At 59.1% G+C, this 110,395-nt stretch overlaps 7 protein-coding genes across 13 annotated transcripts; 4 read left to right on the plus strand and 3 right to left on the minus strand.

Annotated features, from left to right (window-relative positions):
- Window positions 1-1,683: 1,683 nt before the first annotated feature.
- DCXR (dicarbonyl and L-xylulose reductase) lies at window positions 1,684-4,017 on the plus strand. The gene is made up of 8 exons (XM_010354337.2): window positions 1,684-1,792; window positions 1,877-1,974; window positions 2,411-2,565; window positions 2,661-2,703; window positions 2,781-2,880; window positions 2,976-3,040; window positions 3,116-3,233; window positions 3,361-4,017. The coding sequence occupies exons 1-8, from the start codon at window positions 1,741-1,743 to the stop codon at window positions 3,462-3,464; spliced, it is 735 nt and encodes a 244-aa protein (XP_010352639.1). The 5' UTR covers window positions 1,684-1,740; the 3' UTR covers window positions 3,465-4,017.
- A 1,036-nt stretch (window positions 4,018-5,053) lies between these two features.
- Window positions 5,054-7,655, minus strand: RAC3 (Rac family small GTPase 3). Of its 4 annotated transcripts, none has more exons than XM_030923984.1 (6): window positions 7,489-7,655; window positions 6,830-6,901; window positions 6,420-6,537; window positions 6,239-6,301; window positions 5,652-5,811; window positions 5,054-5,565 (listed from the first exon to the last, which is right to left on the minus strand). In XM_030923984.1, the coding sequence occupies exons 1-6, from the start codon at window positions 7,521-7,523 to the stop codon at window positions 5,435-5,437; spliced, it is 579 nt and encodes a 192-aa protein (XP_030779844.1). In that variant the 5' UTR covers window positions 7,524-7,655; the 3' UTR covers window positions 5,054-5,434. The 4 variants fall into 4 exon arrangements, with proteins under 4 accessions (XP_030779844.1, XP_010352637.1, XP_030779845.1 ...); XM_030923985.1 differs by having other exon boundaries at window positions 5,055-5,565; window positions 5,648-5,811; XM_010354335.2 differs by lacking the exon at window positions 7,489-7,655 and having other exon boundaries at window positions 6,830-7,340.
- A 475-nt stretch (window positions 7,656-8,130) lies between these two features.
- On the minus strand, window positions 8,131-16,117 carry LRRC45 (leucine rich repeat containing 45). Of its 2 annotated transcripts, none has more exons than XM_010354333.1 (17): window positions 15,535-16,117; window positions 15,057-15,118; window positions 14,623-14,693; window positions 14,201-14,379; window positions 13,729-13,857; window positions 12,257-12,369; window positions 11,832-11,890; window positions 11,527-11,604; window positions 11,133-11,268; window positions 10,969-11,046; window positions 10,780-10,891; window positions 10,607-10,677; window positions 10,095-10,187; window positions 9,642-9,734; window positions 9,046-9,219; window positions 8,817-8,964; window positions 8,131-8,674 (listed from the first exon to the last, which is right to left on the minus strand). In XM_010354333.1, the coding sequence occupies exons 1-17, from the start codon at window positions 15,752-15,754 to the stop codon at window positions 8,478-8,480; spliced, it is 2,013 nt and encodes a 670-aa protein (XP_010352635.1). In that variant the 5' UTR covers window positions 15,755-16,117; the 3' UTR covers window positions 8,131-8,477. The 2 variants fall into 2 exon arrangements, with proteins under 2 accessions (XP_010352635.1, XP_010352634.1); XM_010354332.1 differs by having other exon boundaries at window positions 10,780-10,918.
- A 380-nt stretch (window positions 16,118-16,497) lies between these two features.
- Window positions 16,498-20,629, plus strand: CENPX (centromere protein X). 3 transcript variants are annotated; one of them, XM_010354330.2, is made up of 5 exons: window positions 16,498-16,565; window positions 19,432-19,483; window positions 19,645-19,698; window positions 19,953-20,041; window positions 20,115-20,629. In XM_010354330.2, the coding sequence occupies exons 1-5, from the start codon at window positions 16,530-16,532 to the stop codon at window positions 20,127-20,129; spliced, it is 246 nt and encodes an 81-aa protein (XP_010352632.1). In that variant the 5' UTR covers window positions 16,498-16,529; the 3' UTR covers window positions 20,130-20,629. The 3 variants fall into 3 exon arrangements, with proteins under 3 accessions (XP_010352632.1, XP_010352633.1, XP_030779791.1); XM_010354331.1 differs by having other exon boundaries at window positions 16,499-16,565; window positions 19,953-20,026; XM_030923931.1 differs by having other exon boundaries at window positions 16,499-16,565; window positions 19,645-19,835; window positions 20,115-20,148.
- Window positions 20,630-21,921: 1,292 nt separating this feature from the next.
- Window positions 21,922-65,510, minus strand: ASPSCR1 (ASPSCR1 tether for SLC2A4, UBX domain containing). Its single transcript, XM_010354329.2, has 16 exons — window positions 65,311-65,510; window positions 63,814-63,869; window positions 58,906-59,020; window positions 58,111-58,211; window positions 47,686-47,743; window positions 46,133-46,206; window positions 45,054-45,465; window positions 29,997-30,181; window positions 29,619-29,700; window positions 28,392-28,458; window positions 27,652-27,714; window positions 26,982-27,034; window positions 22,804-22,855; window positions 22,455-22,524; window positions 22,212-22,384; window positions 21,922-22,016 (listed from the first exon to the last, which is right to left on the minus strand). Exons 1-16 carry the CDS (start codon window positions 65,410-65,412, stop codon window positions 22,003-22,005), a joined length of 1,677 nt encoding a protein of 558 aa, XP_010352631.1. The 5' UTR covers window positions 65,413-65,510; the 3' UTR covers window positions 21,922-22,002.
- A 17,546-nt stretch (window positions 65,511-83,056) lies between these two features.
- Window positions 83,057-91,648, plus strand: NOTUM (notum, palmitoleoyl-protein carboxylesterase). Its single transcript, XM_030923544.1, has 11 exons — window positions 83,057-83,682; window positions 84,562-84,614; window positions 84,690-84,785; window positions 85,263-85,323; window positions 86,065-86,123; window positions 86,522-86,624; window positions 87,358-87,549; window positions 87,682-87,782; window positions 88,576-88,723; window positions 89,818-89,865; window positions 90,869-91,648. The coding sequence occupies exons 1-11, from the start codon at window positions 83,360-83,362 to the stop codon at window positions 91,173-91,175; spliced, it is 1,491 nt and encodes a 496-aa protein (XP_030779404.1). The 5' UTR covers window positions 83,057-83,359; the 3' UTR covers window positions 91,176-91,648.
- A 15,774-nt stretch (window positions 91,649-107,422) lies between these two features.
- On the plus strand, window positions 107,423-109,633 carry MYADML2 (myeloid associated differentiation marker like 2). Its single transcript, XM_030923545.1, has one exon. It carries the CDS (start codon window positions 107,538-107,540, stop codon window positions 108,459-108,461), a length of 924 nt encoding a protein of 307 aa, XP_030779405.1. The 5' UTR covers window positions 107,423-107,537; the 3' UTR covers window positions 108,462-109,633.
- Window positions 109,634-110,395: the final 762 nt, after the last annotated feature.

Raw genomic sequence — 110,395 nt, forward strand, 5'->3', positions numbered from 1 at the left:
TGTCTTCTAGGCCACTTCTCACATTGTCCCTAGGTTGTAGTAGTAATGCAACAAAGAGTAATATTTTTTTTTTTTTTTTTTTTTTTTTGAGACGGAGTCTGGCTCTGTTGCCCGGGCTGGAGTGCGGTGGCCGGATCTCAGCTCACTGCAAGCTCTGCCTCCCAGGTTTACGCCATTCTCCTGCCTCTGCCTCCCAAGTAGCTGGGACTACAGGTGCCCGCCTCGTCGCCCGGCTAGTTTTTTTTGTATTCTTTAGTAGAGACGGGGTTTCACCGTATTAGCCAGGATGGTTTCGATCTCCTGACCTTGTGATCCGCCCGTCTCGGCCTCCCAAAGTGCTGGGATTACAGGCTTGAGCCACCGCGCCCGGCCAACAAAGAGTAATATTAAAAGCCAATGATTAATGTTTATACTAATGATTGATAATTATCCATGATTTTTATATCCAATTTGTATTATGACTATTTTCATTTTAACTATTTTATTTTCTTTTCTTTTTTTTTTTTGAGACGGAGTCTCGCTCTGTCGCCCAGGCTGGAGTGCAGTGGCGCGATCTCCACTCACTGCAAGCTCCGCGTCCCGGGTCCACGCCATTCTCCTGCCTCAGCCTCCCGTGTAGCTGGGACTACAGGCGCCCGCCACCTCGCCCGGCTAATTTTTGTATTTTTTTTTTTAGTAGAGATGGGGTTTCACCATGTTAGTCAGGATGGTCTCGATCTCCTGACCTCGTGATCCGCACCTCTCGGCCTCCCAAAGTGCTGGGATTACAGGCGTGAGCCACCGCGCCCGGCCTTTTTTCTTTATTATACTGAAACAGTTTGTGTCTTCAGTCTCTTGCCTTGGTACCTAGGTGATCCTCCGCCCACAGATGAAAGCAGAGCGCTGCTGACATTGGTGTCTTCTCCAGACGTACTTGGTGGCCCAAATTCTTTCCCTTGGCTTTACAAGTGAGCCAGCGGTGTCCTGCTGTCAAGCCTGAGAGATGATGGGCACAGGCGACACTTTTTAGGACATGCGGATGTTTTCAGAAACAAAACAAGAAATGTTAGCCCTGAATTCTCCATTTCACGTGTTCTTCCTGATATTAACCACACATTCTTTCTAACATTAACCACCACATCGTCTTTTTGCAATAATCTTGGCAGGGGAAAATATGCTAGCCAGGGTCCACTAAATCGATTTTAAGCACGGAGGATGGGTCACACCAGGCAGTTCAAAAGACCCGTCCCTGGGCTGGACGCGGTGGCTCACGCCTGTAATCCCAGCACTTTGGGAGGCCGAGGCGGGCGGATCACGAGGTCAGGAGATCGAGACCATCCTGGCGAACACGGTGAAACCCCGTCTTTACAAAAAAAATACATAAAACTAGCCGGGCGAGGTGGCGGGCGCCTGTAGTCCCAGGTACTCGGGAGGCTGAGGCAGGAGAATGGCGTAAACCCGGGAGGCGGAGCTTGCAGCGAGCCGAGATCTTGCCACCGCACTCCAGCCTGGGCGACAGAGAGCGAGACTCCGTCTCAAACAACAACAACAAAAAAGGCCCGTCTCTGCGGCAGCGGAGACCCTGCCCCTCCTCCGTGTGCCCACTCCTTTCCGTCAATCACCGCAGCGGGGAGCAGCTATTTGAATGTCCCCGCCCCCTATCTGAAGGCCGCCCTGCCATTGGCCCCGCCCCGCCCCGCCCACCGTGGCCAGACTTTCGCGTGCCGCGGCCCCAGTACGCAGGGCGGAGACTGTGCCGACATGGAGTTGGGTCTCGCGGGCCGCCGGGTGCTGGTCACCGGGGCGGGCAAAGGTGGGCGGCGGGGAAAGGTCGGTAAAGGCCAGCGGAGGGCAGAGGCGGGCAGGGGATGTCCTCACTGAGCCGCGCTCCCGGCAGGTATCGGGCGCGGCACGGTCCAGGCGCTGCACGCGGCGGGCGCGCGGGTAGTGGCTGTGAGCCGAACACAGGCGGATCTTGACAGCCTTGTCCGCGAGGTAGGCCCCGCCGGGTCCCAGGGCTGCGAGGCGGCGAGCCAGGAGGGGGCGCCAGCCGGCGGGGGCGGTATCCCTGTGCGCGACTTCGCCTCCCCTCGCGAGCGCTGCGCTTCTCACCGCGGCCTGGGCGCCGTCGCACCGTCTTCCGGGGCTGGTGGCCTGCGTGGGAGGTCGGGTGGCCGGCAGAGCTGCCAGGGCTGCCGGGCTCAGAAAGAGGCCGAAATGGCTGCGGAGCAGGCCCCGGGCAGGAGTCGCTCGGACGCAGGGAGGAAGTGAACCGGCCGGAGGTAGCGCCTGGCTGCTGGCCCCACAGTCCTGACACCTCCGGAACTCCTAACTCCTTTCCTTGTCCAGCTGAAAGGGCACCAGCCCCAGTCCCCAGCTGTGCCGCTTGCTGGGCACAAAGCCTCTGGTAACTGCCCCCTGATACACACAGTGCCCGGGGATAGAGCCCGTGTGCGTGGACCTGGGTGACTGGGAGGCCACCGAGCGGGCGCTGGGCAGCGTGGGCCCCGTGGACCTGCTGGTGAACAACGCCGCTGTCGCCCTGCTGCAGCCCTTCCTGGAGGTCACCAAGGACGCCTTTGACAGGTGAGCCTGTGAGGGCGGAGAAACCTCAGGGAGGGGCTGTCCCGGAGGAGGCAGCAGCCCTAATCTCTGACCAGGGTCTGCCCCTCGGCCTCTAGATCCTTTGAAGTGAACCTGCGTGCGGTCATCCAGGTGTCACAGGTGAGCTGCCCTGCGGGCTGGACGAGAATTCTGAAGAGTGGTGTCAGCTCTGCCTCACGGTCTCACTGCAATTTCAGATTGTGGCCAGGGGCTTAATAGCCCGGGGAGCCCCGGGGGCCATCGTGAACATCTCCAGCCAGTGCTCCCAGAGGGCAGTAACTAACCATAGCGTCTACTGTGAGTACCCCAGCTGTGCCTTCAGCCCCACCCCCACCCCAGCCTCACCCTCATCACCAACCCCAGCCACAGCCAGCTTGGGTTCCTCTTCACAGGCTCCACCAAGGGTGCCCTGGACATGCTGACCAAGGTGATGGCCCTAGAGCTCGGGCCCCACAAGGTGAGCAGGGCTGGGGTACCTCCCCCAACCTAGGGCACCCTACTCGCCCTGCTGACCCCAGCTGTCCCGGTGTAGATCCGAGTGAATGCAGTAAACCCCACAGTGGTGATGACGCACATGGGCCAGGCCAACTGGAGTGACCCCTACAAGGCCAAGACTATGCTGGACCGAATCCCACTTGGCAAGTTTGCTGGTGAGTCAGGTGGGAGATCAGCCAGCGTGGTGCCAGCAGCCCCTGTGCGTGCCCTGGGCAGGGGTGGGAGGGAAAGATGGGCGACAGCCTCCTTCATCTATGCCCCTGACCCCCGCCCTGCCCACAGAGGTAGAGCATGTGGTGGATGCCATCCTCTTTCTGCTGAGTGACCGAAGCGGCATGACCACGGGCTCCACTCTGCCGGTGGAAGGGGGCTTCTGGGCCAACTGAGCTCCCTCCACACACCTCAAACCCCACGCCGTGCCCATCCTACCCCCAATCCCTCCAATAAACCTGATTCTGCTGCCCAGGCTATATGCTATTCCTAGGCTGCGAGCAGGTAGCTGGGGGCTTGGGGCCTGGTATGGAATGCGGGCAGAGACCCATGAGATTCATATTCCAATCCAAGGCGGAGCCCGGCTCCCACTCCTGAGGTCTTCAGGCCTGGCCAGTTTGCTGTCAGGGAGGTAGGAGGCGGTGAAAGGCCAGCTCCTAAAGAGGGTGGTGAATGTCAGCAAGGTTGGCCTTTGGACCTGTCCAGAACCTCTGGGGTGAGACAGTGTGTGCATGTACGGGTTGATCACCTGCTCTGTGAGTGTACGGTTGGCTCCTCCTCCTTTAAGCTAATGAGTAAGACAAACGGGGAAACAAGGAGGATGTGACGCTTCTGCACTTCGTCAGTGACCTGAGCCACTTTGTTGAATCAGATGGTCTTTGGATACTAGAACAGCATTTCCTCAACTTGTGCTGTTCACAATGTAATGAACAGACACAGCACCCTGAAGTCTAATCTACAGTTTAATCATCTTAAGTCTAGACAAGTAACTGTAAATCAAGTCCCAATATGAAGAATTTGCCAATTCCCATGGTGTAAACACTCCTACCACAGCTGATTTCAAGCTACCAGTTAGATGCCATTGAATGTGGAGCTGGAAGAGATGCCCTCAACACCCCATTATGTGGTGTCTGTGTCCATAGGTCCTGCAGATGTACATAACCCAGGGGCAGAGAAAAAAGCCATGTGTGCAGAAATAACTAGGAAGTGATGTTTGTTGATTTTGCTTTTAATAACACAAATTGTAAACTTCTATAACTTAATTGTTAATGATCATTGACAACTGGCTAGCAAAATTCTTGAGAATTCCGCAGTCGGCTTTCCCGAGCCAGTAGGAGCTGCCCCCACACAGTACCAGGCGGAAGCAGACGGTGGCCCCTCCAATCCCGAGTGACTCCAAGCCTGGGACCTTGGTTCAGGGCCCACCGTTTCTGGCTTCAGCATCAGCAGACTGTGCTGGGTTGCTGCTCTCTTTGCTTTCCACACCACACCCCGACCCCCGTGCCCTCCTCCACCCTGCCCCTCCGCCTGGATTGCCCTTACTCCCAGTGCCAGCCAGAGGAGCCGAGGGATGGGGGGAGGCTGCCCTGGCTCCCATGGGGCTCCATGAGGCCTGACCTGCTTCAGCCTCTTTTCAGACTGTCCCAGTCAGCACAACAGGAGCTGCCTGAGAACCAGGCCTGCCTCTCCCCGACATGTGCCCTCCCAGAGGCGCACATCAGCCTGAGGGAGGCCTTGTACACAGCCAGGCTAACATCCCAAGCGCTCAATGCACGAGCTATTGCTTTGATCTGGGTGGGCTCCTTTGGGGGCTCAGCAGGCCCCTCTTCCCTGGGGTGGGGTGGAGGAAGCTTAGTGCTGTCCTCTAGGAACTCAGCTCCGAGGTGAGGTGCGGCTGGGGTGGCAACCTGCTCTGCACCATCACTTGGGGGAATTAGGAGCAAACCGCCCCAGGGCAGAAGGGCAGGTAGTGAGAGGCAAGAGGTGTAGGTGGAGAATGTTTATTGTATAAAATAAGAAGGGGCCGCCCCGCCTTGGGGCGCAATGGACAGAACTCCCCCCCACCCTCCCCCTCCAGGGAAGCCCATCCTGGGGCTTCCCTGCACCTGCACCTGCCCCTGCAGCCCTGAGGGAGACCCTGCTCCCTCCTGGCCTCCGGCGGGGGCCAGGGAAGGCTGGAGCCACACCCCAGAATGAGGCAGCAGAGAGGACAGGATCCTGCCGCCCAGCCTCATCCCCATGCTTCCCCCCTGCCCACCCTAACCGCTCCCCACAGCCGACTCAGGGACACCACACGTCTCGACACAACAGCAGACACGTCTAGGGCTGCTCCCCGCCAGCCCTCAGGCTCAGGTGTGCCAGGGCTCTAGAAGACCGTGCACTTCTTCCCTGGCTTCTTCACTGGGGGCGGGCAGAGCACTGCGCGGATTGCCTCGTCAAACACTGTCTTCAGGCCCCGCTGGGTCAGGGCTGAGCACTCCAGGTACTTCACAGAGCCTAGGCAGTGAGGCGGGGAGACAATGAGAGTCGGGTACAACGAAGCCTCCCCACCCCTCCCCTGCATGCCGCCTGCGCCTACCCACCAATCTCCCGGGCCATGGCCAGGCCCTGTGGGTAGGTGATGGGCGCCAGCTTCTTGTCCCGCAGCCGCTCAATGGTGTCCTTGTCGTCGCGGAGGTCCAGCTTGGTGCCCACCAGGAGGATGGGTGTGTGGGGGCAGTGGTGCCGCACCTCCGGGTACCACTGCAGGGACAAACGCTCTGACCCCTAGGCCCGGAGTCTGCTACCCCAGCCCCACCTGAGCAAGTCACGGCCCTCGGGGACTTTCCCCACTGCTCCAGAGCTACACTTGGCTCTTCTTCCTTAAAGGGGTGACCAGGGGCGTATTTGGTGGGGAGATACTGAGAAAAAATACGCAGCCAGAGAACCTGGAGATCCTCCCAGGGCCTCCCAGCCAAGGCCCATTCTCAGCAGGCAGGCAGCCCCTCCGTTCTGAGAGCTGCGCCCACCACCACTACGCCACCCCATCAGCCCCCACGATCATTTTCAGACCCCACCCCATGTGCCTACTCCAGGCAGAACCGTATCTCAACTGCCTCTAAAGGACAACTTGTCGGGGCAGGTTCTGGGGCAAGCCCTCTCCCCACAGGGGCCCCCAGCCTTGCCCTACCTTGGCACGAACGTTCTCAAAGGAGGCCGGGCTCACCAGGGAGAAGCAGATCAGAAAGACGTCCTTGGGAAGAAGGTGGGGCCTGGTGGAGTGGTCAAGGGCTCCCCAGGGCACTGCTCCCTCCCTCTTCCGGACCTCAGGGACCCACCCAGCTCCCGGGGCTGGCCCCGTTGTCACCTACAGTTTGGGGGTAGGAAAGTGGCCGCAGCCGATCATAGTCCTCCTGCCCCGCCGTGTCCCACAGCCCCAGGTTGACCGGCTTCCCGTCCACCATCACGTTGGCCGAGTAGTTGTCAAAACTGCAGAGTAGTGAGGGCAGGGTCAGGGCTTCGGAGGGGTCCCAGAAACCCCTGGCCCTGCCGGCCTGTGTCTTGGGTTTCACAACTCTGCACGGAACTAGAACTCTAGCCAGCACCTCAGCCCCAGCCGGGAAGCCCAGAGACAGGGCCACCTGAGCCGACATGGAAGCCCAGGGGAGATCCTGCCCATGAATCCCCCATGCCACACTCACACGGAGGGCCTGTGCTCTCCCGGGAAGCCCCCACACTCACACGGAGGGCCTGTGCTCTCCCGGGAAGCCCCCACACTCACACGGTGGGGATGTACTCTCCGGGGAAGGCGTTGGTCGTGTAGCTGATCAGCAAGCATGTCTTCCCCACGGCGCTGCGGACAGGGCAAGCCACGTGGCTCCCAGGCCCGGCCTCGGACCCTCTGCCCAACAAGGGCAAACCCCTCCCCAGCAGCCAGAGGCGAGTTAGGGTGTCTGGGGTGGAGACGGGGGTCCCAGCCCACCAGATCCGCGGCGACCTAGGGCTGGAGGACGACCAGGGCAGGCCGGGCTCCGGGGGCTGGGGTGGTGAATGGGGGCGCAGGGCGCCCAACATTGGCGCCCCAGGCAGAGGCCCCGACTCGAGGGTGGCGGCAGGAGAGGGTGGGGCCGGCGAAGGGTTCAGCCCAGGTGAGAGGCCTGGCCCCACCCACTAGGAGGACAGGGCGGCGGCCCCGCCTCACCGGCAACCAGCCCGGGCGGGAGCCGGGCAGCATCAGGTGGGCCCGAGCTGGAGGCCCGCGGAACCCGCCCCGCCCCACCCCGCCCCCCTCGGCCCCGGGGCGCACGCGGCTCGGGCGGGGTACTGCGGGGCCGCCTCGCGAGGACCCGGGCGCCACCCCCGCCCCGCCCCGGCTGCGCCCTGAACCCCCGAGCTCCCCCGGCCCAGCCCAGCCGAGCAACCTCCGGGCCGCGCACTCACCCGTCGCCGACCACCACGCACTTGATGGCCTGCATGGGCGCGGGCCGGGCGGCGGCGGGCGCGGCCGCGAGCCGAGCTGCGGAGAAATGCCCGGCGCCGCAGCGGCCGCGGACCCGAGCGCCGAGCGAGCGGCCGGAGACAGCCGAGCGCCGCCGAGCGCCGGGCGCGGAGACAGCCGAGCGCGGCCGGCGGGGGACGGGGGCGGAGGCGGGTGGGGGGCGCCCGGCCGCGCGGCTTTGGGGGCGGGGCCGCCCGAACCCGGGCAGAGCTGCGCGAGCCGCGGAGCCCCCGCCTCCAGCGCGTCCCCGGCCCGGGGGGGGTCTCCTGCAGGTCCCTCGGGGCGCCTCGCAGGCCGGAGAGAGCCCAGCGACCTGGACCCAGCGGGGACGGCTGCGCGCGCTGCGCGTTCTCGGGGACCCGCCCCCTGCTGCCGGGAGCCAGCTGGGAACTCCGGGGTCTGCAGCCGCCCGAACCCCCAGACGGACAGCCCCAGCGGCCCTCCCGTCCCTCCAGGCAGCGGCGAGGAGGGGCGAACGGCCGCACCCCGGCAGGCCCTCCGTGCAGGGCTGGGGGCAGAGGGCCGCGCGTTTGGAGAGAGGCACGGAGGGTCGCGCGTTTGGAGGGAGAGGCGAGGCCAGAATGTATCACAAAGTGCAAACGCGCTGTATTTCCAAACCCCGCCGCGCGCAGGCAGCCGCAGCGTTCACGATGACATCGCAAAAGGCGAGGGGGAGACGCGCCCGCGGGATCCCTTCCCGGTGCGCTTCCAGGTGGCGTCGACCGGGAAGGGGCAGCGAGGGAGCCCTTCCCAGGCGCCTCCCACGGGATCGCCCGGCAGCCGCGGCACCACCTCCAGTCGCTGCAACCCCCGCGTGGAACAGACGACCCGGGTCTCAAGGGGCGGCCCGGGCGGGAGGCGGCCCCCGGTCCAAGAAATCTCGGGCGCCGCCTGATGTACTCCTACTGCGCCCGGGTCCTCCCGGCCTGCCTCACTTTGGGGGGCTTAGGGTCCTCACGGGGGACCCCTGCACGTAAGCCAGGACGGCGTTCTGCAGGAAGCTCGCTCTCTGGGCCTCCTCGTCCCGGATGCGGGCGATCTCCGCCTCCCGGAGCCGCAGCTTCTCCCGGAGAGACGCGTTTTCGCTCTCCCTGTCCAGCAGCGCCTCTCGGTGGTCGCTCGCCATCACTGCAGGGCAAGGAGCGCAGTGAGCGGGCGCAGTCCCAGCGCACCGTGGCACGGCCTCAGCACGGGAGACGTGGCCAGCCCCGCTCTCTGGCTAGCCTCACGTCCCACCAGTGGGCGGCGGGAGGGCGAGGGTCTGGCTCACCTTTCAGCTGGCGCTCCAGGGCCGCCGCCTTCTCCCTCAGCGCCTCCTGAGCCGCCAGCTCTGCCTGCAGCCGGCCGTTCTGCTCCTGCAGCTCCACGCGCACCCTGCTCACCTCGGCCACCCTTTCCTGGTCCTTGAGGCTCAGCTCCTGCCAGGCACGAAGGTTGGGGAGTAAGGTGAGGGGTCGGGGCCTAGCACGCCCGGGGGTCCCCGCTGGAGCCCCGGCTACCTGCTGCAGCTCTTCCAGGCGCCGCCGCAGGCTCTCGACTTGCAGGCCCAGCTGGCTGGCCCGGGTCTGGGCCTCGGCCACCGCCTGCCTCTGCTGCAGGCAAGCGCCCTGCGCCTCGTCCCGTGCCTGCGCCAGCAGTCGCAGCTTGTCCTCCAGGTGAGCCAGACGCTGTCGCTGTGAGCACAGGAGCCGCCATGGAGAATGAGGGGCTCAGCCTGAGCTCACCTGAGGGAATGTCGGCATGGGCACGACCCCACCCCTCTGCAGGACTGGCTGCTCTAGTTACTAGGACTCTGAACCCGCACCCCTGGCAGCCACCTCCTCCAGATGCCCTCTGGGCTCCCCTCCTCCCTCTCCGGTCACACCACCCTTCCAGTCCCTCCATGCGTGTAGTCACAGGCTGCAGAGATGAGCCAAACCTTTCCACTATCTCAGGCCCTGATCTAAGGCTGAAGCTGACCCAGCAGCCTCCAGGGTGTGCTAATCTGACCTCAACACCACACTCCCGCCTCCCCACTCAGACCGCAGCTCTGGAGTCTGCATGCGGACGGTGATGTTGGGCAGCCTGGAGGGTGGTGGACATCTGTGTGGCTCACCTCCTCCAGGTGGGCCTGGTTCTTGGCCTTGATCAGCTCCTCCTCCGCCTGGCCACGCTCGCTGAGTGCCGCTGCTTTCACTCGGCCCAACTCCTACGTAGACAGCCACCTGCCAGTGCGTTCTCCTGTCCCTGGCCCAAGGCCCTTTTCTCTCTGGCCCATCCAGCCAACACCAACCAGGGGAGCTCCTCTCTGCCAGCCTCCTGAGGGCCACGCAAGCTGCTCTGCCACCTAGCTCGCTGAGCAAGGTGCTTACGGCCAACGGAGCCCGAATGCCACCTAAGTCTCTCTGGCTTCTTGGGCACACTGGTGGGTGGGTCCCCAAAGTGGGACTTATGAGGCTCTGAGGCCAGGAAGGGGTCTCTGTGGTCCTGAGGTGGTGAACATCAGGGGTGCCTGCCTTGTTCAGCCCAGGGTTAAGGCAGAGCTTGGCCCTGCCTGGTGGGTGCTCACCTCTTCCAGGGACAGCCGAGCAGCCTCCAGCCTCTGCACCCGCTCCTGCATGGCCCTCTCACTCTCCTCCAGGTGCCGGGTCATGTGCTCCACCTGCTCAGGGGCAGGAATTGTGGGGCCAGGCTGGAGAGCCGGACCTCCCTACCTTCCCCCCATGGACTCCCCACCCTGGAAGGCAGGCGTCTCTTGGGATCCTTGTTCATTCTGAGAAAGCACCGCCTCGGGTGGCCTAGCAGGAAACTACCCTAGCATGTGCACCCTGCACAGGTGGGGCTCGGTGTCTCTTCAGTGGCAGCCTGTACTACGGCTGAGGCATGGCCGGGGTCCCCTCCCAGCCCCAATAGAAGGTTCCGGGTCTGACATCCGCTCAGGCTGGCAAAATACAGCCACCCAGTGACCCCAGGTTGGCAAGGGGAACTCCCACCAGGCATGTGCTTTGGGGACACCTGCATGACACCAAGGACAGAGGCTGAGGAGCGTTAGAGGCCAGATGAGGCCAACAAAGAGGGCACCTCCTTGATGCGCAGGCTTTCTGAGTCCTCCAGGCTCTGTCTGCACCTTCTCTTCTCCATGTCCAGGCGCTCTGGAAGCCCAGGGGGCAGAGCGTGTGTAAGCATCCCCTGGGGGACCCTGTCCCCAGGGTGCCCATCCCCAACCCTTCCACAGCAGGCCTGCCCATGCCCACCCTCGGCCTGGATGGCCCGCATCTTCAGCTCGGCTGATGTGCTGGTCAGTTCCTGCCTGGTCTGGAACAGCTGCTCCTGCTGACACCTGACCTTCCGCTCCAACTCCTCTACCTGGAAAGCCGGCACGAGAGAGGGAAGCTGCAGCCCTGCCGTGCCCACCCTGGGCTCCCTGGCTCCCCCACAGCTACCTGGCTTTGCAGAAGCAGGTTCTTTTCATTGGCAGCAGACAAGTCTCTGAGGAGCTTAGACTCCCGCTCCGCAGCTTCCTGGGAGGGGAACGTGGTATGGGCTGTGAGGGTCACGAAGCTGCCACCCATCCCTTGGCCCACCCCTCTCAAGCCCGCCCACCCACCTGCTGCTCCAGCTTGAGCTCCTTGGCCTGCCTCTGCGATAGGCTCAGCTGCTCCTGCTCCGCTGTGGCCAGGAGTTCCCCCAGGTCCTGGGCCTTCTGCTCTGACAGAGCCAGGGCGGCCTCCGTCATCTGCAGCCTGCAGAAAGGAAGGGCAGCACCCCCGCCCCGGCTGGAGCTTCATGTGCCTTACAAAGGCCTCGCTGCTCTCACTGTTGCTGGGCACCTAGTCAATCCCAGCCAGCAACCGCCTCCTCCAGGAAGACTTCTGGGTTACTGCCCCAGCCTCACCATTTCCCAACTCTACTTTGCAAACAGGACTTGCACACAGGCTCACACCACCCTCCTCTGTGCTGTGGGCACGTCTCTGAAGTATCCTGAGCCACCCCCTACTTACTTGGCCTTGAGAGCGTTGATGATGGAGTGCCTCTCATTCAGGGCTTCCTGAAGCTGTCCTACACGGGCTGCCGACGCACTGTGGGCAGAGAGGAGGGTGCAGAGTCACCCAAACCCCAGAGCGCTCCCGTACGCCTCTGGCCTTGGTAGCTGCTGCTGTTCCTTAAGCATCTACGGTCGCCTGGGCACTGAGCCTCCAGCCACCACCTCGTGGCCTCACTTGTGGGCTCAGGTTGGTCCCACCTGAGTCTGAGCCAGGACCCGATCCCTGAAGCCTTGCCTTGCCCCTGCCCTGGGCCCGCTCACCTGCTGCTCTTGGCCATCTCTTCCCGCTGCTTATCAATGGTCTCCATCAAGTCCAGAAACTGGGGACAGAGACAGCCACAGCCCTGTCAGAGCACCTACAGCCTGTCCACCCAACCTTCTCCGGGGAAGGAGAGCCGGTGCCCACCAACACAGCAAGGCAGCAAAAGGTTCCACCCACAGCGCCCTGTCTCCTTCACAGGAAGGGTGGCTCCTGCAGAGTGAGGCCTTGGGGCTCAGACACCAGCTCCCCAAGGAAGCCCACCTGCAGGAGATCAGACCAGGAGGCCGCCCCTCCTTCCTGGTACGAGCCACTCGGACAGGCTCTGGGGCCCCAGGTGGGTAGACCACGGGGCCGAGGGAGGCAGGACATGGCCAGGCCCTCCAGCCACGAGCAGCTCCAAGCTCAGTGAAGGCGCCATTCTCACCTGCTTGGACTTCTCCTCCCGGAGGTGCTGGACCTCCTTGCTGAGGACATGAGTGCGGGCTTGGTTCTCCTGGAAGGTGGTGAGCCGGTCCTGGCTGTGGCCCATGGCTTGCTCTGCAGAAGGAGCTGTGTCAGCCGGGCGCAGGGGCTCATGCCTGGAATCCCAGCACTTTGGGAGGTTGAGGTGGGTGGATCACCTGAGGTCAGGGGTTTGAGACCAGCCTGGCCAACATGGTGAAACCCTATCTCTACTAAAAATGCAAAAAATTAGCCATGCATAGTATTGCACACCTGTAATCCCAGCTACTCGGGAGGCTGAGGCAGGAGAATCGCTTGAACCCGGGAGGTGGAAGCTGCAGTGAGCCGAGATTGTGCCACTGCACTCCAGCCTGGGTGACAGAGCGAACTCAGTCACACACACACACAAGGAGCTGTGTCACCCCGGAGCTGCTTAGCCTCAGGAGTGGCTGGTGGCCACCGGCCCTGCACCCGGCAGCTGGCTGCTTGGGAATCTATGCCTTGTAGGGCAACGTCTCACCTGGCAAGTCAGGGGTGCCCCCTCAGTGCATGAGGGTGGAAGGTGCTTCATGGGGTTGGGGCTGTCAGCAGGAGGCACCTGGTGTTGGGGGGCGCGGGCACACGTGTGGCAGAGGTGGTGGGGGCTGCTACACCGCAAAAGACGAGGGCCATCCTGGGGCATCTGGCCACCATCCCAAAGGTCAAGGGGCACCGCACAATGCTGAGGCGAACGCTGTGCCCAGCTCATGTTCTGGAAAGATCTGGGTGGCATGTGGCTAGGGGGCAGAGGTCAGGAGCGATGACAACACCCAGGGCAGCACTGAGGCAAAGCCAGGGACGGTGCAGCTGGAGCCAGAGGCCAGGCAGAGCCAGCAGAAGGGGGGAGCCTCAGCACAGGGGCCGGAAGAGGCTGCCGCTGTGTGCGGATTAGGGAGTACGGGGCCTGGCAAAGTTCTCAGCTGGGTCTGGGGCACTGGGGCCTAAGGCTGAGACATCAGCTGCAAGGATTTGGGGTCGCTGGTGGGAGGGAATGTGGAGGCCAGCATAGGCCAGGAGGCCCCACCTCTCATGACTCACATGTAGGGCCACAAACTCAGGGTGACCAGGGAGCCTTCCTGGCCAAGGCCTGGGCCACCTGAAACATCAGCAAAGCCATCAAGGCCAGGGCTGTGAGCCACACGGCTTCAGCTTTCCCAGCTGTGAAATGGGCACCCTGCCACTGCACAGGTCCTAAGAACTCAGCAAGCACACAGGGCACCTCAGACAGTGCCAATGTGTGGTCGACGCCAATCAAGTGCCAAACAGGTGCCCCACGACCCCTCTGCTCCTTCCCGCTTCCCCGGGCTCTCAGGCTGCTCTCCTCATCAGTTCCAGTCCTGAGCCGAGCACCCCGACCTCAGCGGACAGGCCTCTGTCAAAGGCTGACACATGGCTCCACACAGCCCCGCACCGTACCCACGGCTCTGAGGACATCTCCGGGGACGTTGTTCCCAGCCAGGTCCAGCCTCCACAGGGTTCTGTTGCTGGGGAGACAGTTCATGAGGGCCCGGCCTCCCAGGAGGCCAATGTTATTCCAGCGCAGGTCTGGAAGGAAACCTGTAGTCACAAGACAGAATGCACCTGGCAGAGGGGGAGCTGGCCTGGCTGGGGTGCTTCCCTGGGGTCACTGCCTGTAGTCACAAGACAGAATGCACCTGGCAGAGGGGGAGCTGGCCTGGCTGGGGTGCTTCCCTGGGGTCACTGCCTGTAGTCACAAGACAGAATGCACCTGGCAGAGGGGGAGCTGGCCTGGCTGGGGTGCTTCCCTGGGGTCACTGCCTTGTGGTCAACAGAGCAGGAACGCAGGCAAGTCCCCTAGCCCCTTACTTCCAAGAGCAAAGGCAGCCTCAGAGGGATGAAGGAGCCTGAGGCGCCTGGGAAGCCTCACCCAGCTGCTGGAGGGTGGTGTTGCCCTTCAGGGCGAGGGCCAGCTCCTCAGCGCCCTTGTGATTGATCTGGTTGTTGCGGAGGTCCAGCTGCTGCAGGGTGCCGTTGGCCGCCAGGCCCCCGCAGAAGGTGGCAAAGGCATCGTCCCACGTGCCCAGGCTGTTCCACTCCAGCGAAAGGCTGCAGGAGGGGCAGGAGCCAGAGTTCGCCTGGGGGACTGCCTGGCCTGTGGGGTCCAGGGCTTAGGGACAGGTGTGGGCTTGGGGTCTGATGGGCCGGAGCCTCTGACTACTCCCTGCCAGCGTATGTGAAACACGGGCAACTGGCAGTGTGGAACTCGGGCTGCAGAACCATGTGCTCTGGGGCCAGTCCTCAACCACAGAGACAGGGCCCGCGGTGATGGTGGGCCCGGACCACCCCCACCTCTGAATGGACTTGTTCTGTCGGAGGAGTCTTCCCAGAGCCTCGGCCCCTGCGGCCCGAAGGTTGTTGCCCTAGGAGAGAAACAGGCCGTCAGTCACTCCCATGCCCTGATTGGCTCTGAATTTCCGCCCGTGCCCCAAGGGCCTTGGTCAGCCAGGGGACAAGGCTGGGGTGCACTCTGCTGGGAGGTGCAGCCTCCCTCAGCTCCTGGGCTCCCTGCCTTTAGGGGGCTTCCAAGGGCCGGCTTGTTTGCCGACATGAACTCTTGCTCCGGAGATGGTCACACCCAGGAGGCCATCAGAGAACAGCCTGGGGACTCACAGACAGTTTCCAGCCACCTGCCCAGACCCCCGGCCCCTGAGACCTGGCATCTTCCCCCTCTCCTCTTGCCCTTGGGTGGCACACTTGGACACTCAAGAGCGCAGGTATCTCACCTTTAAGTCCAGAAAGCGCAGCACGGTGTTGGCACACAGGCCTCGGAGCAGCAGTGTGGCCCCTGTGTAAGGGGGGCCAGCGGTCACTCTCTGCCCCTGCTGACCCCAAGATCCTCCCCGTTGGCCCCTTTTCAGGGCATCTCCCTAGACCCAGGGAGGGACAACTGTCCCGGTGGTCTGGGTTGGCGCTGGCCAAGAGTCTCGCTATGAAGTCATGTTTGAAACACCTGCGGCCCCTGTCAGGCACCAAGCCAGGCTCAGCACGCGGGGAACCAGGTAAGCGGGGCATGTCAAGGTCTCTCCCCTGTCATACAGAGGAACTGTCCTCTACTCCCAGGTGCAGGAAGGGGCGCCCCTGCTCGCTTTAACTACGGCACAGAAAAAGGAGAGCCTGGAGAGGAAGCGACCTCTGGGGCTGCCGAGGCAACGGTGTGGGCAGCTAAGGAGCAGAGGGATCCACCCCGCCACGCCTGCCCACCTTCCTCGCTGAGCATGCAGTCACTCAGGACCAGCTCCGTGCACAGCATCTCCCTCGGCAGCAGCTTGCCCAGGGCCCTGCAGGTCTCCACCGTCAGGCTCTGCGTGGCCAGGTCCAGCCGGCCCCTGGGAAGCTGGTGCAGCTGCTGCAGGACAGCCTCCTGGGGCTCGGCCCCACTCTCCCTGCACAGGCGGCTGTAGGAGCGCCGGAACTCCTCCATGACCCGCGGGGCCGGCAGGGCCTCCTCCGCATGCTCCCGCAGCTGCTTAAAGGGAGCCGCCCGGTGCGGAGCAGTCCCAGCGCCGAGTACGGGAGACGGGGCCTCCGCTGACCCAGACGAAGAGCAATCCGAGTGGGCTCCGCGGGCGGGAGGTCCTGGAGCGCGGGGCTGGGCGGTAGTCAAGGTCCGCTTTGGGCTGGGGCCCCCCAGTGCTTGGGGACTACCCGTGCAGGAAGCAGGCAGGCGCGTCGCGCGACCCCACCCGGCCCTGCCGCGCCTGCAGCCCCGACCCCCGCCCTCGCGACTGCCGCGTCGGGGCCTCAGTATCCAGGAAGAACAAGGCGCGCCGGGAGAGGCCGCGGGAACTACAACTCCCAGCAGGCTCTGCGCAGGCAGCTCTCGGTGCGGGCCAATGAAAACAAAGGAACTGGCGCGCCCTTCTGGTCGCAGGCTGAAAGGGGGCAGCGCGCTCCAGGCTCATTGGCTAGCGGCATGAGGGTGGGGCCCCGAGGGGGCATGCTCCAGGCTCATTGGCTGACGGACGTGAGGGAGGTGCGCCGGAAGGGCGCGCTCCGGGTTCATTGGCTGAGGGGCGTGAGGGCGGGGCTGCTGGAGGGCGCGCTCCAGCCTCATTGGCTGAGGCATTGGGGCGGGGCTCCGAGAGAAGGCGCTCCGGGTTCTTTGGCTAGGGAGCGGGGCGGGGCTCCGAGGGCGCGCTCTGCTCTCATTGGCTGGAGGGGCGGGGTTCCGGAGGGCGTGCGTCGAGGCTGCGATCATGGAGGGAGCCGGAGCTGGAGCCGGCTTCCGGAAGGTGAGGGCCGGCAGGTAGGGGCCAGGCGGGTGTGGACGCTCCGTCCCGACCCCACGCGTGACACCGTGAGGGCCAGACGCCAGCCCCCGCGCCGCCCACCTGTGTCTTTGAGGTTGGGCCCGTTCTCAGACTCCGACCCCAGCCCGACCGCGCGCCCCGCGCCCTCCTGGGCGGGGGTCTCGCAGCTAGTAGGAGGGCGCGTGGGGCAGCCGGAGCTGCGGGAAGGTGGAAAGGGTCTGCAGAAACAGGCAGGGGTGGGCGCCGTCATGGCGGAGTCCAAGCCGGCGAAGAGAGAGGAGGAGCTGGGCCGCCGCCCTGCGCCCTGAGCCTGGGGTCTCCTGTTAAGGGGAGATCAGGCCCCAGGACGGGGACAGTGAGACCGTCCAGCCCGAGGAGCCGGCAGGACCTACCCTAGCCGCCAGGCACAGTGGTTTCCCTTTTGCCTGCTCCATAGTGGGCACCAGCACTGGGCTAGGAACGCGTGGTTTCCTCGGTACTCCACGTTACTCACACTTGACACGGATTAACCCCACCCGCGAGTGGGGAAACTGAGGCACGGGGGCGTTAAGTGACTCAGCAGAGCTAGGGTCAGACCCAGGCCGTCTGAGCCAGGATCCGCCCAGGCTGCAGGGCGTGCCCCGCTCTTCCCTGCCCCTGGCAAGTGGAGCTCTCACAGGGTGCCATGTGCAGAGTCCATGTGCGGGGTCCCATCAGTGCAGGCAGAGTGGTTTCTGAGCCTTTCTTTCTTTTGCTCTACCTGAAGGTTGGGGCACTGAGCTTCCTCGATGTCAGCAGGGCCTCGTGGGCCTCTGTGGCCTGGGAAGGGAGGGTCTCAGGCCCTTGTGAACCCGTCGTGGGGGGAGGGCTTCAGGGAAGTCCTGTAGAAGCAGGGAGAATTCTTTGTTTCTCCTGCATCAGGCCCTGCTTTATCACCCAAGACAGCAGGGGGTCAGTGTGGGGCACTCTGGTGGAGTTGCTGAAGATTCTCGCCAGAACTCAGTCACTGAGGCATGGGCCACCTCACTGGGTGGTTGGGAGAATCCCCCAGGTTAGAGTAGCTCAAAGGCCACTGCCGGAGAGGGGGCACTGGGTACACACCCCAGGAGGTCATGTGTTCTCTCCATCAAGCCCACCTGACAACTAGAGGCCCGAGGGCTCTGGCCAGAGCTGGAGTTGCGGTCATTGCAGAGGATGAGTGTGAAGATGATGGGGAGCAGGGGGCCTGCAGCCCTGGTGTGGCACCCACAGGTCATGGGGCAAAGCTGGGTGTGTCCCAGGCCCTCCCACAACTGCCCCAGTGCTGGGCCTACCATCCGAGGCCGCTGCCGGTGTACGGAGCAGCCCCTTGGATTGTCAAGGCAGCTCTGGCATCCGCCACTCTCTGGCATGGGGTCCCGGAGCAGGTGGGAAGCTAGTGCCTTCTCTACGTCTTCTGGTGCCTTTCCGGTATTGCTGGCTGTAAGCAGCAGGAAGGACCAGCAGGTGGCGCTGAGCTCATGCGGGTGGTGACTGGGACCCTGGCTAGGGGACGGCGAGGGCTCAGGACGAGCCGGGATGCTGGACCCTGCCGCCCCCTGCTGGGGAACATTCTTCACCTCCCGCGTCTCAGGGCTTCACCCATCCATGCTCTGCTTGTCACCTGCTGGACTGCTCAGGGTGAGGTGCTGTGACCTCCCTGTGGCCGATGCTGGCGGCCTGGCCGGTTGTTCACAGGTTAGTGCCTGTGTTTCTGGGCTCCTGGGTGCCCACTGCCCCTGCCCCCAGCCCTGGACACTCCATGCTGGCTCCTTTCCCAGCCACTGTGGGCCAGTGCCCGGCCTGGGCCGCCTCACTGAGTCTGGTGGCTCCACCAGCCACCTGGGGCTGCCCTCCTGAGTCTCGGCCGCCACCACTGCCGCTGCCACCCGCCACTCTGTGGATAGCTCCTGTGTTCACACAATGCATCCCAAACTGAGCTCCTGTGTCCTGGCTCCAAACTACACATGCCCACAGCCCCCCATCTCCTCAGAGCAGTGCTATCCTTTTGGGTTCTCAGCGTGGACTCCTCCCTTGTCCCTGTCCTCCGTCCATCAGGAAGGCAGAAAGGCCCTGGCTCTGCAGCCCCCCCCTTCCCCCCACCCTGGGCTTGGCAGCCAGAGTGGTCCTTTCAAATGCCAGTACTGCTTTCCACAAAAAACCTAGAAAGGACTCCGAGTTGCCTGCCACGGAGAGCTGATCAGGCCCTGGGCCCTCAGCGTCTGGCCCACCCCTCACTCCAGCCTGCGGACCACACTGGCACAGCCTAGCTCTGTACTCCCAGGACACCAGCACCTCCTGCAGGATCATGAGCACCAGGGCAGGACCGGTGGAGCTGACCCAGCACCCAGAACAGAGTTGGCACAAGCAAGGCCTTATGGGTGGCACTCCCTCAGTCCAGCCCACCTGGGAGCAGCCACCTCCAGCCTCCAGACCCAACCCGGGCTCTGCCTTCCCTGCCTCTCCACAAGGAGAGCAGAGCCATGGCCCTCCGCCGGGGATGGGAGTGCAAGATCAGGCCAGACTCAACGAGGCCTTTCTCCACTCTCCCTGGAGCCCCAGCAGCAGGGCCTGCTCCCATGTCTACAACCACTCACGCTGTAGGGAGGCTCCTTGCACAGACCTTGCGAAGAGTCCTGGCGCCCCAAGTGGAGCTGCCCACACATCCTGCTTCTCCAGCTTCTGCCACCCTAACCACTAGGCTGGCCCTTGTCCCCTGCCCTGGGGGAGGCCCAAGCACAGAGGGCGTCTCCAGCCGGAAGTCACAGCCACCGTCACCCAGAATGACCACCACCCCTGGGTGTGCGGGGGGGGAGGGCGGGGCCTGGCGCTGACACCCCCTCCCCTCCAGGAGCTGGTGAGCAGGCTGCTGCACCTGCACTTTAAGGATGACAAGACCAAAGGTGCGGGTAGGGGTGTGGGCGGGAGGTGGTCCCTGTACTTGTCCTCAGAGACCCTTTCCCGCAAGTCCGCAGGGCCAAGGCCTGGGGAGGGCGGGGGTAGGTCTGGAGCCCCCAGCCGGAGCAGTGGGTGAGGGTCCCACATGACCTCCCCTGCCTTGCAGTGAGCAGGGACGCGCTGCAGCTCACGGCGGAGTTGCTGAAGATCTTTGTTGTGGGTGAGTCCGGGGCCCATGCTCCCTCCGGGCACCGCGTCCAGAATTCTTTTTGTGTTTTCACAGCGGGAAAACCAAGAGGTGTTTTCCCCAGTTTCCCACAAGGTCCTAAACTTGGGTCTCCTGAGCCTGTTTGTCAGGTGCTGTGGCCTGGTTCTGGGGGCTGCCCGTGGGTGTGGGTAGGGGCACCGGCCCAGGCTGAGGCCCTCGCTGGGCTCGGGTTTAAGATCCCCCACCTCGCGCGTTTCTCACCGCAGAAGCAGCAGTCCGCGGGGTGCGGCAGGCCCAGGCAGAAGACGCGCTCCGTGTGGATGTGGACCAGCTGGAGAAGGTGCTCCCGCAGCTGGTGGGTGAGCGTGGGTCACGGCGCCAGTGGAGGTGCCCACCTGGCTGGCCCTAAGCACTTCTCTCCCCCACAGCTCCTGGACTTCTAGGGATCTCAGCCGTGGCTGAGGCCACCCCCAGAGGAGCCCCGGGTCCATAGAAGCAGGCCTTGTGTTTCCAGCGGCCTCTGATAACAGGCGGGGAAGGACCTGAGGAGTTTAGAGTTGATTCAAACAAGATCCCCAGGTGTCTCCAGCCTGTGCAGAAGGAGCAGGACTGCGGTGCGCTGCTGCCCTTGGAGTGTCCAGTGGGGACACTGGTGTGGGAAGGGGCAGCACCTGGGGAGTCCCTGCCTCTCCTCCCTGGGGCAACAGTGCGTACCACCCAGGGTCCTACAGGCAGGTGCTGGGAAAAGCCCGGCCAGCAGGTAGCCTGTGTGTTTGACAAACAGCGGCTGGCAGCGCCGCCTCCTGCCCACATTCCTGCCACCCGACATCAAAGCTGGCGTGTGACCTTTCCAGCCATGCGCTATTCCCCTTGGAAGATGCTTCCCCAGGCTATAAATTTGTTCTCACAAAGCAACATCAATAAATCAAAACTGTCTCTCCCAGCTCGGCCTTCTTGCCATTAATCACCAAAGTCAAACTGCTTCAAAGCCTCACTCCCCGTGTGCGCCCTTCCACTCCTGGTAAGAAAGCAAAGCACCAGGAGGACGCAGTAACACACAGCATGTGTGCGAGTGACTCGGCCCCGCCCCCAGGCGCTGCGGAACCCGGACCGCGCACACCCGCCTGGAAAATGTTCCTCCTGCCCCAGGGGTTGGGGCAGCCACAGTGGGCAGTGGCTTCCAGGAATGTTCCTGTGGCCGCAGGCAGTGGCCACAGGCAGGACCAAGACGCACAGGGTGAGAGAGTCCCTGGCCCAAGGGCCTGCTGAAATGAAGAACAGGCCTCCCCTTTTCTCCGACACTGGTCCCAAGCAGTGCCATGGGGGTGCAGGTCAGCCCCCTCAGCCATGCCCTCTGCCCACCCTTGGAGACACAGGGCTGTGGGACCTGCCTGGATGCCCCGCCCAAGTCTGGCTGCCCTCTGACTCTCGGGGGCCTCTGACATAAGCTCCACTTGTGCCAACGCTTGGGAAGTGGGCAGAGCCTTGGCCACTTCCCCTCCAGCCCACCTCACTCTCTCGTCAGAGCCCAGGACTGGAAGCACCCCAGGGGCTCTCAGCTGAGTGCCATCCTGGTGCCCCATGCAGTGAGGGGAAGGGGTAGGGAGTCAGGGTGGGAAGCACAAGAGCTGCCCCGTGGGACCATCAGAGGCGGCCCAGCCTCTCTCCTGCCCTGGTGCCCAAAGACAACTTTGAGGCAAGCCTCTTCATCCTTGATTGAGCCCCACTGGCCCCGGGAAGGCAGGGCTGCTGAGACCCACCCCTTCCCCGCTCTGCCCACCTCAGTAGGTCAGTTTGAAAGCCCTGGGAGCCTGTGGAAATCATCAGACTTGCTGGGGAGGCTGGCTGTGGGGTGGGCCAGGGCCAGAACCCAGCACTATAGCCGCTCAGGGGCAGTGGGAGGCCCAAGGTCAGGCCCTGCCCTGCAGATGTGGGGGGACCTACTAACTCCTCCCCCAGCTCTTGGCCCAGGGCTTGGCTCCTGGGTTGCAGGTAATTTCCCCAAAAAAGCCTTTCTTCCAGCACTTCTGTTCTCCTTGGAGGAGGGATAAATAACTGTTAGGTAAAAATGAAGAGGACCCATGTGGGTTCAGGATGCAGCACCACGGTCCACCAGGCTCCTCGGGGGCCCACACCACGGTCCACCAGGCTCTCAGGCCTGGACACTGCGGTCCAGCTGAGCCAGGGCAGAGGATGGGGGCCCTTTTCTGGAGGAAGCACGACAGGAATGTGTTGAGGGATGCACAAGTCTTTATTCCTGCTGGCAGGAGAGGTGGTCCTGTGGGTGGCAGAGTGGGCACCTCGGGCTGGTGGCTCTCACCTCTTGCTGGCTGTAGTGCAAACACACCAGGGTGACCACAGGCCCTGGGCTCCTGCCACCTGGCCACCCGCCCAACAGCCCAGCTGAAGCACTCAGCCCTGCTGGCCACAGCACCTAGCCCTTCAGCCCAATGGCCCTGCCACAGCACCCGGCCCCCCACCCTCCACCCGGCCACAGCACCCTGCCTTCCACCCGGCCGCAGTACCCGGAAGCTTCAGCCACTTGGGCACCTTGCCCAGGCTCCTCTTCACAGGCTGGGCCATCCCTGGGATGGGCTCAGGGGGGCCCAGTGCCCCCTCCTCAGCAGTTGGTTCAGACTCAGGTGCAGGGTCAGGGGCTGGCGATGGGGAAGGGGACCCGGCGACCCTGGACATGCACCTAGGGGGAGGCGAAGATGCAGGTGGTAAGTGCCACCATGGGAGGTGCCCCCAGACCCACAGGCACTTACCTGGCCACCAGCATGTCGGCTGCAGATGGGGAGATGGCGTGCTCCAGCAGGCCAGGCTCCAGGTAGGCACCTGCAAGGAGGCCCAAGCTCACCCTGAGCCTCTGAGGGGGGGCCCACCCGCCATCCGCCATCCGCCCAGCATCTGCCCACCAGCACTCGGCTCTGGGAGGGCGGTGACCAGCAAGTGGCTGTCCCAGCCCTCTCTCGGGGAGGTGGTTATTGGGGGCCGCAGAGCTCCCTCTCAGACCCAAAGGAGGCCCCAGACTGAACGCCCTTCCAGGCAGCTGGCTCTGAGGTCCAGAGACAGGCTGGCCGGGCTCCAACACCGGCCCCAACCACCGACACTCACCTGCCGGCTCCTTGGCTCCAAAGTGTACCAGAGCGGCCGGGAAGAGGTTTGCCTGCAGGGAGGGCGGGGGGTCAGGGGCCGGGTGGGCACTGTGGGCAGAGCACCCCCCTGCGGTGGAAGCAGCCACACCCCCAGGGTCCGGCCCTGGTGATGGCCACAGCTCCACCATCAGGCGGGCTCTGCCTGCCCGGCCCCCATGAAGCCCTCTTCGCCCAGCTTCCTGTCTGGCACCAACCCTACCCTTGTACGGAAGGCCAGGGTGCCCTGGGACCAGCACCCTCCATGGGACCACCCCAAGCCCCAAGCCAGCTGAAGGCTGCAGCCTCGAGGGTCCTCAAGCCACGCAGCATCACAGTCCTCCCTCCTCTGGCCTCTGCACCTGAGGAAGGTGGGGCCAGGCGTGGCGGGTCCTGGCGTATGTGCCGGGACCACCGTGGAGAGGTGCAGCTGCCAGGGTGGGGTATCCCCCTCCTAGATCCAGATTCCCCCTCCCGGCTCCAGGCTGCTTGGGGCCACAGGCTGGGGGTGGGAGTGGGGCTGGGGGATGTTAAAAGATTAATAAGAGGAAGCTTCAAAGGCCAGGCCCAGGAACGCTGAAACCTCAGCCTCCAGCCAGGGGCCCAGGGACACAAACAAGGGCCGTGAATGCTTTGAAAACCCAATTGTGCCGCCTGGGATCAAAGCCTTGTGAGGAGAGAAGGGCCTGTGGGGTGGGCAGGGGCTGCCCGAATGGCCCTGAAGAGGCGCCGGAAGCTGGGGAGCCAGGAAGGGAGCACGAAAAGGACGGCGCCGGGAGAGGTCTCGGCCTCTCACAGGCGGACGGCCCAGGAAGGGAGCACGGGGAGGACGGCGCCAGGAGTGGTCTCAGCCTCTCACAGGCGGACGGCATGCTCCGTCACCACAGGGCCTCCAAGATTCACACCCAGGCTGCAACTGCTCACAGAAGCCCAGGGGACACTGCCCAGAGGCCGCTGTGGGCACAGGAGGCCTGGCCAGCCCCACCTGCAGCCCACCCGCGAGGGGCAAGAGGGCTCCCTCAGAAGCCACCGATGCAGAGAGGCACCTGGTGTTCATCACAGCCGCACAGGCCAGGACCCTCACCCGGCACTGCCCCGTGGGATGCACAGAAAGGGGCAGGCAGGACTCGGGAACGCCAGTGGAGGGAAGTAGGCTTGGTGGCTGGGCCTGGGGCACCCGGGCTCTGTCTGCGCTTCTGTGCAGGGAGCACTGAGCCAGGCAGCCTACCCAGCCTGTCCCCACATGCTTGTGCCCAGCCTTGACTCAGGAGGGATCCCACTGCTCGGACGAGGGGATGGTGGAGAGGAGGGTCAGCAGACTGGGCGGCATGGAGGCTGACCAGTGCTTGGAAAGGCTCGGCCTCTGGATGGACCCCAAAAAAGGAGCCTCCGAGAGTCCATGTCACCTCCATCCCCCACCAGTGGAAAGGGTGTTCTCTGCCCTGGTTCCCAGGCGCCATTTCAGTAAGGGACCCCGGGTGAATGGAACCACCCGGTCACCAAGCTGGGGCGAGAAAAGGAAGGTGGGTCACACCATCGCCCCAGCCACCCAGAGCAGGGCCCAGGACGGGCCTTGGAGGGAGGCTCAGGCTGAGGGGCCTTTCCCCACCAGCACTGTCCCAGGAGATCTCAGGCTGCCCCTGCCTGGCTCCCTCGGCTGACAGGGAGAAGTGGGGGCGCCCGCCCTGCCCTGACACAGCCTGAGGGCCTGGAGCCGGCCCCTCCCTAGCTGCTGTCCAGGACACTGGGGTCCCAAATCCGGCCACCTCTCTGCTGCCAGCCCCTTACCCCACTCAGTGTTGCCAAGAAGAGTTTCCGAAAGGAGGCCCACGCCAACCCCCATGGGGCAGCAACTCTGCAGGGGCTGCATGCACACGTGGCCCAGCGCCCTGGTCGCCCCCTCCAAAGAGAACGGCACCACCCTCGGGGAAATGAAGCCAAGAGAGGAGCCCTTACAGCCCAAGACACCCAGGAGGGAGGTGGCACCATGGTGCCTGGGCAGGGAGATGGCACCACAGTGCCCGGGAGGCGGCACCACGGTGCCCGGGAGGGAGAGACGGGGCATCCACCCACAGAGCGGGAGCGGGGACTGCAGGCGCCATCCCACCTTCTGCAAGACCATTTGTCAACAAGGAACATTTCAGAGGGTCCAGGTGGGGCAGGGCCTGGTGGGTGGGAGGAAGGGGCCTGTCGTTCCCAGAGAGGCCCTGGCAGTGGGCAACACAGCAGTACAGGACGGGGCTGTCCTGGGTGGAAAGGGAGGACAGAATTGGCTAGGGGTGGGCGCCCAGCAGGCACTCAGGCCGGAAGTGCCAGTCACTCCCTCCCAGGTGGGTGGCCAGTGTCCTGGCAGAGGGTCCCCCGAGGCAGCCTGAGAGCTCCAACAAACAGAGGGTGTTAGGAGCCAGGCTTGCCCCACCAAAGCCAACGGAAGGAAGCCCAAACAGCAGAGACTTTGAAGAGATAAGTGACGTGACCGTGACATCAAAGGTGGGCCTAGTCCAGGATGACCTTCCTTATGACATGAGGACGCGGACCGCACACAGAGGTGACCGTGCCAGCCCTGACGCCCAGGGCCAGGAAGCAGGTTTCAGGCAGCAGTGGGGGCTTTGTTCCCATAGTGGTGCCCCCACACTGCTCACAATTCCCTGTCCTCGATCCTGGCCGCCTCCTCCCGGCTCTCCCAGAAAACCTGTGCTCTCCTGGGCCAGGGCCACAGAGGGCTGCCAGGCGACCCGAGCCCCCACACCCACGCACGCTGTCCCTCTCAGAAGCAGGGGGCTGGCCCCTGGACACCCCCCAGGGAGCAGGCAGCTGGAGCAGGGCCCTGCCAGAGACAGACATGAAAGCCGGTGCTTCCACGCCCACCGCCTGCTTGCCTGCCAGGGAGGCAGGCTTCCCTCCCTCAGCCCCGCCAGCTCTCTGACGGCAGGCAGGCAGGAACGTCACCAGGGACACCACCCCGAGAGGCCCCCAGACTAGAGCCGAGCTGACGGAGGGCAGGAGATGGTGGCTGGCGGGGAAGCCATGTATCCCCAGGAACAGGGCAGCAGCACCCCAGGGCTCTTAGGGGGCCTCCCAGTGGGAGGGTGGGCTGCAGGCCTGGGCACTGGTCCTCCTCCATCCCAAAGCATCTTCCAAATTCAATGTTTATCAACTGGCTGGCCAGCAAGGGAGGGGGTGGAGACGGAGGAAGGAGGCCCAGAGTCCGCCCGGCAGCTCGGGGGCTCAGGGTGGACTGTCTCACCCCTCCCCTGCCTCTGCCTCAGGGAACCCCGCTCAGTACTGCTCCTGATCACCCCTGGCAGCTGCCAGCCTTCTTACCCCATCTCAGCAAGTGGCTGCAGCCCCAGGCAGCAAGCAAGCTTCTCACCTCCAACCCAGGCCTCTGCAGAGGCCTGTGGCCACTTAAAAAAAAAAAAAACGCCTCTGTTGCTAATTAAAATATCTGAAGAGGCTTTGAAGAGGAAACATTAGGCCAGAGGGCTTCGGAAGGCCCCAGGCGGCTCTCCCACAGGCCAAGGACAGGACATTCATTGCTTCTGGCTCTGGAGGGCGGCCCAGCAGGGCTGGGGACCGGGCACCCTCACTCTGGCCCCACCCTCAGGAGCTCTCAGGGAGGTGGCAGGGACCCACAGAAGTAGCGCACAGCTATGGATACCAGGGCATTCCTAGCAGGGGCCAGTGGGGCCAGCGGGAGAGGCCGGGAAGGGGGAAGGGGCAGGAACACAGACTTTGCAGCTGAAGCCCCAGGCAGCCGTCTCTAGCTGAGGGCCTGATCCCTCTGGGGCTCCCCAAGCCCTGCTCCCAGGCCTGCCGGGCCCTTCCTCACCCAGACGCCTGGGCGGGGACTGGTGCTGCCTTGGCCCCAGCACAGCAGCCCAGGGGGGCCGAGACCTCCAAGCGGCCTCAGTTCAGGCAGGCCGCCTAGCAGGCCCTTTCTCACCCGGGGCCAGGCAGGAAGCAGAGGAGGCTGGAAAGACCTGTCAGAAACAACTTCAGAGGCGCACGGCCCCCTCTGAACCCACCCGTTCTCAAAGGTTTTATTATCCCACACCAGCGCCTGCCAAGCCACTCCTTCCTGACTGCAGGCCTCACCCTCGCGTCCTGCCCTCCCTGGAGGGCCCCGCCCCGCAGCACCCCAGGGAGGCCTTCAGGTACCTGAAAGAGGGTCCGCGTGTGGTCGTCCAGGACTGTTTTTGGAGGGGTGATGACTGAGGAGAGAAGGCATCTATGTGTTAGGAAGCACTGCGGTCCCCATCCATGTCCCAAAAGAAGACAGGCCTGAAGATGCGGGTGACACCTCAAGTGGGGCAGAAGAGCCCCTCATGATCATGCCCCATGCCCACACTCCTGCTGCAGAAACCCCAGCTGGGGGCTCGGAGGGGCCGGGGCGGGGCAGGCCCAACTACAGGGGTCACCACCCATGCAGCCCAGCTCCCCTTGGCGTGGGCAGCCTAACCCTTTGCCACCTAAACACTAAAACGGAGGCCAGCCGCTTCCTGTCCACCTACCCTTCCCACAGTCCTCGGGCAGGAGTGGCCTGAGCCCCGGGGTGGGGACCAGGCTGGGTGGCAGCAGGGCTCCAGAGGGGAACGGGGCGCCGGGACAGAAGGCAGGAAGCCTGGCTCCCACCGCCCGGCTCAGGGAGAAGGGCCCTGCCAGGTCCCCACACAGACACCACGGGCTGCAGGAGGCAGCTGGGCGGGAGGCCACAGGTGCTGCTCCCGTGGAGAAGCTGCTGCGAGCCCCAGCTGGGACAGGCAGTGTGCCCACAGCACCAGGGGCTCGAGCACTGGAGGCAGGAGTGGGCTCAGGAGAAAAAACTTACACAGGTAAAACGACAGCTCGGGGTTCCCCAGGTGGCTCCTCACGAAGTCTCGCAAGTCCCCCACTGCAGAGGAGAAAGAGAACAGTAAGAGAAACAGAAAGAGCTGTACAGACAGCTCTTCCTCCACACCAGCCCCGGGCTGCCCCGGGCACTGGGCCACTGCTCCCACCCTCCTGGGCCTTTCCCCGAGGGGTGGGAATTCAGCCCTGTTCCTCCCACAGCACCCCAGGTGCTCGATGTGGCTGGGCCCCCATGCGGACCACACTTGGGACCCCCGCCCTGCTGCAAGAGGGCACTCCCGCTGCCAGCCCGTACCCCCCAGTCCCACGCCCCGCCCCAGCCTCAGTGCTTCCCTGGGGGAGGTCCCTGCGACCTTGGGTTGCTGCCACCCAGCTGTCTGAGGTACAGGTCACAAGCCCCTGAATGTCACAGCACCACTGCCCTCCTCCCGGGGTATGGTGCCTTCCTCTGGGTGCCCCTCTGCCCCAGCCGTGCCCAGTAGGTGGGTGACGTGAGCACTCAGGACCACAGGCTCACCTGGAGTGAGTGCCCAGCCTGCCTGACACTCTGCAAACTGGGTCGCCTCTGCACCCCCAAGGGGACCCCAGCACCTGCACCTGCCCAGTGCCCAGGGATCCGCAGGCCAGGTGGCTGCCATCCTGTGGCCTGGAAGGAAGGAGCCAGGAGGGGCTCTGTGGGCCCCCGACCCCCATCCCCGGACACCCGGCAGCGCTGCCCACCTGTCTCGCTGGGGCGGAAGAAGCCCTGTAGGACGTAGCGGTCGGGGAACAGAACCCTCAGAGCCACCTAGGCCAGACAAGTGGAGGGGTCGGAGGGACAGCCGGAGCTGCACCAGGGACCAGGGCATGGCCTCCCCGCTCGGCCCATGCCAGGCCACGGACGCCAGGGCTGGGGTAGGCAGAAGCAGCAGCCACCCCCAATCAGGGCCTGGGCCTCGACTCCCCCGTGGCAGGCTGGGCACGGAGACAGCCGAGTACCGTGCATGCGCACGGTGGCCTGAGTTCTAAAACCACATTGACCTGTGTTCAAATTTGCTGTTTAAAGTTTCATTCGACCAGGGGCGGTGGCTCACACCTGTGACCCCGGAACTTTGGGAGGTCGAGGCGGGTGGATCACCTGAGGTTAGGAGTTCAAGAACAGCCTGGCCAACATAGTGAAATCCCACCTCTACTTAAAAAAATCCAAAAATTAGCCGAGCTAGTGGTAGTGGGCACCTGAAATCTCAGCTGCTCAGGAGGCTGAGGCAGGAGAACCGCTTGAACCAGGAGGCGGAGGCTGTGGTGAGGCGAGATCGCACCACCACACTCCAGCCTGGGCGACAGCAAAGCTCCATGTCAATAAAAAAAAAGGCCGGGCACTGTGGCTCACGCCTGTAATCCCAGCACTTTGGGAGGCCGAGGCAGGCGGATCACGAGGTCAGGAGATTGAGACCATCCTGGCTAACACGGTGAAACCCTGTCTCTACTAAAAAACACAAAAACAAAATTAGCTGGGCGTGAGTGGCGGGCGCCTGTAGTTCCAGCTACTCGGGAGGCTGAGGCGGGAGAACGGCGTGAACCCAGGAGGCGGAGCTTGCAGTAAGCTAAGATCGTGCCACTGACTCCAACCTGGGCGACAGAGAGAAACTCCGTCTCAACAACAACAAAAAAAGTTTCATTCTAAATCATGAGCAGGGGAGGATCGACTGGCCACTAGGGGCAGGCATGCCACCACGGGGGCGGGGTCCTGCTCAGAGCTGTGCCTCCGCTGCCCCCACATCCCACCCACAGACCTCAGGGGGTCCCTGCTCAGAGCTGTGCCTCAGTTGCCCACCACGTCCCGTCCACAGAACTGACGGGGGGCCCCCTCAGAGCTGTGCCTCCGCTGCCCCCACGTCCCGTCCATAGACCTCAGGGGGGGCCCACTCAGAGCTGTGCCTCTGCTGCCCCCACGTCCCGTCTGCAGACCTTTGGGTAGCGCTCCAGCTTCTCCTTTATCTGCGCCTCCCTGAAGGCCTTGGTCACCAAGGGTGCTTCTTCCAGGCGCTTCCTGTGGTGAGGAGGGGAAGGGAACAGGGCTTCTGGTCGGAATGGGGGCCACGGCAACAGGCCCTGGGCTGCTCACCTGCACCCGCCAGGGTAGAAGTGGACTGCTCTCCCCGCACAAGGTAGGAAGATCTGAACGCCCCTCCCTGGGCCCCAACCCTCTGAGGTGCTCTTAAGGGCAGCCTGTCAGGGACCTGGGCCAGGAGCCAGTGCTGGCACCTGGGGACGGCGGGCAGCACAGGCACCTGATGGGGCAAACCCTGACTCGAAGAAGCTGGGAGGCACCGAGGGAGCACCCACCGCTCACTCTTGAGCTGGGCCAAGCGCCTTCTCACGTCATCCACCGTCAGCTCAAAGAACTCGTCGGGCAGCTCCGATGGCCAGGCCTGCAGCCGCTCCTCCAGGTCAGGGTGGCACACCACAGGCTCCCGGTCCACGGGCTCCCGGTCCACAGGCTCCCGGTCCACAGGCTCCAGGTCCACGGGCTAGAGGCAGAGGGCGCGGCTGACGGTGGGTGTCACGGGGGGCCCTCCACACCCCGGGCTGTCGGTGCCCCCAGCCGAGGTGGGCACACAGACGTGGGAGCTGGGCCCACTCTCTCCCTGGCCCCGGCCAGCACAGTGCCAGGGCCAGGTCCTGGGGGCAGGGCTGGGCACAGCAGTTGGGGGCCCCCACCCCATTCAGGGCCTGACCAGGGCTGGAGACCCCCCTTCTCCCAGTCAGTGCACCAGACCTGACGCTGAGCCCCTGCTCCCCACCCATCAGGGTGCACGGCCCCTGGAGTCTGGCTCAGGCCACGTCAGGGTCTGTGTGGGGGACAGGGGTGGCGACAGCCGCCAAATTAGAGCGTCGGCAAAAACCCCAGCCCAGCTGCCCCCGCTGTCCCCACTGCCCTTTTGGCCACAGCTCCATGGCCAGGCTGACTCCATGCACGCCTGCCCCCAGGGAACAAGTCAGCCCTTCCCTCTGCCCACCCTGGGATGAGGGAGGGACAGTGTCACCCCTAATTGGCATCAACAGCAATGAAATTGACAAAGCTGGGCCATGCAGCTCCCGGAGCCCTGGGCAGTGATTTCGGTGCATTCAGCCCAGTGTTGGAGTGAGTGGGACACCACACTCGGCCCCATCCCCCCTCACACAGAACAGCCGAGAGCCGTCGGGAGTGCGGGTGGCCTGGAGCTGGCTCTGGGCTCCCACCCCTACCTCCAACTCTCAACACCTGGGGATGGCTTGGCAGGCCCTGGGAACAACCCTCCTGGTCTGGTCCTGTCTCCCCTGCAGTCTCCCACGCAGCCACGGGCCACTGCTTCCTGCCCTGCACAGCATTCCAGCGCTCCCACCATGCCCACACTGGGTGACAGCCAGGGTGCGCCTGCCAGAGGTACACCTGTCCCAGGTGTCTCCAGGGCTGCCCTCCAGACAGACACATAAGACCTTGACTGCCGTGGGTGACAGGGCCCTGCAGCCATCCAGCACGTGGCTCTGTCATGACTTGTCACGGGAGTCTGGCAGAAGCCCCACTGGCTTTGGCAGCGTCGTGGCAGGGCAGCCAGCAAGGGCTGACCATGGCCCAGCAGTGGGGCCACAGGTGGCTGACCAAGGTCCCTGGGGGTTGCCCTTCCAAAGCCACAACCATCCTACAGCCACCGAGAGCAGCCTGCGCCAGAGCTTTTTATAACGAGATGCCAGGCGCCAGGCGGCCCCCCACAGCCCCAGTGCCTGCATTCCAGAGGGCCGCCAGCACGCCTGGGTTCCCAGGGGAGAGGAGGGCAGGACGCGGTGCACCCTGGGCCAGGAGCCACCATGTCCATGAGCGGCCAGGCCAGCCTGTGGCAGGTTGGCATCCGCTGCAGCCTGGTCCAGAGCCTCCCTGAAAGAGCCCCCTGGAAGCCACGCTGTCTCCCCGAGCGGGCAGAGCACCCCGATGGGCACGCACTGAGCCTGACCACCAGACAGGGCCCTGTCCCCAGGACACGACGTGCTCAGACAGCCACATCCAGGGCACAGCCTCGAGTCACCGGGGGAAACGTGGGCTGCTGGCACGTCTGCATGCTGGACAGCGCCAAGGATCCCCAGGCCCACAGCCCACACCAGGGTGCCTCCAGGATGAGGGCCATAGGGGATGGGGCCATCAGCGTCACGCTGCTAGGGGACTGTTGAGTTTCACTTGGAAAACAAAACTGATGAAATCTCTAATTCCTGTGGATCCTCCCTAGTTTCCTACTCATCATCCCAAGGGCCCGGCTCAGGAAGCTTCCGTCTGTCAGACGGACCCAGGGCCCCACACGGGGCTGGGGCAGCAGGGGAGAGAGGCCTCTCCGGAAACCTCCCATGCCCGCCCTTCACCTGGGCAGAGCAGCCCCGAGCAGAAGCAGCCTCGCTGCAGCCTGGGGCGAGGCTGCATGAACGGCCACCACAGAGGCCCAGGCCACCTAACTCTCCCCCGGGAACAGACAGTGTCTGCAGCAGGGCTGCTGGGAAATGTCACTTGGCCGCCAAATGACAGAGGGAGATGCCAGGGACCCTGTGTGTGGAGAAACCTCAAACAGCCATCAGCTTAGCCCCGAGCCTTCCCCCGGAGAGAGGCTTTCCATCCCACAGAGAAGAGGGACCAGGAAGCGGGAGCCGCAGTGGCAGGGCCTGGGGTCTCAGGGCTGCCCCAGCCATACCCGGCCCTGCTGACTGGCGAGCTCTGCCCGGCAGCCTGGCCCGCATTTGCGGCATCAGCGCTGCTGCCGCGCCAGGTGGATTCACTGAGATGTCTTTGGACGGAGAACAGAGATTGGTGGATGAAACATCGTGAGGGAAAAAAGCAACAGTGATGGCCCTGCACGGGAGTCAAGCCCTGGCTCCTGCAGGGGCTGCCGTCGGCCGGAGCCCAGCCTCCTCGCTGGTGCCCGGAGAAAAGAAAGGGGCTGCCTCTGCAGGCCAAAAATGACGTCAACCTGGGGGGAGGCGTCCTGGAGCCTCCAACACAGGGAGGAAGAGCAGGAGGCGAGGAGAGAGACAAGCACCCTCCTTTCTCTTTCCCCTCAATTTCTTATTTTGAAATATTTCATTCCACAGAAAGACTGCCAGACACAAAGTGAACACCCCTCACACAGATATGATCGTCCGGCTGCATTCTCTTTCCTTCCGCTCTGGGGCAAACACGCACGCACACACGTGCACACACAGACATGCACATACACACACCTGCATGCACCCAAGCACACGTGCACATGCAAGGACATGCACACACACGCAGACATGTGTGCAGACACACCCACAGACGTGCACACGCAAGGACACGCACACACACACACCCAAGCACACACATGCACACAAAAGAAAACCACAGACTGTCCCCCAGGAACACAGCAGCATCTGCTGAGAAGAGGACCCTGGTCCCAGCTGCCAGCATCACACCAATGCCCACCACATGGGGGAGGTGGCACTCACACACCCACGCTGGAACTGTCCCTGCTGTCCCCAAGTACCCGGGCAGTTTTACCACACGCACCATCATGCTGGGGCCGGAGCTGTGCCTCAGCCTCTTCCCACGTCCCAGCAGGGGCTGTGTCAGCAGGACACCTGCACGCACCACAGTCTGACCAATTCCCTGTGCTGAGTGAGGTTCAGGGTGAAGGTTTCAGGGAGGAGATAACTGGATGTCATACCACTGTCACTACAAACGTCCCCACCTGGAACGTTCCCAAGGGGAGGGCGGGCCAGCGGGGAATGAGGCCCCAACCTCAGCAGAGTGCGGGGGCCCCAACCTGGGCTCAGCCTTGGTGGGGTCCCCCAGGTGTGTGACCAGCAGGTGACCCTGGGGGCCTCACCAAGCCTCAGGAAGCCGATGGGGTCGGTCTCAGCCAATAGGGTGGCCGAGAGCCGGGACAGAGCCTTCCAGAAGCCTGCGTGGGCTTCCTGTCTCAGATTAGGCCTCTCACAAGACCTGCCGACCCACAGGGCACACAGGTGCAGCAGCAGGAGGAACTGAAACACAGGGCAGCAAGAGCCAGGGGACCACTGCCCTGCAGGCCTCCAAGCCCAAACCCCAAGGTCCAGCTGATGCCCACTTCACGCGGCCTCATGTTTCCGCCATCCCGGCGCCCCCACCCCACCTCTGAGTGGAGGCCGTGTTCTGCTCTGCCCAGCAGGCCAGGCCTGCCCCTGAAGAACCAGCAATATTTCCGGAGCACTCGGCACCCTCAGGCCTCCCGCTGCTCCCCAAAGCCCTTGCCAGCTCGGACGCTGCCTGTTCTGGCAGAGGCGAGAGCCCCGCGGCTGCTGGGGCATCCAAATGGCCGCTGACCTTCACCCAGCCGCGGACGGCCTCCCCTGAGCCGATGCAAAGAGGCCCAGACCCCCGGCCCCCGGCGGCAGGTCACAGGTCCGTGGGAGCAGCTGGGCTCTTCCAGACAGGTTCAGGAGACGGAGCCTGGAACCTTCTCTGCGCCGCTGACACGCATGGACGCCAGTGCCTCCACCAGGAGCTTGGCATGCTGAGCCCGGCCTGGTTTCCGCCTCAGCACCCGGGCCCAGCTCCCGAAGGCCCCACACCCCCTTCTTCCCGGCCCTGCCCCTCTTGCTAGGCAGAGTCAGAGAGGTCTCAGAGGATGGGGACGACGCCAGAGACACGGCAGGGTCCAGCGCCAGCGCCAGCGCTCTCACAGGGGCTGTGTGTGCTGAGCTCCTCGGAAGCTCAAAATACGCCACAAGGTTGGGGCGACTATGGCCACATGACACACAAAGAGGCACAGAGAGTGCAGGGTCCAGCCGGCACCATGAGGGGAAGGGGTGCTGGCCTCTCAGGCTCCGAGGGTGGCCGGGCAGCTGTGAAAGACCCAACTCCTCCTGCAGGTGAAGCCCCCGCAAGCTTCTGCCCCTTTGGCCCCTTCCTGTCTCCTGCAAACCCAGGCCCCCCGCGGACCCCCAGATCACAGCCTCCAGGAGGGCTGCACGGACTGGGCTGCAACAATGCTAACCATTTATCCAGATGCCCTGAAACTGGAAGGGGGCCGGAGAAAGGCCAGAAAGGATGGGCAGGACTGAGGACAGGGACGCAGTCGGGGATGCTGGGGGCAGCCCTCTGGGCGCGCAGCCCGATGACAGACGGTGCTGGGGCAGCCCCGGGCCGGTGAGCTGGGAACCCAAGGGGAGGGAGGCTGGGGGCTGTGGGGCAAGGGCGCCAGGGGCATGCACACGGGCCGGGACACTGCCCAGAGGTCTCCTTTTCTTGACAGTAATTTTCCAGGATGTGATGACACACAGAGGAAAAATGCAAACCCATTCAGAGGTGGCCCCAACCTCAGAGTTTCCAGCGTCTCTGAGGGTTTGTGTTTTCCCTCCCGGCCTCCCTCCCTCTCCTGTCTCGGCCTGGCCTGCCCCACCAGGGCCCCGGTGAGAGGGGAGTGTGCAGTTTCCCCGGAGGCTCTGAGCTTAAATGAATCACTACGCCAGACACGGGCCAAACCTCCCGAGTTACTCAGTGCCCCGGCCACCCTCCGAGGCAGGCGGCGGAGCACGTGGACGCCATCAAAGGCCTGGGACGCGCACAGCAGGAGAGGCTGTGCCAGGGCGAGAGGCAGGCCTGGGCATGGACGCAGGCTCCGTGGAGACACCACTGCGACCGACGTGGACAGGCACTCACACAGGACGCAGGTGGGACTGCCTCTGAAGACACCACAAACTCCATGCCCAAATTTTACAGCCAAAGCATGGGGAACACCCTCAGCACACATCCCGCCTGCACCAAGCAGAGGCCTCGGGCCTCAAATCCCACCCAGAGGAGACAGCGCCTCACCCAGGCTGAGCACAACATCCACACCGATGCCCACGGTCTGAGCCTGCCAGCGAGCAGCCACACGGCTGGGGAGAGGCCAACAAGGAAGGCCCAAAGCAGGGATGTTTCAGTTTTGAGACAACGTCTTGCCCAGGCTGGAGTGCAGCGGTGCAATCTCAGCTCACCGCAGCCTCGATCTCTCAAGTCAGGCAATCCTCCCGTCTCAGCCTCCCAAGTAGCTGGGGCTACAGGCACACACCACCACGCCCTGATAATTTTTAAATTTTCTTTGTAGAGATGGGGTCTCATTACGTTGTCCAGGCTGGTCTCAAATCCCTAGGCTCAAGTGATCCTCCCAGCTCAGCCTCCCAAAGTGCTGGGATTACAGGTGGGAGCCACTTTACCTGGCCAAGAAAAGTTCTATTAGGCCTCATGTTAGGGTGCGCTGGCTCAAACCTGTAATCCCAGCACTTTGGGAGGCCAAGGCGGGGAGATCACTTAAGGTCAGGAGTTCAAGAGCAGCCTGGTCAACATGATGAAAACTCCATCTCTACTAAAAATACAAAAATTAGCCAGGTGTGGTGGTGGGCACCTGTAATCCCAGCTATTCAGGAGGCTGAGACACAAGAATCTCTTGAATCCGGGAGGTGGAGGTTGTAGTGAGCAGAGATCACACCACCACACTCCAGCCTGGGCAACAGACAGACCCTGGCTCAAAAAAAAAAAAGTTCTTTTAAAAAGATGAAAACAGGCCGGGCACGGTGGCTCACACTTGTAATCCTAGCAATTTGGGAGGCCGAAGCAGGCGGATCACCTGAGGTCAGGAGTTTGAGATCAGCCTGACAAACATGGTAAAACCCCAACTCTACTAAAAATTCAAAAATTAGCCAGGCACGGTGGTACACGCCTCTTATCCCAGTTACTCAGGAGGCTGAGGTAGCAGAATCACTTGAACCCAGAAGTGGAGATTGCAGTGAGCTGAGATCGTGCCATTGCACTCCAGCCTGGGCGACAGAGTGTGACTCTGTCTCAAAAAGTAAAAATAAAAAGAAGGCCGGGCGCTATGGCTCACGCCTGTAATCCCAGCACTTTGGGACGCCGAGGTGAGCGGATGACAAGGTCAGGAGATCGAGACTATCCTGGTTAACATGATGAAACCCCGTCCCTACTAAAAATACAAAAAAATTAGCCGGGCGCGGTGGCGGGCGCCTGTAATCCCAGTTACTCGGGAGGCTGAGGCAGGAGAATGGCGTGAACCCAGGAGGCGGAGCTTGCAGTGAGCTGAGATTGTGCCACTGCACTCCAGCCTGGGCGACAGAGCGAGACTCCGTCTCAAAAAAAAAAAAAAAAAAGGCTGGGCACGGAGGCTCACGCCTGTAATCTCAGCACTTTGGGAGGCCGATGCAGGTGGGTCACCAGAGGTCAGGAGATCGAGACGAGCCTGACCAACATGGCAAAACCCCTTCCCTACAAAAAACACAAAAATTACAGGGGGCGGGCACCTGTAATCAATCCCAGCTACTTGGGAGGCTGAGGCAGGAGAATTACTTGAATTGGGAGGCAAAGGTGGCAGTGAGCTGAGATCGTGCCATTGTACTCCAGCCTGGGTGACAGCATGAGACTCTGTCTCAAGAAAATAAAAAATAAAATAAAATAAATATGAAAAGATGAAAATATAAAGCATGAAGTGCTCATGAGAAAAAAATCATGTTTTCATTTTAAAAAGAAAAATATTTTAAAAGATGAAAATAGAGGCCAGGTACAGTGGCTCACATCTGCAGTCCCAGCTACTCGGGAGGCTGAGTAGCAGTAGCAGTCCCAGCTACTCAGGAGGCTGAGATGGGAGGTCAAGACTGCTGTGAGCCGTAATTGCGCCCCTGCACTCCTGCCTGGGCAACAGAGCGAGACCCTGTCTCAAAAAAAAAAAAAAGAAAAGAAAAATAGGAACAGGATTCCTGGAGCCTGGGCTGACCATGAGCCTGTCCGGAGCTGGGCACGTTACGGTGTGGCAGGCGTGTGTCACCGTGGATAAAGTGTACCAACACCCACGGAGAGGCAGGAGAAGCGGTTTGCCGAGGGGGCTCATCCGCAGGGTGGAGTCTGGAGGCTGCTCCTGGAGGAGCCAGGGAAGGGCTGACAGGGCCCCTGACCTGAGTTCCTGGAACAATCCCAACCAGGGGATCTCGGGTCCAGCAGGGAGGGGAGTCCAGGCCAGGAGGGGCCAGTGGGGTCTGCACCCTGCAGCCGCCAACTCACCCAGCACGGAGCCCCCACACTCCCGGTTCTCCCCACAGCCCCAGTGGCGAGCACCCACCCCCACTCCCCGGGTTCCTCACTGAAACACAAGCGCCTGTCAGTCACCAGGCTTCTAAACAGCCGGCACTCAGCCAGCCACCTGCAACATCGCTGACCCATCTGCCAACCACACTTCACGGCCATTCCAATCAAGGCCACAGGCTGCGCCTCTAGGGGCAGCCTGGGCCCTGCCTCAGAGCCCACGGTTGTCCTCAGACACCCAGGAGGCATAGTAGGGACCCGGGCCACCCTGGCCACTGACTGGGCTGGCCGCAGGGACAGCACGGGCAGGAGCCCCTGGCCCCTCTGAGGATGCCTACTGCCCAGGGACAACAGCACCTGCCCTGCCAGGCACACGGGTGTCCCAGGCAGGGTGTGTTCACCACACCCAGTGCACGACCCGCTCCAGACCCAGCCTCCTCCCCGCTGGTTTACCCCCAAAACCCTGGGACAGGCTCCTCCCCGCCCCACGAGTCCCACACCAGCCGTTGGCCACGGAGGGCCGGGGGTGAGCAGGGGTGCTGAGGAAACCTCAGGCCCCGGCTCCAGGAGCAAGGTTCACCCCCGAGGCAGGCAGGAGGGGCAGGCAGGGCAGCAGCCGCCAGTCCATGCGGGCAGACCCAGCCTTTGATCAGGAGCGGCCCCTGTGCCAGCTGCCGGGAGGCCGAGTCGTGGGGGGTGTCTGCAGGGACTGGCGTCCCAGCCCAGCACAGGGCTGCAGGGCGGCCTCCCGGCCCATGGAGTCACTTCAAAGACAGGGCCAGGGGGCGCCGGGCAGCCCCAGCCTCTCCCAGCGCCCAGTTCTGATCGCCAGTAAAACTACCTTCTAATAATTAATGCCTGACATCAAAGGCAGGAACCGCCCGGGTCTGTGAACCACCCCGGGCCTCGGCCGAGGACCTGCCTGTATTTTCTCCTGTCTCTTTCTTCTGACTCTTTATTTAAATCCAAAAACCACACACAGGCAAAACATTCATGGGAAACTTGGAAACGCTTTTTGCTTACTAAAGTGTACCTTTGAAGTTCCCCAAAAAAGTTCTGTTTTGTTCCCTTCTCCCCTCCCCCCCAGCACTGAAAGGACCCAGCAGCGGCATGTGGCCGCGGGCCCTCTGCGTGTGCGGCTGGCAGCAACGGAGGCGCGGGGCAGGCAGGACGCCCTCTGTCAATCAGCTGCCTCAGTCCCAGATCAAAGGCCCTCAGCACGCTGCGCAGGCCAGGCACACGCTCCCTCCCTGGACCTCGCCTGCCAGCCGGGACCCCACCCCAACAGCACCTCCCGATGGGCGAGCACAGGCGGGCACTGCTCTGGGCTGCGAGCCCCGTGCTCCACACCCCACACTCCGCAGACAAGACCCGCCTTGGGCACGGAGGGAAGAAGGGGCTGAGGCCTACACCTCTAGAATGGGGGAACGTGACAGCCAGTGTCCCTCACACCGAGGGGTCCCCACAAGACCAGGCCTAGAGGGGGTCACCCCTGCTCACCCAGAGCACATGCGTCTGTCTCCAGCCTAACTCTGGGTCGAGGGGCACAAGCGCTTCATGGGGACTCAGGTGTCACAGTGCAGAGTTCGGCCGAGTTCCCAGAGGGAGGACGGAGTGCCAACACCATCATAGTCCCAGAATGGACCCAGCGCCCTCACTCCCCACTCCCTTGTCCACTCAACAGGGACAGTCCCAGGACAGCCAGGGGGACAGAAAGCAGAGGGACTGGACCCTGACGCCGGGCTGGATGGAAACCCCTACATCCAACATGGTGCGGACGCCCAGCCTCTGCCCTCCCAGGTGTGTGGCCAGGAGGCAAGTGGGAGGCGAGAGGCTGCTTCACTCAGAAGCGGCCAGAGGAGGATGAAGCAAACTCCTGACCTCACCTGAGGTCCGGGACACGGAGCCCGAGCGCCCAGGGCACAGCCGAGGCCAGGGCTATGTGCACAGAGCCCTCCCTGAGGTCCGGGACACGGAGCCCGAGCGCCCAGGGCACAGCCGAGGCCAGGGCTATGTGCACAGAGCCCTCCCTGAGGTCCGGGACACGGAGCCCGAGCGCCCAGGGCACAGCCGAGGCCAGGGCTATGTGCACAGAGCCCTCCCTGAGGTCCGGGACACGGAGCCCGAGCGCCCAGGGCACAGCCGAGGCCAGGGCTATGTGCACAGAGCCCTCCTGGCCACTTCTTTTCTTTTCTTTTTTGAGACGGAGTTTCACTCTGTCACCCAGGCTGGAATGCAGTGGCGCGATCTCAGCTCACTGCAACCTCTGCCTCCCGGGTTCAAGTGATTCTCCTGCCTCAGACTACCAAGTAGCTGGGATTACAGGTGCCTGCCACCACGCCCAGCTAATTTTTGTATTTTTAGTAGAGACAGGGTTTTGCCATGTTGTCCAGGCTGGTCTCAAACTCCTGACCTCAGGTGATCTGCCCACCTCGGTCTCCCAAAGTGCTGTGAGCCACTGCGCCCGGCCCAGACACAAATAGTTTAAATGTCCACAGGAGATGGAGGCATGGGGGCCTTCCAGGCCCACTAGGTCAGCAGGAGCACAGGAAGCTGTGACCCAGCCTCTGTGCTGTGGCTGGCAGCTGGCAGCCTGGCCCTCGGGGGACACAAGGGCTGCGAAACAGCCTACTCCCATCCCTCACTGAGAGCCGCGTGACAGTCCCCCAGTCTGCCTCTTTTGGCACAAAATCCATAAATGCCACAAACACCCTAGTTCTGCAGGTGAGGAAGCTAAGGAAGTCAGGTTCCAGCAGCCCAGGTGCAGGGCTCTGATGCCGGGTCAGGACAGGGACAAAGGAAAAGTCAGCCGCAGGGCCAGGGACCCCACAGACACGAGGTCCTCACGGTGTGGGGGAGGCATGAGACAGAGGGTCAGGCCACAAGCCCACACAGGCATGCTCGGGGGTCAGCACCTGGCCGCCTGCCTGCACACACTCCCCGCCGAGGGCCCAGTGCCCCAGTGGTGGGTGGAGTCTGCAGTGAGCAGCGGCCATAACCTTCGGAGAATTTCCAGAACCCAGAAAAGAGGGGCCACTGCCCAGTTCCCTTGTGAGCCAGGTGAAATCTGATTCCCAAACTGGATGAAGAGAGAGCAAGGAAAAAAGTCTGTCTCACTTACGAACACACAGGCACAAGCCAAAAGCATACGGTCATCTCTATTGATGCTGAAAACAGTGGAACGGTTCAACACCCACTTAAGATTGTTTTAAATATCAGAAAGTTAGGAATAGTGACTTTCTCAGCTTGATAAAGGCTTTTTATAGCACACATCCTCCTTGGCAGAGAAACTACTAGTAATTCCTGTTACAATCAAGACAAGGAAGGATGTCCACTAAGATCGCCACTATCCAAAAGCACCAGAGGCCCAGTTGCTGCAACACAGGAAGAGAAAGGATGACAGGAAAAGGGAAAGAGGTCTGCAGAGACCCCAACAGAACCCAAGACCCCACTAGAACTAACAAGGAGTCAGTCAGTCAACAATGTAACAGGAAGCATGATACTATCCATAATACTATAAAAAGTAACTTTCAGGCCGGTGAGGTGGCTCACAATTGTAATCCCAGCATTTTAGGTGGCTGAGATAAGAGGATTGCTTGAGCCCAGGAATTTGAGACCAGCCTGGGCAACAGAGGGAGACCTTGTCTCTATGAAAAATGAAAATAAATTAGGCCGGGCGCGGTGGCTCATGCCCATAATCCCAGCGCTTTGGGAGGCCGAGGCGGGTGGATCACCTGAGGTCAGGAGTTTGAGACTAGCCTGGCCAACATGGTGAAACCCCATCTCTTTTAAAAATACAAAAATTAGCCGGCGTGATGGTGGGTGCCTGTAATCCTAGCTACCTGGGAGGCTGAGGCAGGAGAATCACTGGAACCCAGGAGGCGGAGATTGCAGTGACCTGAGATCACACCACTGCACTGCAGCCTGGGCGACAGAGCAAGACTCCTCATCTCATACATACATAAATAAATATATATATATTAGCCAGGTGTGTTGGCTCACACCTGTGGTCCCAGCTGCTCAGGAGGCTGAGGTGGGGGGATCACTTGAACCCAGGAGACGAAGGTTGCAGTGAACTGAGATCCCACCCACTCCAGCCTGGGTGACAGAGCAAGATTCTGTCTCAAAAAAATAATAATAAAAATAAATAAATAAATTAGCCCGGCATGGTGGTGTACATCTGTGGTCCCAGCTGCTCAGGAGGCTGAGGGGAGAGGATGGCTTGAGACCAGGAGGTCAAAGCTACAGTGAACCAAGAGCACGCCACTGCACTCCAGCCTGGGCCACAGAGCAAGTCCCGTCTCAAAAAATTAAAAAAATGTGTGCCACTGAATGGCACGCTCTCGAACCAGCCCCCTTGTAGGCGTTTTGGAAAAAGAATACCCATGTGTGTGGCCGTGTCTGTCACTGGTGGCTCCTCCTCCCTCCGGTTCCAGCACTCCCACGCCTGTCCTCCCGCAAACTGTTCTCGGACCTTGCATCCAGCTCTGTAAGTGCGGGGCGGCCACTCTCCCAGCCTGCGTGGGGCCTTGAGGGCATCAGGGTTGGCTCTGGGCCCTTCCCAGGACACTCCGAGGTTTGGGGATCACCTGGTGGCTTTGTGGACGTGTTGGGGGAGCGCAGGTGGGGTCCCTAACCTTCCCCACACACGAAGGGAGCAGAAGACATGCTTAGCATCCATGTTGCCAGCCTGAGTGCTAACCGGCAGCAACGCGTGGCCACAGGGACAGGCCCTACCCTGTCCTGAGCAGGAGCAGGCAATCGGGCTGGGCTTTGGGAGGAAGACCCAGCACCTCCGGGAACAAGCCCAAGGAGGAGAGGAGCCTGGGATGTTCCAAGAGCCCAAGGGACTTCCTGGGGAATCCGCAGTGATGCCTTCACTCCCACGGGGTGGACGGGTTTCGCGGTATTTCTGAAGGGGCCATGGCCCAGTGGAGTCCCAGGAAGGCGGAACCCACACGAGTCTCCCGGCGAGGATGCCCACCAAGCTGTACCTCCAAGGAAGCCCACGGGGACACTGGGAAGGCAACTGGATGGCTCGGGGCTCCAGGGGGAGAATTCCACATCAGCTTCCAGGCAGCAGTTGATGGATGGGTGACCCACGCCACGTGCTCCTCCTCTGAGCTCTGACGTGGCTGCAGTGGGCCAGGGAGGGGCCCTGCAAGCCCAGCTTGACCCAAAGCACCAGAGACAACCCTGGAGGCTGACGGCCAGCGGGCAGCACAGGGAAGGGGGAGGCGGACATTGGTGACGGGCAGAACCCTCAGGCACACAAGGCTCCGCACAATCAGCGTGATCCAAATGTGGGGCCAGCCAGGCGCGGTGGCTCATGCCTGTGATCACAGCACTGTGGGGGCCGAGGTGGGCAGATCACCTGAGGTCAAGAGTTTGAGACCAGACTGGCCGACATGGTGAAATCCCATCCTTACTAAAAATACAAAAATTAGCCATGCATGGTGACAGGTGCCTGTAATCCCAGCTACTCGGGAGGCTGAGGCAAGAGAACCGCTTGAACCCAGGAGGTGGAGGTTGCAGTGAGCCGAGATCGCACCACTGCACTCCAGCCTGGGTGACAAGAGCGAGACTCTGTTTCGAAAAAACGAAAAAAAGGCAAGGCGCAGTGGCTCATACCTGTAATCCCAACATTTTGGGAGGCTGAGGTGGGTGGATCACCTAAGGTCAGGAGTTTGAGACCAGCCTGGTCAACATGGTGAAACCACGTCTCTAGTAAAAATACAAAAATTAGCCGAGCATGGTGGCGCACGCCTGTAGTCCCAGCTACTCGGGAGGCTGAGGAAGGAGAATTGCTTGGACCCGGGAGGTGGAGGTTGCAGTGAGCTGAAAGTGCACCATTACACTCCAGCCTGGGCGACAAGAGCGAAACTCCATCTCAAAAAAAAAAAAGTGGGTGCCTCAGTAAAGGGGGTTTAAAACCAGAAAAAAGGGCTGGAGGCGGTGGCTCACGCCTGTAATCTCAGCACTTTGGGAGGCCAAGGTGGGCGGATCGTGAGGTCAAGAGATTGAGACCATCCTGGCCAACATGGTGAAATCCTGTCTGTACCAAAAATACAAAAAAATTAGCTGGGCATGGTGGTGTGCACCTGTAGTCCCAGCTACTCAGGAGGCTGAGGCAGGAGAATCACTTGAACTTGGGAGGTAGAAGTTGGGTTGCTGTGAGCCGAGATCGCGCCACTGCATTCCCACCTGGTGATAGAGTTAGACTCTGTCTCAAAAAAAAATAAAATCACCTCCCTGAGAAGCTAAGAACAAGCCCAGACCCTGCGCAGGTAGGAGGAGGAGCTTGATTCCAAACCAGGTTGAAGAGTGGCTGATGCGTCCACCAATGCCACCACAACTCACCCTTTCCCTGGCCATAACCCAGAAGTTACCACCCCTGTTTTGGAGATTTCTGAATACCCCACCCCTGAACGTGCACGTAGTTAAGAGTGGATGTAAATGTGACCGTGGCCATGCCCTGAGCTGCTGCCCTCCATGTACCACCCCAGGGCAGCCCCGCTCTGTGCCATATCACGGAGCCAACACGGAGCTGACATGGTTCCCGCCTCGTCATGGAGCCAACACAGCCTCATCCCGGAGCGGACACAGCCTCATCCCGGAGCCCACACAGCCTCATCCCGGAGCCCACACAGCCTCATCCCGGAGCCCACACAGCCTCGTCCCGGAGCCCACACAGCCTCATCCCGGAGCCCACACAGCCTCGTCCCGGAGCCCACACAGCCTCGTCCCGGAGCCCACACAGCCTCGTCCCGGAGCCCACACAGCCTCATCCCGGAGCCCACACAGCCTCATCCCGGAGCAGACACAGCCTCATCCCGGAGCCCACACAGCCTCATCCCGGAGCAGACACAGCCTCATCCCGGAGCAGACACAGCCTCATCCCGGAGCAGACACAGCCTCATCCCGGAGCCCACACAGCCTCATCCCGGAGCAGACACAGCCTCATCCCGGAGCAGACACAGCCTCATCCCGGAGCAGACACAGCCTCATCCCGGAGCCGACACAGCCTCATCCCGGAGCAGACACAGCCTCATCCCGGAGCAGACACAGCCTCATCCCGGAGCAGACACGGCCTCATGCGGGACCAGACAGAGCCACCGTCTCAGTAAAGCTACTTTCTCTACCACCTGCCTACCCTTGAATCCCTTCCTGGGCAAAGCCAGAACCCTCCTGGCCAGAGCCCCACTTTCGGGTTCCTCTGCCCTGCATCACTGCCACGCCACCAGGCTGACCAGCTAAAGCCACGCAGGGCTACCATGTCAGGAGAAAGGACCAAGGCCCAGGGCCCCTTTTACCGGCTCCGGCTCCCGCTCCTGCTCCTGCTCCTGCTGGGGATCCTGGCCCGACTTGGACTTCTTTGGCTTGGAGGGGCCTCCAGGGCTGGAGAGGGATTTCGGCAACGTGACTGAAGATGATGTCAGAGGCCTTGTGGGCCCAGGAGGGCCCCCCAGTCTCTGTCCCCCGCATGAGAAAGGAACAAAGGGGGCAGGTGCGGGCGCCCTCGTGCTCTGCTTCTCCTGAGTGTCCTCGCAGCAGGGCCCTGAGGTGTCCGCGTCCTCCCAACGGCTCAGGTCGCCGCGGCTGAGCTCCCCAGACTCCAAGGGAAGTGAAGTGCTGGCGGGCGCCTGGCCAGCCGACACCGACGACACCGACGAGCCCAGGCTTCCTGGGGTCTTGTCCACAGGGTCGCAGCACTTCATGACAAACCTGAGTGGGGCCAGAGAACAAGGGAAGCACCTTGTGACGGCCCTGCCTGCCGCCTGCCCCGGCTCACCCTCTCCCGCCCCCGGCTCACCCTCTCCCGCCCCCGGCTCACCCTCTCCTGCCCCCGGCTCATCCTCTCCCATCCCATGCACCCTCCCAAGATCCACCTCCCCTCTGGGGGACACAGAGATGAGGCCACCGCAGCCTGGTCCCTATGCTCACAGGCAGGCAGAGGCCGCCAGGTGCCCTCCATGACGAGGGCCCAGGTACACCTTCTCCCCACTTGCCACGTGCCCTTTCTCTTTTCCTTTGAGACCACTTTTTTTTTTTTTTGAAATGGAGTCTCGCTCTGTCGCCCAGGCTGCAGTGCAGTGGCCAGGTCTCAGCTCACTGCAGGCTCCGCCTCCCAGGTTCACGCCATTCTCCTGCCTCGGCCTCCCGAGTAGCTGGGACTACAGGCGCCCACCACCTCTCCCGGCTAATTTTTTGTATTTTTTAGTAGAGACAGGGTTTCACCGTGTTAGCCAGGATGGTCTCGATCTCCTGACCTCGTGATCTGCCCGTCTCGGCCTCCCAAAGTGCTGGGATTACAGGTGTGAGCCACCGCGCCCGGCCGAGACCACTTTTTGTAGCTAAATAGACTCCTCGGCCCCAGCGGCACCGCCCTTACCTGATGGTGGCGCTGCCCCCGGTCAGGCCCAGCGACTGCAGCGTCGTGCCCCGCAGGGCGGCTTCACCCATCACCTGTGGGAGAAGCAGCCAGGACAGGCGGGCCTCGCACTGGGACCCCAGAGCCCAGGGAAACCCTCCGGGCTCTGGCTCCAGGCACCATATCACCTCTGGGCACCGGCATCACCAGGACCACAGGCCACATGCCCTCTCCGGCCTCCGTCCTACCCACTCCCACATCTGGCCCCTGCCGGTCCACACCCTCCGCAAGGCCCAGCTTGAGTCTGGTCTGCAGCCGGGGCAGGACCTGCTGCCCATGCCTGAGCGAGTCTCCCCCAGCCTGGTCTCCACAGCTGGGACCCAAGCTCACTGAGGCCTGGACTGGCAGAGGGGCTGCAAGGAAGAGGCCCTGGAGCCAGGACCCCCTGCCCGGAGCGGGAGAGGCAGGAACGTGCTGTCACCCATGGGGGCGGGGAGGAGGCCTGGGCAAGACATGCACATCTGAGACTGAGCCAGCCGGGCCTCTGGGCCAGGGTCACCCCAGCTCCATGATGCTTGCCAGCCCTCTGCAGGCCCAGTCCCTGCTGGGAGCCCTCCCCCATCTGGTGGGTGGAGGTCAGGCCAGCAGCACCCACTCTTCAAAAGCCTCTGAGCTGAGTGGGCCCCAAAATCACAACATACGGCTTCACAGGCTCTGGTGTCTGGCCAGGACGAGACCCACCCCACGGCTGCCTCCCCCATGGGTCACAGCAGCCCGGCTGCCTCGGGACACTGCCCCGTCCTCCTCCGACTCTCCTGCTCTCAGGGCATTCCTGGGGCTCGGCTCGGGGTGGGCAGGGCTCGGGCCTGGCTGGCCACATCCCACACGCTAGCTCTGACCTGTGAGGAAGGGGTGGAGAAGCTGCCTCCAGCAAGGGCAGAGTCAAGGGCCCAGCACAAAAGCCAAAGGGTGTAAGGGTCCCCAGGGACCCCAGCCTCAGGCCAGTGCTGGGCCTGGGTCCTGAGCCCCGTGGCTCTCCCCTCGAGGGAGGACATAGACCTGAGCCTCCCCCTCACAGCCCTGGCCAGGGAGCTTCCAACTAGGGATAAATGGGGGGAGTGTCCCGTCCACACCAGGGGCCCCCGGGGCTCCTCCGGGACAGTGCCCCCCCACTGCAGCAAAGGGCACTCAGCCAGGGTGGAAACAAAAGGCCCCTGTGAGGCCAGGGACGAGCGCTAGGAGGGTCCCGCCACGGCGGGCTTTGCTTGCGCCACGCCACACTCGGTTTTGAAAATGATCAAAACACCGAGCTAAGCAAATATTTATTAAATGAAACCACTTTTGTAACTCTTGGGCTTTGAGAGAAGCTGAAAAAACAAACAGGGCGCCGAGGGAGGTTTCGGGGCAGCCCGGGCTCCGAGGGCCGGCCACTCCCTCTTTTTCCATGAAACACGTCGTGCTTTCAAGAGCCCGAGTCTCCCGCCACTGCCCCGAGACGGCTGCGGGAGAGCAGGTTTTCCAGTTGGGAAGTGGGCTGAGAGTGAGGACTGGGTGGGCAAGAGTGGGCCGCCTACCTCGTCCCTCGTGTACACGCAGACTGGGGTGGCCCCGCTGGGGTGTTGCAGGCACTCCCTGGGAGGAGAGGGAAGAAACCGTCAGGTACCCCAGGGCACCTCAGCCAGTGCCACGGAGGCCCCGGGGCAGGAGACTCAGAAGGCAAAGGTGTGGGGCCCTCACCCACCCCCTACCCAGGACAGCGTCCCAGGCCCAGGCCACAGCCCTCAGCCCAGGCCCCCACTGTGCCCCACAACCACCGGGAGGAGACACCTGACAGCTGGAGGCACTCCCAAGGAGCATGGCCTACGGTGCGTAGCCTGGGGGTTCCCCCCACCTCCAGTCTTGGGGCCGCTGGCAGGACATGAAGCCGCCGATACGGCCCAGGGACCACAAGGGAGGGACAAGCAGCACTGGCTCTGGAATGCGGCTCATGGCCACCTGCACTCAGAAGCCTGAGCGTGAGGGTCCCAAGGTCTGGGCTTTCATCTAAAGCCGCCCACTAAGAGGAGGTGCCCCTGTCTCCACTGCCTGCCGTCCTCCCTCAGTGCCAACACCTGATGTCACCAAAGCATGGGGGAGGGGTGCTGCCTCCGCTCACGCCCGCTTGCCCGTGGCCAGGGAGGCCATCCTTGTAAGTCCATGTCAGACTCTGCCACCAGTTGTCTTTCTGAGCCTTGCCCCCCAGGAGACACAGCTGGACCCGTGCATAAGTGGGCGTGCATATGCAGCATGCCTCCCACACAGGCCTGATGTGCACAGCAGCCTGGGAGACAGGCACATGCCGCCACGTACAGCTCCAGAGCATGTGAACTGCTGGCGGCACCTGCTGCATAACAGGGGCGCGCCTGTGTTTCCAACTCCCCACCATGAATTCCTCCCCACTGAGAAAAACAAAAGCCCGTCTCAGGCCTTCCTTGGAGACGCTCCTGATCAGTCCCTCTCCAGGGAGGGGAATCTGAGAGGAGGGGTCAGGTGGCCAGGGCCTAGGCAAAGGGGAGGCCAGGGTTGGCCTCAGGTCATGCAGGTGCCCTGCCGGACCCTATGGCCAGTGTGGCTTGCAGGGGCTCAGGTGGGACAGGAAGACACCTGTCTTCAGGTCAGGTGGTGACCAGAATACAGGGCATAAAGATAAGGTGAGAGCTGGGCTGGAAACTGCTTATAGCAACACCCTGGGATGGAAGGGTCAGAGGACAGGGTGCCTGCAGTGTCCAGGTCGAGACACCCATACACGTACGTGCACAGAGTGGGCTCCTGGGACAGGAGCGCTCAGCCTCCGCCTGAACCCACCTGCGTGCTTACAGGCCCGCAGGGGCCCATCATGGGCCCACCGTGCACTTGCCGTGCTCCCGACCCTGGGATCTGCTGACCTACTCGAAAGGGCAGGACTCAGCCGGGCGCAGTGGCTCCCGCCTGCAATTGGAGGGCTGAGAAGGGCAGATCACGAGGTCAGGAGATTAGGACCATCCTGGCTAACACGGTGAAACCCCGTCTCTACTAAAAATACAAAAAATTAGCCGGGCGAGGTGGCGGGCGCCTGTAGTCCCAGCTACTCGGGAGGCTGAGGCAGGAGAATGGCGTGAACCCGGGAGGCGGAGCTTGCAGTGAGCTGAGATCTGGCCACTGCACTCCAGCCTGGGCCACAGAGCGAGACTCCGTCTCAAAAAAAAAAAAAAGGTCAGGACTCACCTCCGTGAAAGGGGAACAGACCAAGCAGAAAAGCCCGAGGTGCCACACCCAGGACAGGCCCAGCCCCGCCACCTGGGGACTCGGCCACGTGTGTGGGTTTGACGTGTTTTCTTTTGTTTCGTGGCCTCTATTTTTCATGTCCTCACTCCTAGGGGAGGGGCATCTCTTCCCCACCCCGGCCCCAACTCTGACAGCGTGGTCTGGCTGCAGAGGCCCCACAGGGCCATGAACTTAGCCCCATGCTCTCCCTGGACCCACTGCCTACAGTGGAGCCCCTTCCCCGATGGCCTCTGGCCTGTGGAGCGCGTGCGCACCACGCACATGGCGGGTGTCCTCTGCACACAGGCTGGGACACACTCGCTGAGCTCCCATCCCACAGAGCAGCCAACAAAGGGCCTTGGATTTGCCTTCCCTCCAAATGGCTGGAGACTCGGCCCAGAGGCCCCGAGACCCGGGGCTCAGGAAAACACAAGGCCCCAAAACGCGCGGTAGCAGAGCCTGGACAGAGGCGGAGGGAGGCCTCAGGGAAGCACAGCCCCCAGGGCCAGGAAGGGGAACCGGGAGGGCCGAGGGTCCCGGCTCCCCAGCATGATAGGGATGGCCAGGGGCAGGAGATAGCCACGAGGCCACTTATCTATGGCTGGGGAGCCCTGGGCCGTGTGGTGGCCGGAGTCCCAACTCACAGTCCTTCCCCAGCACCGACCGCCAGCTTGGGGACCTCAAATCACAAACAGGGACAGAGCACAGCAGCGTGACATCAAACGCCAGCCGGGCTTTGATGTGCGGCTCCTCCAGAGGGATCAGATTCCCTCGTGCGGGATCTGAGGGAGCGGCTTGTGCACACGTTGTGTGGCGGCCAGCCGAGGGGAGGGGCGGCCGACAATCGGTTCCAGACCTTCTGCGCCGGCCCAGCGCGCAGGACGACATGGCCCGGGGGAAATTCCAGCGCCTGAGGAGACACAGCCCCTTGTGCATGGCAAAGCCACTCCCCGCCTGCCCCCCACACAGACCTCTGCAAGGCCCAATGTCTGCAGGGGCAAGACCCAGGGCCTCCCGGGGACCCCAGGCCAGGCCAGGCCACCAGACACCGTGCTCCGAAGCCAGAAACGCAAGACAGGGTGCTGTTGGGCGCGTCCGCGGGTGCCTGCTCGCAGCGGGGTACTGGCACACTCTCACGCACTCTGCAGCCAGCAGAGCTCCCCACTTGGCCAGGGCCAGAAGCCAGCGGGACGGCCAGGAGGGCAGACACGCCTCTGCTGCTGGCTTCGCGGGCATATTCTTTATGCACCACAAACCCCGCCCCGGTGGGGCCCCGCTCCGGCAAGGCTCGGCTGTGTGCTGGGGACAAGGCAGTGAGTCTGGAGCCCTCCGTGTTCATGTCCTGTCTGGGTCTGACAAAGCCGGGTGCAAACACAGGTGCTGACGAGAGCCTAGGCAGCAGCACGCGCCCTGCCGGGAACAGAAGCCCGCAGAGCTGTGGCTGCAGGCCAGGAGCCACTCGGCTCGGGGAGGCCCGCAGAGGGCACCACCCACCACGCGACAGCCCAGCCGAGAAGTGGGCTGGAAAGAGCCTGGGAGAGTCTCAGGGGAAGGCAGCCTCCGGCCGTCCCAACCCAGCCAGGTCCGGACAGGGATGGACAAGGATGAACAGGGATGGACAGGGATGGGCCCCAGAGCTCTGAGCTAGCCTGGCAGCATGCATAGACCCACCCTGAGTGTGGCCACGGGCCGGTGCTCCACCTGGCAGAGCCCTGTTCTCACCAGCAGCCCCTCCCTACAGCCCAACACAGCCAGAGGGCTGCAGAAATTACCCGGCTTTCCTGGAGTCACAGCTTTACCTACAGAAGGAGGAACAGGCTGAGATGGACTCAGCCAGACCCCAAGCGCTGAGTTAAGGCTGGGAGCAGAGGGCTGGGCACCTGGGAAGAGATACAGCCGGGGGCCGGGCACACCGGGGGGCCACTCCCAGCTGGGGTGCCCACGCCAGCACAGCCCGGGGGCACCTCTGAGAGAGGGCAAATCCCTTCCATGGCTGAGCTCATGAGTCTGACATTTACAGAAAGCCCACGCTGCTCCCTCACGGTCTTCAGACGGAAAGCGGCTCAGCTGCTGTGAGGTCCCTCGGCTCACCCTCGGTCACCCCCAACAGTCCCCGCTTCTCTTCCTGCTCAGCAGCTCAGCATGGTCCGTCCACACCCCTGCCTTTCACCACTGCTCCATGGCAACCAGGTCCCTACAGGACTTGGGGTTCAAGCTATGGGACTCGCTCGCCTGCCCCCGTGGACTGCCCAGACGTGCCACAGCACCCCCCGAGTCGCAGTATGACCTCCTGGGGCTCGTGCCTGCTGGCGCTAAACCCACGGAGTGAAACTTCTCATAGGAAATCCTTTAGCATTAACAACCTGTACCCCAGCAAAGACGCTGGCCAGAAAGGTGCTCCCTTTCCTTCTCCGGGTGCCTCCAGGGGGGCCTGTAGGCAATGAAATCCTCGTTTCCACCTCATGTGTCTCCTATCACGGAAGGCACACTCCCCATCATAAAGATCCCAAACTCAGACACAGGCCCACCAGGCAGGTGGACAACAGTGTCCCCCAGAGCTCAGCGTGGCTGTTCACACCCCTCTGTTGGGCAGAACCTTCAGATTACAGAGAAAATGGGAAAGCTTGAAGCCAGCAGCGTGCAGCCTCCGTCTCCTGCCTCCCTGCGGCAGAGCCCGAGAGGCAGAGAGGAGGAGCGGCCAGTCCACTAGGACCCGGCCCAGACCGAGATGCTCCAAGTGCACAGTACACGCAGATCTCAAAGACTTTGCACAACAAAAGCATGAGACGGCTTGCTTTTCTACTGAGATGGCTTGCTTTTCTACTGACTACGTGTCCAGGAAGTCGTATTTTGGGCATACTGAGTTAATTACACATATTACTAAAGCTAATGACAGCTGTTTTTATTTCTTCTTTAATGTGGTAACAAGAAAAAGTGAGTCACTGTCCAGGTACGGTGGCTCACGCCTGTAATCCCAGCACTTTGGGAGGCCGGGGTGGGGTAGATCACCTGAGGTCTAGAGTTCCAGACAAGCCTGGCCAACATGGTGAAACCCTGTCTCTAAAAAAAATACAAAGATTAACCAGGCACGATGGCGCACACCAGTAATCCCAGCTACTCGGGTGGCTGAGGCAGGAGAATTGCTTGAACCTGGGAGGCAGAGATTGCAGTGAGCCAAGATGGCACCACTGCACTCCAGCCTGGGTGAAAGAAAAGAAAATGTGAGTCAACTCCGTGGCCGACATGTGTGGCTCACTGGCATCCCCAAGGCCCCTGCTGCTCGAGTCGCTGGTCAGGCCAGGGCTGCGTGCTACGGTGACACCCTTGCAGTGGAGCTGCGACCTTTGAAACATGTGGTGGTCTTCATCCAAGGAAATCACCCAGCGGTCCCCAAATACACAAAGCAGGCTCTGTCCCAGGGCAACTCCTGGGCAGGCTACAGGCCTGCAGCCCCCAGCCTTGGAACACCCCTTCCAAGCACAGTGCTTACACTGTCCCTGGACTCAGACCTCCTCCGAAACACACGAAGGGAGAAACAACAGCTTCCCACCTGTCCCACTCTGCGAACACCTGGAGTTCCCAAGGCCTCCCCAAGCCTCCTGGGCCAGTGCAGGAACACTAGGCACGAGACAGCCTCCCTCCCTCATGCAGACTTGCTGGGGACCAGCTCCCAGCACAGAGCCCACAAGGCACTCCACCCTCACCGTGGGGCTGGTAATGCCACCCACCACAAAACCTCGTTCACATCCTGCTCCATGGTTAGCAAACTCCAGCTTCTGGGACGAAGCTTGGGTCTGAGCTTTTAGAAATGTATTTATTTATTATTTATTTATTTTTGAGACGGAGTCTCACTCTGTCACCCAGGCTGGAATGCAGTGGTGTGATGTCGGCTCACTGCAACCTCCATCTCCTGGGTTCAAGTGATTCTCCTGCCTTAACTTCCCAAGTAGCTAGGATTACAGGCCCCTGCCACCACACCTGGCTAATTTTTGTATTTTTAGTAGAGACAGGGTTTCACCATGTTGGCCAGGCTGGTCTCAAACTCCTGACCTCAGGTGATCTGCCTGCCTCAGCCTCCCAAAGTGCTGGGATTATACGTGAGAGCCACCATGCCCGTCCCAGAGATAAAATGTAAAGAAACCCTGTCTTAAATTCCACCTCTGGAATTTAGCCCACGGGAGGAGCTGGGGTGGGTGACCAGGTGCAAAGGCCTCCAGCTGCAGGCTCTGCTCCAGCTCTGCCCGGGATGCCCCTGAGACACAGCCAGACACCCCGCAACACCCACATGACACCCACATGATGGAACAGCATGGCTGTGAGGAGTGACAGATGCGGGACCCTTCAGGAAGATGTCCACAGCATATTCACCAGCAATAAGAGTCAGCCACAAATCACTCTGCACCCCAGGCATGAGTGTTCACCAAATGAGATGTACGTGCAGACACACCCGCAGACAGACCCACACTACCACATAGATCAGGGCGACAGGCTGAGGGCCCCGGGCTTCACTACCAATGGCCCCGCCACCTCCTGCTGTCCCGGTTTCTCGAAAGAGCTGCCCCACTTGCTCCAGATTTTTTTTTTTTTGAGACAGAGTCTCGCGCTGTTACCCAGGCTAGAGTGCAGTGGCGCAATTTTGGCTCACTGAAATCTCCACCTCCTGGGTTCAAGCAATTCTTCTGCCTCAGCCTCCTAAGTAGCTGGGACTACAGGCGCCCGCCACCACGCCTGGCTAATTTTTGTATTTTTAGTAGAGACGGGGTTTCACCATATTGGCCAGGCTGGTCTCAAACTCCTGACCTCATGATTCGCCCACCTCAGCCTCCCAAAGTGCTGCGATTACAGGGGTGAGCCATCGCGCCCGGCCCTGTTGTTTCTTTTTACTGTTTTTTTTTTTTTTTTTGAGATGGAGTTTTGCTCTTGTTGCCCAGGCTGGAGTGCAGTGGTGCAATCTCAGCTCGCTGCAACCTCCTCCAAAGCGCCCAAACCCACCCCCATAGCCACCACCAAAGCTACCTCCAGAACCACCACGCCCGGCCACACCGGTTGCTTCTTAAACTAAGTTTCACACGAGGTTTACAAAGTCTGTTGAAGAGGCTTATGCTACCGCAGTGCCCGCCCCACCTCTCCAGACACCCTCAGGCTCCTCCCCAGTGGCAGCCCGGGGCTACTCTGGGCCATTTCCTTACCTCCATCCCCATCTGAGGACTGACAGCACAGCCAGGGAGGACAGCCCTCACCAAGCCCCCATGCCCGTGGGAGCACTGGATTCTGCTCACGCTCAGGGGCACCGCCCGGCCCGGGGACATTTCCTCCAGGACCTTCATCCTTCCTGACTTCTGTTCCCCGTGCTGTTTGGTTTTCTTCTCGCCCTCTGCCACTGTTCTCTCAAGGGAGCAGCACAGAGCCAGGGCGCCGGGATCCCCACTCCTCACCCAGCGCCCACACAGCGCCTGGGGTCACCGCCTCCCTGCCTGGCGCCACTCCTGCCTCGAGTTCTGCTCACCCCTGCCCGAGGCTTCGCTTTTCTCTTAGGCTCTGTCACCTCCTGCCTCGGGTCCCGCTCACCCCTGCCTGTGGCTTCGGTTTTGCTCTTAGGCTCCATTACTGTTGTTTGAGTTGCATTTTGGAGGGAAAATTCTGTGCTTGTCCTTAACCTACTGCCATCCCCAGAGGTCTCCATTCACCCCGACACCTGCCAGGGTGGCCTCCATCCCCATGACCACTGAGACCCAACCTGCAGACCTCAGGGCCCTCACCCATGAGCGCAACACCTGTGCCACGCAGCCGGAGCAGGCCCGGCCCTGGGGCCACCTGGAGCGCCCGACGCACAGCCACCGTCCCAGTGTGGTGCTACTGTCAGACCAGAGCAGGCCCGGCCTTGGCCACCTTCCTAGCACCCGATGTGCAGCCACCTTCCCAGAGCCTGACGCACAGTCACCTTCCCAGCTCCCGACGCACAGCCACCTTCCCAGCGCCCGCCGCACAGCCACCTTCCCAGCGCCCGACGCACAGCCACCTTCCCAGCGCCCGACGCACAGCCACCTTCCCAGCGCCCGACGCACAGCCACCTTCCCAGCGCCCGACGCACAGCCACCTTCCCAGCGCCCGACGCACAGCCACCTTCCCAGCGCCCGACGCACAGCCACCTTCCCAGCGCCCGACGCACAGCCACCTTCCCAGCGCCCGACGCACAGCCACCTTCCCAGCGCCCGACGCACAGCCACCTTCCCAGCGCCCGACGCACAGCCACCTTCCCAGCGCCCGACGCACAGCCACCTTCCCAGCGCCTGACGCACAGTCACCTTCCCAGCTCTCGACGCACAGTCACCTTCCCAGCTCCCGACGCACAGCCACCTTCCCAGTGTGGTGCTACTGTCAGACCAGAGCAGGCCCGGCCTTGGCCACCTTCCTAGCACCCGATGTGCAGCCACCTTCCCAGAGCCTGATGCACAGTCACCTTCCCAGCTCCCGACGCACAGCCACCTTCCCAGCGCCCGACGCACAGCCACCTTCCCAGCGCCCGACGCACAGCCACCTTCCCAGCGCCCGACGCACAGCCACCTTCCCAGCGCCCGACGCACAGTCACCTTCCCAGCTCCCGACGCACAGCCACCTTCCCAGTGCCCGACGCACAGCCACCTTCCCAGTGCCTGACGCACAGTCACCTTCCCAGCTCCCGACGCACAGTCACCTTCCCAGCTCCCGACGCACAGCCACCTTCCCAGTGTGGTGCTACTGTCAGACCGGAGCAGGCCCGGCCTTGGCCACCTTCCTAGCACCCGATGTGCAGCCACCTTCCCAGAGCCTGACGCACAGTCACCTTCCCAGCTCCCAATGCACAGCCACCTTCCCAGCGCCCGACGCACAGCCACCTTCCCAGCGCCCGACGCACAGCCACCTTCCCAGCTCCCGACGCACAGCCACCTTCCCAGCTCCCGACGCACAGCCACCTTCCCAGCTCCCGACGCACAGCCACCTTCCCAGCGCCCGACGCACAGCCACCTTCCCAGCGCCCGACGCACAGCCACCTTCCCAGCGCCCGACGCACAGTCACCTTCCCAGCTCCCGACGCACAGTCACCTTCCCAGCTCCCGACGCACAGCCACCTTCCCAGTGCCCGATGCACAGCCACCTTCCCAGTGCCTGACGCACAGTCACCTTCCCAGCTCCTGACGCAGTCACACAGCCACCTTCCCAGCGCCTGATGCACAGACACCTTCCCAGCTCCTGACGCAGTCACACAGCCACCTTCCCAGCCCCCGACGCACAGACACCTTCCCACAGGCCCCACGCTCGGTCCTCAAGACGTGAACTCACTCCATCCACACACCAGCTGGGGTACAGGTGAGGAAACCGAGGCCCAGGGAGGGTGAGAACCTCCCAGGCTCACAGCAAACCCCAGCCCTGAGTCCTTCCATTCTGCTGGCAGAGCCTTTTACTGTGGACCAAGACTTCCAGCCACAATGAAAAGACCCATATTGACAAAGCGCCCATTTTTACACATTCAGGGACAACGTTTAAACCATTAAGTGACAGATAGGAACTGATACACACCAATTACTTGTTTTTATTTTATTTTATTTTTTCTGAGATAGAGTCTCATTCTGTCACTCAGGCTGGAATGCAGTGGTGTGATCTCAGCTCACTGCTACCTCCACCTCCCGGGCTCAAGTGACCCTCCCACCTCAGCCTCCAGGGTAGCTGGGACCACAGGCACGCACCACCATGCCTGGCCTAACATTGTTATTTTTTTGTAGAGAAGGGGTTTCACTATGTTGCCAAGGCTGGTCTCGAACTCATGAGCTCAAGCGATCCACCAGCTTCGACCTCCTGGAGTGCTGGGATTACAGGTGTCAGTCACTGTGCCCAGCCAGCCAATTACTATTAAGATTTTCTGGCTGGGAGTGGTGGCTCAAGCCTGTAATCCCAGCACTTTGGGAAGCCGAGACGGGCGGATCACGAGATCAGGAGATCGAGACCATCCTGGCTAACACGGTGAAACCCTGTCTCTACTAAAAAATACAAAAAACTAGCCGGACGTGGTGGTGGGCGCCTGTAGTCCCAGCTACTCAGGAGGCTGAGACAGGAGAATGGCGCGAACCCAGGAGGCGGAGCTTGCAGTGAGCCGAGATCACGCCACTGCTGCACTCCAGCCTGGGCGACAGAGTGAGACTCCACTTCAAAAAAAAAAAAAAAGAGAGAAGATTTTCTGGTGGATCACAGGAGCTCACGCCTGTAATCCCAACAGTTTGGGCAGCTGAGATGGATGGGAAGATTGCTTGAGCCCATGGGTTCAAGAGCAGCCTAAGCGACCAACACAGTAAGACCCCGCCTCTTAAAAAAAAAGACTTTATGAGCCCATCCAGGGAAATCAAGCACAGGGAGCCCTGTCCCCAGCACCAAACGTCTCCCCTTAGCGCTCACCAGGCCCCCACAATGACAGAGGCACATCCCTGCTCTTCTAGGAGGACAAGGCTGGGCTGCTGGGCCCATGAAGCTCAGAATGATGAGCCATGACCAGCCCATCCCCCCGAGGCTGCTGCTCGTGAACCGGCAGCCCACACACCCCTCCTCTACCGAGGAGTGCAAAGTGCCAAGAGGCACCACAGGCCAACACAGAGCTTGGGTGTTCAGCTCTGGACCACACCCAGTAACCACAACAGCTTTCCCACCAAACAGGGTAGGGAAGAGCCCACTGGCCCACTGATGCTCACCTGGTCTGTGCAAAATGGCTGAGAAGCTCCCAGAGGGTCTGGCCTGAACAGAAAGAGTCCTGCAACCTGGAGCCGTCGTCCAGCTGCAAAGCAACGCGAACCTGGAGAGCACCAGACGTGAGAAACTTCCTTAGGAAGAAAGGCACCCATTCCATCTCAACCCCGACTGATTCTCCAGACAGAGAGAGGGCGACTGCCCTGCCCCAGCCTTCGGGGAGAGGCTGACCCCCACGGAGAAGGCTGCCCTCCTGTGTACTCTGGAGGGAGGGCCATGGAGGCTCCCTGGCAGGGCTGCAGCAGCATGTGTCTGTGCGCATGTGTGTGCGGGTGTGTGCGGGTGTGTGTGCTGGTGTGTGCGGGTGTGTGTGCTGGTTGGTGTGTGCGGGTGTGGCGGGTGTGTGTGCTGGTGTGTGCGGGTGTGTGTGCACATGTGTGTGCGGGTGTGTGTGCTGGTGTGTGCGGGTGTGTGTGCTGGTGTGTGTGCTGGTGTATGCGGGTGTGTGCTGGTGTGTGCGGGTGTGTGTGCTGGTGTGTGCGGGTGTGTGCGGGTGTGTGTGCTGGTGTGTGCGGGTGTGTGTGCTGGTGTGTGCGGGTGTGTGCAGGTGTGTGAAAATGCTCATTTTCAGTTGCTAGTTATCAAAACACAGAAAGTTGCTTGGACCCAACCCAGGGAAGGCAGAATTGGTGCTAAGACTCATGTCCCTCCTTCCCCAGCACCCCCGACCACCCCCGGTCCCCAGCCAGCTGAACGATTCTGTGCTCCACACAGTCAGTCTGCCCCAGAGCACAGCCCACCATGTTCTCAGGCCCCTCACGGCTCCGGGAAGCAGGCACCATCTCCAGCTTGGCATTGTTGGGTAGGTTGGCGAATCTCCACTGCAGAGAAAGGTCGAGCACACTCCTCTGAAACCTGCAAGACAGACCAGAGCCCACTCACTGCCCTGCAGACCCTGATGCGCCCTGCCATCCACGTCCCGCCATCCATGTCCTATGGCAGCTCCCCAACAGCAGGAGGTCATGACCTGCAGAGGCACAAGGTGGGTCCCTGATCACATGGGGCCTCCTGCAAGCAGAAGGGAGCAGGGAAAAGGAAGAACTGGGCCTTGGGGCACGCCGAGGGGGTTGCTCCTTCAGAGTCTGGGGTGCTGACAGCTCCAGTGCAGACGCTTGGAAAACAGAGAGAACAACTGGGGCGTGAATGCTGCTGCACTCACAGAAGCAGGGGTATTACAGCCCCTGGCCATCAGAGCTGGAGCCACCACAGAAAACCCGGCTGCCCAGGCGCGGTGGCTCACGCCTATAATCCCAGCACTTTGGGAGGCCGAGGAGGGTGGATCACCTGAGGTCGGGAATTTGAGACTAGCCTGGCCAACATGGTGAAACCCCGTCTCTACTAAAAATAAAAAAAAAAAAGCCAGGCATGGTGGCTCAGGCCTGTAATCCCAGCTACTTGGGAGGCGGAGGCAGGAGAATCGCTTGAACCCAGGAGGCAGAGGCTGCAGTAAGCCGAGATCGCGCCACTGCACTCCAGCCTGGGCAACAAGAGCAAAACTCCGTCTCAAAAAAAGAAATCTGAATATACTCAAAGTGGTTGGCCCCACTTTGGAAACGCAAGCTGCTGTTGAAGACAACTAGTGAAGAGAGTTTAGACAGCCTGGGGGCATCTGGAAGAATTAAGAGAGAACAAACCTTGCTATCAATCTTCAATACTGGCCAGAAAGTGACTCTGGAAATTGCCACATGAAATGTCTAGGGCAAGACAGGATAGCAGATCGGGGGAACTCGAGGGAGGAAAGCTGGGAAGCTTGGAGAGGAGGGCACTGTTCATGCACGGGGCTGCATTCCTCTGCACTGGCTGTGCTTTGTAAGCAAGCGGTACCATTAGCAGGGGAAAAGGAAATTTGAAAACATGGCCATGGTGCTGCAGGACCTGCCTCAAAATCGCACTCACTGGTTCCCACCAGACACCACCACACAGACCATGGGCAGGTGAGCAATCAGAAGTAACAACGGGGCCGGGCGCGGCGGCTCAAGCCTGTAGTCCCAGCACCTTGGGAGGCCGAGACGGGCGGATCACGAGGTCAGGAGATCGAGACCATCCTGGCTAACACGGTGAAACCCCGTCTCTACTAAAAAATACAATAAACTAGCCGGGCGAGGTGGCGGGCGCCTGTAGTCCCAGCTACTCGGGAGGCTGAGGCAGGAGAATGGCGTGAACCTGGGAGGCGGAGCTTGCAGTGAGCTGAGATCCGGCCACTGCACTCCAGCCTGGGCGACAGAGCGAGACTCTGTCTCAAAAAAAAAAAAAAAAAGAGAAGTCACAATGGGCCAGGCATGGTGGCTCACGCCTGTAATCCCAGCAATTTGGGAGGCCAAGACGGGCGGATCACTTGAGGTCAGGAGTTTGAGAGCAGTCTGGCCAATGTGGTGAAATCCCATCTCTACTAAAAATACAAAAATTAGCCAGGCATGGCGGTGCACGCCCCTAGTCCCAGCTACTTGGGAGGCTGAGGTGGGAGAAGTGCTTCAACCCAGGAGGCAGAGGTTGTAGTGGGCCGAGATTTAGCCATTGCATTCCAGCCTGGGTGACAGAGCGAGACTCCATCTCAAAAAAAAAAAAAAAAAGAAAGAAAGAAAGAAAGAAAAATGAGGCCAGGTGCGGTGGCTCACGCCTATCAACCCAGCACTTTAGGAGGCCAAGGCGTGAGGATCACTTGAGGTCAGGAATTTGAGACCAGCCTGGCCAACATGGTGAAACCCTGTCTTTACTAAAAATACAAAAAATAGCTGGGCATGGCACGTGACTGTAATTCCAGCTACTCAAGATGCTGAGGCACAAGAATCGCTTGAACCCGGGAGGCAGAGGTTGCGGCGAGCTGAGATCATGCCACTGCACTCCAGCCTAGGTGACAGAGCAAGACTCTGTTTCAAAATAACAGCCAGGGCACGGTGACTCATGCCTGTAACCCCAACACTTTGGGAGACCAAGGTGGGCGGACCACCTGAGGTCAGGAGTTCAAGACCAGCCTCACCAACATGGTGAAACCCTGTTTCTACTAAAAATACAAAAATTAGCTGGACATGGTGGCACATGCCTGTAATCCCACCTATCAGGAGGCTGGGGCAGGAGAATCGCTTGAACCTGGGAGACGGAGGTGGCAGTGGGCCGAGACAGTACCACTGCACTACAGCCTGTGTGACAGAGACTTCATCTCAAAAAATAATAATAAAATAAAAAAGAAATAAAAATGAAACCCTAAGCCCCCAACCAACTAAACCGGCCTCTTCTTGGCCCAGGGGACCCCAGAAACCTTGAAAGCTGAGTTCCTGGCCATGGCTGGGTGGGAGATCAGACACGCCTACAGGCTCTCTTCCCTAAGGGATAAACAGAAAGCAGCCTTTCCAAAGACTCTTGGGCTGGTATCTGACATCAGCCAACCTTCCGCCAGGCCCTTCTCTCTTGCGGTTTCTTCAAAACAACCTACAGGTATTTCTTCCTGATAAGAAACCACCAACCATGGAGTAGTTCTGGCACAGTCAGGGTTCTCGTGGCATTGTCAGGGTTTTTGTGGCATGGTCAGGGTCTTCATGTCCGCTGGTTTGCCATTTATTTATTTATTTATTTAATTTATTTATTTACTTTTTTTGTAGAGACAGGGTCTCACTATGTTCCCCAGGCTGATCTAGAATTCCTAGGCTCAAGCAATCCTCTGCCTCAGGCTCCCAAAGTGCTGGGATTACAGGCGTGAGCCACTTCACCCAACCTGCTTCACCTCTGACTTCAGAGGCCAAAAATTCCACCCTCAGGTCATGCTGGCGCTGCCAATTTTTGAACATAGGACCCATGGAGAGGCAGAAAGCTCAACTGTGTGCACAGTTCTCCTTTCATGAATGCTCACGATCCTCCTAAAGTGTATTAAGTACTTCTGTATCAGCCACCCCATTTGGTGTAAATCCCTGTTTTATTCTTCCCTCTCTTGAAGTGTCAGTTTCCAGCTTCTGGCTGGAGGCTACACTTCCTGGCCTGTTAGAATGGCCACTCTGCAAGCTGCAACCGGTTATGAGAAATAAAGCCCTCCTTTCCAAACGTATGAACCTCATTCTTCAGTTGACAAGAGAGACTGGAGAAGGATGGTGGGAAATCAGCGGCAGGAAGCCCAAGGCCACCTGGCACTCAGAGCACAGGTCCTGGGATTATCACATGGTCCAGACACAAAGTAGAAGACTGGAATGACTTGGCAGATATCACCCCTAAGAAACTCCTCCCAGGAGAGCCCCATAAGGCAGGGTGGGCAAGGCCGGGAGGACAGTCTCCTGCCCTCTGCCCCCAGTGTTAGGACAACAGTTACTATAAATACAGGTCTTTAAGGCCAAGCGCGGTGGCTCATGTCTGTAATCCCAGCACTTTGGGAGGCCGAGGCGGGCGGATCACAAGGTCAGGAGTTCTAGACCATCCTGGCCAATGTGGTGAAACCCTGTATCTACTAAAAATACAAAAATTAGCTGGGCGTGGTGGCGAGCACCTCTAATCCCAGCTACTTGGGAGGCTGAGGCAGGAGAATCATTTGAACCTAGGAGGTGGAAGTTGCAGTGAGCTGAGACCGCACCACTGCATTCCAGCCTGGGCGACAAGAGTGAAACCCTGTCTCAAAAAAAACAAACAAACCGAAAAACAGGTTTTTAAAGTGAAAAGCTGCCGGGCGCGGTGGCTCAAGCCTGTAATCCCAGCACTTTGGGAGGCCGAGACGGGCGGATCACGAGGTCAGGAGATCGAGACCATCCTGGCTAACACCGTGAAACCCCATCTCTACTAAAAAATACAAAAAACTAAGCCGGGCGCGGTGGTGGGCGCCTGTAGTCCCAGCTACGCGGGAGGCTGAGGCAGGAGAATGGCGTAAACCCGGGAGGCGGAGCTTGCAGTGAGCTGAGATGCGGCCACTGCACTCCAGCCTGGGCGACAGAGCGAGACTCCGTCTCAAAAAGAAAAAATAAATAAATAAAGTGAAAAGCTTCGCGTGTGGGATAGACACGCATGTCCTACTCATATGAGGGCTCTGACCCTTCTGCTCAGACTCCTTGAGAGTCTGGCAGAAGCCCTCTCTTGGGAACAATACCCCCACACAGACCCGTGCGTGTAATTCCCAGGGCTGAGACTGCAGAGATCCACCCGCAGTTTTCAGGGCATCCTATTTCTCCATGGCCAGCTCTTTCCCCTCAGAGCCCCACTGGGAACTTATACAACCCAATGCCATAAAACCTATAGGAGGTTGAATGGTGGCTCCCCCAAAAAAAGACAGGTCAATGTCCTAACCCCCAGGATCTCTGAACATCTTACTGGGTATCCTGGTCTTGGAAGATGTAATTGATAAATCATTCTAGATTATCCAAGAGGACCCAAAATCCAATGACAAGGGTCTTCCCAAGACACAGAGAAAACAGGAAAAGGCCACAAGAAATTGGAGACAGAGAGCAATGCGGCCACAAGCCAAGGAACGGGAAGCTGGAAGAGGCAAGAGGGATTCTCCCTTAGGGCATTCAGAGAGAGTGTGGCCCTGCCAAGACCTTGGGTCTCCAGAGCTGGGAGGCAATATATGACTGTTTAAAACCACCTGGGGGCTTTTCCAAGTGAGAGCCAGTATATTCAGGGGGCAGGGGCACAAATACACTCAGATCCTGCTGCTGAGCTGGATGGAGCAAACTCACTTCAGATCATATTCACAGGGGTTGAAGTCCTGTCGCCGGCACGTGTCCTCCAGAACCTGGAGATGAGATGAAAGGACGGTGAACCGCTGAGTGCGCAGGGCTGGCGGGCGCAGTGGACCAGGCCAGCCAAGAGCACTCAGCTTCCTGGTGAGCCAGGTAGCTCTGCTCAGGCAAAGCCAAGCACAAGACCACACTATGGACGGTCCCTGCAACAGTGGCAGGCTCTCACCTGCAAATCCTGTCCACTCTATCTCCATTCCTCACCATCCCCTCAGTTTTGTAGGAAAACTCCACTCAGGGTTTCCCTGCAGTACAGCAACATGGGCATCTTCCTGGCACACACCCTGGGCTCTCCTTCAAACCTTGTAGTTCTGCAACCTGCCTTAAACCTGCCCAGCACAGGCTACCCCTTGGCTCTTGCACGGTTCTGTACACCTGCTCCCACTGCCTGCACCTCCTCCGCCCCTCTTCTCCATGAGCCAAAGCCGTGGCCCTGGCACCAAGGGGTCCTGCGCAGCCTCTGCGGGAGCGCCCCACTTCCGCACACTGCACGCCTGGCACCAACAGCCTCCTGGCTGCACCCTTCACCTGCCCAGGCCCGGCGACCCCACGCCGTGGGCTGCTCCCGCAAACTCCGAGTCCGTGTGCACCTTCAGGTCCTCATGGTCCCCCACGCAGCAGAGGCTCAGTAAATACTTTTTTTTTTTTTTTTGAGACGCAGTCTCGCTCTGTCTCCCAGGCTGGAGTGCAGTGGCGCGATCTCAGCTCACTGCAAGCTCCGCCTCCCGGGTTCACGCCATTCTCCTGCCTCAGCCTCCGGAGTAGCTGGGACTACAGGCGCCCGCCACCACGCCCGGCTAATTTTTTTTTTTTTAATTTTTTTAGTAGAGACGGGGTTTCACCGTGTTAACCAGGATGGTCTCGATCTCTTGACCTCGTGATCCACCCGCCTCGGCCTCCCACAGTGCTGGGATTACAGGCGTGAGCCACCGCGCCCGGCCAATACTTTTACATGTGATTGATTCGAGGTCACAAGGTGCCCGACTAAAAGTGCAGTGCGTGACTCGTTAAAAATCGCCTCCAGGCCCCACAGCCGGGACACTTGCCACCGCGCAACCCGGGCTCCCGCTCCGGGGGACACCCCGGGATGGGAACGCGGGTCTAGGGCTCCACTCTTCCCTCTTCCCGGCGCCCTCGCGAGCTGGGCTCGGCCGGGCGCCGAGTACTCGATGGGGTGAGACGCGGCGCCGTTCCTACCGCACCCCTGGGAGGGCTCGCCACCCGCCCCCGACTTGGGACCCCCGGGACCCCCGCGGAAGCGCAGGTGCCCGCGAACAGGGGGCGGGGCCGCCGCGCAGGAGGCCGCTCATTGGCCGCCAAGGCCCCGCCCCCGAACCCCCGGACGCCGACCGCAGTGGGCGGGGCCTCGGCGCGGCACCCCCCCCCCCCCCCCAACACACACCCGCCCACCCGTCCGCAACGGGCCGGCGGCCGCACCTGAAGTAGCACGGTGCTCGGCGTCACCTTCACCGTGTGGCGCCGGCCGTTCGGGGCCAGCACCGACACCGCGGAGCCTCCGCCGCCTGCCGGGGCCGCCATTTTCCGCTCACGTGACCAGCCGCCGGCCCGGCGTCAAACAACTTTGTCGGCAACAGCCCGGACGCGCAGCCACGCGGCCTAGGGCGGGGCCGCAGCGCGCTTCCGGGTCCCGCCAGGCCCCGCCTTTTCCCCGCCCAGGGCGCACCGGCCCCGCCCTGGGGCCGCCGAAGCCCGCGCCAGACCAGGCGACCCGGAGAGCGCGGCAGACCTCTCTACCTCTGGGAAGCTCGGCCCGGACGGGCTCGCCGGGGCCAGGCTGGGCCGGGGCTGGGCGCGCGGTCACCCCCAGTGAGCGGCACTGGGCCGCGGGGTCCCAATCGTCCGCGCTCGCCCATCCTCGCTTCGTCCCTGACCCGTCCCCACCTAGGTGCCCTGCTCTGCCGACCCTCCCGGCTTCCTCCACTCCAGCAGCTGAGCCTCTTCCCTGCGTACCTGTCCCTGTGGTCAGCGTCCACCTCCTGACCTTTATGCTTTGCGGCAGGCCCCCCGCCCCTGTACGGATCCTCCCTGGGTGTTGGGGCTCGTGACCCTCAGTCTAGACCTGATTTCCTTCATCCTAAAATGGGAGTGCAATATCTGGCAGCCCTGAGGCTGCTGAGACGGTCCCTAAACCTGAGGGTAGGAAAGGCGGGAGGCCGGTTTCAGAACCGTGGGGTGAGCGAACTTGAGTCTCACCGGAGCTCCTGTGGACCCACAGGCATTCGAGGACTTGCCGCACCAACCCATGCTGAGGAGGGGCTTGGTGGAAGTCTCGGAAAACACCTTCATCCCTAGGCGCCGCAGCAGGGAAAGCACCTGGCCTCACTGCCACCAGGGCCACGTACCACCAGCTCCAGGCTTTCAGAAGGAGCTGCCGTCCTGACTCACAGCCATCGAACGTGCTTAGCTCCCAGCACCTGGGCCAGTCTTGGACAGCACTTGCACGTGTTCCCCCCCGCCCCGCCCCCTCCACGGCTCAACCGGGCCTGGTGCTCCTCTCTCCATGTGCCTGTCTGTCTCTGCGGACTCCTGGCCAGGGCTCAGATGCGCAGAAGCCTGTGGAAGGGGGAACTGGTGCAGTTATCAGTCAATCCTCCCACAGTGCTGGGAGCCACCGCACCCGGCAGTCGTTGCTGAGTCTAAGGACATCTCCTCTGCGTGGGTGCTGTTGTGCCTTCCTGTCGACATATCCATGTCACACACACACCTGTATGCTGGCAAACACGGACACCTATGTACATTGGAGAAACCTGGGGAAAGCCTCAGGTTAGCCACAGCCCTCCCATCCAACCAGCCAGTCCCATGCCCTGTGCAACCTCAGAGCCTTACTGAACCACACATGACCTGGTGGGTTTTAATTCTTTAGTGGTGTTTTTGAAACGTCTGTTCCTATTTTCCTTAGACTGTCCCACAGTCTGGATCCTTGGTTAAACGTTTGGGGCAATGGTGAAGGGAGGTGACAAGTCAGCAGGAGGTGCAGGACATCAGCATGGCCATGAGTGAGGACATGAAGCTTAACCAGTTGGTCAACTTCGGGTCTGCGAAATTCCTCCATGGTCAAGGTCTCTTGCTCCTTGTGGAGTAATTAAGGCATGTGTGAGGTCATTCTTTTAGACCACAAATATCAAGTTTTTCCAATAACCATTTGCCCAACAGTTTTAGCATCAGTTAATGAGTAGATTCATTGTTACACCATGAAGCTGCAAAATCATGGCTTCCCAAGTTTATTGTTTCTTCTACATTTATAGGCACTTTCGGTCAACTTTCCCCTCCTTTAAAAAATTATCAAATATTTGGGAGGCTGAGGCAGGAGAATGGCGTGAACCTGGGAGGCAGAGCTTACAGTGAGCCAAGATCATGCCACTGCACTCCAGTCTGGGCGGCAGAGCGAGACTCTGTCTCCAAAAAAAAAAAAAAAAATTAAATATGGCTGGGCACGGTGGCTCACGCTTACAATCCCAGCACTTTGGGAGGCTGAGTTGGGCGGATCACAAGGTCAAGAGATTGAGACCATCTTGGTCAACATGGTGAAATCCTGTCTCTACTGAAAAAAAAAAAGTACAAAAATTAGCTGGGCATGGTGGCGCGTGCCTGTTATCCCAGCTATTCGGGAGGCTGAGGTAGGAGAATCACTAGAACCTGGGAGGCGGAGGTTACAGTGAGCTGAGATCGCGCCATTGCCCTCCAGCCTGGGTGACAAGAGTGAAACTCCATCTCAAAAAAATATATATATGTATATAATATTAATATGAACTCATGTATTTTTTTCATTTTCAGTCAGCATGCATTTTGATACTCAAATTGGTCCAAATTTGGCCAGTGAGACCTCCTTTAAGCTGGGTCCTATGCTTTTTTTGATGGGAGGGATGACTTTTTATCCTAATATTATTTCAAACTTAGCTGAGCAAGGTGGCTCACATCTGTAGTCTTAGCTACTCAGGTAGCCGAGGCAGGTGGAGTGCTTGAGTCCAGGTTCCAGCCTTAGTGAGTGACTATCATACCTGTGAATAACTACTGCACCTCAGCCCCAGCAATATAGTACGATATCGTCTCAAAAAAGGAGAAGGAGAAGAAAGAAGAAGAAGGAGGAAGGAGGAAGAAGGAGAAGAAAAGTTTGCAAAAGCAGTAGGAAGAATTCCTGTATATCTTTTTTTTTTTTTTTTTTTTTTTTTTGAGATGGAGTCTCCCTCTGTCGCCAGGCGGGAGTGCAGTGGTGCAATCCCAGCTCACTGCAACCTCTGCCTCCCGGGTTCAAGCAATTCTCCTGCCTCAGCCTCCCAAGTAGCTGGGACTACAGGTGTGCACCACCACACCCAGCTAATTTTTTTGTTTTGTTTTGAGACGGAGTCTCTCTCTCTTGCCCAGGCTGGAGTGCAGTGGTGCGATCTTGGCTCACTGCAAGCTCCGCTTCCCAGTTTCACCCCATTCTCCTGCCTCAGCCTCCCAAGTAGCTAGGACTACAGGCGCCCACCACCATGCCAGACTAATTTTTTTGTATTTTTTAGTAGAGACGGGGTTTCACCATGTTAGCCAGGATGGTCTCGATCTCCTGACCTCGTGATCTGCCCACCTCGGCCTCCCCAAGTGCTGGAATTACAGGCGTGAGCCACCACGCCTGGCCTCCTGTATATGTTTTAGCCAGATAAATCAGTGTTTACATGTCACCCCATTTGCTTTATCATATTCTCTCTCTCTCTCTCCATATATATGTAAAAAACTTTTTCTGGCCAGGCACAGTGGCTTACACCTATAATCCCACCACTTTGGGAGGCCAAAGTAGGAGGATCATTTGAGCCTAGGAGTTTGACACCACCCTGGGCAACATAGTGAGACTCCAGCTCTACAAAAAGTACAAAAGTTAGCTAGGCATGGTGGCATGTCCCTGTAGTCCCAGAGATTTGAAAGACTGAAGCGGGAGGGTCACTTGAACCCAGGAGGTTGAGGCTGCAGTAAAGACATTGTGCACCTTTGCCACTAAATACTTCAGTTTGTGTATTTCCTAAGAATAAGGCCAGTCTCAGCCAGGCGTGGGGATTCATGCCTATAATCCCAGTACTTTGGGAGACCAAGGCAGGTGGATCACCTGAGGTCAGGAGTTCAAAACCAGCCTGGCCAGCGTGAAACCCTATCTCTACAAAATAATACAAAAAGTAGCCGGGCATGACAACGGGTGCCTGTAATTCCGGCTACTTGGGAGGCTGAGGTGGGCGAATTGCTTGATCCCAGGAGGTGGAGGTTACAGTGAGCCAAGATCATACCATTGCACTCCAGCCTGGACAACAGAGCAAGACTCTGTCCAAAAAAAAAAAAAAAAAAGAATAAGGCCAGCCTCTTATATAGCCACCATAATTTCATACAAAATTGGGAAATCTAACTTTGATATCATATTCTGAGTTAATCCACAGTTAATTGTCCAAGTGTGGACATCTTTCCTGTATCCTTTTGACATTTCCATTATTCTTTGGGCACCTCCTCCCTGCCCACGGCCTGAAGTCAGCCATTTTTCAGAGAAACTCCAATCTCTTTTACAAGGAAATGGGATTTAGAGACCAAGCTCTGGGTGCTGAATGTGCTCATGGCTACTGGGGTGTCACTGCTTTCTGGGCCCTCTCAGGGGACACAGTTAGTGTCCTGAGTTCATCTGAATATTTCTAAGCCACACCTCAGCCTTTTCCCCCTTCTTCCCTCATTCCATATTTGTATTGGGTTGAATTCTGTTAAATTGCCCTAATTGACCTTTTTTTCTTTCTTTTTTTTTTTGAGACAGAGTCTCACTCTATTGCCCAGGCTGGAATACAGTGGCATGATCTCAGCTCAATGCAACCCCCACCTCCCCGGTTCAAGCCATTCTCCTTCCTCAGCCTCCTGAATAGCTGGGATTACAAGTGCCTCCCACCATGCCCAGCTAATCTTTGTATTTTTAGTAGCTATGTGGTTTCGCTATGTTGGCCAGGCTCGTCTTGAACCCCAGACCTCAGGTGATCCTCCCACCTCCGCCTGTCAAAAGTACTGGGATTATAGGCGTGAGCCATTGCGCCCAGCTAATTGCTTTTGATCTACAAAAAAATGACAAAACCTATATGGTTCAATCTAATACCTCCTTTGTCCACAGTGAGAACCCTAATTGTCAGTAAATCAATATATTTATTCATTTGGTTTGTTCTAAAATGCCCTCCAAATAGTTTCAGAGGTACTGTGGCAATCTTGCTATTAACAACAGACCTACTATGGAAATTTCAAGATCTCTTTGTAGCTATTTTTGTCCTTTAGAGTATGTCCCATTAGAGGAATACAGAGTATTGTGTTCAAAAGTTATTTGAATTAATTTATGTTTTTTTGTGTTAGGTTAGGTTAGTGTATTATAGGGTTCTCCAGAGAAACAAAACCAATAGGATATGCATAGATATATACAAGAGGACAGCCTGGCCAACACGGGAAATCCCCATTTCTACTAAAAATACAAAAATTAGCCAGGCACGTTGCCACACACCTATAGTCCCAGCTACTCGGGAGGCTGAGGGAAGAGAATCACTTGAACCCGGGAGGTGGAGGTTGCAGTGAGCCAGGATCACACCACTGTACTTTAGCCTTGGTGACAGAGCAAGACTCCATCTCAAAAAAAAAAAAAAAAAAAAAAGGCCGGGCGCGGTGGCTCAAGCCTGTAATCCCAGCACTTTGGGAGGCTGAGGCGGGCGGATCACGAGGTCAGGAGATCGAGACCATCCTGGCTAATACGGTGAAACCCCGTCTCTACTAAAAAATACAAAAAACTAGCCGGGCGAGGTGGCGGGTGCTTGTAGTCCCAGCTACTTGGGAGGCTGACGCAGGAGAATGGCGTAAACCCCGGAGGCAGAGCTTGCAGTGAGCTGAGATCTGGCCACTGCACTCCAGCCCGGGCGACAGAGCGAGACTCCGTCTCAAAAAAAAAGAGGAAATGTATTATGGGAATTGGCTCAAATGATTATGGAGGCTGAGAAAGAAGTCCTGTGTGGCTGGGCGCGGTGGCTCAAGCCTGTAATCCCAGCACTTTGGGAGGTTGAGATGGGCGGATCACGAGGTCAGGAGATCGAGACCATCCTGGCTAACATGGTGAAACCCTGTCTCTACTAAAAAATGCAAAAAACTAGCCAGGCGAGGTGGCGGGCACCTGTAGTCCCAGCTACTCGGGAGGCTGAGGCAGGAGAATGGCGTAAACCCGGGAGGCGGAGCTTGCAGTGAGCTGAGATCCGGCCACTGCACTCCAGCCTGGGCGACAGAGCGAGACTCCGTCTCAAAAAAAAAAAAAAAAGAAAGAAAAAGAAAAAAAAGAAGTCCTGTGATCTGTTGTCTGCAACCTTGAGACAGGAAAACCAGTGTATTATAAACCAGTGTGTAATTAAATACTCAAACCAGTGTAAAACTCAATACCCCAAACCAGTGTGTAACCCAATATACTGGTTTATAATATAATTTAATTCAATCGAAGTCTGCAGGTCTGAGAACCAGGGGAGCGAGAGGTGTAACTCCTATCCTGAAGCCCAAGAAGTGCAGGATGGGTGGCTGGTGTAAGTCCTGGAGTCCAAAAGCCTGAGAACCAGGTTGCCCTTCTCCAATGTCCAAGGGCAGGAGGATGGATGTCCCAGCTCAAGAAGACAGAATTTGTCCTTCTTCCACCTTTTTGTTCTATTTGGGCCCTCAACAGATTGGATGATTCCTGCCCGCTGTGGTGAGGGTGGATCTTCTTACTTGGGCCACTGATCCAAATGCTAATTTCTTCCAGAAACACCCTTGCGGACACACCCAGCCATGAGGTTTTACCAACTCTCTGGGTATCCCTTAGCCTGGTCAAGTTGACACATAAAATTAACCATTATAGTCAGGTTAGGTTCATTTAACAATTTGATACATAGGTTAGGTTTATTTATTTTGGTTTTTACTAAAGTTGGGGGTTTCTTTTTTTCTTCATCCTTTTTATAGTGCTATATTTTCATTGTTCAAAATGTTTACTTGATTCAGGCAGGGCGTGGTGACTCACGCCTGTAATCGCAGCACTTTGGGAGGCCAAAATGGGTGGATCACCTGAGGTCAGGAGTTTGAGACCAGCCTGGCCAACATGATGAAACACCACCTCTACTAAAAATATAAAACTTAGCTGGGTGTGGTGGTGCAGGCCTGTAGTCCCAGCTACTCTGGAGGCTGAGGCAGGAGAATCACTTGAACCCGGGAGGTGGAGTTTGTGGTGAGCTGAGATCACGCCACCACATTCCCATCTGGGTAACAGAGTGAGACGCAGTCTCAAAAAAATATATATATATATACACACACACACATATATATGTGTGTGTGTATATATACATATATGTGTATACATACGTGTATATGCAGATATATGTGTGTATATATCTGTGTGTGTATACATATACATATATATGTGTATATATTTGATTCCAAAGTATAAAGACATGGCCTGACCTATTTCTTCTCCCACTCATCCCAATGGAAAACCATTTTCTTTTTTAATTTTTTAAAATTTTTTAATTTTTAATTTTTAATTTTTTAAATTTTTTAATTTTTTTTTTAGACGGAGTCTCGCTCTGTCGCCCAGGCTGGAGTACAGTGGCCGGATCTCAGCTCACTGCAAGCTCCGCCTCCCAGGTTTACGCCATTCTCCTGCCTCAGCCTCCGGAGTAGCTGGGACTACAGGCGCCCACGCCTGGCTAATTTTTTGTGTTTTTAGTAGAGACGGGATTTCACTGTGTTTTTTGTTTTTTGGGTTTTTTTTTGAGACGGAGTCTCGCTCGGTCGCCCAGGCTGGAGTGCAGTGGCCAGATCTCAGCTCACTGCAAGCTCCGCCTCCCGGGTTTACGCCATTCTCCTGCCTCAGCCTCCCGAGTAGCTGGGACTACAGGCGCCGACACCTCGCCAGGCTAGTTTTTTTGTATTTTTTAGTAGAGACGGGGTTTCACCATGTCAGCCAGGATGGTCTCGATCTCTTGACCTCGTGATCCGCCCGTCTCGGCCTCCCAAAGTGCTGGGATTACAGGCGTGAGCCACCGCGCCCGGCCAGAAAACCATTTTCTTTTGTTTTCTCTTTTTAGAGATGGAGTCTCGCTCTGTTGCCCAGCCTCCTGGAGTGCAGTGGTGAGACCACAGCTCACTGCAGCCTCAAACTCCGGCCTCGGCCTCCTGAGTAGCTGGGACTACAGGCACACACCACCACACCTGGCTAATATTTTTTTTTTTTTTTTTGAGATGGAGTCTCGCTCTGTTGCCCAGGCTGGAGTGTAGTGGTGCTGTCGGCTCACTGCAACCTCTGCCTCCTGGGTTCAAGCAATTCTCCTGTGTCAGCCTCCTCAGTAACTGGGATTACAGGTGTGCACCACCACGCTGGGCCAATTTTTGTGTTTTTAGTAGATGGGGTTTCACCACGTTGGTCAGGCTGGTCTCGAACTCCTGACCTCATGATCTGCCTGCCTCAGCTTCCCAAAGTGCTGGGATTACAGGCGTGAACCACCGCGCCTATCCAAGAAAACCATTTTCATTAACTTCTAGGGTAGCCTGCTTGTTTTTCTTTTTGCAAAAATGAGCAAATTCCTGTGTCGGGTGCCAGGTGGGCACATACGTAGATCCTTTTTTTTTTTTCTGAGACAGAGTCTTGCTCTGTTGCCCAGGCTGGAGTGCAAGAACAGTGGCGTGATCTCGGCTCACCACAACCTCCACCTCACGGGTTCAAGCGATTCTCCTGCCTCAGCCTCCACAGTAGCTGGAATTATGGTCACCTGCCACCACACCTGGCTAATTTTTGTATTTTTAGTAGAGATGGAGTTTTACCATGTTGACCGGGCTGGTCTCGAACTCCTGACCTCAAGTGAACCACCGACCTCAGCCTCCCAAAGTGCTGGGATTACAGGCGTGAGCCACCACACCCAGCCAGATGTAGATTCTTTTTTTTTTTTTTTTTTTTTTTTTTTTTTTTTTTTTTTTTTTTGAGACGGAGTCTCGCTCTGTCGCCCAGGCTGGAGTGCAGTGGCCGGATCTCAGCTCACTGCAAGCTCCGCCTCCCGGGTTTACGCCATTCTCCTGCCTCAGCCTCCCGAGTAGCTGGGACTACAAGCGCCCGCCACCTCGCCCGGCTAGTTTTTTAATGTTTTTTTAGTAGAGACGGGATTTCACCGGGTTAGCCAGGATGGTCTCGATCTCCTGACCTTGTGATCCGCCGTCTCGGCCTCCCAAAGTGCTGGGATTACAGGCTTGAGCCACCGCGCCCGGCCCAGATGTAGATTCTTAACTTCCCTTCCTCCTTATACAACAGGTGACCACAGGATACCACAGTCTCTTTTGCTGTTATCACTGCAGCCCACGTTTTCAAAGATTTATGCATGATCCCACTCTGTAGCCACCTGTGACTCTACTCTTCTCCACCATGCACTAAGTCAATAGCACAAAATGCTCACTGCTGGATGTTGCATGGGAAGTCACAGTGTCCAGGTGTGGAGTGGTCCAGGCATGAGGTCCAGCCCCCTACCTGCACTGAACTGAACTTTGACCTGGTCTGTGCTGGTCTCCAACATAGAACTCGCCTGCCCAGGCCTCGGATCCTTACCTGTAGCACCCGCCAGACAAGTGAGTGGACCCTGACTTGGCACAGGAAGGCCAAGAGGTCATTGCAGGTAGTGAGTCCCTGGTGGGCTGCAGGAAGCCTGAGCCAGGCCAGAAGATGAGTTTGGGTTCCTCGCCCCAGGCTGCACAAAGTCAATCCCAGGGCTGACCCAGGCCTCTGCCAGGCCCACTGAATGCCCAGCACAGGGGCTGTTTTCTGCCTGGCTTTCCCGTCTTCCCTTCCGGTCACCCTGTCAGGGAACTCCTTGAACAGCTACTTTTCATCATCTGCCTCTTCCAGAAGACAAGCCCTGCAAAGGCATGCCTGCTATCCCAGCCCCACCTTCCCATGCCTGGGACAGGGCTCAGGCGAATAAATGGGAAGTGGTCAGGGAACCTTCCTGTGGCTCATGGAGCTGGCTAACTTCTGGGCTCAGTCAGTGGCCTCCAGGGAGGATGGATACCTGGGCAGGTTCACAATCCCACCTCAGGGCCAGGCAGGGTGGCATACTGCTGTAATCCCAGCATCTGGGGCGGCTAAGGAGGAGGATGTAGTCCAAGGTACTCAGGAGGCTGAGGCAGGAGGATCACTTGAGCCTGGGAGATCAGGGCTCAGGCAGTGATCGCACCACTGCACTCCAGCCTGGCAACACAGGGTGGGACCTTGTCTCTAAAAATAATAATAATAAAAGAATCGCTACTCATACATAAATGTGTGAGAAGGCTCATGCTATTTATTTTATTAAATGAATCTAGTTTCTATGTTGCTGCCATCTGGCCACTTGGGACCTTGCTCAGCCTCAGTTCTGAGGACAGCATAGTGCTGGTTGTTGTTCTTGGTCCGACCCCTCTCTGGTTTAACTAGTTTTTTGTTTGTTTGTTTGTTTGTTTGTTTGACACAGAGTCTCACTCTGTCACCCAGGCTGGAGTGCAGTGGCGTGATCTCAGCTCATTCTAACCTCCATCTCCTGGGTTCAAGGAGTTCTCGGCTGCACGCGGTGGCTCACGCCTATAATCCCAGCACTGTGGAAGGCCAAGGGGGGCGGATCTCGAGGTCAGGAGATCGAGGCCATCCTGGCTAACACAGTGAAACCCCGTCTCTACTAAAAATATGAAAAAATTAGCCGGGCGTGGTGGCGGGCGCCTGTAGTCCCAGCTACTCGGGAGGCTGAGGCATGAGAATGGCATGAACCCGGAAGGCAGAGCTTGCAGTGAGCCGAGATCCTGCCACTGCACTCCAGCTTGGGCAACAAAGCAATACTCCGTCTCAAAACACACACACACACACACACACACACACACACACACAAAGACGGAATTCTCGTGCCTCAGCATCCCAAGTAGCTGGGATTACAGAGGCACGCACCACCACCATGCCTGGCTGATGGGTTTTCCTTCTGTAATGATTTTTGTGTTTTTAGCAGAGACAGGGTTTCGCCATGTTGGCCAGGCTGGTCTTGAACTTCTGACCTCAGGTATTCTGCCTGCCTCGGCCTCCCAAAGTGCTGGGATTACAGGCATGAGCCATAGCACCCAGCCCAGTTTAACTAGTTCTGAGGAGCAACTGTAGCCGGGTCTGGAGAGGGCTCGGCTGCCACCTTCCCTCCCAGACAGCAGCTAGACAGCTGCTCCCAGGATCTGCTTTGAATTAAAAATGGCGTGGCCCTTTAAGAGAAGCATCCGCTGGCCGCCCCCGCTGCCGCCGCCCCTCTTTGATGTCGCTGGCGCTGAAAGGTTCCCAGTGGCAAGATCTGAGGGCTTGTTTCTGCCTCCCCAGAGGCCACGTGGGGATCACAGCGAGGGAGGGAGGGCGAGCGAAGGTCACATGGCCTCCTGGCCTGCTGCCGCTGTTGCGGCAGGAGCAGGAGCGTGGGGACCAGCAGGCTGGACGGGTGGGGCCGCGGCCTGCAGCTCGTGAGGGCGGTGGAGCCTGGCAGCTGGGAGGGCAAAGGACCAGCCTCTCTGCCCCTCCCCTTGGCATCCGGGAGCCTGACCTCCAGCCTCCCTCACCTGTCCAGGAAGGAGCCACACACTCTCTGCGTGATGTCCCAAGAGACTGCATCTCCACTGATGAGCTGGGACTCTCCCATCCCCATGCCCCTCCTCCCCCAGCTCTGGAAGGTGGCCTTTCCCTGGTGGGCCTGCCACTCCCAGTAGGCTACATGTTGGCACCAGCCAGGTGAAGCCTTAGGGAGGAGGCGGGATGGGGCGGGGCTCAGCTGCAGGGGTGCCAAGAGGGGCAGATCCCGCCAAATACCTGGGTCCAAAAATGACAGCCTCGCCTCCCTGCTGGGTTCCAGGAGCTCTCACCTGGGTGAAGGACATCCTAGGGCAAGGCCGATCCTCTCCACCACGGAACCCAGAGGCCACTCACTCCAGGCACTGGGGCCGGGGAGAGGGCAGCCGCAACACCAAGCCCAGTAGCAGCCGCCCCGCCCGGTGGCCCCCCTCGCCCCTCCGAGGACCTGGGCGAGAGCCACAGCAGCTCCTGACAAGGGACTTGGCTCATTAAGGTCCCAGGATATGAGGCCAAGAAGGGTCCTTCTGATGGATGGGGTGACTAGAAAAGGAGGTTGGGGAAAACCAAAAGGAGGCCAAGCTCTGCAACGGCAGCGCCTGGCCTCAGGGCACCCCCCCACTCTGAGCCGGCTGCAGAGCAGGGCCTCCCCCAAGAGCCAACCAAGGGGAACGTGGGCGGCCTCCCCCAAGAGACAGCCACATGGGGAAGCGGGTGGCCCGCCTCACTTCCCTGCTCACTTGGGCCTCAGAGGCCAGCAGCTGGGGCGCAGGGCAGCCCAGGTGGCCAGGCGGGGCGGGGCGGCTGAGGCCAGCACACAACAGCTGGGCCCCAGACGGCCGGCAGCAGCTGGAGCCCAGAGCGGCCCTGGCGCTCAAGGCCCTTGGGGGAGGGGCCCAGGATGTGCGGCAGGGAGCCGCCTCCAGTCTGGACAGGGAAGCCGGGTCCGCGGCTGCCTGACATGCTGTGTGCTGGAGGCTCATATCACCAAGCTCCAGGGCCCCACACCAGGTCTCGAGGGGACCCCTGTACCGCCAACCGCCCTCCATCACACCCTCCTCCCTCTCCGCCTGCGCCCGCCCGCCAGCCTGGGCCCTTGCTTCCTGAAACGTTCCATCTTGACCCCTTTTCCCAGGGAGTGGGCTCCAGCCCCCCAGCACAGCCGTGACCCCGGTGGGTTGACTCAGAACCACCTGGGCATCCCCAGCTCTCTCCCCGGGGGGAGGCAGTGAACTGAACCCTCACCCCATCCTGTCTCGGGGTGCCTCTCCTGAAGGACAGAGTCCCCTCTGGACCTTCGTCTCCGCAGCTTTCCTGCCGTGGGGCACACAGAGTCTAGGCTCAGTCAGAAGCCCCAGTGCCACCTGAATGGGAGCCTGGGGAACCCAGCATGGTCCTCCCTGAACGGGACAGTGGGGATGGGGCAGGGCCAGGGAAACAGAGAAGGGCACACCCTAAGAGAGACACCACACAGAACCATGCAGCCTGGGATAAGGTACGGTGCTGCTTCTCCTCCCCAGGCCCCCGTGTCTGCCCTCGCAGTCAACCTTGGTCCCTGGGGGATCGCCAGCACCCCCACGGTGCCTGGGCAGCATAACTGCCATTTATCACATGGTCATTGCCAGAGACGCTGAGCGGAGCCCCCAAACATCCTGCACCTTTGATGCTCACGAGGACCCTGTGAGGCAGGTGCTGTTCTCATCCCCGTTTTACAGATGAGGAACTCGAGACCCAACTGCAGGCCCTGCAGCGGCTGGTACTTGGCTGTCCTACCCCATCCGCTCTGGTGCAGAGGAAGTAGGTATCTGTCTAATATGCAAAAGGAGGGTTCTGAAACACCCTACCTGCCAGGAAGATTTCTAGAGTGGAGCCAGCCCACCCCATCCGAAGATGGCCACTCCCCTCACCGGGCCTCAGGCCTCACCCCCGCCGCCTGGTGCCCTGTACCCAGCCTGATGGTCATTGGTCTTACCCACTGATTCTTTTAGATAGAAGCAGGGTCTTGCTATGCTGCCCAGGCTGGTCTCAAACCCCTGGGCTCAAGCAATCCTTCTGCCAGGGCCTCCCAAAGTGCTGGGATTATAGGTGTGAGCCACCGTGCCCCATCAAAACTAATTACTTTAAAATATCAGGCTGGGTGCGGTGGCTCATGCCTGTAATCCCCAGCACTTTGGGAGAACAAGGCAGGTGGATCACCTGAGGTCAGGAGTTCGAGACCAGCCTGACTAACATGGTGAAACCCCGTCTCTACTAAAAAAAAAAAAAAAAAAAATTAGCTGAGCATGGTGGCGCATGTCTGTAATCCCAGTTACTCAGGAGTCTGAGGCAGGAGAATCGCTTGAACCTGGGAGGGGGAGGTTGCAGTGAGCCAAGATCGAGCCATTGCATTTCAGCCTGGGCAACAAGAGTAAAACTCCATCTCAAAAAAAAAAAAAAAAAAGAAAATCTAATCACATGATAGAGTACATTCAGAAAATTGTGCAACCACCACAATCCATTTTAGAACATTTTAATCACCCCAAAAAGAAACCCTGTACTGGCTGGGCACAGTGGCTCATGCCTGTAATCCCAGCACTTTGGAAGGCCAAGGTGGGTGGATCACCTGAGATCAGGAGTTCAACACCAGCTGACCAACATGGTGAAACCCCATCTCTACTAAAAATACAAACAATTAGCTGGGCATGGTGGTGCACGCCTGTAATCCCAGCTATGCAGGAGAATTGCTGGAACCTCAGAGTCGGAAGTTGCAGTGAGCCGAGATCGCATCACTGCACTCCAGCCTGGGTAACAGAGCAAAACTCTGCCTCACCAAAAAAAAAAAAAAAAAAAAAAAGAGAGAGAGACAGAAACCCTGTACCCAATAGGAATCACTCCCTGTTTCTGTTTCTCCCCACCTCCTGGAAACCACCAGCGGACTTTCTGTCTCTATGAAGTTGCCTCTTCTGGTCACTCGAAATGAACTGAATCATACCGCGTGTGCCCTTCAGTGTTCTGCTCACGTCACTTGGCTGATATCCTCAAGATTCGTCCACAGCGCAGCATATGTCAGAACTTCGTTTGTTTTAGGGCTAGAATATATTCCGTTGTATGGCTGTGTTCCGTTGTCTTTACCCACTCATCTGCCGATGGACTTTGGGGCTGTTTTCCGCCTTTTGGCTATTGTGACTAGTCCTGCTGTGAACATCCATGAGCCAGTTTTTGTTTGAACACTTGTCTTCAATTCTCTGGGTGTATCCCTGGGAGCGGGCCTGCTGGGTCACGTGTTCTGTGCAACATACTGAGGAGCCACCAACCTGTTTTCCACGGTTAGGGACGTGGCCACCGCACTGTCTATCCCCACAGCGATGCTCTAGGGCTCCAGTGTTGCCGCAGCTGCATCCACACTTGTTATTTTCTGTTTTTGATCGTGGTCATCTTAGTGGGCATGAGGTAGCATCTGACCCACTACTGGTGGACCTGGGTCCCCCTTCCTTATACCTGTCAGGGCCAGGGTGGCCCCGTCTTGATGCATGTGGACTAGAAGCAGAGGCCCAGCACCTGCTGGCCCACAGGACCTGCCACAGGAGCTGCTGCCAGACTCTGGGTGCTCAAAATTCTGGGTGGGGAGTTCCAGGTGCAGAGGATAAAGCTGCCCCAGGGGCTGGGGGAGTGTGAGGACAGAGCCAGTCGGTGTGAGTCAAGAGGAGGACATGGGTGTGAGCAGCTGCAGAGCCTCAGGAGTCCTGTTCCCAGTCATGTGGTTGCAGCCTTGTCAGTCATCCGGTCATGGCAGGGGCTTCAGGGGAGAGGGGGATGGGAGAGGTAGACAGAAGGGCAGAGAGGTTCTGGGGAAGTCTTGGGTTTGAGTCCCTTCTTGTATATGCTACCAGTATTGAATAAACCAAAACATGAACTCACTGTGGTTCAACATGCAGGTTCATCTGCATTGCAGGAGATGTCAGAGAGACTATAACAGGCATATTCTTCTCCCGTCCTGCAATTTTCATTGGCGATCATAACTGCCACCCCTGCCATGCACTTTCACACATGGGCTCTTATAATCCCACAACAGTCCTCTGATGGAGGCACGGCCATCGCCCCATTTTAAAGGAAAGAAAGCGGCTGGGCATGGTGGCTCACACCTGTAATCGCAGCACTTCGGGAGGCCAAGGTGGGTAGATCGCGAGGCCAGGAGACCATCCTGACTAATACAGTGAAATCCCGTCTCTACTAAAAATACAAAAAAATTAGCCAGGCATGATTGCACACGCCTGGAGTCCCACCTACTCGGGAGGCTGAGGCAGGAGAACTTCTTGAACCTGAAAGGCAGAGGTTGCAGTGAGCCAAGATCACGTCACTGCACTCCACCCTGGGCAACAGAGCAAGACTCCATCTCAAAAAAGATAAGTAAATAAATAAATAAATAAGAGGAAGCCGAGGCATAGGGAAAGGTCATAGGCCTTGCCTGGCATCTCCACACCGCACCAGGAGATGGCTCAGAGCCAGGGCGGTTTGGAGATCAACCCTGTGCAGCCAACTGGAAGATGCCATCACACTCTGGACTTGGAATAGCAGGTACCCGGTGGGAGAGGCCTCCTCCAGACAGGTTCCTGCTGGATGCTGAAATCTGCCCTGGGTCAGCCTTCCCCGCCAGGGTGTGGGTGGGAGAACACTTCAGGATGGGACCTGCGTCTGAAGCTACTGCCCTGGCCAGCCCGACATGTGGCCTTTAAACTGATCCGATGACGGAGGGACAGCAGGGGGGATTTTTGAGTGAGTAGAGAGCTAAGGGCGAGTCTCGGCTCTTCTGTTAGCGTCTCTGAACCTCAGTTCCCCTTGTCAGGGAAATGCTGCAACCCGCCCTGTGATGAAGGGGGAGGCTGTGGAATGGACTTGAGTTCATAACAGCCTGCCTTTTTGAAAATGTCCCTGGCTGGGCTGACCTCCAGGGCACCCCAGCCTGATCTTAGGCCTTGTGGTTTACACTAGGGTGCCTTACACCCATCAAATGCATGGGGCAACAGCTCTCAGGGTTCGGTCTCTCTGTTTCACAAGAGCCCAGGCAACGCAGTTGTCTGCAGGTGCCAGCGGTGCTAGGACTTTCTGCCTAAGCTCCTCACTCAGCCCGGGGCTGGCAAGGAGGACATCCACAGGGCCCCGGCCCTCGGCTCAGGGGACATCCTGGCTGCAGTCACAGCCCTGCGCTTCTACTCTCCTGCCCCACGTGGTGCTGTAGGCTCCCCACTGCCCTGAATTAGGAGGAGTTCTCGAAGCTCTGCTTGGGTCTAGATCCTTGTCCTGAAACGTAAGACCTGTTTCCTATCTTTAAAATGGGTGTCATGGTGCCCAGCAGGCTGCAGACCAGAGGGTCAAGGAGAAAGTCTGCCCGGCCCCACTGGCCCTGTGTACGCCCTTTCTTTTGTCCATCCCACCTCCTGCCCACAGCAGGAAGCCTCCTGAGCCCCTCCTGTCCACCCAGGTCCAGTATTGATTTCCCACAGGAACCTTGTTCTGACACCATCACCTGGAACCTCAGTAGTGGACAGAGGTGCTCTCCAAGGTGAAGCATCTCCAGGTGCCCTTCGTGGCATGAAGGCCCCCAAGCAGAGGCCTAGCGGGCAGCCACTGGACCCTTGGCCTCCTCCCCTAGTGGCGGCTGGGGTCCTCGTCATGGGGCCAGCAGCCAGGCTGGGGCGGGTGGAGATCCAGAACCTCACCTCTGGCCCCGCGATCTCCTTAAGTTGTAGCTTATTCTCTGACCCCAGCGCCAGCAGGAGCGCCCCAGAACTGGGCGACTACCCCGCGGCGCCTTGCTGGGGCACGCGGTCCATCTCGCAGGTCTCCCAGGGAACGAGGACCTTGCGCCCCACCTGTCCGCTTCTCTAGGAGGCCCCGGAGCCGCTGCTGCCGAGCCCTCGGCTCGAAGCCCTGTGTCCGACGCCGCTTTGATCCCGGGGGGCCCTGCTGGATAAAAGTCCCTGGCGGCTCCGCGCCAGCGCCAGAGGGGGAGCGCAGCGGGACGGCGCAGGGCCAGGGGCGCTGAGAGGACGGGGCCACTGGGTCGCCCGCGCTGTCCGCGGTGAGAGCTGGGCCCCAGGGCTGCGCGGGGTGGAGAGATGCGGGCCGGGGTCCGAGTCCCCCACGGCCTGCTCTGGGCCTGGGCACTGGGGGATGGGAGGGACACTGGCGGCTCCAGGTGAGCTCGCCCGCCCCGCGGCCCCAGCCCGTCGGCCGCGGCCAGCTGCGCCACGGGCGGAGTTCCCCGTCCCGCTCCCCCCCGCCGGCGCGGAAAAGCCTCGCCCCTCCCCGTCGCCGCCGCCCCTTCCAGCTGCCCCGGGGGCGGGGGCGGCGGCGCCGGGCTGGCCGCGGTGAATGGAGCCGCCGGGGCCGCCCGGCCGCGCTGCCCCCCCACGGAGCCGGGCCGGGAGCGCCTCCGGCGGCCGCGGCGGGGTAGTCCAGGCCCCTCCGTCAGGCTTGCGGTTTGGGAAGAAAAGGCGATGCCTCCGCCAAGAAAAGAGCGAGCGCGGCCCCCTCCCCCCTCCGCCGAGCCCGGGCGGCGGCGGCGGCACATCTAACGCGCGGGCACCCGGGCCGCCGCGGCCCCCGCAAATAAGCCCAGCCTCGGCCCCCGCCGCTCATTGGCGCGGGCCGCAGCCAGCGCACGCAGACCCTGCGCTGCCCTCGGACGGCCGGGCGCGGAGCCCCAGCTGCGGAGGCCGACGGCACCCAGCCCCGAGAGCCTCGACGCCCAGCCGCGCGCGCCTTCTCTGCCAGGCCCGGCGGGCGGGAGCGGGGGCGAGGGAGCAGGACCACCAGTGCCCCCGGCATCCCCGGCCCGGCACCCTCCGCCGCCGCCGCCTCAAGGCCGCCCGCTCCCCGCAGGTGGACGCGGCCATGGGTCGAGGGGTGCGTGTGCTGCTGCTGCTGGGCCTACTGCACTGCGCTGGGGGCAGCGAGGGCAGGAAGACCTGGCGGCGCCGGGGTCAGCAGCCGCCGCCTCCCCCGCGGACCGAGGCGGCGCCGGCGGCCGGACAGCCCGTGGAGAGCTTCCCGCTGGACTTCACGGCCGTGGAGGGCAACATGGACAGCTTCATGGCGCAGGTCAAGAGCCTGGCGCAGTCCCTGTACCCCTGCTCCGCGCAGCAGCTCAACGAGGACCTGCGCCTGCACCTCCTGCTCAACACCTCGGTGACCTGCAACGACGGCAGCCCCGCCGGGTAAGGCCGGCGCCCTGCGCCTCCCCGCCCCGCCCGACGCGCCTGGTCTCCGGCTGGACCTTCCCTGCGGGCCGCGGCCGTTCTCTCCCCGGGGGGAAAGGGCTTCCGTCGGGCGCCCCGCAGTGCTGGCCCCGAGGAGGGCCCGGCTCGGTGACTCTCCGTGTGGGGAGCGGAGCGGCCCTGGAAGGGCTGGTCCCCGGCCAGCTCGGGCACTGACCCTTCGGCCTCCGGGCCCAGCCGCTCTGCTGGCGTCCTTCGGTCCGGGGCGGGGAGATGGCAGCCCGAGAGCGCGCCTGGCTCTAGCGGGAACCGGCGACACCGGGGGCGGGAGAGGCTTGTTGCCCACCTCCCCATAGCCCCGAAGTAGATAGAAGACGTGAGGCCGGAGGTCGGGGAGTGGCGGGGCGCCCACGCGCTCAACAGGCCGAGGACACCCAGGGACAGCGGGAGACGTGGGCGTGGGGTCGGGGCTCGGTAGGAAGGCTCCCCCGCCGTGTCGGTGCCTCCCGCGCTCCCCGCAGCGTCCCGTGCCCCCGCCATGCGCGCTCCTTCCGTGCCGACGCGTTTCATGCTTCGAGAGCCGCCGAGCGCCCCGGGAGGACCACCGCCCGCGCCGAGGTGACAACGGGACGCGCGCTGGGCTGGACGTGGGGATTTTCCACGCACCACAGCCCCGCGCGGCCCGTTCCCGACCCGCGAGCGCCACCTCCCGGGACCGCCGCCGTCCCTGAGCTCCGCGTGGGCCTGGCCGAGGGCGCCCCCGTGCGACCGCCGCGCACGGGCGGAACAGGTGGCGCGCTCCCTCCGCCAGAGCTGGGCGCGCGGGGCGCGGCGGGTCTGTAGCCCCGGCCGACCCCCCACGGTGCGTCCTCCCCGCAGCTACTACCTGAAGGAGTCCAGGGGCAGCCGGCGGTGGCTCCTCTTCCTGGAAGGTGCGTCCGGGGTCGAGGCTGGGGGAGGCCAGGGCTCTCTGCGCGCGCGGGCCTGAGCGGTGGCCGTGTCCGCAGGCGGCTGGTACTGCTTCAACCGCGAGAACTGCGACTCCAGATACAACACCATGCGGCGCCTCATGAGCTCCCGGGACTGGCCGCGCACTCGTACAGGTCAGCGGCGGGCCCTGGAGAAGGCGGCCTCCACGTGAGGCCGGGGAGGAAGCCGCGCCCGCGCCCTGGAGCCCCAGCGAGGCCCCCGCGCCGCACATCGTGCCCAGCCCGGCGCCCGGGTTTCCTAAGAGCAGGGGGCGCCCTTCACTCTCGCCCTTTGGGGTCCATTCCACATTAACATTCAGGCGCTTACCGGGCAATTCTGGCCCTTCCCGGGGTCAAAGCAGGGCAGGGGGTTGAAGTCAAGGTCAGACCTGGTGTCGTAGCCCAGCCGGGCACCGTGGCCATGGTGTCTTCACGGGGTAACTAAACCCGACTGCCCTGCACTTTCCCGGCGACCTTGATTCGGGCCAGCAGCACCAGCACACCTCCCTTGCTGGGGCCAAGTAGGAACCCCTACTCCTCGCCAGGGGTTCCCAGACCCGTCCCTACACAGCCTCCTCCCCCTAGAAAGACCTACCGCCTCTGTGTCCCCAGGCACAGGGATCCTGTCCTCACAGCCGGAGGAGAACCCCTACTGGTGGAACGCAAACATGGTGTAAGGGGGTGCAGGGTCCTGCCTGGGAGTCCTGCCTGGAGGGTGGTTCTTTCTGGGGGTCCTTCCTGGGGGGTCATGTCCTGGAATGGTCTTTCCTGGGGGTACTGTTCTGGATGCTCCTTCTGGGGAGGTCCTGTCCTAGAGGGGTTCTGGAGGCGTTTCTTCCCTGGCGGTGAGGGGGTCCTGTCCTGGGATGGGCGGGGGGGGGGGGATGGGCCTTCCTGGGGGGGCTCTATCCTGGGATGATCATTCCTGAGGGGGGTCCTGTCCTGGGTTGGTCCTTTCTGGGGGAGTCCTGTCCTGGGATGGTCGTTCCTAGGGGGTTCTATCCTGGGGGTCTTTCTTGGGGAGAGTTCTATTCTGGGATGGTCCTTCTTTGCTGGGGGGTCCTAGCCTGGGCTGGCCCTTCCTGGGGCGTGGCTTCTATCCTGAGTTGGTCCTTCCTGGGGGGGGGTTCCTGTCCTGGGATGGTCCTTCCTTGCTGGGGGGTCCTGTCCTGGGATGGTCCTTCCTGGGGGGGTCGTGTCCCGGGTTGGCCTTTCCTGGGGGGTCCTGTCTTGGGATGGTCCTTCCTCAGGGGGGTCCTGTCCTGGGTCCTGGGGGAGGGGTTCTGTCCTGGGTTGGCTCTTCCTGGGGGTGTCCTGTCCTGGTGGGTGTTTTCTGGGGGTCCTGTCCTGGGGATCTTTTCTGGAGGCTGCCGGGCAGCAGGCTGTGACAGGCTCACTCTGTTCTGTGTTGCAGCTTCATCCCCTACTGCTCCAGTGATGTTTGGAGTGGGGCTTCATCCAAGTCTGAGAAGAGTGAGTCCCCAACCTTCCCAGGGCATAGCAGGGCAGGGACAAGGCAGGGCGGCAGGGCAGGGACGAGGCGGGACGGGGGGTTCTGGGGAAAAGCTGACTTTCAGCCTTGTCTCAATTTCAAAGCCCTTGACAGTATGTCCCAGGGTGTCTGACCCACGCATTCACTGCTCGCTTGTCCCCGACTGTAGGGGTCCTTATTTCTGAATATTCTCTGGGGAGGAGGCCCCAGCATGGCCTGGTGCACCCACCTTCCTCCAGTCTACCCCACCCCTGACCCCTCCTCAGAAGATTCCCCCTAGCCCCCAGCGGGGCAAGAACTCCTCTGCCAGCCATTCTGGGGTAGGAGGTGGTTCTCTCTGCCCAGGCCCCTACCTGAGGCCACCCCGTCCCTCTTGCAGACGAGTATGCCTTCATGGGCGCCCTCATCATCCAGGAGGTGGTGCGGGAGCTTCTGGGCAGAGGGCTGAGCGGGGCCAAGGTGCTGCTGCTGGCCGGGAGCAGGTGGGCAGGGCGGGCAGGGGCTGGAGGTGAGGGGCGAGGACGGTGTGCAGGGTACATGAAGGGGTGTGGGGTGGGGGTGTATGGGAGGCGAGGAGGGGGTGGAGTCTGTGCATATCTTGGCAGGTGGCTGGGAGGGTGAGAGGCTGGAGCTGAGAGAACCCACATCATTGGGGATGTCTCCGAGGCCTGGCTTCAGAGTGCTGGGTAACCGGACGCTGTCGAGAGGATGTTTCTGGACCCCATGGTTGTTGGATATAGCGGAAGGTTTGGGCCGCAGGGACCTAGGTCGTTGGTTAGAGGTTGGTCATGGACTAACACCCCTTCTCCAGGGCCCAGTAGGTGAGGATCACTCCTGTGGGTCCCTGTATCCCAGCAGGCATGCAGGAGACCCAGGGGACATATGGGGAACAGATGAAGGGGCCTGAGGCCATGTAGTTTATCTTCATCTTCCAATAAGGAAACTGAGGTAAAGAGACAGAGAGAGGAAAGGGAGGAGAGAGGGGAGAGCCTGGCTGTGTCAAGGAAATGTGACCTGCCAGCCTCAGCCCTGGATTGTTGTGGAGGGGACAACCATGGGTCTTGCACATGAACAGAGAATGCAGAATGCATCTGCAGTTCAGAACGCATCAGGACTCTTGCCCACCTTGGGGCATGGGTTGACACTGAGCAGACTCTGGGAGGAGGTGAGTGCCTCTCCGCAGCCACCTGGTCTCACATCTGGCCCTCCTTGCAGTGCGGGGGGCACTGGGGTGCTGCTGAATGTGGACCGTGTGGCTGAGCAGCTGGAGGAGCTGGGCTACCCCGCCATCCAGGTACGAGGCCTGGCTGACTCCGGCTGGTTCCTGGACAACAAGCAGTATCGCCATACAGACTGCGTTGACACCATCACGTGTGCGCCCACAGAGGCCATCCGCCGTGGCATCAGGTGTGCCAGTGGGGAGGGCCCATTCCTGTGCTTCAGCTCTGCCCTAAAAGGGCCTGGGTGGAGTGGCATTTGTGGGCAAGGAGCTCCGGGGGATGAGGCCCATGGCAGCCTAACCTGTGTTTATGGCTCCAGGTACTGGAACGGGGTGGTCCCGGAGCGCTGCCGACGCCAGTTCCAGGAGGGCGAGGAGTGGAACTGCTTCTTTGGCTATAAGATCTACCCGACTCTGCGCTGTGAGTGGGCGGCTGAGCGGAGCACACAGGGCAGCAGTGGGGTGGCCACACTTCCTTGCTTCTGAAAATCCAGCGTGGACTCCAGTCTCTTGGGCTGGGCTTAGAAACCACTGCCCTGGTCCAGGGAGGAGGCCGGCTGTGTACCAGGGCGACCAGTCGCTGTGGCGTGCCTGGGACTTGCCTGCCCTCAGCACTGACACCCCCCAGTCCCAGGCAAAGTGGGGCAGGTGGTCGGTCACCCTGTCTATACCGGGGGCTAGGGATGTGCTGTGGAGCTCATCCCCATGCTGCCCCTCCCTGCTGCAGGACCCTGGGCCAGTTCCTCCCCAGTCCCACACTCTGAGGAATGGTGAGGTTATGTGCAAGGGCATCATCACCAAATTTCGGTCAAAGTGGAGTCGCTGAGAACCAGGCCAAGGTCATGGAGGAGTTAATAAGAGCCCTTCTTCAAAGAAAGGCAGTTTATGTAGTTAGTTAATTATGAACCTATGGATTATAAAAAGGCTGGTTTGAAAGAAGGAAACCACATTCTGTGGGGGCTTATGACTGGTACCCCGGGGAGAGTTGGGCCAAGGGTAGCTGGCCTGTGAGCCTCAGCGGCACTGCAGGGGGCCGGGGGTCTGCTGAGCTCTGAGCCTGGGGTCAGGGGCAGCAGCGGGTACCTGGGGGTGCTGAGCTCTGAGCCTGGGGTGAGCGGTACTGCAGGGGGCCTGGGGGTGCTGAGCTCTGAGCCTAGGATGTGTGGCAGCGGCAGGGGTCATGGGGAGGCCGAACTGAGCCCCGGTGCCCGCAGGCCCCGTGTTCGTGGTGCAGTGGCTGTTTGACGAGGCACAGCTGGCGGTGGATAACGTGCACCTGACGGGGCAGCCAGTGCAGGAGAGCCAACGACTGTACATCCAGAACCTCGGCCGCGAGCTGCGCCACACGCTCAAGGACGTGCCGTGAGTGCATGGTCCCTGGGAGCCCCACGCCAAGTAGCTCCCTCTTGATTTACAAATAGAGGTCCTGAAAAAGCAAAAGAAGAAAAACAAAATAGAGGTTTTGTAGGCTGGGCGCGGTGACTCACGTCTGTAATCCCAGCACTTTGGGATGCCCATGCAGGCGGATCACCTGAGGTCAGGAGTGCGAGACCAGCCCAGCCAATATGGCGAAACCCCATCTCCACAAAATATGCAAAAATTAGTCTGGTGTAGTGGCAGGCACCTGTAATCCCAGCTATTCAAGAGGCTGAGGCAGGAGAATCACTTGAACCAGGAGGCGGAGGTTGCAGTTAGCCGAGATCGTGCCACTGCACTCCAGCCTGCGTGACAGAATAAGACTCCGTCTCAAAAAATACACATATACACACACACACACACACACATATATATGTATATATATAACATTTCTTATCTCTCTGTATATACAGAGAGAGACAGAGGTCTTGGGCCTGGCACGCTGGCTCACGGCTGTGATCCCACCCCTTTGGGAGGCCGAAGCAGCGGGATTGCTGGAGGCCAGGAGTCCAGGACCAGCCTGGGCAATACGGTGAAACCGTGTCTCTACTGCATATACAAAAATTATCCAGGCATGGTGGTGTCACCTGTAATCCCAGCTACTCAGGAGGCTGAGGCAGGAGGATCACTTGAGCCCAGGAGTTCAAGGTTACAGTGAGCTAACCTTGCCTGCGGGAGGCAAGCAAGCTTCGATTGTACCGCTACACTCCAGCTGGGGCGATAGAGCCAGACCCCAGCTCAAAATAAAATAAAAAGAGTTCTGGATAGTAGCAGAATATTTGCCTGTCTAGGACAGCTCCTGCCACCACCTGGGAGGGCCTGCCTGGAAGAGGTGGACTCTGAGCAGGGATTTGAGGCACAAAGGGATAAGGGTCAGCCGGGAGCTGGCCGACTAGGGGGAGGCCCGGGTCAGAGGAGCAGCTGGCAGCCACAGCAACAGGAAGGGGCGATGGCCAGGCCGGGGACAGCTCTAGGGGAGTAGGGGTGGAAAAGGGGCTGAGGGGGTGGGGAGCTTACAAGCCACTGTCTCCTCTCAACAGGGCCAGCTTTGCCCCTGCCTGCCTCTCCCATGAGATCATCATCCGGAGGTCAGTGTCCTTGCTCTGGGCAGCTTGCGTCCCTGACATCAACTTCAAAAGTCCACAGGTTCTTCAACCGCACTTGGCCTCCCACAGGTCTCTTCTTGGCCCTTCTAGGGGCGGGATTTCCTTGTAGGGTGCCAGAGCCACTTGTACCAACAGCTGTATGGCAAGAATTAAGACTCAACCCTGGGCTGGGCACAGTGGCTCGCGCCTGTAATCCCAGCACTTTGGGAGGCCGAGGCGGGCAGATCACCTGAGGTCAGGAGTTCAAGACCAGCCTGGTCAATGTAGTGAAACCCTGTCTCTACTAAAAATACAAAAAATTAGCCGGGCATGGTGGCGGGCGCCTGTAATCCAGCTACTCGGGAGGCTGAGGCAGGAGAATTGCTTGAACCCAGGAGACGGAGGTTACAGTGAGCCAAGATTGCGACATTGCACTCTACCTTGGGGGCAACAAGAGTGAAACTTCATCTCAAAAAAAAGAAAAAAAAACAAAGACTCAGCCCCATGACTGAGCAGTGGCTCCCACCTGTAATCCCGGCTACTCAGAAGACTGAAGTGGGAGAATCACTTGAACTCAGGAGGTTGAGGCTGCAGCGAGCAGTGATCGTACCACTGCATTGTAGCCTGAGGCGCAGAGGGAGATCTTGTCTCAAAAAAAAAAAAAAAAGCCAGGCTAGATATGGTGGCTTACGCCTGTAATCTCAGCACTTTGGGAGGTTGAGGTGGGCAGATCACCTGAAGTTAGTTCAAGACCAGCCTGGCCAACATAGTGAAACCCCATTTCTACTAAAAATAAAAAAACTAGCCAGATGTGGTGGTGCACATCTGTAATCCCAGCTACTCAGGAGGCTAAGGCAGGAGAATCGCTTGAACCCAGGAGGCGGAGGTTGCAGTGAGCCAAGATCGTGCCACTGCACTCCAGCCTGGTCTCAAAAAAAAAAAAAAAACCGCTGCCTCAGTGTTGATGCCCCTCCCCACATGTAACCCGCCTGGTTTTCCTCTGCAGCCACTGGACCGATGTCCAGGTGAAGGGGACATCGCTGCCCCGAGCACTGCACTGCTGGGACAGGAGCCTCCATGACAGCCACAAGACCAGCAAGAGCCCCCTCAAGGGCTGCCCCGTCCACCTGGTGGACAGCTGCCCCTGGCCCCACTGCAACCCCTCATGCCCCACCGTCCGAGACCAGTTCACGGGGCAAGAGATGAACGTGGCCCAGTTCCTCATGCACATGGGCTTCGACGTGCAGACGGTGGCCCAGCAGCAGGGACTGGAGCCCAGCAAGCTGCTGGGGCTGCTGAGCGACGGAAGCTAGGCGGACTGTTTGGAGGAGACGCCAGCACTGAGGGGCCCAGCCACCGCTGCCCCAGTGCCACCTCAACCCCCACCAGCAGGCCCTCCCATCTCTTCAGGACAGGGTCCCAGCCGTCCCTCTGCCTGGGTCTGCCCACCACCCTCCCTGCCCCAGCTTTCCCTGCCCCAGCTTTCCCTGCCCCTCTCCCACAGCCCAGCCAGAGAAAAAGGACCTGCTGTCATCCCCAGCTGTGACCTGGGAGCCCTTCCCGATGACGAGTGGGGAGCCAGAAGAGAAGCACTGGATTCCTCAGCCCACCAGCTCAGACAGGCCCCACCTGGCCCCGCCTATCAAGCCCTTTTATATTATTTTATAAAGTGACTTTTTTATTACTTTAATTTTTAAAAAAAGGAAAATAAGAAATATATGATGAATGATATTGTTTTGTAACTTTTTGAAAATGATTTTTAAAAAAGAGACAAAAAAGAACCTCACTGCTGGCGTGTTTATTTGCTTCGCACGCTTCACACCTCTCCCTCCCCTCCCCGGCCCCAGGGCAGCAGGAGACACAGGGAGGAGCCATGGGGACTCCCCAGCTCTGACCCCTTGTTGGATGCACAGACTCAGAGCAGGGTCTTCTGGAGGGGCCCTGCTTCCCTTCAACCCTTCTGTAGATGCCCACTTCCCAGGGCGGATGGTGGTAGCTGCGTTTCTTTTTACTTATTCATTTATTTAGAGACAGAATCTCATGTTGCCCAGGCTGGAGTGCAGTGGCACAATCACAGCTCACTGCAGCCTTGAACTCCTGGGCTCAAGCAATTCCCCCACTTCAGCCTTGCAAATAGCTGGGGTTACAGGCACGCGCCACCACACCCAGCTACTGTTTGAATTTTTTGTAGAGATGGAATCTCCCTTTTTTGCCCAGACTGGTCTTGAACTCCTGGGCTCAAGCCATCCTCGCTGCTCAGCCTCCCAATGTGCTGGGATTACAGGTGTGAGCCACTGTACTTGGCCCCTTTTTATATTTTTTATTGGGAAGAAATTCACATAACAGGCCGGGTGTGGTGGCTCAAGCCTGTAATCCCAGAGATGGGCAGATCACGAGGTCAGGAAATCGAGACCATCCTGGCTAACCCGGTGAAACCCCGTCTCTACTAAAAAATACAAAAAACTAGCCAGGCGAGGTGGCGGGCACCTGTAGTCCCAGCTACTTGGGAGGCTGAGACAGGAGAATAGCATAAACCCGGGAGGCGGAGCTTGCAGTGAGCTGAGATCTGGCCACTGCACTCCAGCCTGGGCGACAGAGCGAGACTCCGTCTCAAAAAAAAAAAAAAAAAAAAATTCGCATAACATAGGATGAACCATTTCCAAGTGAGCGACTCAGAGGCATTTGTCACATTCAGAGAGCTATGCGATCCCTGGTTCTCTCTCGTTTCAAAACTCTTGCCAGACGCAGTGGCTCACACCTGTAATCCCAGCACTTTGGGAGACCGAGGCAGGCAGATCACGAGGTCAGGGGTTTGAGACCAGTCTGACCAACATGATGAAACTCTGTCTCTACCAAGAATATAAAAAGTTAACTGGGTGTGGTGGCATGCATCTGTAATCCCAGCTACTCAGAACGCTGAGGCAGAATTGTTTGAGCCCAGGAGGCAGAGGCTGCACTGAGCCGACATTGCACCACTGCACTGCAGCCTGGGCAACAGAGCGAGACTCCGTCTCAAAAAAAACAAAAAACAACAAAACAAAACAAAAAACAACTTGTTTTTTTTTTTGACACGGAGTCTCGCTGTATCTCCCAGGCTGGAGTGCAGTGGCGCAATCTCGGCTCATTGCAACCTCTGCCTTCTGGGCTCAAGTGATTCTCCTGCCTCAGCCTCCTGAGTAGCTGGAATCACAGGCATGTGCCACCACGCCCGGCTAATTTTTATATTTTTAGTAGAGATGGGGTTTTGCCATGTTGGCCAGGCTGGTCTCAAACTCTTGACCTCAGGTGATCCGCCCGCCTCGGCCTCCCAAAGTGCTGGAATTACAGCTGTGAGCCACTGCCCAGCCCCTAGTTTCAAAACTCTTATCAACCCAGAACACTTCCTACCCAGCTGACAATTCCTTAAACGTTTGCATTTTATTCATTTCTACTAGGTCATTCGTGCACATGGTTCAAAATTCAAAAGATGCAGAAGGTATGAAGGTGAATGTCCATTTCCCCCCCAGCCCAGGTTCCATGGCTCTGCTTCCAAGGGCAAACAGCGTTACCTTGTGGATATTCCCAGAGATCATTCTGTGAAAATTCCAGTAAACAGGTGCACATATTTGTAGGGACCAGCCCCACAGGATCGGTGGGTTTTTCTCCCCGTGTGCAGAGACAAAGAGATTGTAGAAATAAAGACACAAGACAAAGAGAGAAAAGAAAAGACAGCTGGGCCCAGGGGACTTCTACCACCAAAACACAGAGACCAGCAGTGGCCCCGAATGCCAGGCTGCGCTGATATTTATTAGATACAAAACAAAGGGACAGGGTAAGGAGTGTGAGCCATCTCCAAAGATACGTAAGGTCACGTGGGTCATGTGTCCACTGGACAGGGGGCCCTTCCCTGCCTGGGAGCCGATGCAGAGAGAAACAGAGGAGAGAGAGAGAGAGGAGACAGCCTATGTGCCATTATTTCTGCATATCAGAGACTTTTAGTACTTTCACTAATTTTGCTACTACTACCTAGAAGGCAGAGCCAGGTGTACAGGATGGAACATGAAGGCGGACCAGTGGGACCACTGAAGCACAGCATCACAGGGAGACGTTAGGCCTTTGGATAACTGTGGACGGGTCTGACTGATGTCAGGCCCTCCACAAGAGGGGGAGGAGTACAGTCTTCTCTAAACTCCCCCCGGGAAAAGGAGACTCCCTTTCCCGGTCTGCTAAGTAGTGGGTGGTTTTCCTTGGCACTGACGCTACCACTAGACCACCGTCCGCTTGGCAACGGGCGTCTTCCCAGACGCTGGCGTTACCGCTAGACCAGGGAGCCCTCTGGTGGCCCTGCCCGGGCATCACAGAAGGCTCGCACTCCGGTCTTCTGGTCGCGTCTCACTATGTCCCCTCAGCTCCTATCTCTGTATGGCCTGGTTTTTCCTAGGTTATGATGGTAGAGGGAGGATTATTATAATATTGAAGGAGAGTAATTGTTACAAACTAATGATTAATGATACTCATATATAATCATGTGTATGATCTAAATCTACTATATCTCTTGTTGTTTTATATATTTTATTAGACTGGAACAGCTCGTGTCCTCAGTCTCTTGCCTCGGCACCTGGGTGGCTTGCGCCCACATACATTGGCATGCATGCAGTTTTTTCTTTTACACAGATGGCTACACATCACACACTGGTGTCTCCTCCTCTTAACACTGTATCTCAGGGTGCGCAGCAAGCTGCTGCAAGTGTGACAGTCCAGGGCCTGCGGACGGCTGTCCTGCACATTCAGGTGCAAAGGGGGCTCGTGCACAGCCTTGTCGTGTGGTCACCACGTTGCATAAGGGCAAGTATGTCCGTGGCTAAACCCCAGATGTGGGATTCCTGGGACAAGAACATGAAGCTCTAGCCTGTCTCCCCAGCACTTTGGGAGGCCAGGGTGAGATGATCGCTTCGGCCCAGGAGTTTGAGACCAGCCTGGGCAACATAGGGAGACCCCTGTCTCTAAAAAAAAAAAAAAAAAAAAATTAAAACATTGGCTGGGGGTGGTGATGCACACCTCTGGTCCTAGCTACTTGGGAGGCCGAGGTAGGAGGATTGCTTAAACCTGGGAAGTCACAGCTGCAGCGAGCAGTGATTGTGCCAGTGCACTCCAGCCTGAGTGACAGAGCAAGACCGTCTCAAACAAAACAAAACAAAACAAAACAGGCCGTGCGCGGTGGCTCAAGCCTGTCATCCCAGCACTTTGGGAGGCCGAGACGGGCGGATCATGAGGTCAGGAGATCAAGACCATCCTGGCTAACATGGCGAAACCCCGTCTCTACTAAAAAATAAAAAAAACTAGCCGGGTGAGGTGGCGGGCGCCTGTAGTCCCAGCTACTCGGGAGGCTGAGGCAGGAGAATGGCGTGAACCCGGGAGGCGGAGCTTGCAGTGAGCTGAGATCCGGCCACTGCACTCCAGCCTGGGCGACAGAGCGAGACTCCATCTCAAAACAAAACAAAACAAAACAAAACAAAACAAAACAAAAAATAGGCCAGACGCAGTGGCTCACACCTATAATCCCAGCACTTTGGGAAGTTGAGGCAGGCGGATCACTTGAGGTCAGAAGTTCAACACCAGCCTGGCCAAGTGAAATCAAGACCAGGTGAAATCCTGTCTCTACTAAAAATACAAAAATTAGCCGGATGTGGGGGCACACACCTGTAATCCCAGCTACTTGGGAGGCTGTGGCAGGAGAATTGCTTGAACCCGGGAGGTGGAGGTTGCAGTGAGCCAAGATTGTGCCACGGCACTCCAGCCTGGGCAACAGAGCAAGACTCTGTCTCAAAACACACACACACACACACACACACACACACACACACACACACACATCTCTGTAGTTTTGATAATACCGAGGTCACACCAACGCCAACCTTGGGCACCGTTGTGGGTGGAGCTTTCTGAGCAAAGCATTTCATGCCAATTGTCATGTGATCCCCAAGTAGCCCCACAAGGTAGGTTTCATTACAAACGCCAGTTTACAGGCCAGGCTCACTAGCTCATGCCTGTCATCTCAGCACTTTGGGAGGCCAAGGTGGGCAGATTGCTTGAGGCCAGGAGTTTGAGACTAGCCTGGGCGACATGGTGAAACCCCATCTCTACTAAAAATACCAAAAAAAAGGCCAGGCACAGTGGCTCATGCCTGTAATCCCAGCACTTTGGGAGACTGAGGCGGGCAGATCACGAGGTCAGGAGATCGAGACCATCCTGGCTAACACGGTGAAACCCTATCTCTACTAAAAATACAAAAAATTAGCTGGGTGTGGTGGCAGGTGCTTGTAGTCCCAGCTACTTGGGAGGCTGAGGCACGAGAATTGCTTGAACCCAGGAGGCAGAGGTTGCAGTAAGCCAAGATCCAACACTGCATTCCAGCCTGGGTGACACAGCAAGATTCTGACTCAAAAAATAAAATAAAATAAAATAAAATATTCCAGTTCACAAAGAAACAGGCCCAGAGAGGCAGTGTGACCATAAGGGTCAGAGGAGGATGCTGGGGCCAGGTCAGCCTGAGCTCCACACCTGCCCTGCGGCCACAGCTCCATTCCCAGAGTGACCAGGACTGTAGAGACCCTGTGCCCTGGGGACATGTCCTGGGGTCTGACTCTCTGTGCCAATGCGTCAGGGCTGCCCTGGGCCCGAGAATACCTGGGAAGGACTGGTGCCCGTCAGCAGGTGTCTGCCACCCCAGGCAGAGCCAAGTGGCCTGTCCACCATCCCCCTCTGGGCTCCTATGTAGTCTCTGGTGGGAATCCATGCAGTCTCAGCAGCCACAGGAGACAACAAAGTCAGAGACGTGGAGACCAAGGGCTGGAGGTGAGAGAGGGGGTCTGGGGAGTCTGGTGGCCTCCTCCTCGGTGCCTCCAGAGCCAAACCTCCAGGCAGGGCCTCGGACAGGACTCCCCACAAGGACAGAGCTCCGGAGGGAGAGGGGGCTGGGGGACCTGAAAGAGGCCTGGCTGTCGCCCTGTCTAGGGAGGCTTTGCTGGGAGGGCGGGGCCTGCAGTGCTGTCGGAGCTGGGGAACCACATGCGAGGTGCTGGCTCCTGGCCAACTCTGGCTTGAGCACTGCGGTCCAGCAGCCGTGACGTTTACTCCTCTGAGGTGGCTGAAACGGACCTGAGGGCAGATGGTGGTACGTTGAGGGACCAGGCTCACTGAACAGGACACTTGTGGGTTGGGCCCACAGGGATTTCACCAATGAATAAACTCTTTCTTCCCACGTTTGTGCCGAAAGAGAGAGAGGTCCAGCTCATCTGATGGTCAGTCGGTCAATTGGTGCCACACTTTCCTGCAGGACCAGGGGCAAACGAGCCCTAGGACACGAACAGGACGCTGGCCTGTAGCTCCATGGTGAAGATGACCCCAGGCTGTCCACGCTGACTTCTCACCTTTCCCAGGACGGTTGGCACCTTTCATTCTCCGGAGTGAAAACACTCAGGACATTCACCCAACACTGAGCTGTGTCTCTTCCAGCAGGGATGGCCGAGGCGTAGCCTTTGCTATCCAGGCACCAGAAGCAGGGAACTTCCACTGTGTGACAACATCCATTACAAATTTAAACTTTGTACTTAAAAAAAAAAAAAGCCGGCCGGGCGCGGTGGCTCAAGCCTGTAATCCCAGCACTTTGGGAGGCCGAGGCGGGCGGATCACAAGGTCAGGAGGTCGAGACCATCCTGGCTAACACAGTGAAACCCCGTCTCCACTTAAAAAAAAAAATACAAAAAATTAGCCGGGCGAGATGGCGGGCGCCTGTAGTCCCAGCTACTCGGGAGGCTGAGGCAGGAGAATGGCGGGAACCCGGGAGGCGGAGCTTGCAGTGAGCTGAGATCCGGCCACTGCACTCCAGCCTGGGCGACAGAGCGAGACTCCGTCTCAAAAAAAAAAAAATAAAATAAAAAAATAAAAAAAAAAAAAGCCCACCGGGCGCGGTGGTTCATTCTGGTAATCCCGGCACTTTGGGAGGCCAAGGTGGACGGATCACCTGAGGTCAGGAGTTCAAGATCAGCCTGACCAACATGGTGAAACCCCATCTCTACTAAAAATAGAAAAAGTAGCCAGGTGTGGTGCTGCGTCCCTGTAATTCCAGCTACCCAGGAGGCTGAGGCGGGAGAATCTCTTGAACCCAGGAGGTGGAGGTTGCAGTGAGCTGAGATCACGACACTGCACTCCAGCCTGGGCAACGGAGCGAGACCCCATCTTCAATAAATAAATAAGTAAAAATAAAAATATTTGTGAATGTATACCGCAGTAGCAACAAATGTGCCTGGTCCCCATATCTTGGTCTCTGATGTCACTCCCCCAACACAAGGAACCAGGTTCCTGGGAGAGACACGGCTGACTCCAGGGCTGGGCTGGTGTCTGAGACAGGAAAAAAAAACAGTTTTTTCCCTGCTCTCACATCCTCAACAGTCAACATCCAACACAGAATACTTCACCTCTGGTCACCAAAATGTGTGTGGGGATTTTCCCCAAACACCAAGCGAGTCTCCAGCAAACACGCGTTGGGTGTCCTCCAGCCCTGTTCCATGGTGACACTTTCTCCCTGCAGACGGTATCCGATCCTGCAGGCTAAGGTCTCAGTCCCACAAGTGTGTCCTCCATTTCTGATGCCAGTCCCAAGTACAGCTGTCCCTTTGTATCCTTGGGGGATGGGATCCAGGACCTCCAAAACACCAAAATCCACAAGGCTGGAGTCCCTGACACAAAATGGCATGTTATTTGCATATAACCTCCGCACCGCCTCCTGTGGACTCAAATTACCTCTAGATTACTTATAACCCCTGGTATGTAAATTCTATGTAAACAGTTGTTACATCATATTGCTTTTTAAATTTGTATTATTTGTATTATTATTATTATTATTTTTGAGATGGAGTCTCCCTCTGTCACCCAGGCTAAAGTACAGTGGCATGATCTCGGCTCACTGCAATCTCCACCTCTCAGGTTCAAGTGAGTCTCCTGCCTCAGCCTCTGGAGTAGCTGGGATTACACGCACATACCACCACGACTGGTTAATTTTTGTATTTTTAGTAGAGACGGGATTTCACCATGTTGGTTGGTCAGGCTGGTCTCAAACTCCTGACTTCAGGTGATCCACCCACCTCGGCCTCCCACAGTGCTGGGTGTACAGGCATGAGCCACCGCGCCCAGCCTTATTTACTGTTTTATTTTTGGCTTTTGTATTTTCTTTTCTTTTTCTTTGAAATGGAGTCTCGCTCTGCCACCCAGGCTGGAGTACAGTGGCACGATCTCAGCTCACTGCAACCTCTGCCTCCCTGGTTCCTGCCATTCTCCTGCCTCAGCCTCCCAAGAGGCTGGGACTACAGGCATCCGCCACCACGCCTGGCTAATTTTTTGTATTTTTAGTAAAGACGGGGTTTCACCATGTTAGCCAGGATGGTCTCGATCTCCTGACCTGGTGATCCACTCGCCTCGGCCTCCCAAAGTGCTGGGATTACAGGCATGAGCCACCGTGCCCAGCCTCTTTTTTTTTTTTTTTTTTTGAGGCGGAGTCTCGCTCTGTGCCCGGGCTGGAGTGCAGTGGCTGGATCTCAGCTCACTGCAAGCTCCGCCTCCCGGGTTTACGCCATTCTCCTGCCTCAGCCTCCCGAGTAGCTGGGACTACAGGCGCCCGCCACCTCGCCCGGCTAGTTTTTTGTATTTTTTAGTAGAGACGGGGTTTCACCGTGTTAGCCAGGATGGTCTCGATCTCCTGACCTTGTGATCCACCCGTCTCGGCCTCCCAAAGTGCTGGGATTACAGGCTTGAGCCACCGCACCCGGCCTCTTTTTTTTTTTTTTTTTTTTTTTTTTTTTGAGACAGAGTCTCGCTCTGTTACCCAGGCTACAGTGCAGTGTCGTGATCTCGGCTCTCTGCAACCTCTGCCTCCCGGGTTCACGCCATTCTCCTGCCTCAGCCTTCCGAGTAGCTGGGACTACAGGCACCTGCCACCACGCACGGCCAATTTTTGTATTTTTAGTACAAACTGGGGTTTCACCATGATGGCCTGGCTGGTCTCAAACTCCTGACCTCAGGTGATCTGCCTGCCTCAACCTCTCAACGCGCTGGGATTACAGGCGTGACCCACTGTGCTGGGTCAGTATATTTTGTATTTTCAGTTCGAGGTTTGTTGAATACTTGGATGTGGAAACTGAGGACAGATGGTCAAATGTAGCAGGTATCACCCACCTTCGGGCCAACTGAGGTTCCCATGGCCCCTCCTCCAGTTTAGTGACTTTGCTGGAGTGACACAGAATTCAGGGAAGTACTTTCCTCATTTTATTATTTATTGATTTACTTTCGGAGATGGGGTCTTACTGTGTTGCCCAGGCTGCAGTGTGATGGCATAATCACAGTTCACTGCACCCTCAACCTGCTGGGTTCAAGCAATCCTCCCACCTCAACCTCCCAAGTAGCTGGGATTACAGGTGTGCATCACCACTCCCAACCCATTTTTTTTTTTTTTTTGAGACAGAGTCTCTCTCACCCTGTCACCCAGGCTGAAGTGCAGTGGTGCGATCTCAGCTCATGGCAACCTCGGTCTCCTGCGTTCAACTGATTCTACCTCAGCCTCCCCAGGAGCTGAGATTACAGGCATGTGACACGACACCCAGCCAATTTTTTTTTTTTTTTTTCTGAGACAGAGTCTCACTCTGTCGCCCAGGCTGGAGTGCAGCAGCATGATCTCCACTCACTGCAAGCTCCGCCTCCCAGGTTCATGCCATTCTCCTGCCTCGGCCTCCCAAGTAGCTGGGACTACAGGCGTCTGCCACCACGCCCGGCTAATTTTTTGTATTTTTGTAAAGACGGGGTTTCACCATGCTAGCCAGGATGGTCTCGATCTCCTGACCTGGTGATCCACTCGCCTCGGCCTCCCAAAGTGCTGGGATTACAGGCATGAGCCACCGTGCCCAGCCTCTTTTTTTTTTTTGAGACAGAGTCTCGCTCTGTTACCCAGGCTACAGTGCAGTGTCGTGATCTCGGCTCTCTGCAACCTCTGCCTCCCGGGTTCACGCCATTCTCCTGCCTCAGCCTTCCAAGTAGCTGGGACTACAGGCACCTGCCACCACGCACGGCCAATTTTTGTATTTTTAGTACAAACGGGGTTTCACCATGATGGCCTGGCTGGTCTCAAACTCCTGACCTCAGGTGATCTGCCTGCCTCAACCTCTCAACGTGCTGGGATTACAGGTGTGAGCCACCGTGCCCGGCGCATTTATTATTATATCCCAGGAAATACACAGGTTGAACCTGGAATATCTTGTAGTGCCAAAAAGGAAGTGCTTACACACACACCATACACACACACACACCCCCCCACACACACACACACCACACACACACCACACACACACACACCACACACACACACCACACACACCACACACACACACACACACCACACACACCACACACACACCACACACACACACACCACACACACACCACACACACACACACACCACACATACCACACATACCACACACACCACACATACCACACATACCACACACACCACCCACACACACACACACACCACACCACACCACACACCACACACACCACACACACACCCACACACCACACACCACACACACACCACACACACACACACCACACACACACACCACACACACACCACACACACCACACACACACCACACACACACCACACACACACCACACCACACACACCACACACCACACACACACACCACACACACACACACACACACCACACACACCACACACACACCACACACACACCACACATACCACACACACACCACACCACACACACACACACCACACCACACACACACACACCACACACCACACACACCCCACCACACCCACACACACACACACCACACACACACACCACACACACACCACACACACACCCACCACACACACCACACACACACACACACACCACACACACACACCACACACACACACCACACACACACACCACACACACACACACCACACCACACCACACACACACCACACACACACACCACCACACACACACACACACACACCACACACCACACCAAACACACACAACACACACACACACACACTCCACACACTCACACACACACACACACCACACACCACACACACACACACACACACACACACCACCAACCTCACCACACTCACACCACACACACACACCCACACACACCACACACACCACACACACACACCACTCACACCACACACACCATTAACACACACCACACCAACACACACACACACACACCACAACACCACACACACACCACACACACACACACCACACACACACACACACACACACCACACACACACCACACACACCACACACCAACACACACACCCCACCCACAACACACACACCACACACACCACACCACACACCACACACACACCACACCCACACACACCACACACACACACACCACACCACACACACACCACCACACACACAACACACCACACCATCACACACACCACACTACACACACCCACACACCAACACACACCACACACCACACACACACACACCAAACACACACCACCCACACACACCACACACACACACACAACACGCCACACAACACACGCCCACACACACGCCACACACCACACGCCACACCACCACACACACGCCACACAGCACACCCGCCAACACACACACCACACACCACACACCAACACACGCCACCCACAAATCCACACACCACGCACACCCACACCCACACACACCACACACACCACAACACCCCACACACACCACACCACACACACACACGCAACACACACACCACACACCACCACACACCACCCACCACACACCCACACACACACCCCACACACACCACACACACACCACACACACACACCACACACACACACACCACACACACACACCACACACACACACACACTACACACACACCACACACACACCACACACACACACACCACACACACACACACACCACACACACACACATTGATGGAAGCATGTCTGGGGGGCCTGGCAGACCACAAGAGCCCCTGTAGCTCCAGATTCTAATCCAAACTATAAACACCCAGTCAGGCAGGGTGGCTCACGCCTGTAATACCAGCACTTCAGGAAGCTGAGGCGGGTGGATCACTTGAGGTCAGGTGTTCAAGACCAGGCTGGTCAACATGGTGAACCCCCATCTCTACTAAAAATACAAATATTAGCTTAGTGTAGTGACCAGCGCCTGTAAGCCCAGCTACTCAGGAGGCTGAGGCTGGAGAATCACTTGAACCCAGGAGATGGAGGTTGCAGTGTGCCAAGATCGTGCCACTGCACTCCAGTCTGGGTGACAGAGTAAGACTCCATCTCAAAAATACAACAACAGGACGGGTGTGATGGCTCATGCCTGTAATCCTAGCACTTTGGGAGGCCAAGGCAGGTGGATCACAAGGTCAAGAGATCAAGACCATCTGGTCAACATAGTGAAACCCTGTCTCTACTGAAGATACAAAAATTACCTGAGCAAGGTGGCGGGCACCTGTTGTCCCAGCTACTCAGGAGGCTGAAGCAGGAAAATTGCTTGAACCTGGGAGGTGGAGGTTGCAGTGAGTCAAGATCATGTCACTGCACCCCAGCCTGGGTGACAGAGCTAGACTCCATCTCAAAAAAACAAACAAAAAAACAAACAAACAAAAACGCCACCACCAACAAAGTGTAAACATCTGTAAATCCACACTGCTATAGACATATCATTGAACAAACAAATAAATGGGGGAGGAGAGAAGTCTCCTTTGCAGAAAAATTCTACGTAATTTTTGTAGACACTCTGCCCCTAGGGAGGGGGAGCCTAACCCCCACTTCTTCCTTGGGGGCTGCAAATCGTGACTTCTCCACAAAGGGCACCATGTGAACAGGAGGACTTCACGGTGGAGAAACCTGACAGGCTCTGAGTCAGCCAGGTGGTCCAGGCCAGCCCCACCCATGACCTGGCAGGTGGAGAGCATACGTCCTTGACAGGCTGGGATGAGGAGGGCACTTCAACCCTGCGGTCTTCCTCCCAAAACCCACATCCCCTGTCTAACCAAGAGAAAGATATCAGACCAATCCCAACACAGAGACACGCTCCAAAACACCTGCCAGCGCTCCTCAAAACTGCCAAGGTCATTGAACACGAGAGAAGCCAAGAGGAGCCTGAGACCTGAGGACTGAGTGTGCTGCGGGGTCCGGGATGGGCTCCTGGGACAGGAAAAGGACAGCAAGTGAAACTGAGGCAATAGGAATCAAGTGCGAGCCTTAGTCAATAACAATGTGTCAGTATTGGCTGTGATTCATTAACTGTAACAAAGCCCGCCCCCCATAGCTCACTAGGAGGTTAACCACAGGAAGGCTGGGTAAGGGCTGTGTGGGAGGCTGCACCACCTGGTCAATTTTTCTGCTAATCGAAAAATGTTCTAAGGCTGGGCACGGTGGCTCACGCCTGCAATCCCAATGCTCTGGGAGGCCAGGCAGTTGGATCACCTGGGGTCGGGAGGTCGAGACCAGTCTGACCAACGTGGAGAAACCCCATCTCTACTAAAAATACAAAATTAGCCGGGCATCGTGGTGCACACCTGTAGTCCCAGCTACTCGGGAGGCTGAGGCAGGAGAATTGCTTTAACCTGGGAGGTGGAGGTTGCAGTAAACTGAGATTGCACCACTGCACTCCAGTCTAGGTGACAGAGTGACACTTCGTCTCAAAAAAAAAAAAAAAAAGAAAAAGAAAAAGAAAAAAGAAAAAAAAGAAAAAGGAAGACCAGGTCTGTGAAATCTAAGGTCACATTGTCATAATCGAAGAATTAATTAAGTGTCTGGTGGGAGGGAGAGCTCAGACGTGAGGAGATGAAGGGTATGTGAATGTCTGTCACGCTATTTTGTAGCCCTTCTGTGGATTTAAGTTTTTCTAACTAAAACATTCAGGAAATACCTACAAGGATATACCAGAAAATGTTCAAAGTGGTTGAATCCAGGCGATGCAATTACAGGCAATTTTTGTTTCTCTTTGTAGTAACAAAGCTGGACACGGTGGTTCACGCCTGTAATTCCAACACTTTGGGAGGCTGAGGCGGGTGGATTGCCTGAGGTCAGAAATTCTAAACCAGCCTGGCCAACATAGTGAAACCCCGTTTCTACTAAAAATACAAAAATTTAGCTGGGCGTGGTGGCAGGCGCCTGTAATCCCAGCTGCTAGGGTGGCTGAGGCAGGAGAATCGCTTGAACCCGGGAGGCAGAGGTTGCAGTGAGCCGAGATTTCGCCATTGCACTCCAGCCTGGGAAGAGCAAAACTCCATCTCAAAAAAAGAAAAAATTGGCCGGGCTCGGTGGCTCAAGCCTGTAATCCCAGCACTTTGGGAGGCCGAGGCGGGTGGATCACAAGGTCAGGAGATCGCGACCATCCTGGCTAACACCGTGAAACCCCATCTCTACTAAAAGACACAAAAAACTAGCTGGGCGAGGTGGCGGGTGCTTGTAGTCCCAGCTACGCGGGAGGCTGAGGCAGGAGAATGGCGTGAACCCCGGGGGCGGAGCTTGCAGTGAGCCAAGATAGCACCACTGTACTCCAGCCTGGGGCACACAGCAAGACTCCGTCTCAAAAAAAAAAAAAAAGAAAGAAAAGAAAAAACTTTAAAATTTAGTAAGAAATCATTTTTTTTTTCCAGCCAGGCACAGTGGCTCACGCCTGTAATCCCAGCACTTTGGGAGGCCAAGGCGGGTGGATCATGAGGTCGGGAAATCGAGACCATCCTGGCAAACATGGTGAAACCCCGTCTCAACTAAAAATACAAAAAATTAGCCGGGCGTGGTGGTGGGCGCCTGTAGTCCCAGCTACTCGGGAGGCTGAGGCAGGAGAATGACTTGAACCTGTGAGGCGGAACTTGCAGTGAGCCGAGATCTCACCACTGCACCCCAGCCTGAGCAACAGAGCGAGACTTCGTTTAAAAAAAAGAAAACAAAAAGAAATCTTTGGCCGGGCGCGGTGGCTCAAGCCTGTAATCCCAGCACTTTGGGAGGCCGAGACGGGCGGATCATGAGGTCAGGAGATCGAGACCATCCTGGCTAATACAGTGAAACCCCCGTCTCTACTAAAAAATACAAAAAACTAGCCGGGCGACGAGGCGGGCGCCTGTAGTCCCAGCTACTCGGGAGGCTGAGACAGGAGAATGGTGTAAACCCGGGAGGCGGAGCTTGCAGTGAGCTGAGAGCCGGCCACTGCACTCCAGCCTGGGCAGCAGAGCAAGACTCCGTCTCAAAAAAAAAAAAAGAAATCTTTTTTTTCCTTTTCAAAAACATTTCATATTTTAGTTTAAAAATGGAAGATTTGGGAGTGACTGCAAATGGTTAAATAAATAAGTAAGTAAATAAATAAATAAATAAATAAATAAATAAATAAATAAAAAGAGGCAGGAGGATCACTTAAGCCTGGGAGGTCGAGGCTGCAGTGAGCTGTGATCTCACCACTGCCTTCCAACCTGGGTGACAGAGCTAGACCCTGTCTTGAAAAAAAAAGAGGGGCCGGGCCTAGTGGCTCACACCTGTAATCCCAGCACTTTGGGAGGCCGAGGCAGGCGGATCAAGAGGTCAAGAGATCAAGACCAGCCTGGCCAACATAGTGAAACTCCGTCTCTGTTAAAAATACAAAAAAAATTAGCCGGGCGTGGTGGCTCACGCCTGTAATCCCAGCTACTCGGGAGGCTGAGGCAGGATAACTGCTCGAACACGGGAGCCAAGATCGCACCATCGCACTCCAGCCTGGGCGACACAGCAAGGCTCCATCTCAAAAAAAAAAGGGAAGAGTTGAGTGTTTGTCTAGGTGTTTAATGTGAAGAACAAGTGAAGAGCCCAGAATGGCCCCTGCAGACAGTAACTAACAGTCAAACGTCTCTGCCCCAGGCAGGTTAGGGACAAGACAGAATGAGGGTGGGGAGGGGGGCTTGGGAAGTAGAGCCATGGTCTCCACGCTCTGCTCCCCCCATGGCCACAGTAGAGCCCTGTGAACCTCAGGCTATGACAGCAGGATCCTGAAGCCCACGCAGGCTCTGAACCACACGGCCATCCAGAAGAGGTGGGATAAGTGTTGGGGAAATCCCCCTACTCGCCGCGAGCCCTGGCTGCCGCCTCCCGCCTCCTACACCCCTCCCCCACACAGCTGGCCCTGGAGGCTGCTGGAGCTGGGGTTACCCGTGGGGACCCTCATGCTCTCTGCTCCCTTCCTTCTCCCTCCCCCTCCCCCAAGAGCTGTGAAACCAACTCACCAGACTGACAGATGCAGGTGCGCGGGGAGGCGGCGGAAGGTGGAGGTGGGGGTGGTGCCAGCAGCCAACCGGTTAATGGTCCCGGCAGGGGCTCCACAGCAGACCAGGGGTCAGATGTCTCTCTAAGATGGGGACAGGCACGTGGGCTGCTATTCTAGGGCTCTGATCACGGCTATTTATAGCGCTGGGGGGGGCCGCCTCACATAGGCAGCAGAGAGGCTGCCCTGCTGCAATGTCACCGTCGTCACCGCCTCTGCAGGCTGCGGGCGCCTGCCACTACTGCAGGGAACTGAGAGGTCTTGGTCCAGCAGGGACCCCAGGGCCTTGGAGCACTGTGTGAGCCGGAAACGTGGCTGGCCAGATGGGCAGTGCCATGGAGCCCCCTGGGAGTGCATACCTGCACCTGGGCGCCGTGACGTCCCCTGTGGGCACAGCCCGCGTGCTGCAGCTGGCCTTTGGCTGCACCACCTTCAGCCTGGTGGCCCACCGGGGCGGCTTCACGGGCGTCCAGGGCACTTTCTGCATGGCTGCCTGGGGCTTCTGCTTTGCTGTCTCCGCACTGGTGGTGGCCTGTGAGTTCACACGGCTCCATGGCTGCCTGCGGCTCTCCTGGGGCAACTTCACCGCCGCCTTCGCCATGCTGGCCACCCTGCTGTGCGCCACGGCTGCGGTCCTGTACCCGCTGTACTTCGCCCGGCGGGAGTGTCCCCCCGAGCCTGCCGGCTGTGCTACCAGGGACTTCCGCCTGGCAGCCAGCGTCTTCGCCGGGCTCCTCTTTCTGGCCTACGCCGTGGAGGTGGCCCTGACGCGGGCCCGGCCCGGCCAGGTGACCAGCTACATGGCCACAGTGTCAGGGCTCCTCAAGATCGTCCAGGCCTTTGTGGCCTGCATCATCTTTGGGGCGCTGGTCCACGACAGCCGCTACGGGCGCTACGTGGCCACCCAGTGGTGCGTCGCTGTCTATAGCCTGTGCTTCCTTGCCACGGTGGCCGTGGTGGCCCTGAGTGTGATGGGCCACACAGGGGGCCTGGGCTGCCCCTTTGACCGGCTGGTGGTGGTGTACACGTTCCTGGCTGTGCTCCTGTACCTCAGTGCCGCCGTGATCTGGCCAGTCTTCTGTTTCGATCCCAAGTATGGCGAGCCCAAACGGCCCCCTGACTGCGCTCGAGACAGCTGTCCCTGGGACAGCCAGCTGGTGGTGGCCACCTTCACCTATGTCAACCTGCTCCTGTACGTCGCTGACCTCGCCTACTCCCAGAGGATTCGCTTCGTGCCCAGCCTGTAGCCCACAGCGGCAGCCCGCCCACCTCTGCTCTCTGGCCAGCAGCTCCAGGCCCTGCAAGGGAAACTCAGGTGAACCAAGGTGTCAAGTAGCGAGGAGGAGGGAAGTCGCGGGCTCAGGGCAGATGAAGTACAACGGGAGAGGTCGCTCCCTGACTTCCAGGCTGGGCTCACGGAGGAATGGAGGGACGGGGCAGGACAGCAGGACTGAGGCCCTGAGCAGACGCAGGGGAGGGCCTCACCTAGACCAATCCCCAGCTCTCTCTCTCTCAGCATTTCCCGGCGCTCCTGGGGCTCAGTGCTGGTCACTGTAACATAAGGGAAAACTTTAAAGCCGCTGCTGTTGTGACCCATTTTGCAGCTGGGGACGCTGAGGCTAGAAGGATTTGCGAGGCACCCGGTACCTCCATTAGTGTCTGTAGACCACACTCAGGCTGGGTAAGGCAAGCTGAAAAATGAATGACTTCCAGAGGAAAGGCACCCAGGAGAGCAGCTGGGCCAGTCGAGGGGAGGGAGGGGCGTGGGGAGCCGGAACCACTCCTGGCTCAGAGAGGCAGCTCCCAGAACCCTGGGAAGAGGGGCCTGCCTGCGGAGCTGTGCCGGCTCACAGAGGAGCCAGAAATCTGGACCAGCCTCTCCCACCCATGTCTGGGAAGCCTCCGGGCTAGTAGCCACAGCCTTTGGAAGCAGGCTGCCTCCGGGGTGTCCGCAGGCTGGAAGTGGTGCAGGTGGCCTGGAAGAGCCTACAGAGCCCAGCGGCGCCAAGTGCACAGTGGACAGGGAGGACCTGGTTCTGCCATAGCCACAGAGCCCCACCTGGGCACCCACCATCGGCTGTGACAAAGCAGCTTCAGCAGTGGCCGGGTGGGCATCTGTGCACTGTGGGCCTCTGTGGCACTGGGAGGGAGCCCAGCTGAGAACAGCCGCTGGACACAGAGTCTGGGCACTGTTTGCCTCTGCTCAAGGGTCCAGTTGCCCAAACACTCCTGACGCCGAGGCCATCATCCTCCACGCTCCGGCCAGCTTCTCCTGCACAGAAGCCCAGCCTGGACCAGCCAGGAGCTGACCCACTGGCCGCCCCGAGTCCAAGCCGGGTGGGCAGTGGCACAACAGCCCCTCAGCCCATTGACTGGGTCCCACTGATGTCCTTGAGCAGGAAATAAACGCTGACATTTAGATGCACCCTGCCTCTGGACCAGCAGTCTCTTCTGAGGGGACCGTGGGCACCTGCCCCTCCTGGCGGCCCCTCCTAGCATGCTCTGGGGGAAGGCTGAGGAAGAAGTGGCCTGGGATTGCGGTCACGGCAGGCTGGGCTCCTAAGGGTCTGAGCAGCCTCCTGGGGAAGGGTCAGGTAGTGTCCTCTGCCTCAGAGGGGTGACAGGTCAGCCTGGCTCCGACAGGCCTGTGGCTCATGCCCATCCCTCCCAGAGGCCTGCAGCGCTCACCTCCTCCCCCATGCCCATCTGGGGGTCTTGAGAGGCCCTGGACACAGCGATAGACAGATGCATTGTTGCTCCTTTTGGATGGCGGTCCCCACAACCAGGCCCGTGCTGCTGCCATGAAGAATATAAGGGGGCCGGGCGCGGTGGCTCAAACCTGTAATCCCAGCACTTTGGGAGGCCGAGACGGGCGGATCACGAGGTCAGGAGATCGAGACCATCCTGGCTAACACAGTGAAACCCCGTCTCTACTAAAAAAAAAAAAAATACAAAAAACTAGCCGGGCTAGGTGGCGGGCGCCTGTAGTCCCAGCTACTTGGGAGGCTGAGGCAGGAGAATGGCGTGAACCCGGGAGGCGGAGCTTGCAGTGAGCTGAGATCCGGCCACTGCACTCCAGCCTGGGCGACAGAGCGAGACTCCGTCTCAACAACAACAACAAAAAAGAATATAAGGAAGGGGCCTCGCTGGCTGCTGAGGAGAAGTCTTGCTCACGTTAGCC

The sequence above is a fragment of the Rhinopithecus roxellana genome, chromosome 19 (genome assembly GCF_007565055.1).
Source record: "Rhinopithecus roxellana isolate Shanxi Qingling chromosome 19, ASM756505v1, whole genome shotgun sequence".
Lineage (NCBI taxonomy): Eukaryota > Metazoa > Chordata > Mammalia > Primates > Cercopithecidae > Rhinopithecus > Rhinopithecus roxellana.

Coding starts and splice junctions, on each gene's coding strand:
- RAC3 (XM_010354335.2), bottom strand. CDS start 7,122: ATGTTGGGCGCCCTGCGCCCCCATTCACCACCCCAGCCCCCGGAGCCC. Junction 6,302..6,419: donor CACTTTCCTACCCCCAAACT/GTAGGTGACAAC, acceptor CTTCTTCCCAAG/GACGTCTTTCTGATCTGCTT. Junction 5,566..5,651: donor GGCCATGGCCCGGGAGATTG/GTGGGTAGGCGC, acceptor CTCACTGCCTAG/GCTCTGTGAAGTACCTGGAG.
- DCXR (XM_010354337.2), top strand. CDS start 1,741: ATGGAGTTGGGTCTCGCGGGCCGCCGGGTGCTGGTCACCGGGGCGGGC. Junction 1,975..2,410: donor TTGACAGCCTTGTCCGCGAG/GTAGGCCCCGCC, acceptor TGATACACACAG/TGCCCGGGGATAGAGCCCGT. Junction 2,704..2,780: donor CGGTCATCCAGGTGTCACAG/GTGAGCTGCCCT, acceptor CTGCAATTTCAG/ATTGTGGCCAGGGGCTTAAT.
- NOTUM (XM_030923544.1), top strand. CDS start 83,360: ATGGGTCGAGGGGTGCGTGTGCTGCTGCTGCTGGGCCTACTGCACTGC. Junction 83,683..84,561: donor AACGACGGCAGCCCCGCCGG/GTAAGGCCGGCG, acceptor TCCTCCCCGCAG/CTACTACCTGAAGGAGTCCA. Junction 87,783..88,575: donor GATCTACCCGACTCTGCGCT/GTGAGTGGGCGG, acceptor CGGTGCCCGCAG/GCCCCGTGTTCGTGGTGCAG.
- ASPSCR1 (XM_010354329.2), bottom strand. CDS start 65,412: ATGGCGGCCCCGGCAGGCGGCGGAGGCTCCGCGGTGTCGGTGCTGGCC. Junction 30,182..45,053: donor AGGAGCGGGAGCCGGAGCCG/GTAAAAGGGGCC, acceptor CTCTGCCTCTAG/CCCGTGGACCTGGAGCCTGT. Junction 22,525..22,803: donor TGGAGCCAAGGAGCCGGCAG/GTGAGTGTCGGT, acceptor GCCTCCTTGCAG/GTGCCTACCTGGAGCCTGGC.
- LRRC45 (XM_010354332.1), bottom strand. CDS start 15,754: ATGGAGGAGTTCCGGCGCTCCTACAGCCGCCTGTGCAGGGAGAGTGGG. Junction 14,694..15,056: donor TGCGCTTTCTGGACTTAAAG/GTGAGATACCTG, acceptor TTTCTCTCCTAG/GGCAACAACCTTCGGGCCGC. Junction 11,047..11,132: donor AGCTCAAGCTGGAGCAGCAG/GTGGGTGGGCGG, acceptor TTCCCCTCCCAG/GAAGCTGCGGAGCGGGAGTC.
- MYADML2 (XM_030923545.1), top strand. CDS start 107,538: ATGGGCAGTGCCATGGAGCCCCCTGGGAGTGCATACCTGCACCTGGGC.
- CENPX (XM_030923931.1), top strand. CDS start 16,530: ATGGAGGGAGCCGGAGCTGGAGCCGGCTTCCGGAAG. Junction 19,484..19,644: donor TAAGGATGACAAGACCAAAG/GTGCGGGTAGGG, acceptor CCTGCCTTGCAG/TGAGCAGGGACGCGCTGCAG. Junction 20,042..20,114: donor AGAAGGTGCTCCCGCAGCTG/GTGGGTGAGCGT, acceptor TCTCCCCCACAG/CTCCTGGACTTCTAGGGATC.